General features: G+C 39.8%; 2 protein-coding genes across 4 annotated transcripts in view; both read left to right on the top strand.

The window, feature by feature from the left end:
* The first annotated feature begins 2,108 nt into the window (after window positions 1–2,108).
* On the top strand, window positions 2,109–88,465 carry gpc5c (glypican 5c). Of its 2 annotated transcripts, XM_026314514.1 has the most exons (9): window positions 2,109–2,574; window positions 12,022–12,183; window positions 25,177–25,880; window positions 36,593–36,756; window positions 38,025–38,081; window positions 38,722–38,847; window positions 60,956–61,076; window positions 72,923–73,061; window positions 86,183–88,465. In XM_026314514.1, the coding sequence occupies exons 1-9, from the start codon at window positions 2,397–2,399 to the stop codon at window positions 86,365–86,367; spliced, it is 1,836 nt and encodes a 611-aa protein (XP_026170299.1). In that variant the 5' UTR covers window positions 2,109–2,396; the 3' UTR covers window positions 86,368–88,465. The 2 variants fall into 2 exon arrangements, with proteins under 2 accessions (XP_026170299.1, XP_026170300.1); XM_026314515.1 differs by lacking the exon at window positions 38,025–38,081.
* Window positions 88,466–99,800: 11,335 nt separating this feature from the next.
* Window positions 99,801–123,242, top strand: part of gpc1b (glypican 1b) — a 58,361-nt gene continuing 34,919 nt past the window's right edge. The window contains exons 1-2 of one of the 2 annotated variants that reach the window (XM_026313070.1): window positions 99,801–99,933; window positions 100,070–100,643. In XM_026313070.1, coding sequence (XP_026168855.1) covers window positions 100,484–100,643 — 160 coding nt within the window. In that variant the 5' untranslated portion in view covers window positions 99,801–99,933; window positions 100,070–100,483. Of the gene's footprint in view, window positions 99,934–100,069; window positions 100,644–123,242 lie in introns of those variants that run through there. The other variant, XM_026313071.1, reaches the window with a different exon arrangement.

Below are 123,242 nucleotides of genomic sequence, written 5' to 3'. Positions count from 1 at the left end.
TGTGTTTTCACCAGCTTTCAGTATTAAACAGAAATATGTCTGATATACAGCTTTAGTATGCTCCTTTTCTTGCTCAAGACAGTTCAGATCAGGATGTGCCAAAAGGTTAAATATAGTATAAGTGTATTAGATATGTAAATAGCATCTCATTAAGAACATAGTGCTGTCTGTGGTGACAGCATTAATTTTAATAGCTCAAGTATTTCCCAATAGAGTTCTTCCTCAAAGTTAAAAAGAAAATGAAATGATGTCCTTGGTTGAGAGGATGATAAGGAATTAGAAACTGCTACATGACAATGCCCCATCCCACTAGATAATGTCATTCATATATAAATCAAAGCTGTTAAAACTCAGTGTAGTTTGTTGTTGTTCAGATGTTCAGTCATGTCTGACTCTTTGTGACCGCAGTGGGTCACTATTAGAAACCATTTGACATCTGAGGACTACAGTACCCTTTATGCCCAGGAGAGGGCACTATTTAGCATAAAATATAATGAATAGAAAGACACACCAACCAGGTTACATTAGGAAACATGGTGACATGACCGTGAATGAGAAAACAATGAGGTGTAGGCTACTTGCACCGTTATGTTTTGTCTGTCTAGTAGCTCTCTCATACCATCTCATCTGGGTATGTCTACTTAATTTTAAATATGTAGTGTAGTTTCAAGGGCTCACATGGTATATGTCATGTATTTTGTGGCTTCAAAAGCTATTCAGGTCCCCTCACATTTTTGCATTGTATTGTTTTGTAGATTTAATTTAAAAGTGATAAACTCCCAAATTACCTAATAAACCTACACATAATAATCCATAATTTTAGTGAAAATTTAAGAGATTGGGCAGTCTGCCAGAAGGATGGCAATCTCAGCAGTAATCAGGCCTTTTACTAGACTAGACTCAAAGCACTTTTAGTAAATGGCAGATTACAGATAACTACTTAGTTTGCTAAACAAAATTTACATGGCTCAAACAACATGAAGAAAAAGATTATATGGGCTGATGAGTACTGGGTGAACATGTGATACTGATCATCACCTGCTTAATACCGAAACATATGATGAGTCAATATGGTGGCAGCTTCATGCTGTGGTGTTTCTCAATGGTAATGGCAAGGGAGATTGGTCAGAATTGATGGAGGAATGAATGCAGCAAAATACAGAGTGGTACTTGAAGAAAACCTGCTCTAGAGTGCATGTGACATGAGACTGGGGTGAAAGTTCACCTGTTAGCGCAACAATGACCTGAAATATACAGGCACAACAACACACTAAAGCTACCTATTAGTTTTTTGTTTGTTTGTTTTTAAATGGGTCTTAACCCTCTAAGACCTCTAAGACTCAGTATTGACATGACATAAAACCTGAAGTCAGTGCTGCATAATCAAAAAGAAACATCTTTTTTTTTAAACTAAACATTTTCACCAGAAGATGGCAGCGATGTAAGTCAAATAATGTAGACTGTAATGTAGACTAATGTAGAATTATTTGCCACTGCAGTCGAATTCAACTGTAAGTCAAATTGTAAAATTAAATTAAACACTGTAAACAAACACAGGATGTTTATCTAAAAAAAATAAACTTATTGTGTCATTTAACACCAAACCTTTCACATATCTATGTATTTTCTATGTATTCTTGAATTACCCTTCAGGGATTAATAAAGTTTCTTATCTTATTTATCTGTCTTCAGAAGATTAACACACTGGCCTGCAGTCCACTTAAATTCCTAAATCTTAATTTTTTCCCCTCAAGTATATTTGAGGTTTTTTTTCTGTTAACATTAATTTAGATATTAGAAGTAGGCCTATGGAATGGAAATAACCTAGTCAAGGTGAAATTTGTGTAATACTGGTTTGTCTGATATCATTAATTTGTAACACAATTGGTACAACAACAGCTTAAACTTAAATCATTTTCACAGGGACACAAAAAAGGCCCAGCAGAACTTTTAATCACGATGCAGTTACTGTAGATAGAATGTCTAGTGCTTCAATAAAGCCAAAGCAGATTATATATGGGGATAATGTGGGGAGATTGTAGGGAGTTCTAGTTGGGGCACTTAGCTGAAGTAAACAGAAAGGGCGGGGAGTGTGCGCACAGCTTTGGAAACAGGCATGCAGACAGCCGACCACTGCAAAGTGTTGAGCGTGGGACAGGCTGGCTTTAGCCCACACCGCTGTTCCTCTGTCCAACAGAAGACCCCAAACCTCTGCTGTGAGGCGCTCGCACTCATCCCAACCAATGATGTGAAAATCAGACGGAAACGTTTGTCGGATGTTTAAACTCACCGTCGCTTCATTGTACTTCAGCACCGTCTATTTTCAGCACTGTCACACAGTTTGCAGTCAGTCTACAGCAGGCTATCCACAAGGATACCTGGTTTGAGATGCGGCAATGTCCCGAGGAATATGCCCACGCGTGAACTCTTGCGGACCCTTTTGGATTTTGTCTGCGCTTATAATAGTGGTGAGTGTGATCGACGGGCACGCGTACAGCTGTCATGAAGTGAGGACCGCTTTCCAGCTGCGGCAGGTCGGGCCGTTGCACCGCGTACCGGAGACACCAGTGCCAGGTGAGCCATCAGGTTTGGCACCTGTAGGGAGGAGCACTTTGTCCAAAGCGCACTGCACATATCACTTTTTTTTTCTAGAAACCGCACATTTTACTTAAACTATAATCAGAGCCACTTGAAATGAGTTAAATACATCATTTATACCTGCCCCTTAAGCCTTCAGCGGTATGAATGCCCAGTACTTCTGGCATTGACAGTTCTCCTGTCAGCAGCACACGTGGATCAGTGCGCGCACTGAGTGGCCTGTTTAAAGCCAACTTCAGTGACAGTGGCAAGAGATTGAAAGGCTGCGACAGAAGCGATGATGCTTTCCGTCTTGATTTTTCTCTCTCATTATATTAGTGGAAGAGACTTTCATAATGTTTTAACCATAAGCTGTTTAAGTCTTAGCTTGTGTATGCGGGACTCTGCTCTTTTTGATGTGTTTTAAACAATAAGACATGAGGCCAAGTTTGAAATGATGTAAACAATTAGTGCGCATTTGTCACTTCTGCCCATCACTGTGCAGTCCTGTCTTTTTCCTCTTAAAAGACTCACATATCTGATAAGACATCTGTATGTCATGTTTAAATTAGCCAGTATATGTGTCCCTCTGATCTGTCTTGTTAAAAGGATCAGTACTTATTGAGTTTTCTTCATCATTTTCATCTTTACATATGCAGGCTCTTTGGAGAGATTAAACAATTATTTTGCACATCTCTGTTGGCAGAGAAGCTGTGCAGCACATTCACAAGCTACTGAGAGAGAGCTTTTTGTTGAGGAACAAGTCTAGTATGCTATAAAAGTCTCGTATGGTTTCATCTCTGTGGCTTAAGAGACTTATCTTGTGCTCACAATCGGAAGAATGACCGATTTACAATCAGCAATTTGCAACCTGAATCTGTAGGTTGATTTGCACAACTCAGCACCACTTTTGGTCACATGTTTAGATATGTGCACTTAAGCTCACAGTTTTTGAGAATAGTGCAGCCTGCTCTCATAGTTTTGTATAGTTTTTTGGCACATCTTCTGATGCGGTTTCCAATTTTTTCCTGTAATTTTGTCAGATTTCTGTCAGCTTTAAATGCCTTAAGTTTTGTGGGATGCACTTTCCTTCTGCACACTGAGGAAACCCTATTTTATGAGGATAAACACTGGTTCCAAATCTGTTTTGGAGGCAGAATGCATTTTGAGTGGGTTTAGGCTTTCATTCAAGCATTCAAGTTTTGCTTGAAAGTTATTCAAAAAACATATTTAGACACTTCATCACTTTTAACTTATTATATTTTGTGTCTTTTATGTGGGGCCATTTCAATTGTAATATTTGAACAAAACAACTCAAACTGTTCAGCAGTCATTATTATATTCTTAGTGTAGTCTTCTAAATTATAGTCAGCTAACTGTAAATCACTTTTGTCTACTCTATTAAATCATATAGTCTTGCGGGTGTCCAAGATGTTCTTTCATTTTTCATTGTAAGTCCTGAAATGCCACTAGAAATGAAAGGTACAACTATCTATATGACTACAAACCACAATCGTTGCAGCCATAGTGTCACAGTCTGGCTGGTGGCAGCTTACAGTAAGTGTCACCCAGTCTCAGTCTGCATGCTCTAACATGGAGAAGAGCAATAGAGAGCAAAGTGAGAAGCATACCTAGTGGTTCCTGTAAACCACTGGATATGTTTGTTTAGCAGCATGTCACTACTAGCAACAGAGGATGCCAGTTTGATTGCAGGAGGTAGTTTAGGGTTAACTCTTAAAGACAACAAAATGACTTTGTTTTTCTCAGAATGATGGTCTTTTGCAAGACTTATGCTTTAACAGTCTGCAGTGCATTGGCAGAAGCTACATATAAGTATCTGTGTGGAACTGCAGCATGTTATACTAACTGTAAGCTAATAGATGCATAGGCAGTATGGTGTGAAGTACAGTGGGTACGGAAAGTATTCAGACCCCTTTAAATTTTTCACTCTTTGTTTCGTTGCAGCCATTTGCCAAAATCACAAAAGTTCATTTTATTTCTCATTAATGTACACTCAGCACCCCATCTTGACAGAAAAAAACAGAAATGTAGAAATTTTTGCAAATTTATTAAAAAAGAAAAACTGAAATATCACATGGTCATAAGTATTCAGACCCTGTGCTCAGTATTGAGTAGAAGCACCCTTTTGAGCTAGTACAGCCATGAGTCTTCTTGGGAATGATGCAACAAGTTTTTCACACCTGGATTTGGGGATCCTCTGCCATTCTTCCTTGCAGATCCTCTCCAGTTCTGTCAGGTCGGATGGTGAACGTTGGTGGACAGCCATTTTCAGGTCTCTCCAGAGATGCTCAATTGGGTTTAGGTCAGGGCTCTGGCTGGGCCAGTCAAGAACGGTCACAGAGTTGTTCCGAAGCCTCTACTTTGTTATTTTAGCTGTGTGCTTAGGGTCATTGTCCTGTTGAAAGGTGAACCTTCAGCCCAGTCTGAGGTCCTGAGCACTCTGGAAGAGGTTTTCTTCCAGGATATCTCTGTACTTGGCCACATTCATCTTTCCTTGAAGTGCAACCAGTCGTCCTGTCCCTGCAGCTGAAAAACACCCCCACAACATGATGCTCCCACCACCATGTTTCACTGTAGGGATTGTATTGGGCAGGTGATGAGCAGTGCCTGGTTTTCTCCACACATACCGCTTAGAATTAACGCCAAAAAGTTCAATCTTGGTCTCATCAGACCAGAGAATCTTATTTCTCATAGTCTGGGACTCCTTCACGTGTTTTTTGGCAAACTCTATGGAGGCTTTCATGTGTCTTGCACTGAGGAGAGGCTTCCGTCGGGCCACTCTACCATAAAGCCCCGACTGGTGGAGGGCTGCAGTGATAGTTGACTTTGTGGAACTTTCTCCCATCTCCCTACTGCATCTCTGGAGCTCAGCCACAGTGATCTTTGGGTTCTTCTTTACCTCTCTCACCAAGGCTCCTCTCCCATGATTGCTCAGTTTGGCTGGACGGCCAGGTCTAGGAAGAGTTCTGGTCATCCCAAACTTTTTCCATTTGAGGATTATGGAGGCCACTGTGCTCTTAGGAACCTTGAGTGCTGCAGAAATTCTTTTGTAACCTTGGCCAGATCTGTACCTTGCCACAATTCTGTCTCTGAGCTCCTTGGGCAGTTCCTTCGACCTCATGATTCTCATTTGCTCTGACATGCACTGTGAGCTGTAAGGTCTTATATAGACAGGTGTGTGCCTTTCCTAATCAAGTCCAATCAGTTTAATTAAACACAGCTGGACTCCAATGAAGGAGCAGAACCATCTCAAGGAGGATCAGAAGAAATGGACAGCATGTGAGTTAAATATGAGTGTCACTGCAAAGGGTCTGAATACTTATGACCATGTGATATTTCAGTTTTTCTTTTTTAATAAATTTGCAAAAATTTCTACATTTCTGTTTTTTTCTGTCAAGATGGGGTGCTGAGTGTACATTAATGAGAAATAAAATGAACTTTTTTGATTTTGGCAAATGGCTGCAATGACACAAAGAGTGAAAAATTTAAAGGGGTCTGAATATTTTCCGTACCCACTGTACATGAAATAGTTTTGGCACAATGCACTTATAGCTGTAGCATTCTTGGAAAAATAATTCTGATATGATGCAGATTCAAACTATAGCTACTTGGTCTGGAGTCTTAATGTATATAAATATTTGTTTGTCTAAACAGTGTGGTGAACTATATTTTTGTGTATTTATACTCCACCACTTCTTTGCTGTTCCGCCCCTCTGCAGCTAATCAAACATTAGTGTAGCTTCACTTGTACATTCTGGGCTTCTATCATATTTGGCTTTTTATTTGCACTAGTCCAAGAGAGGTTGTTTTGGGTCAGGAGCAATCTTGTCTTCAAAGCAGTGACCAATGCAAGGGGTGTTAGAGTGGGATATTTGGTGTATATGTGTGTGTGTACACAAGCATGCTACTCAGCTTCAGTTCTCAGATCAAATGCCAACAAAAGCAAGTCTTGAAATTTGAAGTGGCAAAACTTCAGCCCGTTTCACAGTCTGATGTTTGTTTTAGGATACAGTGCTACGTTTCATTCATGTGTAGTGAACTGATTCTTCGCTGAGCGCCAGGAGTGTGCAGCGGGGAACTTAAGAACCAGGCAGTTTGATATGGCCCTGTATGAAAAAAAATCACACTTTCATGGTACGGATATTTCACGCAGTATTTCTTTGTTCCTACTTCTGGTATCCAAAGAAAGCACAAGTGGAATAAGCCTTATGATTTTAAAGAACTTTGCAGACTAATGTTTCCAAGGGCCTGATGTTATTTTGCAATAACTCAATGTAAAAACATGCTTTTATCATGCTAGTAGTATTATTTCCAACTATTAGCAATAGGAATGTTAGAAAATGCTATTCTTTATAGGTGATTCCCTCCTAAACTAAAATGTATTTTATAATTTCTAGTAAAAAACTTGATTGTAAATTTGTGCTTCAGCTGTATTTAGTCTGTTTAGAGTATTTTACCAAACAATTTGCTTTCCAGACATTAAATGTTCCTTAGGCCAAAATTTATAAAGATCAGCTTTACTGTCATGCCAGAGTAAGCATCAAGGGAACTTAGATAATCAGTGACATGAAGTTGCTTATCCTGTGATTATTTTAAAGAGTAATGACCACATTGGTATGGTGGTACACAGCCAAATGCTCTTTATTGAGATTACCATTGGTTGCTGATTTAGCCCTTTGGAGATATATCATTTGGAAAACACACTCCTAACAGCGCTGTGTGCAGACATGCTAAAGTACTTATAGAGCTGGCTACTTGGGTTATTTGCTTCGATAAGATCAGCCTAGTTTTCTGCTCAATTAAAAGCATCTGATCGAGCAAGGTTTATCTGATTGTGTACGCACCTGCCACAGAAGACATTTTCCATCATATTACTTTACTGCCATTCTCTGATTTGCTCTGAGTCTTTAAACAGCTATTTCACAGGGAAAGAGAAAGTCCTATACAGCACCGTTAACACAAGGTAAGCAGGATCATACGTTAAAGCAGTGGAATGAAAACACAGTGTGTTATTACAGGTCGCCACAACCTTAACCCGTTATAGCAACAACAACCTTGGCAAGCTCTCAAGGCTCAGCATCGTCTTTGATTGCTGTAGTTATTTAAATTCACCTTTAACTTGGTTTTTATGACTGAGAACATGATGTGCACATAGATTAGTCCATACACATGTAAAAATCACTATCTGTGTTTTCTTCAATCTAATGCAAATTTGGCACGAGAGCATAACAAGAGTGTTTTAAATCTACAGCTAATGGTTTAAAACATACCTCTGACAATGTATTCAACTAACAACACACAGTACATAATATTGAACTGACAAGCATCTCAGGTGCTCTTTCTCCAGACCATCCCACTCCAGTCTTACCCCTGGTGCCCAGCTTGAAGCTGATTACTCTCTTGGTCTCCGCATGACATATTTTATTGGATTTCAGCCCAAGTCTGTCTTGTGTTTCAGTTGATTTTGTGCTACCTTACCATCCTGGCTTGCTACTATGGTACAGACAGATGCAATTTTATGAGGTTAGCAGGCTGCCAAGTGTATCATCTACCATTCCAATAATATAACCATCTAGAAAATATGAACCCTCCTAAGCTCTAGGAATAGAAAGTGTGTTTAACTGATTATTTTAAAATGATAGCATAATTACTTCACCAGTCCGTGACCGAGCACCCCCATGATGTAATGCAATTTTATCAGGTGTGGATATGTGTGCCCACCAGCTTTCCACTTCTTTTTTAAAGTTCTGTCTGTCTAGCCTCTACACTCTACTGTGGTTTTGGATTCAATGACAGTCACTGAAGGCCAATCCAGTTTGGTGTCTGGGTAAGCTAAATATTGCAGTTGAGTTTCAAAGTTGTCCAAAATGCAGGTATGAGGTAAAGACTCTTTGAGATATGTTTATATTTAGAATGGTCCATCCAAAACACAGCAAATCTGTGGAGAGTAAATATCCCGTATGATCAGTGGATCTGGGCACTTCAAAGGGAACTGACTTCCTGAGGCTGTAGAAGGGTAACTGCATTAATTGCTCACTTTCTAACAAAGTTATTCTTGTTCTCAGAAAAATATCAAAACAGCAGAATCAGGAAACCACAGCCCTCCCAGTCATCAGTGTGTGCCAAATCAAAGCAAAACTCCCATACGATGCTGAGGAGATGTGAGCTGCATATTTACCATTTTGTGAGTGCAGGAATGTATTTCAATGTGTTTGAAATGTGGGGTAATAACATGACCATGTCAGCAGTATACTGTATTCACTTCTGCTACTGTGGTGCCACATATTGAGAATGGCATGTGAGTGAGTTAGCAGGGCAGTTTTACAGTGGTAGAGTTTCTCCACTCAGGAATTTAGACTTGTGCAATGAAGGGCACTGAGGTGTTGCTGAATGGATTGTGACTACCAAGTCAAGACCCCAGAGCTGTGGCTTTGATACGGCAAATTACACCAGCGGTATTTGTCACCTGAGGATGATTAAAGGAATTAGGACTCAGAGTTGACATCCAGTTTGGAGAGGAAAGTGTGCTAAGGTTTAGCCATGCAGAACTGGGCACTAACTACAAAGAATCAGTCCAGCCTCCTTTGTCCTTTAGAGTTCATTTTAAGTCTTAACATGTGCATTTACACACATTTGAAACACCAAGACTTGTTATTTGGGATGGGATGAACAGTGACACTTTGTATACAAAATAACATTAACAATCCATGTAAATGTTGTGTAACCTAAGTATATGTATTTTTGTATCAATATCCATTGATATTGCTGCATTCTTGAAAACTAACATTTATTGGAAGGTCAACGTAAAAATATAGAAATCTTGACTGAAAAAGATGGAATCTGTGCAAATAGTTTTAAAGTTTAGATATTTAATTCGATGTTGATGTCAAACAGCCTTTTGTAATCCTCATTCCATCTAAGACTTTCATTTTTTAATACAATAAAGCATGAAAAGGTTCCAGGGCACCTTTTTTACAGATTTGTGGTCAGTAATTTGTCCATATTGCAGACATTAACTCTTACAGTCTCTGGAAGATGTCAAAGACTCCTTAATACATTATTTAGGTTAACCTTTAGGCAGAAGTGTAGTTTTGTAATACAATATACAGTATTTAATGGAAGATTTAAAAAAAAGAACAGACTTTTTGTTTGTTGGACATAATGTACAAGTGGTGACGTGGTCTCTAGTGATTCCAGAAAGTGGCCTGATATATTCGTGACACAGTCAGCTTGTCCTGACTGCTGTGGTGGCTTTAACAGCCAAAGTCTTTCTGAGTATCACTTACTCCATACAGCCACTCGCAAGAGACGGAGAGGCCAGGCTAGATTCCACTGTGAGTCCCTGGATATTACTTTCATATCACAGATAACACACAAACACAAAGGAGCGAATGAGCCAGCCAATGAAATGAACAGGGTCAGGGACAGTGGGGAGTACAGACAGCAACAAATATGGCGAAATGACAATCCTAAAGCAGAATTAAAACAATATATCATTATATTAACAATGTTAGACAAGAGGACACAGTTGCTATGTAGGTTTCCAGGAGCTGGATTTAAAAGCTGTGCTTTACTGCTAAGATTCTAATAATTGTCTCCAATGCCTAGGTGTAGACTGATATTTAGTGAGTGACTGAAAAGTATATCCCCTTTTTCAGTAGCTGGTGGAAGAAGTGGAAATGTTAAGTCTTGCTTAGTTTACTTTGGTTACTTGTTGAGGTGGGCGCTCTTATCAAACTCTAGTTGATGTCTGCTGCCATACTTCTTATTCTGACATACCCATTATTTTTTTGGAGTCACTCCCAAGTTTATCTGTCCTAAATGTCTTTACTATTGCCCCTTATTTGTTGAATCAATTTTCCCATTTGCTTTGCAATCATGAAAATTCAGAGAAGAAGTGTAATTAAGTCCAAGACAAAAGCGTAGTATTTTATTTAATAGAACTTTTAGGCATATTTTTATGGTTTATTGGCTAACTTTATAGTTTAAGGGTTACAGTAATCAAGGGAAAGAGTGGCTTTTGTGTGACAAAGATTAGTACAGGACTTTGCTTAAACAGTGGCGACAGGAAAACAGTGTCGACGTAAAAAGAGTAGACAGCTACAGAGATGGAGATAATGAACTGGAAGCGGCAGGACAGCCAGTTATGACTTCACTCGTCTGGCTCTGGGATGGGAACAAATGGAGCCTCGCTGGGTAATTAAGAGACACCCAGGCCTCACTAGGATATGCCAGGCAAATGGGAGAGAGGGAGCAGTAAGGGAAAGAGGGATTGAGAATGCAACCCTATTGTGTTTCATGGAGGGATTTGGGCACTGAGGCACTGGTCTTGCGGTCTGTCCTAAGGCCATGCTTTAGGCTCTGGTTACAACACCTGCCTCCAGCCACCCCCATACAGCCCTTCACCCAGTAAAATAAGTTATCATATCAGTCTTCTGTATTATGGAAATGTTTTTGTCCCTGTGAATTTGAGCAATGAAACGTGTGGGAAAGCACAGTTTTAATAGCCCATGCTAATTGCGACACATCTCACTGATGTCATGACAGTGTTTATTTATGTAGTGATGGTGAGAAGCAGGTGACACTGGCCGGGCAGGGGGTCTCATCTGATGTAATTGTGCCTGATTGAGCTGTTCTTTGGCTCATAGAGTTTGCAGTTAGTTAGTTAAGAACTACAGTATTATGGCCAATGACTGGTTAAAGAGGTGATTTCACACAAATGACTGTACTGTATATGTGTAAGACAGTAAATTTTGCATGTTATTCCCTGCATATATTTTTTATTTGTATTTTTTCATTCTTGATGAGTTTTGCACAATTACATGAACCAATATTTAAATGTATATAATCTTACATAATTATATTTATATAATTAGCACAGACATTATTAATAGCAGTAGCTATAAATGAATTAATCTTTCTCATCTTTTTTATGGAGTCTCTCTTTACTCTGCCAGTGGAGTTATTCCTTCGTTAAATATGCACATAGTCAGAACAAAACTGATACCTGTAATAACATTGATGGCACAAAAAAGGTGGAACTCAAGCGCACTGTGCAGCATATGAACAGGTTATCAAGTTATCTTGTAATATTAGTTCATCTTCAGGAAAGGAAATCATTTGAAGCCATTACAATGACTTGGTAATTTGCTTTGAGAGATGACGTTGGAGGATTTTGTAAATACTCTGTCACCAACAGACTAATAATGTTAGTGGAACAGAACACCAAACTGGCTGTGTATTCAGATTAACACTGCACTGCATTTAAATTTTTTTGAAAATGTGTAAAAATAATTTCCAAATTTAGATCCTTCAATTCTTCTGCACTTGTTTCTTCTGATATACTTTGCATGTTGCCACTGACTTGAAAATTAAAATATTTATATATGTATAGTTATATTGATTTCTTCTTGACTTTCGTAGATGTGGATCTGTTGGTTTGTAAACACCAAGGCCCATCCTGTTGCACCCGGAAGATGGAGGAGAGCTACCAGTTTGCTGTAAGACGAGATACCCTCCACAATATTAACTCCTACAGCTATGAGCTTGAGCACCTCATCTCCGGGCACTCGGATGCCTTCCAGGGTAAGTGCTGGGATACAATAGCCAAGCTACAGTAGGGTTAGATGCGATTTGTCTGGGAAACTGGGTTGTTGTTGATGGAATGGAAAAGGGCTGCTGGGAATTAAACTGAAATGTTGACCCAATTTTTGGTGACCTGGTATAGAACGTATGACCTTTGTTTGAATTTAAATTCAGCAATAATGGTGACAAAAGAGTGCTTACCCTGTTTCCAAAGTTCACTGTAGCTGGGTGCAGGCAAGTGTGCAACTTGGGCATTCTCACTCTTCTTTGGGTTTGGCAGCAACAAAAGTGTGGAGAAGAATCAGTAAAAGCAGATGGAAAAGAGGGTATAGAAGGCCTGTTTGTCAGCCTTGAATGTTTGATTGAAGAGAGTCTGCTTTTTCATTATCTGATCCTGCTCTCTGGACTGCAAAACAGTTACTGGCAGCCTTGAAGAATTAATACAGTATTTTGAAGAGCGAAACAATCTGTGCACGGTAATTCTTTTTGCTTGTTTGTTTGATGTTTATTTTTGGGTATATTTATGATTGCAGTTCTTTGGTAGCCTGCTCACTTCACATGTCTGAGTTCCGGAAAACCAAAGCTCTGCTGTACATAAAAAGCCTATTTCAGCCAAGTCTTGCCTGCCAAAGAGGTTTGTGCTGTACCCAGCTGAATCACGCTGTGCACTAGTTGCCCAGCCTTGTCCTCCTTCTTCCTCTCGTGATTGCAGTGTCATTTAAATTAAAATGTTTTGAAACAGACCAAATTTTTTTCTCTGCAAAACCTCCAGCACAATCCCACAGGGTTGGAGACATGTTTTGGATGATTTTTAGTGTTACAGGAATTTCTGCACTATGCAATTTGTTTTATAAGACAGTGGATTGTTCAGGCGCCATGTTGGCCAAGGTTTTTTTTTTTTTATTTTTTATTTTTTTTTATGAAAGATCTAAGACCACTACCGGTCTTTGTGTTCAATATGGAAAGCTCCCAAGCAGACAAATGGTGTAATACAGAATGAAAACTAGTCAGGGAACAGATGTAGAGAATTGGTTATTTTTTTGGACATTGTTTTCATGGGAATGATTGCTGTCATGTTTATTTTGCCATATAAACACAATATAATATGGTCAAACAATGCTCATTATATTACAACACAGCCCACAAATTCAAACATATATAGGTGTTTACAGAGTGCTAGAGATAAGTAGAGTGACTTATCAGCTGTTTTACAAGCAGGTTATATGAAAAGAAGTAACCATGTTCAAATATTTTTCCATGTATTCATCCTTTTCATCATCATTAACTTCTTTCCTACCTCATTCTCAGCCTTTGTGGAGAATTAAGATCAGGTGTTTCACATATCCAGAAAGGCCAAGATGGAAAATAACAATGAAATAACAATAGAAGCTGGAGTATGGAAGTGCCGAACTTGATGATGTCAGTAGCCCTCAATTTGTGAGGCCTTCTAAGGACAGTCTGCACTGACGGAGCGCCTCGAGTGGAATGTGAAGTAGCAAGTGGCTCATATACCGCATGAAGTAATGAGAATATGATTTTGGCTGATACAATTGGTGCTGTTATTCACACACTAGATGGTGGAAAATTGTTTCTGGGTTGCCTTTTTCTGTTACTTTTTGATTGTACAGCAACTACCCTATTGCAAAACATGCAGTTCACCAGAGTTGTTTTCAGGCTAAAACCTCTGCTATTCTGCTGTTAATATGTTTATTTCATAATTCTTTCATGATGTGGCCACTGTTTTCTCTAAAAGTTTCTGTCTGTCATTCAAGTCATACCATAAATCTAAGTCTTCTGTGTTTGCTTCTTCAGACACTGTAGCTTTTACTGTTTTAACTGAAAATCACTCCTGCTGATTGCAAAAGGTTTAGCCAAAAGGACCTGCCCATTACAAGGGAGATGGTTTGTGTGTGTGTCAGGAGTGTGTCTGCATGTGCTGTATGTTTGTGTGCATCTGTGTGTTTTCATTGGCCTGCCTTTGTTTTGACAGCCCTAAAGGCCCTACTGTGCTTTGTGATGTGTGGGAGTTGTCATGTCATCAGTATGACCCCGTAAACACTGACCACATTCATGAATGTTGAGAGCTTTGGGGTTTTTTTTGTTTTTTTTTTTCAGCAAATTTTTGACACAATATTAATATGAAGGATTAGGGCAATAACAAAGCTTTGTAGTGATGCAAAGTCAAGAATCCTATTGTCATCACCTTTTACCCTGTGACTACCACACCCTAAATCCTTTAGGCAGCTTCCATTTATTTGTATAACAGCTTGGTTCCTATTGAACCATTCAGCTTTCCCATCACATACTTACAGATACACCATGACATAGTTGATAAGAAGGGAGTCCTTATGGTGGGTAGGTGTAAACCACAGAGCCCAGTGTAAGCTGTGCCAGCATCAAGAGCTTTGGCCTATCAGCCTGTTCTACCCAATCAGATTTGGAGTAACCTGACTGGCTGTTTCCTCCTGAATGGCTGAGAGGAGGTTGAATATCTCAACAGATTATGGTTATGGGTCAGATTGTTAGTAGTTAAATGGTTGAATTGAATGGTTAGAGCCTTACTTTTAGTTGCAGCAAGCATACATTTCAATATGTGTGTGTGTGTACGTGTGTGAGAGAGTGAGAGATAGAGAGAGAACGACAGGTGGGAATGATGAGCAAGAGAGCATGTATCTGGGTATATAGTCACACTGCTGGGAAGCAGATGTCAAAGAAATGCTGACACTTTTGGTCACTGGTGTCACAGATATGAGGGGACCTGACCCACAGCTAAGTGGCATGACATCTGTTTTTGTCTGTGTCATTAAATGTGTGTGTTCATATGTGTGTCTACAATAACTGGTATATTAGATTTTTGTCCAATTGTATCTAGACCATTGTGTTGTGCACCTGTTCCTTTATGAGGACAAAAACCCCTATTATAGGGACTCTATTATAGGTTTTTCTCTTGTGTATCATATTTTCGTTTCCACCATCACTGAATTTTAGGGTGATGACTTGGTTTAAGGTTTCAGTAAGGAAGTAGTGATTATGGTTAAAGTTGGGGAAGGTATCTGCAAATAAATGTAAGTTAATATAATGTCAAGTATGTGTGTGTGTATGTGTATGTGTGTGTGTGTGTGTGTGTGTGTGTGTGTGTGTAACCATGACTACCTGAGGGCTCAAGTTGTCCTCACAGGAGTTGACAAATGCTTTGTTACATGTTTTCTCCTGGCCTAGATAGCTCTCTATCAGCAATGAAAGTATATGGCATTTAAAACTTATGTGTCCTTCAATGATTGGTTAAGAAGTGCATTTGTACAAAAGTGACAAATAAGGAGGCCAGGGCAAGGAGAGAACCTTTCCTTATTGAGGCAACCTAATTAGGCGATCCTTGTCTAATAATCCAGGAACTCTCCAGAACCCTCGGTCTAGGGAAACAAGTGTGTGCATTAGTGTATGCAAGAGACAAAGTGATCAAAACCACAATCCAAAACACAGGGATACGGTCTTTTTTAATGGTGAAATGCAGAATAAGACTACTCAGAAATGAGAATTAAAGAAAGACAAACAATAAGAAACACAGCCTGTGAGGTTGGTTGCTGTATCTCCCCCTGCAACTGAGCCTCCCCTCTCTCACAGGTGGTTCAACCTACTGTAAACTCGCTCTCTGTCCCTTGGGAATGTGCAACCTCTCCCCTGTCTGTTTAGAGTGTATTCTCCACCCCAAGCCCCCCTAATGTCTCTCATTCCCCCTCCAGGGATAGACAGACAGCCAAGGATATCTATCCTAAGGCCTTATTGTTTCTTAGCTACACTAGATCAAACTGTTGTGAAAATTCCTTGTCTTCTTCACTTATTCACTTTGTCTGTCAGGGTCATCCTGGGTGGTTCAGACAGCACAGACGATGTAGAGACAACTGTCTCATTCATTAAATAGTGATGATTTATGTGTTTGTTTTCACAGTTTATGTGGGCATGTGTGTCTGCATGTCTGTGTGTGCAAGTGATAGGAATGATGAATCTTTTGGCTGTTGTGTCCTGTCTTCATTCTTTCATCAGACACAGTATCTTCTATCTTTATTGCAATCTCTTCATTGGTTTGGAAGTCCTCACTCTCGCTCATTTTGCCTGTAATCTTTTTAGTCTGTCTTGTCTCACTTCTTTTTTTTTTTTTTTGTCACTTCATGCCTGCATGTATTTTTCTCTGCAGATGTTATGACCGACAGGGTTATTGCTCTAGAGGCTGATGCTTGGACACAGCATGACATTGCACTGCACCATGAGCTCATGCTCAAATTAGGGAGGATGTCCGGAATCCATCCCTACATGTCTCATTTAATCATTTAGGGCGTAGGGGAAATGTGTTTATGGACTTAATCGCGGAGCACATATATTATGCATTTGAGTGTGAATGTGTGTCCGTCTGTGCTAAGCATATTTGTACTTCAGCTACGCCTTTTCTTGCCTCCTGGGGTATACATGACACATAAGAGCAGGATGTGTTTCCATCCAAGTTTGTAGGACTCAGGGTCCCTCGGGATAAGAAGGAAAGAACAAAGCAAAAGAGGGAGGAGAGAGGGGAAAAGCTCAAAGTCTCAAGCGGTCATAAAGTCACACTCAAAGCTTCACTAATTACCTCTGCTTTTCATCTACCCCTCTCACCTCAGTATAAATGTGTGAGAACCCAAAGGAGTAGGGAGTTGGGTCTGAAAAGTGAGAAGAGAAAAAAGAGGTGGAGGAAGGGCAAATGGTGAGAAACAGAATTTCAGTGAAAGTGTGCACAGGTGTGTGTGTGTAATATGGTGTGTGTGTGTGTGTGAGACACTTCAGCTGTGTCTTCAGCTGTGCAATAGTCCTTCAGTTTCATGGCTGAGTTCTTGTAACTTTTCATCAACAGAATGCCCATCAACCTTTCACCGACAGGTGAAAATGTGGTTACCTGTCATTAGTTGCATAGACACAGATTCACAGCTCACTGCTGCTGAATTTTCTCCCTATTTCTTCCTAGGCGTCTCTCTCTCTCTCTCTCTCTCTGGTCCATGCTTTGTCTGGTTTAGCTGCGTGACAAGAGTAAAAACATCCAATTCTCCCAGCTCCCCCTTAAGTACTCCCCCTTACTTTTATTACTTAAAAGTCATTTTTCTGTTGTAATTCTGCCCAACAGTCTTTCTCATCAGCCATACATGCTTCCCTATGTTACATCAATGCCTAAACAAATATGAGATCTGTGTAATTAGCTTGCTAATGACACATATAGTCACAGCTAATATGAAATGGAATAAAGTTAAATAACTCCTTTGTCTAGCCTACACACTTAACACTCTTGCTGTGAAATAAGCTTCCCCAGTCTCCCTACTATGGTATGAGCACAATAAGCTTAATGTCCAGGAAGTTTCTTGCTAATGAGACAGTCACATCTCCAAGGGCTTGTCCCCTGTCAAAAAAAATGATTTAGGCTTTTGTGGAATGCAATCTGTCTGGCTATCTGATGGGATTTGTACTATGCTGCTGCTGATTGGTTCAGTCTGACCTTTTCCTGTGTCCTGACTCTGATACACCCATCCTTTCCATACTGATCCCAGAACCATAAAGTTGATTCGTCAGACTAGATCTACAACTTTCACACATTTATAAATTGCCTTTATTCAGTTTAATGAAAGGAAACAGAGAAATCATGGTGCATTCTTCTCAAAAGTGAAGATGGGAGAAATGACAGCATATTGGTGAAATAAAGCATGAATGACTTGAAAGTCTCAAATTAGCCAAACTTCCTTGTCTTTGGAAAGCTGCTTCCACCCAATGCACACATTGGGATCTTAATATATGGATAAGTGGATGTGGTTCACAGTGTTCAGGTGTCTGTGTTGTGATTCAGCCCAAAGTAGGTCAGAGCTGGCAGGCATCCTCCTATGTCTCTCTACAAGCTCACTTCATCACCACCTATTCAAGTCTCCTCACTTTCCTAATTACATCTTGTGTTGGACACTCTGCTTCCTCTCTTTCCTCCTCGCCTCTGTGGCTCCTACCACACCATTGAGGAGTCCCCACACTAGGCTTTTTTCACTGATCCTGCAGTCATTCATCTGTTGTATTCCGGTGCTGGAGGTTCAGGGAATGAGAGAAATGAAAAGAAAAAAAAAACAAAATGTTGTTCTAACCTTGTCCGGACATGTCTTGTTTGTATGACCATTGATGGATCATCGTCCATGACTCAGTCTGTCACTGACAAACTCATAATTATAGTTTCAATAATAATTTAGTTTCAGTAATATGATGGAATTTGTGCTTTACATATATTTGTATGCATTTATTTTTTTAAGTCCACAAATTGGATCAGAGTGTTAATGCGTTGTTTCAAATGCCATAAGCCGAAGGACTTTGGGCCATAATGAAAACAATATATTAGTGAGCTTTTGCATGTTTGATTCATGAAAAATGAAAACAGGAGCTACACCTGCTAAGAAAAGTGGAAAATTCTTCATTAGACTCCCTTTCATCTCAGATTCCTTTGACACCTCAGAGTGTGCTCGAGGGTCTGTTTCATGTTAATCTTATGTTAGCCTGAATGTTTCCTTTTGTTTTTCATGAAAATCTGGACTCCAGCCCCTTTCATCTAAAGTTATCATCAGTTTCCACTTAATATTATGGGTTATTACTTTGACAAGCCTTTTTTGTTTATCACAAAACCACAGTCTGTCATCAATATTGCCAGATTAGGAGAAAATACCTCCAGTCTATCAGATCAACTGCTTAATGTTCCTGTCTGCAGAGTAGTAAGCCATAGACAGCTGACTCGCTGTTGCATGGAATCTACTTTTTCTTTTTATAATTTTTTTTCCTCAACTTAAGCCCCTTTTTTGGAGTGTGCATGTTCTGTTTTTATTCTCTAGTCTGCAGATCTTAACACATTCACAGGTGAGTCTCTGGTGTAAAACAGGCAGGTAGCATGGCCTCAATATACTAATACCTCAGCATACTAATCAGCTAACTGTACGTACAGTATGGTTGAATTCAAGAGTTTTGATTGCAGCTTTAAGTAGTTATGTTAGTGTCCAGGTTATCAGTGGGCACAAATACTTTTTGTGTATTAGGACTACAATATATCAAAAAGAACACTGTGATTTTATATATCAATAAACAGAAGTGAAAATGGGGGTCAGTATAGGCCTGTGGTCCCTATAATGCTAAGGACCAGAGGTGCTGTCTTTCAGTCTGTCAACAGTCTGCCCCCAGTCTGTCCCTCAACATCTCCCCTTTATGGTAGTAGCTGTTTCAACAACCTTCCCTCCCTCCACTGCTCTTCCCTTAGCCCCTCACCCACTGCCTCTGTGCTGTGCCTCCTCTGTCCCCGTCCTTCTCTCATCTGCTCATTCCCCTGCCTTCGATCATGTTTCCCTACTTTGGCCCAAGCAGAGAGCAGTGATCCCCCTCCTGTCCAGTCTCCACATCCAATCCTCCTCCCCCACCACTTTATTGCCCATAGTGCACCCCAAATGCTCCTGGTATCTGTGGAATTGTTTATGTTTCAGAGTTTTGATATAGCTGGACTGCCTCTTTAATTACCAGAATGCTGATGGAGATATGTGTAGCTCTCATTCTCCTCCTCCACCACCACCTTCTTTACCACTTGCACCCCCGTAACCTCTCAAGCTAATTATTCCACCTGTTTTCCCCCTGACAAGACAAGCAGATTAGGATTTGGGGCCAAAGTTAGCTGGGCACACACATTTGAGATGCATATGTGGATTTTCCCATGCTTCACATTACATACTAACGTGGCCCAAATCAGATTTTTTTTTTTCTCGCCTTTTGACTCAGATCTGGTCTTTTTACAAATGTATGAACAAAGTAAATCAGGTTTTGTTTGTAATTGGATCTTGGCCACTTTCATATGTGTTCCTAGATCTGATTCATATGTCATCTCATCACTGTCAAACCAGACTGTTTTTTTTTTCTTGAATGTCCTGCTCCTCTGCACATGCACATATTGCATGTCATCATCACTGACTTCACAGACCAGTAAAAATAACACGGAGGAGAGCAACAACAGCAGAGGGGGTCAACAGGGAGACCAGACATTTCACATTTGATGGAAATTGATGAAGAAGCTCCTGGTCAATGAAAATCATAACTCAGCAGTTAGGAAATTGTGAAGTTACTGTCATTCTTGTTTGGACGGGGCTCATCTTTCAGTCAAATCTGTACATGCATGGCTGTTTATGATCTGAATGGTGCTCATACATGGAGCCAGATGTACGTCACTTAGAGACATCAGTATGAACTACGAACACAAAATGATCAACTCTGACAAGAGATATTGGAACTGAGCATTAAGGCCTGTAATGTGAACATAGCTTAAGAGTCTTGTGGAGTCTATATTTGGCAGGACTACAGCTTCCCAGTTCTTGTGGGCCAAATCTGCATGAACAGCATATCTGTGCCTTTTGTCATACTTCTACTTTAGACTTTATACATATAATTTTGCCACACAAGTATAATGAATCAGCATATTGAGTCAATGGCTTATTAACAGTTTATTACCATTAAACAGTTTGCTGAAAGGTTAAAGGCTGGGGTGTTGTGCGACATTGCATTTCTCCTCTGTAATCTAAGATGACCGGTGCTGAGATGGCCCTATGTACAGTATTTCTACTAATTAAAACAAGGATATGTAATCTACACACGTGTCACTGACACATATCTGTGTGGTGACCTGTCTGAAATCCAACTCTGTGGTAGGATTAAAACGCTTTGCCTGAGAAGACGGTTGGTCAGGTCCAGTCAGGACTGATTGCCAAGATAGGAATGGCCCACAGCTCCATGGTATGAGAACAGTGTCTCCTACCTCATTAGCACAATATTACCGCATCTCCCAGCACATGTGAGCATACACAGATATACATTTCCATCCTGGCCAAGAGTACATGCACATACTTGAAAACACTGACACATACACTCATGCTTGCACTCATTAAAAGATGCTGTCTCACTTGTGGCACAGAATCCACTAAAGCCTCAACCTAGACTGGGGACCACAAATCAATTTATTTCATGAGAAATGAAATGAACTCAACACCTTAAATTTTCCTAGCTAACTTCAGTATATACTTTTTTGCTGGCAAAATTAAATTTTAAGTGAAGTCGGTACATTGTACTAAAATGGACAGTTTCATAGAACAAAAGTCAAAGAACACTCTTGTGCTCAGTCAAGAGCCCTCATCTAAAAACATTTGCTGTCTTCATGCAAACGGAAAAAATACATTTCCAGGATTTTACAGAAGTAGTAAAAGAGGCTTTATGACTAGATTTCAGAGATATTGCAGTATTAGACTTAAAGTTAGACATCATTTTCTCCATTGGATATTTTCAGTGTTATTACATTTTTTTGTGAGACTCAGATCGCTGTTAAACTCTGGTCTGCCACACAGTAAGCACTACACACAGGTGTAATCAACGCAAAGTGCAGTTTTGTGGCATACGTTACTTTCTGACACAGTGTCTTTCCAGACACCAACACTGTGAGTCATAGGCAAGAATGATAAGTGCTACACATATGATTTAAAAAAACAAAAAAACAAACAAATAATTTACTCCTCCAACAACACAACAGGAACTGCAGGAACTACTACTGAAACTGCTACTTCTACAGACAATATAATAGGTCAAACTTCCGTACATGTAATTACAGTATTGTTCTGTCTTTGACTGTCTGGGCCAGGAGTCTGCGTTGATTTTAAACTACCCAGCTCTGATGCCTTGTTCTAAGTTATCATCTAATACTCAGCTAGACACACATATAAATACATGAATCTTGCTCAACATGGAAATGATTTAAAAATCAGAGACCACTTGGTTGCAACAGCGAGGAACACTTGACTTAAATCACAGTGCTGCCACTGTGCTTATTTTGACTCAGTTATTGTGGCAGCTTCACCATGGTGACACTTCAGCTTTAATTGTGCCAGTAAAACACTTGCTGTGCAGAATGTAAAGTGGAAATAGCTTCTTATGATTAAAACCCAGTGATCTCAGAGAGTAGCCCTGGCACAGTATTGGTGGAAAGATATGGTATAATGTCCCATCCAAGAGTCATAAATATAACTCAGTTTAAGCTACTGCAGGACAAAGGTCTCCCCTGCATTGCCACTGTTGCTTTTTATCCATTTAATACCTTGTTTATTCCAAGCAGAGTGCATGTCAGATTAGCCATACAGACAAAGCAGGGCTTTTCATTTATTCCTCCATAGTTATCTTGACAATTATGTGTTTTGAATTTCATGTTTTTAGGACTTCCTTGCAAATTAAAGATAATTGCCCCATGCAAAATAGCCTCAAACCAGCCAGACTTTATTTCCCAGGAGACTTACTGATGGGAGACTGTGACATAATGATAGCCACCCACAACTGTGTGTCTGAATGAAGTGTGGTCAAATCCAGATACAGACGCAGTGGTCAGACAGAACAATAAAACCCAATTGACTGTCATGCACTGGTAGTTAGGAGTTAAAAAAGAACTCTCTATGGTTTCTTGTATTTTGTTCTCACCCTATTTCCCAGTACTGGAAAGTGCAGAGAAACCCACAACAATTTTACTTGATTTATCGCAGGACACAGAACCAGATCCTTGTGAAAGTGGGAGAGGACTTGATAGAGAACAGAAAAATAACTTATGTACAAATTGGATGAATCATGGGAAGCAGTTTGTTGTTTGTCAGAGGGAGTGTGGAGAGGAAGAAAGGTGGACTCCTATCCTGCTTCGACATATTCAGAAAAGGGCATCTTTGAAATAACAGCCATAAAGAGGCTGGGAAGTGCTCCGGACCCAGGGGCCAAATGAATCCAGATGTCATAGCATGCTCACAAGGTGGAGTCCACTTGTACAGTAGTTGTTTTTCCTTCTTTAAATGTTCAGTTGCTTCTTTTTATTCCATTTTTTCCTGGCAGACACCCACTCTGTCTTCCCTTTTTTCTTCTTTTGTATTCTCTCTGTGTATCATTCTCTTGGCAAATAAAAATAAGATTTTTTAACTAGTATGGAATGTCTTCGGGATTTAATGATCCTGTCATAAACCTTCTCAAAGAGTTGCGTCAAACCATGGCACTCTTGAGATTTTTTTGTACCTCATCTTTTTGAGAAAACCGGATTCGACTTGATATACAGCATAGTATAATTTTTTTTGTCCCCACCACATCTCACAGAGAGTAAGATTAAACTGTGGTATTTCTGAGCATGATAATTTTATAATAACATTATGTAATTCTTTGTAACATAACCCTGTGGGTATATCATATGGTGTAAATGTCTTGTGGCTATTTAGCCTTGCAGCCTGACTGACAGTCAAGCAGGCAGACCACAAATTAGTACCAACTGCATAGACACTGAAATGGAACTGCAACTTTATATCTTTGCCGATTTTATACTCTTTTGCTCATTCCCTTAATCCCTGTGTTTTGTTGCTATTGTTGTCTCTAGCCAGACATCGCTGGAGGTCTTACTGAGTTTTGAGCCTAGAGTCAGGCTACAACTTATGACTTCATACTTTACCCTATACTAGACCATAACTTTTTGAAAACTCAGTCAGCAGGCTATGACTTTAAATGTTATGTGTGCAGTAGCTGCTGTGATTATAACAATAGATTTTTCTGGTTCATTACAAATGAGTGGTGCTTTTTACTGGCCTGTGGGGAGTCCCCGTGTGATCATAGACTGCAGTCATATTAGTGCAGCTGTTGAGGAGAACATGACTGTTGTTATCCTTCTGTCTGTGAACTGGGAGGGGCTGGGCACACACACACACACACACACACACACACCCACACACACACACACACACCCACACACACACACACACACACGCACACTCGTTTGGTAACATCCACTGTGCTGAAATAGATTCACAAGTGCTCTTATGAATGACCGTGCGTTAACATAAAGCATAACTTTTTATGAACTTGAACCCACAGTACATGATTAACACCATTAAATTAACTGTCAGCATCATGTGCGTTTTTGTAATACACTGTGGGCTAATATTTAGTTAATTGATTTTGTGTGTGTGTGTGTGTGTGTGGTGCTGTGTTTGTGTGCTTATACTATATGTTATCAGCCTCCTTCTCTGGCCTCAATTTCTGTACAGTTGCTACTGCTCCTTCATGTCCTGGCATGCTTTTACACTGACATCAGAGCCCAGAGGAGAGTGTTGTGTCCAGGACACACATACACAAACTAAGGCCCAGACATGCACACACATACATGTGCACACAGTGGCACACAGTTGCCCATGGGAGGAAATGTGTGGAGCGCTGCTGAGAAGGGGGGTTAATGGGATGATGAGGTAAGAAGAGGAACTGGTTGTCAGGTAGAAATTACAGCCCGTGTTGCCGGTCAAACTGGCAAATTTTCTTTTCATTGATAGCAATTTTTAAATGTATATTTTTAGATGTTTTTAGTGGAAGGAATACAGGTAAAGGTGTATAAGGGAGAGAAAAAAGAAAATATAAAGGAAGAGGCAAGTACTATGGATAACACTGACTGCATCTTTACTTGTTCACTAGTAAATGACTTCAGAACTGGACTCAGCTGTTTCCTGTGTGTTGCAACCTTAGAGTCTGGGATAAAACTATATTTGCAACAGAAAATGCAAAGTGATAGCAGTTCCTGCTCATATCAGGATGCTGTCCAGTTCTGTCTCTCTCTCTCTCTGTCTTGCAGTATCCTTAAGATGTATTTAATGGGGTGATGATATCATACACAATGATGTCAAACAACATTATAGAGAAACTTGATACTGGTTTCTCAGCCCAACTTACTGATATACACAAGCCAAATCTATCCTGCTGGGAGTCAGTGTTTGCATTTTGAATACCTTCCCCACTGTATTGACAGGTTGTAGATTATGTCATCAATCATTTTCATTCCTCTGTGATATAAAATGACATTTGTCCCCTGTCCTTATCCTTATCTGACCTCATATCTCTTGTCTCTGTGTTTCTCTTCTGCTTGCCTTGTAGACATGTTCCAGTACCTACTATCCTTCTCTCAGGGCCACCTGAGTTCTCTGTTGGAGGGAACTTACTCATCCCTGTCCCGTCGTGCCCTACCGCATGTAAATCAACTCTTCTCCTCGCTCTCCCTCTACCTCCGTGGGGCCAACATTTCTGTGGAGGCAGCAGTTCACCAGTTTTTTAACAACCTCTTCCCTCTCGTCTACACGCGGCTCATCAATCCAGGCATTGAAGGCGGCATGATGGTGGACAGTGAGATGGGTGACTGTCTTCGTATGATCAGGCAGGATGTCAACCCTTTTGGACCTCATCCAGCCGTCATGGCCCAGGAGATGGCTGGGGCACTGGGAGCGGGGCGACAGTTAGGTCTAGCCCTAGAGGAGGGTCTGCAGGTGATGAATGCTACCGAACATGTCAGCCTGAGCAAAGAGTGCGTGAAGGGCCTTGTGAAGATGGTGTACTGCTCCCATTGCAGAGGCTTGACACTGATAAAGCCCTGCGTGGGCTATTGTCTGAATGTAATGCGAGGCTGTTTTGCCAGCATGTCAGAGTTGGATCAGCCTTGGAGGAGGTATACCACCTTACTGGAGCAACTAACCCATGCGATGGCTGGTCACCATAGCCTGGAACTAGCCCTGCTGGGGGTCAGGGGTAATGTTGATGAGGCTTTGCTCTACGCACAGCTCCATGGTCCACTCATTACTGCCACGGTGAGTACACACTGGAGAAACATAGATCAGCAGCTTTAATGGCACATGCAACAAGCCTCCAAACCATTTTGTTTAACATCTTTGTTTTATACATATACTTTGGCACTATTCAGTGTATTGATTGGAAAGGTTTTGCTGGCTGCTTGAGGTTTATGAGCTATTTTTTCCACCAATGCAACAAAGAACCCTGCACACTGCACAGTTTGTGCAGTGTTGAAACTATTCAGAGAAAACTAATGTTTATAGTACAAAAAGTTCAGCCTTCTCCAATGAAATGCAGGTTGGGCTGAGTTTAGAAAAAGAGTAATTTTTCAAAATGGCAAAGCATCTAAAAATCACCATTCCACTTTATGTTCTGACTATTAGGGAATATTTTACATTCCTAATTGACTGATGAAAATAAGAAATATAGTGGGTCTATGTGTGGTCTTAATTTCATTGGGTTCTGGGAATTGTTATTTCTGTTTATTCTCATAGTCTGTGTCTCTCTTATCCTTATCATTACCTCTCTCTGTCTCATTATTTGGCTATGAAAGTTTAGGGATATGAATTCTTATGATTCATTTTCTGTTGATACCTTGACATACTGAGGATAATAGCTTTCTGTGATAAAAACTCTGCTGACTGTCTAACTGGAGAATGGAAGAACAATGCTTCAAATGTTAAAAGGTTATGTGGAGTGCAGTTGTTCTTTAATATCTGTAATGGGACCACTCATGGAACGGGAACTGTTCACAGAACTGGACTAGAATGATAAGACAATAGAGGTGATATAGAGGTCATAATGTCCAAGCTCTTAGTGGATTAAATTTCTTGGCCATTGTTTGGCTTAATTTGCAGTGGCAAGCCTTCCAACTGAACTATTGTTCTCACAGACCGGTGATTACTAGTCCAAAAAATGGTGTACTGGCAAGATTAACTTAACCGAACATACCAGTGCATTTGATTTAGCCCATTTATAATTTGGAGTTGTCACACATCATAATTCTCTTCCTATGAAACTGAAATCAGCCTTCCATCCAGCTCCTTACTAAGACACCGGGCAAGCCTCCCAAAATAAATGTTAAGGCAGAGCATTGCTCTTGAATGAAGCAAGCTGTAATCACTGGACAGACTTCCTGTAATATTCATCACTGTGATACAGTTTAGCTGTTTAAGTAGTGCTCACTTCATTCCTTTGTAAAGACAGACCACAATACTGTGCCATTATTGCTATCAGTATTTCCGTTATGAGCTGAGCCTCTTGTGTTTAGTGTTCAAATCTAAAATCTTTATCTTAACTTCACTTTGGCACATTTCCTGTATTCACAGCAGAATAAAAAACACCAAAACTGCATTCAAATCAACAACTGGAATCTTACACTGTCCATTGTGATAAATGACCTCTCTCCTAGGAGGTTTCAGTGTCCGAACTAATTTTCGTTCTGCACCCAAATGTACTGAAATGATTGTCTGCCTGGAAGGTGGAAAAACATTTTTAAAATATGCACTAATTCTGGTGGGAAATGGTTGACTTTCATAGATTCATAGACTCTTGCTGCAAGCACACATGTACTTACAGACTAAGAAGGATCAGTTGCCAGGCTTAAAGACTGACCTAATACAGCTATGCTGAAAGACACCCAGCCTGTATTTCGTGTGCCCATGAAGGTATGTGTGTGTGTGTATGCCTGCTTAGTATTCATGGGGTGACAAGCAAGTCCAGAGCGGGGAGTCTAACATGGGGACAAGTGGGACAAAACTGAAAGGGTTCCAGCTAGGCCATACAAACTAGACCCAGCCAGCCAGAAAAGAAGAGCCCAGAGAATTGTTGCCACAAAATGAGGTGGGCCCCCACATGGACATTGGTGGCTCTTATTTTCTGTGCTCCCATTTCCACATAGGCACAGGCAGAATAACACAGTTTTGTTCTATTGCTATGTATTACCTAGATTCCATGGCCACAGTATGTTTTTATAAAACCCCAAGTGGCCTGTCAAGTAAAACTGTTAAGTCTCAAGTGCACAACTACTGTGTCAGCATAAGCAGTTTCACCCTTCCACCTCTGTATACTCTCTACAGCCCCACCTGATGAACTCCTCATTTGAAACCAAATTTTCTTAACTTTATATTATGTTATCCTTCCTATCTTACCGCCAAGCAAAGTGTGAAAACCTTGCTTAACTTACTGGGGATTTTTATAATTTATGCTGTATGTCTGAACTCAAGCACAAAGAAGTTAGTCTGTTTTTTTGCAGTGTCAGTATATTACATGGAGTTTTTATTAAAGGAATTATTGTGACTGTGTGGTTTTGCACTGGGATGTTATCCCAAACCATTTTGTGGTTGCTGTCTCTCACTTAACAGAGCTGCAGTCTATACAAAGTCTGCACTATATGTTGCTATATGTCATAGGGTAGGACCTGGGTCACAACACTACATACTGTACACATAGATCACCACCTTGTATGCAGGTATCAGGTTTTTAGATGTCCAGTAAGGAGCCTGGATGTATGGTCCACCCTGTGACAGCACTGGTGTCATGTGTGAGACTGAAAGGCAGCCATTAATAGTTATGTGAGGCAGAAGCATGAATTCTGTTTTAACACATTCCTGCTCTTACTGAGATGAAGCGTGAACGTGGGTTGGAGGGAAGTGGTTATGGTTATGGATATTAGGGGAGCCTGGGACTGGACTGTGTTGAGTAGACACAATTAGGAGAAAGCTGGAAAAGGTCCAGTAAAGTGGCTGCTTTTATTGGGCCCCATTGCAAATGGTAGCTCCAATATTTAGTGAGGCTTTCTCCTTCTAAATACTGCCCTGTTGAGTTCATCTTAGAGTTCCTCCAGATTCAGTTATGCCTGAAGCTGGGACTGCTGTTTATTGACATGGCCATTAAAATGATATGGTTCCTTTTGACCTAGAGTGTAACTTTATACCTAAAGATGCATGCCTGAAGATGAGCATGCTTTAGAATAAATCTTAAGTCACAGAAGCATGTATTCACTCACACCTTCATTCACTGACTCAGAACATTGTAGTATGCTTATGCAAAAATAGTACCAGTCCAGTCCATATTAGAGCAGTTTATATGCAGTTCTACCTTATCCGCTTCTTGGTTTTACCCCAGCTTCTCATTACAGTCTTATGGAGGAATGATAATAGCAGCCTGAGCCTTTAGATAATGGAAACAAGGGCCAGTGGGATGACTGGAAGGTTTCCATTCACCCCAGCAGCACCTCAGTAGACTGCAGTACATTGAAAAGCTTTTTTTTTTCCTTTTTCAGTCAAGCCTTCATTTAAATGGAAGAACACCATTGGTGTGAAAACAAACTTTGTTGTTATCAACCTTTCATGTTTTACTGCCCCGTTGCCATTTTCTGCACCCCGCAACTGTTTTTTTGTATCATGCTTTAGGATAGCAAAGGATCAGCAATGTAATGATACTATATATGCCATGCCTACCATAGTGTAACATGTATATCTCACCCATTCATTCAGCGTTATTTAACATTATCTTTATTTTTTTCAATTAATTTACAAAACAAGGAAAATGAAGATCAGTGAGATCATTTGTTAGAACATAATGGGATTAATGTGTAAATATAAATTCTGTTTAATTTGTCTTACACTTCAAGTAGGTCAAAAGTGATGTGCTTACAATATTAGACAGAATATGATATAACTGCATTGTTGCTATCAAATAAACAAAACAGTATAGTATATCTATATATAATATTTGAGACTCTCAGAAAGATGGATTAAATAGATTGACCACACATTTGTGTCAGCTACACTTCTGTTAGGTTTTGTGTTCCTTTGCCGCTACGTCTAACCCTTAAGCCAAGCCAAGCTGACTGAGTGACTTACTCAGCAGTCCATTAGCTAATGATGGTGGCTGCAGCCTTTCAACACCCCAGCCACCCTTACTCATCTTTTCCTGCTCTCCTCTTCCCTCCTTTACTGTTTGCCTTGCCTTATTTTGATCATATGGAGCACTCCTCAGCACCAAAAAACAAAATCCTGCATTGCTGCTTCTTTATAAAAAGGACAGTTATGACAGTGGGCCCTATGATTGATTGCTAGGTCATGAAATTTGGATCCGATCATGAAGCAGTCATCTCCAATATATCATTTTTCTCTCTCACCCATAACTGTGGAAACATAATTTCACAAATCATGTAATTTCTAAAATACTGTAGGATGTGGATTATAAATTCAAGTATTCACAGAAAGAAGACTAAATAATGTGGGGCTTTTCTTCAGAGCGTGAGGACTGCTGCTCAGACCATTTCACACAGAATAAGAAAGGAAAAAAAGAAAAGGGTAAATATGTTGATATTGTTCTTTCTGAGACTAATAAATTTCAGCAATAAAATCAAAGTCTTAAATTGATTTGGGCTATAAACCTCCACAGTGACAGAGAAAAATGTTACGACTTGTAATCAGAACATTGTGTCATTTTGCCTCTGCCCACTTTAATCTGTTTCAGCATCCCACAACAACTTTCTCAGACACTTCTCTGGGACTATTGTTTTAGGTAATTGTGCCTCTTAGGTTAGATGTGCCAAACTAAATATCACAACACTATATCCCAGCCTAAAATATATCAACTTTGGGCTTTCTCTAATTGTTTTCATTGCAGTGTCATAATCAATTGCATTAGCACCCCTGGGAACATGCCATTTTAACCCTTTGCGAACCCTTTTTCCTGCTTCCCCTGCTGTCATCCTTCAAATAACATTACTGTATATATCTATGTAATGGGGACCCTGTTCACCTGATGCCTAGATCGCACCAGCTTGGTGTTTGAGTACCTTTAAACTAGTTGGTATGATAATATCATTCAGCTGCTGCTGTGACATTAACAAAAGTGCTTACCCTGCACCTGTGTTATGACTTCAGTGGTAATTGATGGTTCATTGGAAGGCTTCAAATGGACACATGGGTTCTTCAAAACTCTCTGTCCACAAGCTTATTTTCTTTGCTTGTGCCCATATGTTTCACCATATCACAGACAGAGATGGGATGAACTCACTTGCCCTTCCTCTGTCTCTTTTTCCTGCCCCTTTTCCTCCTTCTCTGCGGTATAACACCACTTGCATCCTCTGAGACATCTTGCCACATTTTGTGTCTGTAATTCTCGTAAATTTGTTTACGAAGATGGACAAATGTTGCCAGCAAACTCCACAGTAACACCCATATTTACAAGGAAAAGCCAAGCGCCTCTCATTTTTAGAGCATCTGCGAGTGATTTAATCAGGATAAACAACCCTCGGTATGGAGAGAGAAACTTGTTGTCTTTACTGATTGGAATTTCAAGGACGTTTCCCTGTGATATATGAGGGACTGTCTCTCTTTAATTAGCTCTGATGTCACTTGGATAAGAGAGAGAGAGGGACCAGGAGAGGGATTCATTGACAGAGACAGCAGGGTAAAGACTAGAAAGACAAAGTGATTTACAAGGAATGGACAGAGACTTAAAAAGATGTCAATGAAGAGCAAGGGGAGAACAGCTATGTTATAAATACTTTTATTCAAGGCTTTCTGGGAGATGGCAAGTGGAAATATATCACAATTTAAGAGCTGTTTTATATGCTGAATTTTTTTTACAGTGAAATAGGTAGGTTCAGGTTTTGAACTGGTCCTGGTCCAGGATTTGAAGTGGCATTTTCCACTGACAAACCTAAAACCTAACTACTTCTTTAACCTTAAGGTGTCCACCACAGTACTGCTAGGCCTAATTGTAGTCACACTAATGTGTAAATAAGGGGAGGTTTTTTATTTAACTGGATCCTTGCTATAATGTAAATGCTATAATGATAAGAATCTTTTATATATGGTAACAATAGCATCATTAGTGCACACAGACATATTTACCTCTCTATATTATATTGCTTCAGGTGGTAGATGATTCTTAGTTTAATATGCTGAAATCTGCACTCAGTGAAAAGAGAAATGGAAACCTTTCTTCTGCTCAAGTAGTGGGCCCTCACTTTCTATTTATATTGTATATGTTGTTGCAATTAGGGATGGAAATTGTTACTTGTTTAAATACAATTATAATTCCACTTGACAGCAAAAACTCCAGTCATTTAAAATAAAATTGATGTCTTGGGTTTTCTTTGGAGAAAACTGCATAAACAACCATATTGCCAAAGTAACAAGGATCTTCCTGTGCGTTCCAAAAGACAGCCCAACAGTGATTTTCAGTGGCGTTTTCCTCTGCTTTTTTTTCCCTGTTTTTTTTTTTTTTTTCAGTTCTAGTTAAGAACTCCAATGAAGTAAATACCAAATAAAATTAACTTGATTGGCTCTCGCTGTTCTATTTTACAGTACTCTTTCATTTGCTAACTTTTTTTCTGGTGTTTGCTTACAAAACCAAATTGAGACATCCGTACTGAATAAAAATCCCATTCCAAAGGAGTTCTAACATGGTACTGAACAGGGGCTGTGGTTTTTCTGTTATGTCTCCTCTCTGACTGTGATGTTAGTACATCATGTATCTAGACTTAATCAGAAAGACAGCACTGTTTCCAATTTTTTTTTATCATTGGTAAGTGAATATTTCATGGTTATGAGGGAAAAAATGGTTTAAGAGTGTCCAATATCTAGAGATGACAGTGACTGTGGTTTGGATAATTGATGTAAGCTGCAGTCCCAAGAGCTTTCAGGACTATGAATAAAAAGAGACCATTTGCAGTTCAGAGCTTCTTGCAGTAGTAAAAAGAGAAAGTGGGGCATATTTACACACAAGCAGTCATATGTACAACACTGAGACAATGCAAAAAATAAAATAAATAAATAATTTAGATAATGTATGTAATGAAATAATATATAACAATATAGGTATATAACATATATATATAACAAATGGAAAAGAACTAGTGGTTTATAATTCCCTGAGATGGTGTCCCATTTTGGCCCTTTATCTATGATACATAACCATGATAAATGAAAACAATCCCTAACCTTTTTTGAAAAGGGGATATTGTTTTAGCTAAGGTCAGGAACTGTTAATATAACACAATCCCAGTAGGTGACTGTTTTTTTTTTTTATTTCAACACACATTAAAAACTATCTTCAGCTCAACCAGGAGAGCCATCAAAAGGCTATGGAGAAAAGAATTATTTACCTTTGTTACAAATGGTAAGAAATTCTTGGCTCTACTAGAAGGTGTACTTAGCTGTTGTTCACTTTGGCAGAGTTAACAACTATAGTATTGTTTGTAGAGTTAAATAGGCACTCACAATAACACCCAGACTGTGTATGAACATTTAGCATATAAACTGTGGAAAAGTGGAAACGGGGTCCGTCACTGAACAAGCAAGACCTCTTCATCCCACAATGCAATGCGCCTGGGGTGAGATGGGTCTGAGAAAGTTCCCTTGGCTTTACTGGGTAATCCCTTGATAAATAAACTGGGAAGAGAAGACCACCGCTGCTATCTGTAAGCTAATACTCCCCAAGAGAAGGGATGGCTCTGGGCTTGGTTAGCTTAGAGCTTATTCTCTTGCTGCTCTCTTCTTACACTCTCTTGCCTTAGGATGATATGTGCATAACACGCACGCACACACACGCGCGCACACACACACACATCAGTTTGGACATAAATACATGAAAACAGATCCTGGTACCATATCTTCCTAAATTAAAAATAAGCTATTTGAGTGGACTAATGTCTGTTCTCTTGATATGTCAAACCTGTAGGATACACACATTTTAACAAACAGTTGTAAAAACATTGGATCACCTTGCCTGCAGCAGTAGCAATCAAATTTCATTGGCTAGCTCAAATGTGCATTGAATACATATTTTAAGTATTCCCACATGAACAGCATGCATCCCCAGTGTCTGTCCGCAGGCAATCACATAAGGAAAGCTCCACAAAATAGCTGAAACTGTGAAGGTAGAACAAGGACAAACAGGTGGTCACACACACACATACAGATACAAAACCATGCACTCCTGCTTTTCTCCAGTGGGATTTGTATTCTCACGCCATCATTAGGTCAGGAGGTAATTGATTTATGGCCATGTTGTAGCCCATGTCGTTATTCAACCTGTCATCCCTTCGACTCTCAGAATCATGTGGTCAGAAGATCCAACCTATACAAGTGTCTCCATTTTTCACAAGGACCAGTAATAAGGATACTGTTTATTTTCCCTAAAATGGACTTAGCTCAGTTTACAGTGTTGTATGTTTAGTTAGGCATAAGAATGATTTGTGCCAGCGCTGTTTTGAAATGCAGAAATGCAGGCTTTTTTTTTGTCACCCTCTTTTCTTTAACACATCTTCCCTCTGGTTTGATTGTAAAAATAATGGGGTAATGCAAACAGAACTGTGAGTGACCTCCTCTTGATGTTCATATTTTATACAGATGTTTACATTTTTGTCTCTGAGAATAGCACGGTGTCATACAAAGGCAGGTGAGAAATGGCACTGGCTTTCAAACTTTATTCTGTTTCCTTGAAAAGTTCACCATTATTTTTAGATCCTCCATTAATCAACACCACAGAGAAATGATCATCCGTATCACTCATCTTTTTTGGTTGCTGTTCAGGTGCTGAATTAAAATTTGCACCTTTTGTCTTTTGAAATGTATTTAAAATAAATCAAGCACAGTTCATATTTCTATATGCTTTTAAATTATTTGTATCATTCAATAACAATCCTCCAACTGATTTTTCCTTTTTATTATCCCATTTCAGAGAATGAAGAAAAATAATAAAAAATACGACAAAACTTTCAAGACGTCATTATAAATACACTTTTTTTTTTTTTTTAACAATAACTATAGTTACACACCAGTCTTGGCGCACAGTCTGCCAGCTTAACCGCTTTCATACAAACACACACATACTTCCACATACTTAGTAGACCTCCCAGGTACTGTCTATATGCTGGCTAAAACGGGAATTTGGGGTATTTATTGTATAGACATGCATTGCTTGCTAAATAAGAAAGAGGCATGTTTTTAATGACATTATACACTTAGTTTATTAACCTTAGCAGGGCAAAATGAAACAGCCTTGAGATTTAGATATTTACTAATTATTCGAATTACCTTGCTATTTTATTTATTGCTACAAACATTGGTGTTCTTGCCAGTGTTGATAATGCTGGACCAGAGAATTGTTGAAAGCTTCAGACTAATCAAAAAAATATAAACTAAATTGTAAACTTTAGAATGTCCTTGTTTGCCGTTATGCTTGCTCAAAAACCTTAATTGCAAGGTTTGTTTCATAAAACTGTTTTACAGGTTTAAAATTTAGTGTGTAATAAATGTTAGACAGATGGTATGCAAATGAATTAAAGAGCAACCGTCTGCAAAAGCTTTGCAGCACATGCAAAGAGCACTTTGGCTTAGTGTGTTGCTACATGGACAAAACAGTTGCTATGCTCTATATTTTCTCACTGCCACAATTTAATATGTGTGTTCCAGTGGCGTTTGCACGTGCTTGTGTGGCTATGTGCATATGTGGCTGTGAGCCGCCCTACCACATGTGAGCATGTTTTATGGGTCCAGAGGGAGTTAGGGTTAATGCAATAAAACAACCTTTCCCCGTGCCCAGCGTCTGCCTTAAGACAGAATTTAAGACCAGAATGAGGTAAAGAAAGAGGAGGAGAGAAAGTCCAGTGTGAAGTGCAAGCAATGCAATGAACATATTTGGATAGTTAGTCAAAGCATCTTAGGGAATCATTGAACACAGACAACCCCACTGCTTAGGAACAGCTAGCTGTTATATAAAAACCTCCATTTATAAGGCACTTGAGATAAGTGGTCTGCCTCACCCTGTAGGGAAGGGGTATTTTTAGCAGGCTGGCATGACACTTTTTGTGACTGTTAACACATATTTCAGGTGCTTCCAGACTTACTTAAATTCTTAATTGAGGAAGCAAACTGATCAGCCATCTGTTCTGGAAAATGTGTAGGTATGTTTTACTGTTCGGTGACAGGTGGCCATCCTACTTTAGTGAAGGTGAACTGAATAGCTTCCACCTTGTCTTATCGTAAGGCCCCTTTGTCCCAAATTGTCGTGCCAAGTATTACCTAGTCTCACTGAACACCCTTACAGAGTTGAATGATGCATCCCCCCCACTACTGTATGTACATTGATCACTGAGATATTCAGTCCAGTGTGCAAGAACCATTACACACTGTCTCTCTGGCTAATTGAGGACCACTTAATAAAGCTGCCCAGAGGCTTTTAAGCCAATGAGATGTCATTGATTTTACCTCTTGGTTTGAAGCACATGCCCCTTTATTCTCATGAACCCACTGTCTCCTCCTCTCTGCTGCTGGCTTTAATAGCACTCTTGAGATGCTTGCCATCGTTGTACACATGCATTCCCCTGCATGAGGCAGTGGAATGTTCTATTTACTGTCTGCCCTCCTGGCAATAAGTCACTCATCACACCATTTTCTTTCATCACATCCCTCGCTTCATGCCTGCTGTCACTCTGAACTTCTCTGTTCTATATTTCTTTTCACCTCCCTTCACCTAGCAACCGTTCAACTGAAATGCACTCTTCATTTAAAACTGTCAGTATTTTCTGAAAAAAAAAAAAAAAGTTCACCTTGATTAATTTATTTTCCGTTTACTGTATATGCATTCAGCTGTGCAGGTGTCAGTGGGTGGTGTATAGAAGCCCCACGGCTCCACCTCTGCTTGTATTTGTTTTTCTAGTCTAACAGGTGTTCCTGTGTTTTCTCTATACTCCCCACAGGTGGACAAGGTGTGTGGCCTGTCTACTGGGGAACCCACAGGCATGCAGCCTACTAGCCCAGAGGTCACAACCTCTAGTTTGACCTCATCTTCTCCTCTTCCATCTGCTGCCCCCTCCCAAACTCTGCCAGAGCAGCGACTAGGACAGTTTGCCCATTTAAGGAGGTAAGATGAAGGTGTGATTAATTCAGTCATTTTCCAAAGTTGAGGCAAATATTCAAATATACATTAAAGCAAGAAAGTGGCAATGTGTCTGCGTGCCTTTCCTCCCACAATCCACAGACAGGCAGGTTAGGGCAAGAAGTTTAGATCACATTCATGCCTATAGGAGTAATGTTTGGCCCTATGTATCACCCCTGTGATAGACTGGGTGTAGCCATCCTCTCACCCAAGTCAGCTGGGATCGGCTCCAGCCTTTTGGTAGGAATAAGCAATATAGCTAATGGATGGATGGATAACCAGGTCTGTATGACAAGCCTGGGGTAAGCAAGTATCTATTCCAAGTAGTCATCACTTCTTGCTTGCTTCATACACTTAGACACACCCATACATACTGTAAATGTAATGCCTGGCACTGAAGTCCATGCCCTCCACCTGGCCTCTGAAGCATCCATTCCATGTCCACAGCAGCTGGCTGTGATGTGCCAGGCGAGGGGGAGGGTTGGTAAGATTAATCTTGATGGACCAACAATTTCCTGTTTGCCCAGACGGCCATACCACCAACTCTGCACACCAGCTGGTCTCAGCTTAAATAGCACCACACACAAAAACACAGACACACACTTTCAGCATTGCCTGCCGACCTTGTCCCAAACTATGAATCAGTGCACTAATGCCAGCCTAGCTGACAGGTCTGGCCTGGCACTGCCACCGCCATTCATGGCAATACAATCCAGCTCCATGCCTGCTGCCAACCGTGACCAAAGCACATGTGAGCACTGACCACTTCAGAGACATGGCAGCACCCACTACAGTAAAGGGAGAACAGTGTACTGCTGAAAAATATGAAAGTCCTCAGAGAGCAATTTTTTTTTTTGTTTTGTTTTAAGTGGAAAAAAGCAGGATGGACATTCGGCAGCACATTCTTTTGCTTCTCTGTGAATATGTATCTATTTACACATGCAGCTGTTTGTTTACACGCTTAACATATGCATTACATACCAGTATCCATGTTAAATGTTGGTGTGGTGTTATGAAAAACGGTTCTGAATTTATTTCTCATGTGGCCAGTGGTCTCTGCATGTGCATGATTATTCGCTCTCTTCCAGGGTCAACTGACTGTCTTTTCTCCCTCCTCCCCACGGGTCCTGTCATGTTGTCCTTTTGTTTCCTTTTTTCTTTCTCTGAACCTCCCCCCCCACCCCACCTCCACATCCCTGCATCCTCCTTGCTTGCAACAACATCCTCTGGACTTCAACTCCCATCACTACCAGCTCATTCCCCTTGAAACCCTCCAAGAACAATAAACATAGTCTGAGAACGCTCTCTCGGTAAGCATGAACCCAAGGGACTTATTTTTCTCAGTCCCTCACACAGTTTATCTAGCAATAACAGCTCATATTATGACTGGTATACTGTAGATACTTGTGAAACTTAAATTAACAGTTGATTATCTTTTTGGTTGGGGTGACTGATGCAAATTGTATTACTTACAAAACCATCCATATGGTCGTCCATAGTCAGTTACTTTTGAACAATGATTCTGGACACTAACTCAGCACATAACCTCTTATGTTTTGCTGTGTCTCAGGGGTGGCAGCAATGTGTGCCCAATCAAAATATGCCATTGTTTCACTCAAGTTGACAGTGTTTATATCGATACCATGTGTTAGCAGATCTGGTGAAACAAACAAATTACCGCACAGCACAGTTGAGAAAAATGTGCTGACTTAGCATAATGGTCACAATAAAGCCACTCGATTACTTCCACCACCAGTATCATGACATCTACATGTATTGGTCACATGCATATATTGTTGAACAGAATGCAGATAGCAGTTTATTGTGGTGGGATTATCATAAAATACATTGCTCAGCTGTTGCTCAGTTTTCATGCATGAAGAAAGATATGTGGTATGTATTAAAATTTCGCTAATGTCCTTTTCCCTTGTCTCTGTTGTTTCCTTATAGGGACTTCTTGATGTACCTGCAGCGCTACAAGTCTTTCTTTGCATATTTGCCAGAGATGCTGTGCGAAGGGGAGAATGTGGTGGATGACGACTCCACGTGCTGGAGTGGGGACGACGTGGTGGAGAGGTACAGTAGGGAGAATGCATTTCCTCTCCGAGTGAAGTGAACATGGTTTCATTTTTGATATTTTGACTTTTAGCACAGTTTATTCTTCATGATTAGGCAACATTTTGCATCTTGTTTCACTGCTTTGCTATGGCCAGTTGTTGCTTAAACACATTTTTGGCAGCAGCAAAGTTTGGAGATGAGAACTTTGATTTTCTCCAAATGACAGTAGATTCTGGCTTGGATGCATCCTTTCAAACAGTCCTGCCCGAGATTTAATACTTAATACCTTTCACGCTCAAAGTTTTGAATGCTTTCAAAATTTGGGAAAAGTGACAAATTGTCTCTGCATTTGTTTGTGTGCTTGTGTAGAATAATGGGTTTGTGAGCCAGTGTGGCTGGCTGTTGTTAATCAGTGTGGAAATAAGGAAGCCATTAAAGCCATCTCCACACTGAATGAATGCGGGTAGAACAAATAGTTGCTAGGCTCTCCTCTCCTTTGTGTAAGTAAATGAGTTGTTATCGCCTTTCTTTTTCTTTCTTATATTTATGGCTTTTTATTTTGTGCTGATTTATAGCTGTGGCCCTGGAACCCTTTTGTGTTTATGGTTTTGGGTGCATCTCTGAGACTGAAAATCAAGTACTTTGTGTGTATGTGTGTGGGGCCTTTGTCAGTCAGCAAGAGAAGAACAGAGGATTGACGCAGATTACTGAGCCAATGCAAGTCTGTAAATGATTCCCTGTGCTGGATCTGCTTCTTAAACACTCTAGAAACTCAGTCCACAACTATGACAAGGTTATGCTCTCCCTCTTCTGTGGCCCTAAAGTGGCTCACATTACCATGGCAACCTCAGCTCTTGGCACTGCCAGTATTGGCCTTGATTGAGTAAAACAGTGATCTGGGGATGCCTTTTCACCATGATCCAGCTTGAGTGTAAGATCCTTTGACCCTTGTCTGTTGTGGCCATCCTTTAAGTTTGTCTGAGGAGACATTAGTCACATGAACACATGTCTCAGATTCACAAAAAAAAAAAAAATCTTATTTTATTTGGATCTCTCCTCTCCTCTCCTCTCCTCTCCTCTCCTCTCCTCTCCTCTCCTCTCCTCTCCTCTCCTCTCCTCTCCTCTCCTCTCCTCTCCTCTTCTCCTGGCCTTGTGCTCTCTTACCCTTCCCAACTGCAGAGGATTTGCCAATGGCTGAGACATATTGAGCAGACCACCCATTCGTCAGGGCCTGTGACAGTGTGTCAACACACAAAGTACAGTAGAGGCAGCCAATGTGTGTGTGCACTAGGTCCATGATCAGGAACATATGAGAGAGTAAACACAAGGCAAGTCAACCTTTCAGCATCTAAAACACAAGAAATCTCTAACAAATCTTGTCAGGCTGCAGCTTCTTTGTTTGTTTTAGTTCTTTACTTCTTTACTCCACATGTGTGTTAAGTGAGTGCCAGAGTGTCACTTTTACTACCAAGGGCACTGCTTTCTCAAAAACAGTGCTAATGGGTTGTAACAGTGTATTATCACACACTCCCTGGTGAGAGTCAGGTCTTTGCATCTGGTGTCAAGTGTTCTTGGGCTGAATAAGAAAACAGTGCCCTACTGAGACATTTGGCACCACTCATAAACCATTCACACTGGCCTGTGTCTATTCAGCAAACCTCTTTTACTGTAGCTGACTCAGTTGGCATGTATCAGAGAGAGAGAAAGGCACAGACAGAGCATAAAAATGGTTGGTGTTTTAGTGTCACGGTGCCCCTTGTGCCTCCATGTGCCCCTGATGAGGGAGGCATGGTGGTTTAATGGAGGGAGAGGGGCCTTGGCAGCATAAAGACCTATTGTGGAGTGAGTGGAATGGGGCACAGTCCTGCCGTGGGGACCCCAAAGCCCAGAGGGGGAACAAAGACCCTCCTATGAGGATGCATGGGAAAAACTTGGACGTAGCTACTGCTACTTCCACTCTCCACACCATGGCTGGGAGAGCCACAATGTACATGAAAACTACAATGTAGGTAACAGAAGGAACAATAGTGAGAGGCAAAGATAAAGAAAATATTAGAAAAATCATACAGAAAATATGATACAAATAATATTGTGATAGGGTAAAAATTATTAATGTTAATTATTAATTATTAGTTAGTGTATAAAATGTTTGACTATTTCCATGTGTTCTAATTCATTACTTTATATATTGATGATAGACTCCAGTAGATCCTTGGGACCCTTAGGAGGAATAAGCAGGTATAGATAATGGATGGATGGATATATTGATGAGTAGCTGTATAAGCAGTATAAGGAAGAATAGTCTGCAGCATGTACTTTTGTTTGCTTCCCCTTGTATTTACTAGAGTAAATCATTCTAGCTTCTCATTGGTCAGCTCAGTGTCCTGTGACTCGGAGAAAAGGAAGTGTGATAATTCTTATGTTACCACATGGTAAAAGTGAAATTGCCACCTAAAGTAATCGGTCTCCCTCTTGCTATCTCCACTAAATAAGAATAATCTATCAAACCCTTGTGTGAGAGTATTGTTTAAAAAGAACATGCTAATCTGCTGTCATATTAGTCCATCGTGGGTTTTCCCCACACACATGAGAGCATAGACATATATACACACACACTCTCACATATCAATCCACACGGGATACTTATGCTATTCAACAGCTGGAAGGGTTGTTCATTTGGACACAATCATACTGTACCATGCTCGGACAAGACAGACATCCACATGTGAGAACACGCACACACACACGCACACACACACGCATGCACACTTGTATGTTTTAATATTTCCAAGCACATCAAAGAGATTGAGGATTGAAATTCTCTTCCTCTCTTTTTTCACCATTTGATGACAGAGGGGTGAGCAGGGGGCAAACACAGCAGTTGTACTTACAACTAAAAGTGTGTGGTGGCATGCGTTCAAACATCCCTGAACATTCACAGGATTGCATGTGTGAATACTTGGCACAATCTTTTCCGGAAAGATAAGGTCAACCAAAATTACCACAAATTTTTATTAGATTTGCCAGTGACTGTATGTGTTGTTGTTGTAGTCTGGGTACAAAATGGAATCATTCATGGCCATCTCTCCTCACTTTAATTATGTTCTTTACCATGCATGTTGTTTCATGCCTTTTTGGAAAAAAAAATTGAGATAAGGTTTAGAGGTTATGAAACAGTGCTGCAGGCCAAAGCCACTTGAACATAGAAGGCATAAAACAGTTCATTGGCTGGAAACAGTATGTGGTTTAATCACTGAGGGTTTAATTGGACCACAATTTATCAGCACATTTCTCATAACCAAACCCAAAATAATATGGTGTTGGATGACAAATAAGTAGTAAATAATATTCAATTCAGGGCTGATTTCCGACATGAAGAATTTGTTAAGTTAACTGCCTAGTTTTGGGCAAGAGATCAAAACACCTCTGATCCTCACTCACCTGATTATGGAGGAGTTACTGATGCAGGTGCTGGGGAACATGATGAATAGATATTGCCATCAGTGCAGTGTGGTATTTGACAACAGAGTGAAATGGCCAAAATCAAAACAAATATCTCACAGCCTGGAAATGATGGAAAATCATTGAATACTCTTTTTTTTTTTTTACTTACTCTTGTGTCTTGTTGTGTAGTCTCTCTGCCTTTAGTCTGATCAATCAGACTGAGATCGAGTGATTGACTCAGGCAGTCGGGGATATTCCTCCACTTCATGCTTAAGAATTCTTATGTTGCTTTTGGCTGTATGTTTAGATTTGTTGTCCAGCTGAAAGATGAAATGTTGCTCAATGAGTTTTGATGGGTTTAGCTGACTTTACATGCACAAGACTCCTGTATCCCCTGCATTTATCCTGTTTCTGCTGAGAGCAGTGAATTCATCAGTAAATGTCAGTATGCTGCAGCCATAACAGAATCACCATGTTTGACAGATGAGGTGGTATGCTTTGGGAAATGAGCTCCTTTATACTCCACACTTTCATCTTCCCTGTCATTTTGAGAGGTTAACTTCAGTTTAATCAATCCCCTGAACTTTGTTCCAGAACTTGTGCTTTTTTATGCTTACCAGGGGTTTTGCATCTTGTGTTGAGTCTTGTCTTGATTGTTGAAAGAAAACATATACACTTACATCCTGGAGAGAATTCTTGACTTGCTGTGCGGTGTTTTTCTTCACCATGGAAATATTTTTGTGGTCATTCACAAGAATTGTTTTTTTTTTTTTTTTTTAAAGGAATATACCAACCACATTTGATATATTTAATTTTTTCATTTTCGATTATCATCTTCTTCTTACTCCTCATATCTATTGACAGACAACTCCACATCAATTTACATGGCTACTATCAATAGACTCAGAGCCATGTGTGTGCAACAGAAACATTTTATAGTGTTTCAGGCTGATTAACTGATGCGAACCAGGAAGGCGTTGCCACTTAGATCCTAAACTGATGTTATAATAGGAAAAACTATCAAAAGAATAAGAGCAGCATGATGGAAGAAGTCTTTTCTAAAACTCATGCATTAAGTGATGATTTAGATGGACTCTGCTACTTCTTAAGCTTCTCTGGCCTACAGACCTCTTTGGGATTCACTTTGTATTAAGCTGATTTATAAACCCTTTAAGGGTTGAGTATATATTCAGCAGGAAAGAAATAAAAAAAAAACAATCCTCAGATGTTGTCAAACCCTGTAATAGCACCTGGAGCTGAAAAATATGTAACTTTTTTTATTATTTATCTTAATCTTATACAGTGTATTTGTAATGATCATTCTTTTAAAGGGATTCAGCACTGAACCCCTGTGGTGCAAGTGTGTGTATAATTGGAGTCAGATTGCTATGGAAAAGATCTTAGAATGAGTGTCTAGTGCAAGTGTGTGTACTTGTACCGTACTTCTATCTTTGTGAGCCCAATTTTGTGCATACGTCTGTCTGAATTAGGATATTTTGGCCAGTCCTCATCCCTTCTGTCTCCAGTTTGAGGGTTAACACTTGGTTTTAGGTGCAAGGTTAGAATTAGTTTTAGGTTAGGGTTAGTTGTTCCTATGCATTTAGTTATGATCATTAAGGTTATAGGTAGGATGTAGGGAATGCATTATGTCAGTGAGTGTCCTCACAAAGATAGAAGTGTGTATGTAATTTCTTCAGTAGTATGGAAGAGCTAATAAGTCATTGCCATACTTTGGGGATGAGTCCAAAGATTTGGATTAGCTCTAGGGAATGTAGCACAGACAATACAGCAGTGTGAGTGCTCCTGAATGCCTTGCATTTTTATAAGGTTATGACAATCCATTTGTTTATCATTTTGACATCTGGAATCCATTCTGTTATTGCAGGGAGAAGCAGAGAGAGCACTGCACTGGGCAAAGCCCTCACCCCTCACACTCTCACTCACTTTCTCTTCTTCCTCCACTCCCGTCAAGTCATAGCTTTTTTTCTTTTTTTTCCTCCTCTGCCTTCTCTGTGCCGGCCTGTTGGGTCACAGGAGCTTGTTTCAAAAAATTCAATGGAACTGGATAATGAAACTCTAGCAGATGGGACAATAAATTAATTACTATATTCAGAGAAAGGACATTCCCTGCTCCAAGCCTGTGTGTGCTGTGCATATGTGCCTAAGTAGTTGTGTTGTAGCAGCAAAACACCAGCAGAAGTCACGTCAGTTTGTTAACTACAGTATGTACATTCTATTTTAAGATGCACACAGACATGGGTAGTAGTAATTATGGAAATTCTTGACATCGGAGGAATAGTTAGGAATGTTAGAAATACAGTCTTTATATCCATTCATTTTTTTCTTATTCCACCTACCCTTTCACCTCTGCCATTTGCATTTGACATCTGTAACAAACCTCTTAGTCTTTCCTCCATCCCTCTCCCTGTCCCTCTGTTCTATTTGTCTTTAGCTCTGATTCAGTGTCCCATCCCTTTCCCATAACCCTGGGCTACTGCCTGGAACCTCAGCATGACCTCATTGGCATTGCTACATTGCTTAGACTTTTAGTCTCTCTTTATGCTTGCATCTTTGTGTCGTGTATGTGTGTGCATGTGAGAGGAAAAGAATACAGTGATCCTTTAGCAGAGACTGTACGTTATTTATTCTCTCTGTTGTAATGCTTGGATGGTGAGAGTGTGGGGTTATGGTATTTCTTAGTGTGTATGGTACATGGGAAAAGAGATGGAAACAATGTTAGAAGATGTTTATGTAGATGTCTGTAAGATGTCTGTGATTTTGTTGGCCACACTCTACAATTATTTGCCGATGTGGAACTTAACGCGCCTCTGAGTGAAGAGTGTTTATGTGTTTCAGCCTCCTCAAATTTTGGTTTTATGCTGTGCTTTGTGCACATTGTATGTTTAAAAATGTTCCTTCTAGCTCTCCAACTTTCAGTCTTACTATCATCACTTTTATGGAAGGGACACAGTTTTACAGCCTCTCCCCCGTTTTGTGTGTCCAGCCGCTGGACTGGTTTGAACTAATATAATTAAAGTGCCACAATAGACTGGTATGTTTTACTGGAGCAGTTCCTACTGGGTGAGGTAGACATAGTGCACTCAAAACCTCTGTGCTAGCCCATTGGCAATGCATCAAAGTCTTAGCAGGAGAGGACAATGAGAAATAAAGGGATAAACATGCTCAGCAGGGGAAAGGTATGTTGGACGACAAAACAGCAGATAGAAAACATGATCTAATAGATGGGATAAGAAAAGAAAAATAAGGAATGTAGGTCAGTGACATCAGGAAGCAATGGCTTTAGGATGCAATGGCTTAATTGCCTCTATGAGCCTGTTTGAGGTCCTCACTGCTAGAGCGTCTGGGTACCAGCCAGTAGTCTTTTTATCACTGTCCTGTCTGCATGTTTGTGCGCCCCTCTTGAGCATTTCTGTATCAGAATTTGACACGCATTCTGACACACCATGCCAGTGAATGGAGAACAGAGCCCTAAAAAAATGTGTCCACCTTGATGTCAGCATCGCTGATGATATGCAATTGCATGTGTAAACACCACACCACCCAAAATATTATGTGCAAAACAAAACAGTCCATGATGAGTCTTCCAGGAAGAACCTTTCATATCAGAGGCAATTTTATCTTGTGTCATAAAATTGCTCTTAGAAGACACCACAACTATGCAATAAAGTGCTTGCTGTTACTCAGCACACACACTATGATGCTACAGTAATCATGGTGTCGTAATATTAAAGCTGTCTCTGCTCTTCTAAATAGAGACTAGACTAATGAATATAAACTTTATTTCCTCTTTTTTTTAATATAACAAAAAAAAAATTCTTATACCTCTCATTTCTATACAAGCGGCCTTTTGTGGCTTGAATATTGAAAATTGAGAATTTGAGTGGCACATAATTCAATCCTCAATGTGCCTACCAAAGTAAGATGCATATAGACTTTTAATGTGGTCAAAACAAACAAAAAAAAAAAAAAAATAGCTCTCTGGTAATGACCATTGCACACATTTAACACAGGTCAAAGGCAAAATCAACCTTCAAACCTCTGCTTACATCCATTTGGACACAGGACTTTGTTCTTTGTCACTATTTTGTTTTAGATACACCCAACATAGATCAACCCTTCCACAGTGTTATCACCGCGCTGAACCTCCCTCTGTCATAACATTATTTTATTATTAAGGGACACTGTTGTCTGGTACAAATGCGATTAAGAGATTTATTGGGTGTAAAATTTGCCAAAATATGACATTAATGCTGTGTAATGCAGTATATAACTCTAAGTGATAATTTGGCAACATTCCCTGTAGAGTTTTAGTGTGAATTTGTACAAGTTTAAGTTTACAGTGTGTGTGGTATTTACCATCAGAGTGAGAATCTGAGAAAGACATTGGCTTTGAATACAATTGCAAGTTTAAGGCATCAGTCCAGGTTGTTATCCAGTCCAGTGGATAAGTATGTGGGTTTAACATCGAAATGAACAAGGAAAAACAGGGAAAGCTAACAAATCCAATGCTGTATAAACAACAATAGTACAGTACTCTACTGTGGACAGTATTGTGTGTACATGCATGTGTGTGTGAATGCATGTGTGCATGTATGTGTGCCTGTGATCTGTGCTCAGTGTGTGTATGTGGTAACCTGAAACCACAGGGAAAACGTTCCTAAAATTCCGGGTGGGTTTGGTGTCGTGGCTAGCTGACTGGAGCCCCCTGAGTGGTTCTGGGAATTCAGCCTCTGCAAGGGCAGGCTACAGAATGAAGGGAAAGTCCCCCCTTTTTACTAGTGCATTGTTTAAACCTTGACCTTAAAGCCAATCCTGCCAAACTAGCATATAGTATAGTTTGTAAAGTTGCAAATGATTAAGAAAAATGCTATGTTTTGGTCAAAGTCTAGGGCAATGTGGGTATCAGCTGGGTCAATCTAAGTGGGAGTGGGTGACAATGCTTGGAGGTGCATTAGCAAATGTGAACTGGATCGTGCTCATGTATAGCTCCCAGATTTGGCTTGACTTTGAGGGTGCGGACTTGGCCCATTCGAAATAAGAATCAGCTCCATTTAGCAGTACTCTGGCTAAGTATCTGGCCAGTGTCAAAGGATATGGGCCAAACAATTTTGCTGGTTTTAATTTTTGTGAAAAAGAAATAAAAAGGGACAAATAAATAACCCATATTACATTCAGGCATTGCACAAAAACCAATTCAATTCAACATCTGGGTCTCCACTTTGAAGATAACATAGATAAGAAACGTCTGTGTAAATGTAATTTAGAGGGATACTGAGAGAGGTATATTTATTTGTAACTTATTAGCATCTGCTATATCCTATAGTTACACATTAAAAAGTGTGGTTTCCCCCAGTTTTATCAATAAATCCTTTATAAAAGGATCCCCACAAATATGAATCCCATTTACAAAAAGTTAACTTTATGAAATTTATTGAACTGGTATAGGACTAATGGTATAGAAAGTGTCAATAAGCCTCATTGCTCCTACTGTAGATCCAGCTTACTGACTCACACTGACAGATAAACCTGATCATGACTCAGATTTCGGCCAAGAAATCAATTTCCATGATGTATTTGTCAGCCTGGCTTCATTCAGATAATAGCTCTCTAACTTCTGACCTTCTTCTCTGTGTGCAATGCAGTTACTCTTACTAACCCTAACATTGTAGTTATGTATATGTTATCCTGGTGTTGGGTGGCTGCAGTTAGTTTCTTCCTCATCTTAAATGTCCATCTTACTTTGTACCATTTCTGTTCGCCTGTGATTAGGGTATACCTGCATGCTGTCTGCATATTACAAGAATAAATGTACTATGTTGTTGTTTGTGTGTGTGCATATGTTCATGGCAGAGGACGCGTATGAGTTGTATTCCCATATGCCCTTTACAGTAGCAGAGAGCCTGATTCCTGACCCCCGCACTCAACACCCTCGCAAGCCCTCTCTACTCTCTGTGGGCATGTCTGAGTATGTGTATGCCCACAGTATGTATGTGTTTTGCCTCGACTCAAACTTACTCTGTTTGAGCTGAAACTGGACTGTTTCGCTGAGTGCGCTGTGCTTGCAGAGACAGCATATACAGTCCAGATGTGACATTATAAGTCCTGCTTTCTGTCTTTGGTTATGCTGATGATGCACATTGCACACGCTGTGCAATTTAGCAAAACTAAGTTGTACATAAAGATGTAATATAAAGACATAAAAATCATGACATGACGCTATAATCGGTTTTATCCATGGTGAAAACCTTGTCTGGTTTTTAGTTTACACTCTTGCTGTCAACCCTTAAGCACTAGATCATGCCATTCTGGCTTGGATCAGACAGACAGACAGGTGGTCGTACCACACCAGAGGATCATGATCCACTCCACCCGTCTGTGCTCCTGGGCATAGTTTACTCTCCTGGCTCTGCCCCTGCCTGCCCTTGTCTGCCTTCCACACACCAACTGCCCCCCTGGCTCCCCCCAGACCTCTAACCTCAGTCATCCATGCCCTCCTCGGCATGTGGGCATGTGGCTGGAGGAGGGGATAGATTCATTGCTCTATTTCCTACTTTCTATCTTTCTGTTTGTCTGTCTAGGTTAAGGTAATTTTACTACCATTACAACAAACAACAGGATAGACTCAACACTCAATAGAACATAGTAATAAAATTATATATACCGAATAAGAACACTCACTATGTGTTTAAAACACTTTAAACATTCAATATATCTGAATTATTTATAAAAATTGCCAACATGACTTTTATTAAAGGTATATAATTCAGTTAAGGTAAATAAACTATGCATTAAGAATATTCAAGAAAAGTACACAAATAAAAAATAAAATATGCTTTAGTGTGCCAGAGGATTAGCATTCAAGACTTGAATAGTGTCAGGAAATGTAGTTTTTTTTTAAGCTGCTCAGATCAAAAATGAAATGGTCTGAAATTCCTCCAGAGAGTATCTCCTCAGAGAGGAGCTGCTGGGTAAGTCATCACTAACAACATTCATGGCTTTTTAATAAAGTTGAATTTTATAAATCGAAGAGTCATTTTAAATGCAATTATAACTATTTTCTGTAATGCATTTGTCTCAGCATTGGTCAGACTGAAACTGTGACAAGCACACCCTCTACAACAGACTTGAACATAGCTTTCCTTGAAGTGCCAAATCTTCTGAGCTTTTGAAAAAAGTGTAATCTGTCTTTCTCCATTCACATGTTCTCTCTAATGTTCCTGCTAATTTTATGTCTTTTAATACGTGCACAGTCTGTCTTCACTTGTCTGTCACTTTTGCTACTGACATCCTTGATCCCTTTGTTCCAAAGTACATCACACAGTATCCTGGAAATGAGTGACTTATTTGGTGGAGCTTGAAATTTAAATTGACTAATGCTGTCACCTAGTGGGGAAGCAGTGTTACCAGTAGGTAGGTACATGCTTTATCAGTTTACAGTTAGTTATGAAGTAGTGAATTTTCAGAATGAAGTTGAGAAATCAGTGCAATTCATTGAGAAGAGTGCAACACTTTGGCATGAATTTTCCTTGAATCTTTCCCAGTTGGCTTGCTTGTGCTATAGTCATATTGCCTGGAGTGCCATGAAATTAGACATTATCCTCTAATTTCTGACACTTTTTTATTTAGGGTCATTGTTAATTTCATTACATTTTGAAGACAGATGTATAATTACATCTATGAATCAGATGAGGCTATTTGTGCATGTCTGGGAAACAGTGAGGGAAACGTGCGTGAGTGAGACAAAAATTGCTTGTCTACAAGAGATGTTTTTTTGTGTTGGTAGACCATACATGACTTTCTTATTCCTCCAGTCTAATCGACCTACATAGTGTTTTCCCAGAATACTGTGTGGTCTGTTGACTCAGTCTGTTATAGGTCTGCTGGTACATTGAAACAGGCAACAGAGTAAGGTGGGGAAGAGTTACACCCAGTGATCGACACAGTCGGGACAGTCAGGCCTGGGAATATCCTCAAAGCAAACCACAGGCCAATTACGGTTGTAATCTATGTACAGTAACTGCCCCCAGAGACTTAGCTTAAACGCCACACTGCGTATCTCCACTGGTCTGTCTCAAGTACTAGAGACAGACAAATGGAAGCTCATCATTTTGTAATTTGTCTAAACGAATCGCACTGATTTGTAGTTGTGGACCTGAGCATGGGTTGCAGCTCTATTTTTTTGACTGGTGAGGAAAATGTATGCAATTAGTTTAAAACAAAATTAGTAAATTACAGTTTCAGTGGTGCACTGTTCATTTCATGGTGTCATGTAGGTTAAGCATACCTGCGGAGTCCAGATACATTCACTGGAATAAACAGCCTCCTCTTCAACAAGGACACATGCCACAATTATTTGTTGTTGATATGATCAGCAATTTTTCGTTACCAGCACATTTATCTTTACTATAAAATAGCCAAAGTTAAGTGCACTCTACAGCATACTGTCACCATTATAATAATTTAAAATATGCTATAATCAAATAATACTAGAAATAAGGGCTGTAAGTGAACTGATTTATTTAATTGAATCAAACAAATGATTGAAAAATGTATCTCAGACACACCTGATCAAAGGTCTGTGCACCTTTAACTTTGGTAAATTTTATTGCCAATAACAAGAATGTTTGTTATGAATGTTTGACGTTAATAGACTGAGACTGTCAGAGAGGCTTAGTGATCTCAGCTTTCTTTGATCAGTTTGAACAGTCAGACTCCCCTGGGAATGATCTCGCTGTATGCCTTATAAGAGAACAGGTGCTGTTAAAAGCATAGTAGCCTGGAGGAACTGGCAGACTCTCGTTCTTAAAATTCAAGCACAGAATTGCTCGATGCCTCAGAACGTTGGATACTTTTGTCTTACAGTACATAATACTGACCACATGGGTGCAGTGTGGAAATATTTTTAGTCACTGTCAGACGAGCAATTAGTCTAAAGTTATTATTGCCCTTACAGTACACACATTGTATATATGTTGTATATAAAGTACATGTTGGATTTGATATATATTTGATATATACATATATACAGTGGCTTCAAAAAGTATTCAGACCCCCTCAGATTCACATTACTGTGTTGTAGATTTAATTCTAAAAATCAGTCTGTCTTCAATAGCTAATTATTACAGATTTAATTATAATAAATGATGTCAAAACTTGTTTCAGAAATAATTAAAAATGACTTCTAAACAAAAAAATATAAGATATTTTGTATATAGACCTTTTGCTGTGTGGTCAGGTGCATTCTTTAATTACCCTAATTACCCTTGAAAATGTGTCTGGAACTTGACTGAAGGTAAAGTGAATTTACTGGACATGAGACATGTAACTGTGTGATACAGTGTAAGTTGTCAGAATTGTCAGGACTAAACTAAGCCATGAAGTCCTAAAACTTTTAGGGTTTTCTAGAGAACCTGCTGCTGAACACGATCAGTGAGGCTTTGATGGTGGACTGGTTTATATGGAAGACATTACAAGTAAAAAGGCACATGACAGCTCACTTTCAAATGCAGTAAAGATGATATAAGCTGATGGGACAAAAATCTAACTACTACATTGAATCATAGTGGTGGCAGCAGCATGCTATGAGGTTTCTTCTCAGCACCAGGAAAAATGTCCAGAATTGAGATGAATAAAGCCAAATACAGAAAGGTCCTTGAAGAAAACCCGCTCCAGACTGACCTAATATGGGAGTTTGCAGACACTTCCTTTCCAATCCAACTGCACTTGAGTGGATTTGCCAGGAAGAATAGGATAAACCGCCCAGATCCAGGTGTGCAAAGATTTTCAAGACTTCTGTTGGGAAGCTGTAACTGTAGTCAAAGAGGCTTCTGAGTTTTTCTAAATTAGAACTTTCAGTTTTAGATTCTTAATAAATTTACAAATATTTGTTATTATAGGTTACTGACTGTAGACTGAGTAAAAATCATGCCAAATATGAAGAAGTCTGAATTCCCTCTGAAGTTATTATACTGTGCTGCAACTCTTGATTTGCTAATGGCAGGATTTGCTTACACAGCCACAGAGGTAACAGTGTGTGTGTGAGTAAGGGAGAGAGAAAGAAAGAGAGTGTGTGTGTGTGAGAAAGAAAGCTAGAGCAAGAGCAGTTTGTTGCCAAGAGCAAGTCACTTACACCAAATTAATACAGCTCTTTGCAGTTGCCGTGATTGTTAGATAAATCGATACTTGTTCATTAGCCTGGAGTGGCTTTGAAATGAAACATGCTTGGCTGTGTGTAGGCCTATAATGGGCTAATGATGAGTCAAACTAGATATTGTATACATCACCTAGCCCACAGACGGAAACAGAAATACATGATTAGAATAGCTCTAATGATGGGTATCAAACGCCTCCTGGGTACAAGGTAATCACATACTGTGATTACCTGTAAGTGTATGCTCATGCAAAGTGAATCACTGTGCCTAGTCATAGGTCATCTTCCCATCTCCGTGTTTCTCTCTTTAAACTCACTTCTTCCAGCTCCCTGTCCATCCTCAGGGTTGGCCAAGGTCACTGTGGCCTAAAGAGCAGGACTAGGCTAAATCCAAAAGACAGAGTACTTCAGCTGGGCTTGTTCGCTGCCACAGAGAGGCACTAGGATCACATTCTAAATTTCAACTTTCAGGCTTTCTGTATCCAGAAAGTATAACCTTGGTCAGCAGTGCCCACTCAACAAATCTGCTAAGGCAGGCTAAATGAGAACGCTTCCATTTTTATTTATTTATTTTTTTCCTTTGGCACTGAGCGTTTTGGAAATCCCGATTCTCAAGAGTCTTCCCAGCCTGCTATTAGCAGGAGGCCGCATCTCAAGACCATGGTCTACTTGCTCAGAGAGGTCTGGGTTCAGCTTTCATCTCCATCCATGCAACAATCTGATAAGACACATGCAGTCAACAGCTACCATGCTACCACACTGGTTACACAAACAAACACAAGCAAACATTCTGCTTTGCTCCAGCACACAGACCTCTGGTCACAGTGAACAGAGAGAAATGTGCATGATATAAATGGAGAAATAAACCCTCAGGAGTACTTAGAGAAAGAGCTCAGTGTCGACAATCATGGGTGAATTGAAAACAGTGTAGAAGAGACATACTGATTCAGTACTTCAATTGACAGTAAAGGCCATGTACATGCATTTGATAGCATTAAAAACAATATATAAAACAAACACACAATATAAGGTGAGCCATTTGTACACCTTTTATTGCACTGTAGAGGGACAGGCTGTTAGTGTGTAATAGCCATGAGTAATTTGAGACATTGGACCTTCAACCATATAGCTGTTACAGCGAAACCACTCAATAAACCAGTCTGGTCTTGGTAAAATCACCCTGGGACCTCTTAATAAGTGGCAAAGCAGCACTTCTTAGGTCGGTCACCACTATGTAGAGACCAATGTAGTGGTGTGTAATTCCAACCCAACCACACAGCCATAAACAGCCATATTTCACTGGTTCACAGCACCATGAAGACAGATACACCACCAGCCCTGCACAGGTGTTGTGCCTCAGGTGAAGTCCAAGACAAAAAACTTTAACGTAAATGTTTCATCCTGGCTGAAATGACATAAGCCTGTGGTTTGGGCAACTGGAGTTAGAAACAGCCTGTGAACTGTTTATTTTATTTTCTGGGTCCCCATTATCATTGTTATTATTATCAAAAGTCAAACAGGTTAGGAACCTTTCTCCAAGGTAAAGTATAATAATACTGTAAAATCAGAGAATTCATTTTCATCTGAGGTAAATTAACATTCACAGTTAGACACAGTTTCACAACAGTTTCACAACATTTCATTATTAGTCATGCAGATACTTCCAAAGAGCAGGGAACAGTATGAAATCATCAAAACAGCTTTTCCAACGAACTTAAAAACAAGACATGAGATTCAGCTGGATTCAGCAGCTGACTGTGTTATTGCTCCTCTTCTCTGTTGCCAATATGACTACCATGCCTGTGCTGCTCTTTATATTTCTGACCCCACCTGACTCTACCTGCACCTCTGACTCATCACTCAATACAGAACATGTCCAGGTTGCAAGAAAGCATGACAAAGGGCCCACTGGGCTATCGGCCAGGTCTACAAAATCACACTGCACCCTTGACTCAGCTCCTAAAGAGATTAACTGGGAGCTTCAGAAGATTTGCGCAAATAATTTAGAAGTTGTATTGCTTGGAACTACACAGTGAAGTTCTACTGTCAGCAGTGAAAAACAGATATCAAGTATTTCATAAACAGAAAGAGGGTACATTTGACCAGACTATTTGGAGTTTTTCTGGTGGTTGAACTTGAGATAACATTCCTCAAAGTCAACCTCATTATCCTCAGTGTCATAACTTTTCTGAGCATCTATTAACATCCACAAGACTGACTATAGAGCTGTTTCACTTCCAAATCCTCACACTGCCAGCTGGAACAAGGAGGAGGTGAGGTCAGAAGATGGGTGGAGACAGATACAGAGTGGAAATAAACTACAAAGAACTGCTGGGAATAGAGTGAGTGTAAAAGTAAGCCAAGACTGCACGCCCCAGGTACTGCTGAGACTTCCAAGTGACTGCAGCTACTGGTGGTGTTTTCAACATGCTCATATAGTTACCAGCCAGGTTATGTAGAATAGAAGAAAGAACATAGAACTAGAAAGCAGGGTTAAATTGAGTTTTGGGTAGTGGTCAGCAGAGAAATCAAAAGGAAAAAGAATGAAGACTTGAACTGAAGACTGTTGTTGGACTGGAGGTTGTTGAAGAACACAAAATAATAAGAAGGGGGAAGTGGTGGATGAGAGAAATAGAACACAGGAAAAAAAAGCACACTGTTTGAGCTTGCCTGGCCTGCAGATGACCTCTCCTCATTTGCTTGCCATTTCTCCCTGCACATTTTATGATCTGAGTATTTGCACTCTAATAAAGTTGTCTTTTAAGCACAGCAACTATAGTGCATACTCCCAAGAGCTTAGACATCTTCTGTAAGCGCACCCATAGATTTTGCCAGTGCTTCATTTTGTGTATAGCTTGATGTTTAAAATATTTATTTTCACTGTGTTTATCATTCGGAAATAGTCTTTTGGGCTTGAGGGTTAGTTATATATCACAGTGTGCTGTGTGTGTATGTTCGCACCAGATTATAGAGCGCAGGCATGTGAAACATTTGTATGTGTTTGAACATTTTGATGTTTACTATCCAACGCACATCATGCACACATATGTCATGTTGATTAAATGTTTGGGAAGAAGCTTTTGATGAGTTGCCTATTCATGTGCTTAGTGTTAGTACAGTGAATGGCTGCTAAGCTCAGTGTGAGAACAGTCTGGCCTTTCGGAACAAAACCTCCTGTTCAGAGCGTTTCGACATGTCCAAGCTCTGCTCGTAAAGTTAGCTGGCCGCAAACATCCACTCAGCCCTTTCCTTGCTCTCACTGCTCGAGACTTCAAGTCCTCCTGTGAGCAGTGACACAAAGCTGTACTGCTAGATTTAATAGGCTTAGTGTTATTGTGAGATATACTGTATATATGTTTATGTAGGTTTATTTCCCTTAATAAAACTATCAAGTATCAAATATTAATGAAATAGTACAGTATGTTCAAGTTTTTTAGCTCTTTTTCTTGGTACTAAAATATGTGGTACCTCTTCTCGGCTTATCTCAGAGACACAGGCATTTGAAGAAAGAGAAAATGACAAGAAGAATAAAATATATTTCCATAGCATGTGTGCTGTATAATTTTCATTTTTTGGACTGGTCAGTGGCAGCCATTCACTTAAAATATTCACAGTAGACCTCAAGAGGGATCTGTTTTAAAACTCTATAGTAGTTGCTTTCTCCTTGACTTCAGCATTAAGGTCACATTTTACAAAGTCTTTCCCAGATACAGTAGTATTGAGTTATTAATGGAGTATGCGTGTGTGTGTAGTTGTACCATATCTATCTCTGTGAGGACCAATTTGAGCATAATTCATTTATATTTTGCATTTTGGGAAAAGTGAGGATATTTTGGCCAGTCTCCACTGTCTCACTGATACCAAAACACATCATCAGTAACTCGATATATAAATATTATAAAATTCTACCAATGATATCAAAAAAAGTACCAAGCCTCAAAGATGATATCTTTAAAAATGACCATCATATGACCCATTGTGGTTTAATCATAAAACTTCACTGTGACTGACTCAAAACATTTTCAGGCTTGTATACCCACAACAGCCGGGAGGGTGGGGAGAAGATTTATTAATCATGATGAACTAACATTTTGCTGTTTACCCTGACAGCAGTACCAGATCTAATCCAATGCCCTCCTCAGCTGAAGTTGTACCACCCACAGCCACAAAAAATACACACAATCAGACATATGAAAACAGCCTCCTCTCCTCTCAATCATTAATCACTGACAATTGTGCCCTCCCCAGTTTGCTCTGATTCAGCCTGATTGTTCCAGAGGAATCATTCATCCAAATCAACTTACACGTGAAACTGTGACCACCAAAGGTGCAACCTGAAATATTTAGCTCTGATATTTAGCCTTAGATCAATTACATATAAACCAGTAATACCCTACATTCTCTGTATATTTGGAAAATGTTATAGATAGATAGATAGATAGATAGATAGATAGATAGACAGAAAAATAGAGAGAGACACACAACTCACTTTCTGTGTTATGATTTCATACTGTGTTATTTTTCCCGTGGCTGGGTCTTGACTTTTGGTTGAAGACAATTTTCAGTTTGAGTACTTGCCTGTGATTCTGTTGACTCTTTATACATCCCACTGGGCAACAGAGATGTGTTTTCTTCTCAAGCACAAGTTTACATTGGTTCATGTCTTACCTGTCTATATCCCCTATCTCCCCACAAAGTCAGTGTAACATGGGATCTCTAAGAATCTTTTCAAACCTGTACAGTTCAGGCATGCTGCCACTGGAGAAAAATCATGTGCATCTACATATTCAGTTTTAATTCAGCTTTATAAGTTATGCTCAAATGTACAGTATATTTCACCATATAAAGCTCAGAGTGCTCTTTAATCCTGCAGTGAATTATGAAGCACAGCACAAATATCAACACAACTGCCTTTAATCATTTCAGAGAGGATGTACAACCACTGACAGATACCGGTCGATAATCCCCTTAACTACTGGGATTCTGGCAGAGATCTCTGCAGAGAGTTTGTAGTGTAAAAGGAATTAGGCAATTACACAAATTACAATCTAAAAAGCCTATTTCATCTACTATATGTTTATTTGATTATTTCTATGGTTTTATCATGTCCCTGGCAATTATGGTGCTATGTTAAGCTTTTTGAGATTTAAAATAAGCCAAAGGTAGAAAAAGAATGACTGATCTGATAGAGTGCTTTTATAAGACAACAATATAATAGGATGTATAAAACTATAAATAGGATGTATTTAAGACTGTAGATAGTTGAATTCTGGATGAGAGATGCAGATTCTTTAAAACTTTCAGCCAGACTCGATTAGTGATTAGTTAAGAGCTGAGCACAATTGAAAAATCTGAATCTACTCTACCTGAGGCCAATCAACTAGACATCCTCTGTCTCTGAAAATAACCTTCTTGACTCCCCTCATAAATATTTGCACATCCTTGAAATGTTATTGTACCAGCTACAAGCTACAGCCTACTGTATCTTTGTTTACCTGATATACACTCAAAATGCACATACGCTTTCTGTTATCTCCCTGTTCACCTAAAAAGATGTTTTCTGCCTACAAAACACATGCTTTCCTAGAGGCACTGACAACATCTAGGCAGTTCAGATTTTGGGTCAGCATCAGGGAGTGGAGGTCACTGCTACTCTGTGCTCCAGGCAGCAGGATAGACGAGAACAGACAAAGCTGCCTTTAGGAGTATGCATCAATTGGGCATTCACAGGGGAATGAGTCAGTTCTGTAGAAGAGAGTTAAAGAGCCATGATTCAGAAGCAATACATCTGTAGGTAGTCATGAATGTTCAATGAGGCTGAACATTTGAGACCACCAGAGAAGAGCATTGCCTCTTGATTGCAGAAAGCTGTTATTTCTTTATTAGCTAGAGATGTATCATTTAGGTTCTGTATTTTTCTTGTCCAGTCTTCTGTTTTATATTTAGTCCAATTTTAATTGAATGGGGCATAGGGCTATGGAGCCCAAGCTAAATTGAAATGGTAAATTATTGCCATTGGCAGGAAACTTATAATATCTGATATCTGCTCCAGAAATCTGCAGAATCAAATGTCTGCCTATCAGGTAATAATCCCTGGGATGTCCTAATGTGTCAGTTGTCACATCCCCTATCAAAGATACTCCACTATGAAATGTTCCAGGCTTAACACACAGCCAAACTCATTCTGACACTTTCCTTTCATTAGCATCCCATCTGATGAGCTCATTTCCGTGCCAACACTGTTATCCCAAGCCAAGCCTGGAGACAGACACGCATATGCTCCCTAACACACAAGCCCCCACTTTCAACCACTGTTTGGGGAGCTGTTTGATTCATCAATTAATCATTTGTGTCAGAGGGGGGAAGTTGAAAGTCCAAAAGCTATCGATTGTTTCCATCTCAACAGGAGAAGATTCAGAGCCGCCAGCAATTAAGAGCTTCTATTGTTGTCAAAGCAGACAGTGGTTTGTGTGTCTGCGCCAAGGGGAGGGGCTATGGAGGTCCACTTAGAAAAGGAAGTGGAAATTACCAAGAAGGGGATGTAAAGTGATGTGTACCAGCAGAGGGTTAAGTGAGAAATGTTTGCATTTTTTATGAGCTCGATTGGTAAAACGCTGTTTCAGCAACACGAAGGAGCACAGACCCTATCAAGACATTGCTTAGATCACAACCCACAGATTCTCAGGTTCAGCACTTTTATGATTGCCTCCACTCATATTCACATACACAAGCAACCACACACTAGTTCATGCACATTCAGTATCCATAAACACATTCATGCAAACACACTGACTTACACATCCATAATCACTTTATCATCCCTGTGCTGCCTGTGGAAGCATAAATTGATTTGATGCCAGTACATGTTATTCCTCTCGTGTGCTGTTAAATCCCCATGCATGCTAGAATTGCATTAACATATAATTCTCAGATTAATTTGGATAATGATATAATGGAAGAAAAAAAGTATGCAACCAGAGCTCTCAGTTTAGCAATTAATCTGCATATCTAATTTTCATCAGCATGTGTAAGAGCAGGCAGCACAGTGATGCAGTAGTTCACACTGTCACCGCACAACAACAAGGTTAGCATTTTTTTAATATTCCAGTTCCCTTCCACAGTCTAAAGACATGCAGGGTAGGGTAAGTGGTAACTTTAAAATGCCCATAGGTCTGTTTATCTCTCTTTGTGTCATTACTGTGATTTTTCCTCGGTGTACCTCACTTCTCGCCCAGTGTCAGGTGGGATTGGCTGTGACCCCCTTGTAACCCTCTAGAAGATAAGCAGTATAGATGATGGATGGATGGATGGATGGATGGATGGATGGATGGATGGATGGATGGATGGATGGTTATGAGTGTTCAGTATTGATCAGCAGAATAAGATCACTTATAAAAAAGGCAGACAAGTGTTTTTTTTCCCCCTGTGTTTCAACCCTGGAGAATGGCCTAGGAACCTGGATTTCAGAGAACAGCACACAGTGTGAGGGCGATGATTGAGTGTATGTATAATAAGTGTGATAAAGAGTGAGTTAAGAGAGGGTGAGTGACTTTTAACACTAATAGTCTATTTCTAATATTAATGGATTTGAAAGTCCAGGCACTTTCACTTTTTCAGTAAGGCAGGGTATATATTTCACTAACCTCTGATGATGTAGTGTTTGAACTGTTCTCCCTTGCAATTATTTATTTTATTCTTACACTAAAATCAGGAATAAGTACAGTAGCTTCTCATTTGTAGACGCTAACTCCTTTAGTGTCAGCTTTGAGTTGCCATTGTAATCTTCCTAGTTTCCTACATTCTGTGAATTTGCTTATACTTTGTAAATAAACTAGTAACTCATAGTTACTGCACTACCTGCGGGTCCTATTTTTTATACATAAGTGTTAATAAATGTTGATTATTTTTGTCTGAAGTTTGGTATGAAGAAATACATAAAGTGCCAGTTTCTGAATGCTTCACAGTTTCAATGACTTTGCGTGCATGTGTGTGTGCATCTTACTTTTACACAACTAAAACACACTTCCTGGATCGTGTTAGAAATGTTCGCCTTCCCGGCATCAACTCAGCAACAGCTCTGACAAAATCAACAGCTATAATCCATGCCCAGCTCCAGGACAACAGAGCATGCCAAGGATTAATATGTATAGTTTAGCAAGTATCTCAGTTTCACTTTCAGCAGGCTCTGTTTTGATTAAAATATTTTAATAGGGGGAAAAAAACATAAAAGGAACATTAAGTGATTTTTTTTTTTTTTGACTGCTTTTGATTCATGCAGATTCAGAGTGAATTGCATAATGGGGCTTTAAATGTTTCCTGTGCAGCATGCTCTGTGTTTCATCCTGAACAAATCAAGCCCTAATAGTTTTTAGTTTATGTTGAAGAAGTGCTGTGGTACAGTTGGAAGACTTGTAAATGTAGTCACTAATGGAGGACATGATGGATTGTTTTGTTTGGTTCTTATGTATTTCTTCTTATAGGTTTCTGACCTTGTTTTTCTTTTTCTCACAGTTATTCTGGCAGAGTTGTAGGAAATGGTCTGCAAGCCCAGAGGCAAAACCCAGAGGTCAAAGTTCGCAGCCTGGATCCTACAGTGGCTGAGGTCAAGGATAGACTGGAGCGCTTCAATCAGGTATAGTGACCACTGCTAAGCAAGAGGACAGCTCTCATCACTAACAAAGTAGAATATACAAGACAAAGTAATGTTGTTCATGCTTGGCCTCATCATTTAACTGACCTATAGTTTAAAACAGAAAATAAAAGTCAGTAAACCTTATAAAACTTTAAGATTCAACACAGATTCCCTGAAACAGGTCAAAAGTTATTGGTCATCTAAAGCGCTATGTAAAAACAAAGCTAGAAGTGTTCACCGAGAGGTCTTATGTTCAATTAGTCCTCCTTAAACAATATAACCCTCAGTCTGAAACGTCCTTGTCATTTTCTACAGATCCCGACTTGTTTTGAGAATAGAGGCAAATATCAAAGATAAATGAAAAGGATAGCAGATGAAAAGGAGACAGTGACAAAAAAGTAAATTACTGTGGAAAGAAGAAAGAAAACTGGGAGGAGGGAGCAAAAGGTCAGGAATGAGTGACAGATAGGCCGAGATGACAAATGCAGCTTCAAAGTGACACTGTTTGTCATGTAGATGGGGTTTAGGGCTGAAAAGGACCAAGAAGAAAAGGACCATTTCACACAATCCCTAGAGGCCATTTGAGGAGACAAACAGAGCAGGATTCAGTTCCCCTCTGCCTGTCTGGCCTTTTGCTGCCCTCAAATTATGCCCACAGATAGTGGCCAGCCATCTCTCACTTTCTATCTCTAAATCCATTTTCTTCCTTCTGTTTTTACCCTTTTGGTATATATTTGATTGCTGGAGCTTCTCTCTAACACACCTTAAAAAGTTCATCTATTTGCCCTTTTTCTTATTTGCCTTTTTTGGGCTTTCTCAAATTCCACCATATATCCTAACAATTCCTCATCCTTATCCACAGACATCTTCTTACCTTCGTCTCCTTTTCCCTACTCTCTCTCATCCATTTTTTTTGTGTGTTGGCTGTATCTTACATGTATCTCTCAGCCATCATGTCCATCTGTCTGCCACTGACAGCTCAGGATCATTTCTGTCAGACCACAACATCCCATTGTACACGGTGGCTGTCAAGTACCTCGTTGTCATGGTAACTGTGCAGAGTTGAGCGGGTGTCCTGTTGACATTTACAGGGTTGAAAAGCCTACCTTGAATCTAGACCAGGTGGCAGAGCTTGGCTGAGCTTTGTGTTTGTGCAAGATAAGCAAAGGATCACAGAGAGTTAAAGTGCATAATATGGCAAGCTTTCTGATGTACATCCACAAAAGTCACAAGTACCAAAATATATTTTATCACATGTGCTCACGCCTGCATGCATACTGGCAGTTTTACATAGTGGCAGTTTGTATATATTAAACTTTCAAACATCAGAAAGTAGTTATCTAAGGAATGTGCCAGGTCTACACTAGCTGAAATAAAAATGTTATGCTCTCTTTCTATTTGTTCTTGTCTTTAATCAGATATCCTCTTCTTCAAACATAAAATATTTGGAATAAAATTACATCCTTGTTAAAATGCCTTAACATAAGCCACAAGCCAAATATCAGCATGACAGCCACAGTATCTTGTTATCTAGTTTTTGAGCAGACAAGGTCATCCCTTGTCCCTGGCTCTCTTTATCCTTCCCACAGAGCTCTTAACAGATGTTTGGAGACACAGCCATTATATTAAAATCTTCCAGGTGTCAATTCACAAAATGTGTTTATTTGCAGATTTTGGCAAGCCCATCTGGATCCTTTTCTAAATCACAAACATTACTGAACACCCTTGTTGCCTTTTAGGCTGTAAAGATAATTACAGTTCAATAAGAAGGGGGTGGTTTAAAGAGAGAAACATTGTTGAGCCATACAATTTAGATTTGTTTGTCCAAACTACATAGTTAGGCATTGAGAAAGCACAGCAACATCAGTTTCATATTGGGTCAGCAACATAACCTTAATCATCACTTAGATTTTAGAGTATTGATGCTGGGCGTGATTGCATGGTGGTTTCAAGTGCAAAAGCTGTTATCGGTGCAATGCAAGTCCAGCTAAGTGGATGATAGAGCAATACAGAGGACCACTCTTTGTGTGGATTCCATGAAGATAAGTGAGAGGTGTAGTTTTTAGCTTAGTAAATTAGTGTAAAATACACTTCTGCATTTTAAAGTTTTAGAATAATAAAGAGAGGCATGAGACTCAAGAGTCCAGTGATCCCTCCATGTTACCAATGCCAAAGGATTGTGTTTGAAACCAAGTGTACTTCACACAGTAGGTAGTTCAAGGAACATGAAGCTTTCCCAACAAATGCTTAAATACTGTTTATTTAGAATACCTAAAATATCAGCAGTCATTGAGGTAACAACTTCGCATTGATCAGCATGGCAATCAGCCCCTGCTGATATGTTAGAGTTATTTCAGTCAAAAGATCCAATAAAATCTTCCTGTATTACAACTTTAAATAAATATATTCCCTGAAATATCTGATCCCTTGTTATTAAACAGCAGGGATTCTTCAAAATTTGGCAGCTCCACACTGAGTATAAAACACTGACCTTGACCGTAACAAAAAATTTAACAGAAAGGAGCATTGTTAGAAAAATGCATCTTCTGAGATGGTAGCTAAACAAACTAAAGTCTTTATGATTGTTAATTTTTCTTTTTGTGTGTGTTTGTGTGTGTGTTCCTGCACTTCTAATGTTCAAGAGTCAAATTTAGTGTCAGTGTTAGAAGTCTGTGTGTTGGTTTTCGCTCATTCATGGAGCTAGTTTGGCTTGTTATTTTAATTTAAATCAAAAAAGAAAACTAACAACACTCACAATAGACTGAATATAAAATACATGCATACATTCACTTATTTTCATGCACTTATTGCATGCTTTTCAATGAATCTCTAATTTGAGCTTTTCCTAATTTGAATAACCTCCATTTCTGGGATTAGTGAGGTTGAGATGTGTATATTTTTACCTACTGGAGAGTAGTTAGACCCAGAGCACTGTGGCACTAAGAGGATTGGGAAACTGCTGCTGATGTATCATGGACTATGACCCCTCATCTACCCATCCTCTTAAAATCATTCAGAGCCACATAGAAAATGAGTCTATGTCTGTGTTTGTTTGTGTGTGTGTGTGTGTGTGTGTGTGTGTGTGTTTCTATGTTTCTATACATGCAAGTTTTCTACACTGAAACACAGCATATACAAACAGTGCAATGTACAAACACACAAAAGACTAAGTCTAATTTTCTGACCTCCGATAAAATGGTCCATTCAAAACAGACAGGCCAAATTCTGTTTCTCTCCTGTGTATCCTCTCTGACTCTCCTCTTCATCACTCTTTTTCACTCTGCCTGTAAATATAGTTAATGTGGACAATAAATGTTTCAAAAGTGGATTTTTGATTCCTGGCCATTAGTCCAGCTGTTTTTGTGAGGAGATCTTTTTACAATGCTCTGCCTGTTTCCATGTCAGTATCAAGCCCAGATCATTTGTTAGCTTGTCGATTAGCACTTTAGTAATAGCAAAGTCAGTGGCAACATGCGATCAAAACACCCAGATGCTCTCACTTTATCGTCATCGATTTTGCATTTACTTTTCTCTCGGACATACACACACACGTGTACACACAAGCAGACAGCTTCATTAGAAATGGTGAAAGCTGCAGTGGCTAGAGAGTTGGAAAGACTCCAGCATAAAAATCCAGTAGAGAGGGGCCAGCTTTGACTACTGCTGTGCTCTTTGGTTTGGCCAGTGGCCCAGCCAGGTTCCACATTAGAGAGAACTGACTTATGTTTAACACACACTCAGCACATCCTCTCTGTGAATCCTGTGGATCCTTGAATCTGTCAGCTAGTCCACAGCCTCTGTCCTCTTTTTGTGAAGACAGATTGTAGATAGTTGATATGTGTTTAGAAGCCTGTAGAAATACAGAAAAAATAGTTTTACGTTAACTCCTAAAGAACATAAGGTTTAGTCCATGGTTGGTTTTGCAACATTACAGTATATGTCACTTTCATGTTTCAGCAATGCCTCCAGCAATCAGAAAGAGTTTGAGCTTGAAAGAGTTAGTGAAGTCCAGGGATGAAGAAAGAGCTTGGACTGAGCTGGCAGCCCGTCACAGGGAGGGGACAGATTCTTTCCACTTGAAGAAGATGATGGAGCTGGCCTTCACAGGAGCTCTGCTGCTCTTTGCTGCTGCTGTGGCAACAAGCTTCACTGCTCAGGGCTCTCTGTTAGCTTGGCAACCAAAGTTGATGAACTCAGAGTCTAATTTAAGCATAAGATTCTTTTACCATCATAATTAGATGCAAAGCCCATAAAGTTCCAGCGAACTCTGACTGTTTTTCCAGATTGGGTCATATTTATTCTCCTCATGGGTTCCAGTTCCATTAAGACAGTAATGATTGTCATGTGAAGAAATGGCACATAGTTATGAAAATCCCCTGTTTTAGTCTGATTGGGTGTGTATTTGTATCTGCAACAGGAATTCTAGGATCATAAGACTTCACATAATCAGCAAATGTTATTTATACATTATACAGGGTTATATATTTATAGGAGTTTTAAAACACATAGTTTTAGTATGTAGTAAGTAAGTAGATGTGTCTTTTGTTTCATGTCTCACATAAACTTTGAAAGCATTGATTAATGCAATATGTCAGGTGATGACGACCGCAATGATGTGGCTCATGGTGAGTGATTTGTAACATGTCGCAGAAAGCTCTTCAAACTTCAAACTGCCTTATAAGGCTTTCTGAAGCTGGGGCATCAAAAGACCTTTGCTTTCCAGCAACACAGCAGCACCCTTCACTGTCTCATGGCCCCCACATTTCTCACAGCAGACTTTTCATCAGCAAGGTAGTTGCTGAAACATGCTCTCTGAAGAATGCACACTGACATTTTTTTTTTTTAAAGCAACATCTCCATAAGTTGGCTGAGAGAAGCCAAAGTATATTCACACATACGTACGTTACATGCACCGCCTGACAGGAGCTGGGTGTGACAGCCCAGTGATTGACTCATGAGGGTTACATGAGGTTATGGCCAATAAACCGTCGCAATGCAAAAGCAACAGAATTGGCTTGTACTAGCTCGCAGTGGAGGGGTGTGTGTGTCTGTTTTTGTTTAAAATGTGCTTTAAACTTTGATCAGACTTTTACTTTTACTGGGAAAGTAAAAGCAATTTCTGTTTTCAGATCTCATGCTGATATTCCATGAAATTTGCTGGAAAGTTAAGCCACTGGCTGAAGAACTGATTCATTGTTGAAAACTTCACCCTGTAGAAAAAAAAACAAAAAAAAAAAACATTTTGTTTCCTGCCACCCTTTCTTCAAGACCATTCTTTTAATTTTTAGCCAGGAACATTTCTGCCTAAATATTATTTTAAACTGCTTTTCTCTACAAATTATGTCCAACTTGTATTTTGCAACAAACTGGGCTTTGCAATATTAGTCCAATTGAACTAGAAACATTTCACGGTGCTATAGACACATTATATGGCATATTTTCATTTTTACTAGCAATAACTCAGAAATCACTTTTTTCCAGGTATGAGTTAGGCCTTCATCATAGAAACATGGCCATCATCAGCTAACAAGCATGATTTTCTATAACTATTTGTATATTGTTGCAGATCCAGATGTAGAAGTATAACACTTTTTTTTTCTTAACATGGCCTTGGCCATATATATATTGTCTTTCAGCAAGTGTGTTCATGCATGATAACAGCTTTTTTCTTTCCCTTGAGTTACATTTTTTATAAAGGTTAACTGCATGGTTTACTGCATGTAGGTTTATGGCCAGTATTATGAGAACTTCATCTTTTCCACATCATGGTATAGATTTCACATCAAAACTGTGTGTGGCTTTATCTTTTAAAGGACAACAGCAGAAAGGGAGGACAAAAGTAGAAAAATTACCTGGCTTACTGAATTGTAAGGCCTTTGATTTTAAATTGAGCTTCAAATCAGTTGTGTTTTTCATGTTGTGGATGGCAGTGGAAGCGTTTATTCTCCAGACGCTGACAGCTATGATTGCTGTCCAGTCCATAGCCTCTTTAATTTCCCAGTCAGAGGCTCTCCAATAATTAAGAACTGTCTGGAAACTGGTTAGCCATAACACATTTACAGTAATGGACACAAACAATACATCATCTCTGTTCCAAAATCAACAGCTATGGATGACTGAGCAGCGCCACTTTCTACAGTTACTTTTAGTTTGCAGCCCATCAAGCTTCCTAGAATGCTTTCTGTCTCTGTTACTTTCTTTCACTCTCTCTCTCCCTGTCACACTCATACATCGGAAAGATATTTCATTTTTCTCCGTTGGCTGCCTTTTCTTGGTTAGGCACTATGAGATGTGGAGTGAATTGCAGCCATTTCCTGTAAAGCCAGGCACTTAGACACACACAGCCATGGGTATTCTGTCTCTCAGCTCATACAGTATTTGTTTTTACACAAAAGCAATATAAGTCTATTCAATATGTGGAACAATGGAGAGAATTTTCATTTAGAACTTGAGAGAAGTTGTGGAGACTTTAAAAAAATTCTGCTGTCACATTTTCCTTCAGTTGTCTCCAGGTTTTTCCTTTGCCTTCTTTTCTGTCCACATATGCAATTTTACCACCGCTTGCCTCGACCAGGCGATACTGTTTCAAACTGTCAGGGAAGAAAAGCAGCACATTTCTCTGTGTGGGCACACAAAGGTTATGACTTATGTTGCCACTTCACCAGTTTGACATTAATATCCCACATTCTAGACATGCAAAGATACTGTATGTGCACAGAAACACACAGTTTCACAGCTAAGGTACTGCGAGAGTTAAAATTCTATCCCACCACTGACCACTGCATTTCACGTAATTACATTTCATAATCAGATTTTCTGTTTCCACATAAGGCAGGATCATGCACTGTGCAATAACCACTGTGTCCTTCTGATTGGACTACACATTCATACATACATGTGCAAATACTCTTTCAGCCTTCAAGTCCTTCAGAAGATGACTGTTTACTCCTGACAGGACATATTTTAATGTGACACGGATGTAGTGAAATACATGCAGGAATTCAGCCTATGCTGCTCTCAAAACATCCCCATCATTCTCTGAGTGCAGAACGCTTTTTTTTAAAGAGTTTGGAGAATGACTTGCCAGGGTAAAAGGAGAACTAGAAAATATTTCATGATTTGGGATTTTATTCTAAGACTTTAGGGAATAACTGATTTGTCTATGGATGCCAGGGTAATTTCAAGGCATTCAGTGTTTTTTTTACAGCCCCGTCACCCCCTCAGCCCCCTCACCTGATTATATGACTACAAGGCCCGTCTTCATGTGTCAACACTTCGTCTAAAGTAGTTCAGATTTTTGTTTTTCTTGTCTCACCTCAGTACCCACCCGTTTTACTACTTCTTCCTCTGCATTTATTTCTTTTGTGTTTGTTTCTGTCTGCCTTTCTTCATTTTTTGCTCTACATGCAGTTGTAAATGTTGATAGGAAATTCCAACATTTGAACTTGAAACACACCACCCTCATTTTCTTTTGAGCTAGCCTTTATTGGATATTATGGATGTAACATCCACACAATATTTTTAAAAACCTATAGTACTACAGTGTAGATGACACTGGGCACTGTGAAGAAATGTTCAAATGATACAAATGTCAGATTTGTGTATTCGACTTACTAACAAAGAGAATTGGCTTCATTTTAAAACTGCCAATGAGAAAGAATATATCATAGAAGACTGAGATACCCATTTATCTCAACCGCCCATAATGCAGCACAGCCACAAAACTTATATTATAAGGAACATGCAATTACAGTAGTTTACCCTTCAGCTAAGTTTAGTTCAGACCAGTTTTATAAGACGTAGAGGAATAGCTATATAAGTAAGTTTTAACAACCCCTTGAACGTTCAGTTTTTTATCATTCAGACCATGTTTTACATGTCAGAAAAAGAAGGCCAAGTCATGTCAGAACAAAGACATCTCTCCCTGTAGGGTTAAAGTGGATTTCTGCTTTGTACATCACTCAGACTACTGCTGCTGTTAAAATATTCTGCCCACTTGTTCACATTTATCACATGTAACACTTCAGGAGGATGAGCCTTTGAAAGGTGGTTGTAATGACTTAAATAGACCATATTTGGTTTAACAGGTTATTAATCTATTGTATATGCCTTGGGTTCTTTGACTCCAGACAATTTTGTTTGTGTTTGAAATGAACTTACATGGCTTGCTAATAATGTGTGTGAAGTCTTCACTTGTGATTGCTGCTCTACTAAAAAAAAAAAAGGATAGAAAACAGGGGAATGGCCAATTTGAGAAACTGTTCAAGACTCATTGAAACCCAGAGCTAGTCCTTAAACAGCCTTTTTCTATCAGAAAGCAGATGGAGACTATTCACAGCATATTATGCATTCAGCACTCTTTAAGTAGTCATACTGGGACACTATATCTCTCTCTTTCTTTAGCTGTAAGGACAAATTAGAAATTTGCCTCTTCACTCCATGGTTGGAATGCCAGAGTCAGGTTCCATGTGGGTAACTTTGGAAATTGCTAAAGTGGATTTGAAATTTCAACAGAAAAATGAACAGAAAACTCCAGCAGTTTTGCTCTCGTCTCAAAGGCTAAACAAACCAACAAACTGGATTGGACAGCAGCCAACTAACAATTCTATAGCGGCCCAACTGTGGTTTCCACAGCGACAGCCCCTTAATTGGTTCCTTCTCTAATTAACATGCTTTAAGGACAGCTGGGCTGAGCAGCATTGTGTTAAACATCCCCTAAACAGCACTGTTATTAGCTTAATACCCAACTGGTTATCTGGATGGTGTTGCTACACAACATTCTGCTGTTCAGCAGAGCATTTGCTCATGAATTCATGGAATGTGCATTGAATTTATTTCTTTGCTTTACATAATAAAGAAGCTTAATAGTTCATCATGGTTGCTGTCCAGAACCGAGGAAGATGTTCTCTGTCTCACACAGTGCTTCTTTCGTCCATTATCATTTGTATTTTTCTTCAGCTAACAGACTTAATTGATGCAGTGAATAGATATTTAAAATTCTAGTTAAGATTTTTTTTGCACACATATTACTGTACTTTCTCTTGTCTTTCCTCAAAGAATAGTTTTCTAGTGTAAGGAGAAGTAACCAGTACCACACATGGCTTGGTGTAGTTAACAAACCAAGGTAGAAAAGAGCATTTTTATTGTTCCTGTTCTGAGCCATGAGTCGCTTAACCAAAGCTTTTCTGTATTCTAACACAGCATATCACATTGCCACCTCAAAACAGACATAACATGCAGCATGTCAGTAGGTTGTAATGTAAGACAATCCATAACCGTAAAATGCACAAATGTTACCAGCGTGTATTATTGTTCACATTTTTTCCTAAGTAATCCTCTTGTACCTAATGGTCCATCTGTGACAACTGAGCCATGCAGCTTTTATCAGTGGCTTTCACTTTTGTGGTGAGCATAAATGATATGTTTTACCTGCTTCTACTAAGGGGGCCCACTTGAGTTTCATGAAGCCTGGCCTCGTGTTATGGTTGTACATGACTCATTTCACTGTAGCACTCATTTCACCCACTCAGGTCTGAGCATTCACATTGGGTACATGACAGATGTAATGAGTTGCAATGTCAAACGCACCCGCTAGTGTCAGGATCATTTGCTGTTTCCTCTTCCTCTCTCCCTTGTAGAAGGTGGCAATGACTACGCTGTCATTAAAATAAGGAAAAATCTAGTGTAAATGCCCTTCTCATGACTTTGACATTGAACTGCTGCTGAATAATTATTTGCAATCAAACATTTATAAGTCAACCTCAGCTGGGTTTTGTATGTATATCCCCAGATAAAGTAACCCAGTGACTTCGGTATATTTTTAGTATGAAAATTACAATAACAATAGCAGCAACGTCAAATCAAAATTTTAATTTGTCCATCCATAGCTCCATTTATTATCTTTACTGTTTATCCTATCAAGGTCACAGGTGGGGTCACAGGCAGGTGAGGTGGATGCTGTGAACATGCTTGCATGCTGACATTAGCATTCAGCTCAAAGAAGTGCTGTGACTAATTTCAGCCTCACAGAGCCTCTAACATGACTGAAGACTCGAGTCTTGTTTTGGAATTTTACTCTGCATTGCTTTGCATTGTAATCAATATAAGTAAGCCTGAAAGCATTTGTGAAATATTTCATTTGGAATATACAAGGCTTAGGAGACAACTGGTTAAAGGTCACTTTTATTGTCAGATGTGTTAGGTGACAGATATTCTGTTGTCAATGGCAAGGATATTAGTCATCCTGCAACGCCCCTGCCTACCCCCATTCCTCCCATCCCATCAATGTTTTTAGCCATTGTCTCCCCCCCCCCCCCCCCCCCCCACCTGTGAAGGTCAGCTGTAGACCGGGATTGATCTTTGCCAGTTTCCTCATGAATGTTTAATAGTATGCATATGTACGTGCACTTGAACCTAAAGGATGATCAAAATGAGCAAAACCCGTGTGTCTTGTATTGTTCCATGTTTTTACAAATCTAGTATTTATGCCATTCTTTTGCCTTCTTACTCCAAAGTACCATTTGTGGTTGTGTCAGGAGAGCTTCTTGTCAAACATGGTGTGATGGAACAAAGACCAACTTGATGATGGACAGCAGGAAGAGCCAGCAGGTGGTCCAATTAGTTGGTTCCATGCTGAGAGGTGGAACATTATAAAGAAAAATGTATCATGCTCAAGGCTGAGAGAGTCTTCATGCAGAACTCCAGTCGAGTACTGTGGAGTTAGTATGATGTCATATGTTATCTACAGGTCTACAGTTTGATGCAACAGTGACATTTAAGTGCAGATGATATTTTGTTTCTGTCAGTGAAGTACCCTTTAAAGTAAACTTTAAAGCCAAATTTATGGCAGTAGATTCATGATCTATTTCAAATGTGTGACATAAGAAAAAGTGGCATATGGGAAATATACTACAGTATATGAAAGTCCTTGTTTTGATGCATTATGATACAAATTTCAAAGATTAGGATTTGCATGAATGTGAACTAACTCTGAGAAGAACGCAGAGAAAATACATCTCAAGATAATTTCAGTGTTTTCCATCCTAATATAAAAAAATAAAAATAAATGATGCACCCGAAAAAATCAGTGTTGCGAACTGACTAGCCAATATGAGGTGTGTAGAGAGGCAGGATGGCAGAAATGAAGGGTTTTATGCAGGGATTGTGGAGTGAGGACAAACAGGGGAAACACAGGATGACAATACACAATAACGAATGCACAAAAAGTTATGACAACCTTAACACAAGGCAAGAGTCCGAACTTGGAACATATTTCGGTATTAAGGTGACATCCAAAATAAGAGTCCCAGGAACAATAAGTCCATACAGGTTATGACACACAGACATTACTGTATAATTTATATGGATTATAACCAGTAAACTATTGAACATACAGTAGTTGTAAGAACCGAACACCAGAGAGGTTTATTGAGTTTAAAATGAAATTTACACATTGCAGAAGTATCAGTTGTCAGTGTTGCTCTAAAAATGTGGTTGTAATTAAATGCAAAACATCATTCTACCACCCATGTCCCCTGTTCCTATACACCACCCACACTGCTGTTCTCTTCAGGATGTGATGTGCCATCTATTGGACCCTTGCTGACATTTATAGGGCTTCATATGTCAGGGAAAGTAAAGTGATGTGTCAAGTTAAGGACAATAATACAGGAGACTCTAGGAGGCACAATGGTGTTGCACAGTGGTGTTGCAGTGTATATAACTAGCTCTGTGAATAGGTTTCTGTTTCCACAAAGGCTTTTTTAGCTATAATAAACCAAATTAACAAACAAACTAAATTATGTTCAACTCATGTCAACCCTCATATTCATGTGTTTGTGGTACAGGAGACTCAAGAGAGGTTTCCAAAACTGGGCCAAATCGAGGCCTGGGATGAGCTGAGCAGTGGGGAAAAGGAGGAGAGCAGCACAGACTGTGATGATGAAGATGGATGTGAAGCCTCAGGAGATGATCAAGAGAAGATCTGTAAGTGACACACACACACACACACACACACACACACACACACAGACAACTCCCCATTCCCGTAGTTCCTATTGCTGTGCCAATTGCATTGTTGTTGGCAATAGTAATGACCTAATCTTATGTGTGATATCCACACAATTTTTTGTGAAGATTTACAATGTCACTGTTGCATTTTTAATTGTGCTTTAGCCTTGAGCAATTTATTTTGTGCTTTATGTGACTGAAGATATTTCTTCCTCTGACAACAGTGTTCTTTTTTTTATCTCAGATTTTTTTTTTTTTGCGATGGCTTCCACAAAGTCACTCTTTCACTCCCCTCCTACATGCAAGAGAAATTCACTTTAAAGCCCATTTTCACACTCGCCTACTGTGTCTCTTTGAGGCTACAGCAAAGGTGGTGGCACTTCTTCAGATCCTAAGACAACAAGCCAGTTTACAGTGGGTGCACAGACGCATGCACACTGCACACATATGTACACACAAACCAAAGAGGTGTTAGTGCTTGTGTTGGCTTCTTGACAATCATTTGATCCACCGTAGAAGCTTCACATTAATCATCCCTAATTATCACGTTGGTATTTGCCACCTACACACCTACAAATAAATGAGTCTGGTGGAGAACATTGTCTTACTAGCATTGATGGAGAACAGAGAGGAACATAGGGGAGAAAAAGTGCACTCACCCATACACACAGTAGCAGTGGGTGCCAGATTACTACAAAGCTTATGTGTTTTTCTATCTGGCTGCTAAATAGGCCATTGGGAGATACAGTATGCTGAGACATCCGAGCAAGAAGATAGGCAAGTCCGAATTTATAAAGGTTTGATATAAGCTTTATGCTCACAACAGTCAGTGTAGTATAGTATGCTATCAACACATCTTTAAACTACTGATGTAGTTTCACCAAAGACTATCAACACCACAATACAGCTAATATACCAATCAATAGCCATTACACTCCCAGTTACACACAGCTCTGGACAGGTTGTTTCTGCCCTGCTGCTTATTGTGATGTGGATAAAACATACCAGCAGTTCTTAGAGCTCTGACAGTGGAGCCAGTATCCTAACAGCGGAGGATAATCAATCAAAATCACTGTCTGAGATTTACTGAACAAAATCAATTAGTCCGTGCTCAAAGAATAAATCTATATCCTGGTGAGCTCTGTTGCCTGTCCTTTAGCTTTCAAAAGAATGTTTGTCATCCAGCAACAAAAACATGCTGCTTGGAAAGATGATTGGCCTGTTGGTATCTAAAAACAGATTACAGCATTGTCCTATTAAAAGACAACTCTTCACTCTGCAGTGATTTGCTTCTCTGAAGACTAATGGCAAGAACTAAATGGCACTTGCAGTGAAATGCAAGGATGGCTCATTTTTGTCATATCATTTGTTCTCCTCTATTAGCATAATTAAAACATATTTTAAAGTAATTTACAGTCATTTTCATTTCATGCTTGACATTTTTGATGGCATCAACCTCACTGATCACCAGGTGATGTTAGAAAACTGATGTAATAGGATTCACACATTTTAAAGAAAAAAAAAAGTTTTATCTTTCATTCTCTTCAAATTATTTCAAAAATTGTTATTGATAATCAAAACACCAACTTTGGCAACTGTTAAAGGAATCATTTTACTGGGTAGGGTTGTAATGCGTTATAGAGGGAGGAGGCATATTTTATCTTCCAACTGTCTGCGCATTTGTTTGCCTCTGAGAAGCTGTGGCAAAGCTCCCAAGGCCCATGTTAAAAGGGGGCATGACCGCCCACTGTTCTGCTAAGAGAGACTTCATTACCAAGCTAATGAACAGTGATAATCTGCAGAGAACAGACTCACTGTCTCTATCGTCACTTAGATGTGATGGAACTGCTGTGAGTCTTGCTTAAAAGATAGGACTGCATGCACACAGCCTCCTGCATAACACAGGTATATTTAAGAATGCTGATATAGTGGCATCCAGTGGATTAGTGGTTAGAGAGCATGCCACATAACTGCAATGTCCACTGTTAGATTCCCAACCAGGGAACCAGTGTTGCACGTCATACCCTCTTTTCCTGTCACTCTGCAATGTCAGCTGTCTATATATACAGTATATTCAGTAACAGATGGTTCTTCATTGAACTTAAACCCCAAAACCAAAAGAATTGTAAACGACTAAATGAAAAGGAGAGACAAGAGTTGGAAAAATCTAACTTTTTCACATACTGCACATTGTTCTCCACTACTTAAAAAAAGCACAGCCTGATTGCATGACATCATATATATTTAATCCTGGTTCAGAGCCTGTTACCTTTGCCTGGAGATGTGCTAATATACTTTGTCTGCCTACTAAACAAGTCCTGGCCATGTACGAACTGCCATGACCACCGCCATGAAGTGGAGAATGAATTAGTGAATCTTTAATGAACCATATTATCCTTCTTACCTGCAGCCTATTCTGTGGTACATTTTGTGGCGTGACTATAGCTTATTAACTGTATTAGCCCAGGAACACTTATGACTGCTCCTTCCAAAGGAACTATTAGTTAGATCATTTATGTATGAAAGATGTCTGAAAGACCCACTGTGGCACATTAGACCACTATCTCGCCATTACATTCAGACTCCAAATATATGTGAATTAAAAATGTCTTATTTTTCTGTCTGCAATCTGTCTGTCTGTCTGCAGCCTTTGGGAAAAAAAAAAACAATAGTAAGACCTTGCAGGTTAGTTATATCAGAAGGGTGAGGTACAAGTAAATGCATAGATAAGTGCTTTTTATGATACAGCCAGAGGGATGCACAGTAAAAAAGCATGACTCATACAGCCAGGAAAGTACAATTCTCTTTTGGTAACAAACACCATCTGTCAGAAATGCTGGTGCACTCATCAAGAAAGTGAAGACACCCCTGGCGTTGCTCACACACTCAGTGCTCACAGTTCAGTGGTTGAACCTCTTGATTAGCATGAAGTCATTGGCAATGATAGTTTTGCTTTGCCATTGTCTTAAAAAAACATCATTATCTAAATATGACAAGATGGCAAGATTTGATAGTGGATCAGTATGCTTCTTTTATTATTGAACAGAAGTACAAAAATGTCATATACCAATATAACATTTCTTGTTTCTCCTTGCATACCCTCACACAGAACGAAACAGCTGTCTGGGTGTGTTTGTCTGTAAATGTATAAGTGTGACCTAAAGAGAATTAACCTCTAAACACTAATTCAAATCCACAGTAAAGCAGCCAAAATGCCATCATGTTCCAAAAATGTCCTTTCTCCCAAAGTATAAAAATCCAACTGGTCCTGATGTATATACAGCCATGGAAGTCTTAAAGGGTTCTTCTATGTTTCTTTGACCTGAATGTCAAAGACATGGAGAGAACTTCTCCCCAAAGCATATAAGGCCATAAAGGTGTGCAGCAGCTGTTGGCCCTGGCAGGGGAAGCACATTCCTGACATGATCCGCTGCTTGGGCAGTATATAGCCAACCTCTACCATCATTAGTAGGATTATCCTGGATCGTTCTCAAGCCCAACACAGCCTGTTGTTGCCCTGGACTCAGCACACCTGCCTTTCATGTTAGAAAACTAGAGACTAGTGGAGTAGTGCTGGGATTTGAGAGTGGACACAAGGTCACAAGTAGTGGTGAAGGTGCAAGGAAAACATTTAGACAAGGCACACCTATGATTCAATTTTCTGACAGAGAGGAGGGTTAAGCGTGTGGGTGGGGAATTTGGTGGTTGTGGGTTCTGCTAAACTGGCTAAACAATGGCTAAAAACAGTGATGGGATGGGAGGAATGGGGGTAGGCAGGGGTGTTGCAGGATGACTAATATCCTTCCCATCCTCAGTCCTGGACTGACCCAGGCCCCTTGGGACTAGTGTATGTAAAGTCCGGCTGGTGAGCAGATGTAGTGGCTGTGACCCATTGCGGATATTACCCATAGTACTGCCATTTCCCTTTGCCTTTCATCCGGAGTTCAAGGGGAGTGCACTCCGCAGGGCAGAATAGGGTTGGAGGAACAAGAGGATCTGAGATCTCTTTGGATGGGCAAGATAGTCCAGTTTTTGGGTAGATATGGAATGGATGAGTCACATTTTTTCTTATCTCAAGTCATCTCATATTTGTTCTATGTGATGCTGTAAAAAACATTGCATAAGTTTCTCAATCATTGCCTTGAATAAATCTGTGAATGATGCTTAGAGAAAGACATCCTTCAAACAGTGTAATTGGAAAAATAATCCTTTAGATTAATATGTGTTCAAACCCATTTGTCAGCACCTTAACCTGCATGCTAGATATTCTGTAATCACTGTATCATGCATCATGATATTTGTGATTAGTTGTCTCCATTTTCTCTGCCATCCATTCTATTTTATACAATCTTACACCTTGCGTTTCAGGGGTCTTCTTTTCCTTCCTAGCTTGGCATATTCTACCCTGTGGTTTTTATGGCACTCTAAGAGTGTATTAGCTTGAAAGACTCCCTAGGCACACAGTCATCAGAGGAGAATGGTTCTCATTAGCCGGCATCATCATTTCCTTTCTAAGCAGTAACAGTGTGGCCTTTATGATTGAGCATCCCAAGCACACCTCTGGGATCCTGGTTGGGAAACACCAAGAATCTTTGGTGTGGAAGCAGGTTATAAACTAAAGGAAGTGATGGGAATTACTACATTGGAAGACAGTCGATACACTGAATTCAGCATGTTTTGTGGTTGCTATGTAGTTTACTAGCAGAAGAACAAGAAAATCTAGTGAGTTAGTGCTGTGATACTATAGCTATATAAAAGTCTTAGTTACATTGAAATAGTGGAAGTGCCTATTCACTAATACAATAAGAAATCCTGACAACATGAACAAGTTTCCAAGCAGTAAATGGCATTTTAGAAATGGTTAAAGACTCATAAAGAAAGCTGTAAATTCGGTACATATGACATGAGTTTTATTGTGTGCAACACACCTGCCAACCACTCTTTAACCCTAGTCCACAGTCCAGTTTAATCTATATTTCTGCATTGTCACTGGGACACATGCTTGTTCCAGTGGAATTATAGAATATTTTATTGATGGCTACAAACACTGCTACAAGCATACAACTAAGGTGATGGCCCTAGTTTATTTGGGCTGTTTTGTGATTTGCCCAAACCCCTGCTCCTGAAGTCAGGATGGCAATTGGATGAGCGGGTTGGCAGTGCTGGTGTTGGACAGAGTGAGGGTGTTGCAATGGATGACCGCCTTGACTTTTTTGCCTTGCCTGGAGCCAAATCCTGCCTCCCAAGACAGAAACTGCCATTCCTGCTGTAACATAACACTGAGCAAATAATGGCCAACATTCCTCTGATATTGAAAAATACAGTAGAAGGATAAGCAGGGATGAGCCTGATCCTTTTTGTCTCAGTTCAGTCTGGAACGCAGGGGGAACTACAAACTAGGTGAGAGGAAAAGGAGAGAAAGCATAGAAAGACTTGAGGTGGAACTTTCCCTCTGAGACAGGCATGCCTTTCTCAAACTCAAAAGATGCAAAGTTTTTACACAATCAGAGTATCAGCTTTAGATAGCAGAGGTGCATTAGCATTGCATGAGTGGTCAGATAATGGAGGTTGGTAACAATGAGCCAAGTTTTGTATTGACTATCTGCAATGGAAGTCTGTGTGCAGGCATATGTGTGTGTGTGTGTGTGTGTGTGTGTGCGTGCGCGCGCGCGTGTGTGTGTGTGTGTGTGTGCGTGCGTGTGTGTGTGTATGCATCTAAGGGACACCCATGCAAGACAAGTCACTTCATTAAAGACCTGTGCTATTGACCAGTGGTGAAAGCGACAAAGGCTTTCTCCCGTATCCATAATTGATGTGGCAATTAGAGCTGAACCCGGAACAGTCTGTCAGGCCTGAGGGCTGGGAGGGGCCTGACCTCTCACTGCTTCAGCTGATTAGAGATCAGATAAGAAGGGCCACAGCCAGTGTACTTAATATAGTGCACAATTCTAATTTGATTCTGAAACTGCAGTAGTTATGCAACCAAGAGTTTACATCAAAGTATTTGACTCACCCCCACAAAATCAAACATTTATAACATCACAGCACAACTTTTTTTTTTTCTTTCTAACCCACATAGATTTCTGGAAATACTTTGAAGTTGAAAAGGCAAGTATAATTTAAATCAGGTTAATTTAGAGGAGACTGGTCACAGGCAACACAAGGCTACAGTCTGTTCTTTCGATCTTACTTTTGAGTGGGAACCTCTACTGCTACTGTGTGTCACCGAGATAGCACCCTAATGACAGTTTACACACACTAAAGTCTCTTTTTCTTGTACTTTAGTCCTTACAGCTCTTCATTTCACTTGAACAACAACAGCATGCTCTGAAGCACTAGATGTGTCAGAATTCTTGACACTCCAGGCAAGACTACAGTCTTTGTAGAATATGAGAAAGAATCATAGAGGGGATACTGTAAAAGCATTGATCTTGGCATCTCTACTCATTGGCTGATTCCGGCGGGCAGGGGGAGGCATGTGTGAAATGATATGTCAAGAGAGACAGTGACAGTGCCTCTTGAGCGCTACCCGATGTGCACTTCCTCTTGACTATAATGGATGATTGTGGACGTGTGTGTGTGTGTGAGAGAGAGAGAGAAATAGAGAGAGAGAGAGAGAGCAAAGAATATGGATGTGAGTTGGTCTCTGCATCCTTCACGCTTGTCGGTCTGCAAGGACAACTTGACACCTGCCAATGCAATGAGGCATCTGCTGTTTGGGAGCACGCAGGTGTAGTGTTAGGTGTCTGTGCCTCAACACTGATATCATCCAAATGAGTGTTCTAGCGAGGAATGCAATTTACGTGTGCTTCCGTAAGGTTGAAGTGTTGTACTGCCCCTTTAACTCCTGTCTTTCATGGAGGCTGCTTTCACCTCAGGATTCCACTCCATCTTGAGAGTCTGTCACTTTGACTGGTGGAGGTCACTGTCCTCCCAGGGCCCCTATTGCCTATTTGTTTCTGTGTGTATGTGTTTGTGTGTGCATACAGGGGAGTAAATTTTAATCTTGCCAAAGAGCTTAATAGTCTAATACAGCCAAGAATCGCACTGGGCAAATTCCAGTTCACTGATCCCTGCTCTGGAGTTGCCATGCTGCTATGCTTGTTGCTAGGTTAGCTGAAGGCTAAGATGTGTACCCCACTAGTGCCCCTGTGTTTTTGGCCCTTTAGCCCCATCAGTGGCTTGCCAGAGACCCCATACCAGTCCTGGATTCCCTATACGCATTGCCTGTGAGCCAGAGGGACAGTTCCCATAGAAGTGAGGTGTGTGTGCTGCAGTGTGTTACTTAAAATACAGAATAAGGAGATTAGTTTGGGGGTGAGGAGCCCCACATAAAGAGTGAGTCTCAGACAAAAACAGTGCAAAGATAGATGGTCAGTAATGAACTTTGTGAATGCGTCTTTCCCTTCTCTTTCACCCCTCTTTGAAAGAACATGTGTGTGAAAAGAGATAATGAAACATTGTGCAAGTACTTGGGATTTAAATGTCTGTGTGTAAGACAAAGAGAGGTCTTAGAAACACTGTGACCCACAGAGTTTGAGCATTCTCCTGATGCACCAAACAATGTCAGGACACCTTGATCCATAGCCACCAAGAGGAACATTTGTCTTTTATTGCTGTCCAAAGGTCTGATCAGAGGCAGACTAATAGTTCCATCTCTCACTGGCTTTAGCAAAGAATAGAAGGAATAGAAAGGCTCATCATACCACTGTAACATATATAGCACAAGATGTGTATGCACTCCACATACACACTGTGTGTTTGGTGTAAAACTGCAACTGGTCACTGAATGGATTTGTAGTTTTAAAGGTCACCTATTTATAGGATGAAATCCTTATTGTATTATAATTGTCACTTCTCATTGTTTTGCCCAAATGGAGAGCAGGGAAACAGCTTATCTATACAAATGTTGTATCACATTTGCATCTTCTGTCTCTTGACCTGCTCTAGAAGGGATGAATGGTAGGTAATGAATATGTGGCAAAGGTCATACAGTAGGCTGTATCAGATGAGAATGGCTCTCATTGTTAAAGATAGAGATTAATGGAACAGATCATGTTTGCTGACTTCACTGCATTTGAAAAACTATAAACTGGCACCCATGTTTCAAAGACATATTGGCAGTTGCATAAATATCTTGTTTTACAGCAAATAAGGCTTGATCTAGAAAATCAACAGCATCATTTTTAGCTGCTTGGCAGATCTGTCATGTAGTACAGCTAGGAGCAGTTGGATAAACTGTACTTCTGTTGTCTCTGAGGCATACGCGGTCTTGAACTTATGGCAGAACCAAGCATGCACTATGGTGAAGAGTGACTAAATAAACACATTATCGTATCTCTTCTAATTCAGACACCTTGTGGGGGCGTGTGAGTATGGATCATGAGCTCGTATAAATCTTTGTTCCTGTTTGCACGCCTGTGAGTGGCAAAGGTCACCTCTTTTAATGAAAAATCCCTGTGAGACAGATATAATGGCCTTGTCAAAACCCAGGATTGTGAGCTGCTTTACAACTCCCATGCATCCATATCCCATAAACCCCTTAGCAAGGAGAAGGCCGGCAAGGTTAAGGCTGGGGCGAGAGCCTAGAGAGAGGACGTTACTGACCTCCGCACACTGGCACCATATTCCCCCCAGTATGAATCAACCTCCACCTTCTGACCATCTTTATAATTGTACACAGTAGGTAGAGGAGTGAAAACTGTCACTTGTGCTTAAAAGCCCACAATAAAAAGGTCAAAGTCTTACACATGTAACTTCTGTCTAGGCTTAAGGTGCATTGTACAATATTAGGTTGCATTGTGCTGTGGCTTCAGAAAGCATTTAGAGCGTTCACTTTATGCACATTATATTGTGTTGTAGGTTTAATTTTGTATCTATAAAACTTCTATTTTTAATAAATTTACACATTTTTAAAAACATGTTTTCACTTTGTCATTATGGATGGATTATAGCATATTGATTGTTGAGTGTTGTCAATTTAAAGTTAAAAACTACACGATAAAACATTGTTGAGAAACTGAAGTAGTTTGAATAGTTTCTGAAGCCAATGTAATTAGGATAAGTTGTAACAGAGCAGTTCTGGGTAGATTTGAATTTATTTGAACAGAAGAAAATTATTTACAAAAAAATAAAATTATCACATTTGTGATGGCTACATATCTGTGATCTGTCTGAAGAAGATGCCTTGGTTTTGTGATAGCATCTAGTGTGACAACTTGCTAAGCCGCTGTATACAGCAGCATCATTCCTCACTGGATTACAGCTCTGCAGTGTTCAGCCAAGAGTACCATGCAGGCTTGTACAACCCACAAATAGAAAACACCTATATGGATCTGAGTTTCCTAGGTTATGACTGTGTCTGTATGTTTTGTGTGTCCATATGTATGTGTTTGCATGTGTGTGTGCATTTCTTGTCCTCATGTGACGAGCTAAGAGACAAAATCTTATCAGTTGATGTCAGAGTGAAGATTGTGAACAGTTTACTTCTTCCCTTTACGTATGTTTGAGGGTATATAAAATCTATGTGGCAACAGTGTCTGAGAAACAAAAAAAATATGCTAAGGAGAGTAGAGCAAGAAAGAAGGAGATGTAGCAATAGGAAACTGACATGTTTGCCCAGAGAACCATCATTCAATTTTCTGTCCCTTGTTTTTTTTTTTTTTTTTTTTTTTTTCCAATGAAACGATAGCCAAGACATTTGTTATTCCTCCCACTCACCTCCCAACCCCTATTCCTCTCTTCCTCTCCAGTCAGTCCTTCCTCTTGGCTATAGCTTGAGGTCCACCTCTTCTTGAGTGCTATGGCCCAGCTTGTTAGAAGCAGCTGTTGTTGCTCCCAGACCAGTGGAAATAGAGACTGCTCTAAACACAGAAGCTGTCCATCTGGAGAGGCATTACTGGCAAAGGACACTATGAACCATTTGTCACGCAGTCTGCATACTCGCAGGTCAACAAAGTGGCAAAAGATAGAACAGCCCCCTTGAACTGTCTACAGTATTGTGTTGAGCCCTGTCGTTTCCTTGTGTGTTTAGTGTTCAGATGTTCAAAGTGACATACTCACCCTTACCATCACCACAGGCTTTAAAGACAATTGGAAGCTCACATAACCCACTATTTATATTTATATAAGACCCATACACACACATATAGGCATTTTACACCCTTTCCCAGACAGTAAGGTCTGTGGAGTTGCACAGATTTCTTAGTACTCCACTTGTATTTGTTTCTTCGGTTTCCATGCACTGTTCTTATTTTCTTGCCTATTATAAAGCTTTTTACCAATCAGAACACATTTGTCTTTTGCTGCTCGAGTCCATATGTCATTGACTGCTGTTGTAATAGGAGAAGCATGTTGATGTGACATCACGTAGCCTTGAAGTTGCCCCAGGATGATTGATTCCATCTGCCTTGATAAGAGCGATGATGGATATTCATCCTTCTCATACCAAAAAGCCAGACTAACTGTTTTCCTCTTCTAACCCTCTGCATCATCTTTCACTAACTTCCACCCTCTGTTTTTCTGTCTTGCTTAATCTCCCTCCTTTTCCTCACCATATTTAGGGGATTTACACATGAGCCACCTTATGAGGCATAGCTCATCTGCTAACACTGTCTTATTATAACAACATCACATTCCATTATCCTCCTGCCACCTGGTTCTTCTTTTCTTTGTGCTTCATGTTGTTGCATGCTTTTATGGATTTATTGTACATATTTCAATACAGGTCTCGAGTTTCTGTTGCTGACTATTGCTAGGTGATATGTAGTTTCCCCCAGCAATGTCATCCATCTCAGTGTGGAGGATACTGTAAGTAATTTCTTGTACATGGTCTGGCGTTTTTTTTTTTGGTTTTTTTTTGCAAGATTGGGTTTATTTATAATTGAATTTGCCACACCAGATGCATTTTTGTTATGCATTGTCAAGTAATTGAGACATAAGATAAATTGGACACATATTTTTCTCATCTTTTTTATGCCCCTCCCAGCTGGTTGTACTGTAGGTAATCATTTAGTTTGGCTTTGCCCAAAAATGAACCTGGTTAAATGATTAGTTTAATGGCTTTTTAGTCTCAGCCTTGTAATTTCATTTTATTACAATGGATTTTATTTTATTTCAGAGTTCACAAAGCATTCCAATAGCACATATTCTTGAATACCTAACTTATATGAAAAAAGGCATTTTAACTAGCTGGCAAAGCTTTTGTCTCTGCCGTAATTCCTTTATCTGCCAAGGACCTGCTCTATAATTAGCCAGTCGGTTAGCCTGCAGTGGAGTAGTATCAGTGTTGTGCTGGCCCATTCATATGCCGTTTTCTGACATGTCCCTGATGAGATGCAGCCCATTACCATTGAAACAATAACAGCAGTCTGATTTGGAAAAAATGATGTCTTTGTCTATTGTATACCAGAACAACAAAAAGCTTTGACGTCGGACACCCTTCTTTCTCTTTAGAGCCCTGCCTAGCCTTACTCATGTATGCACACACATGCACGCTTACCAACCCAAGTGCACAGTAGGGATGGGTTTATTTGGATTCTCTGTTCTACAAAATAATGTGTTCTTAGAATTAAACATTTGACCATGCCAGGTGTGAAATGGAGGGGGGGGGGGGGGGGGGTACCACTGGCTGAAATCTTAAAAAACACTTTTAATTTTGTTCTATACCAATGAAAATAAATGATTTAGATAGCTTGGTGTGCTATCATTCTCTAATAATCATTCATTCTCTCTAATAACTTACAAACTTGGCTGTCAAGTTGTTTGACAGCAAAGTCACTACTCAGAGGCAGCTGTTACTGTATTTAATTAGACAGTCGATCTCTAGATAGATCAGTGTCTACACGTGCTGGTGGGAATCATTGCAAACTTGGCTGGTTTGTGTTACAGTGACAGCGTTAAGTGACATTATGACACTAGGTTTTGGCAACTCTGATAACTAGCTTTATCACAATACACACAGTGATTATCTCCCTTACCCATCTCTCTTTCTTTCTGTATCCTTTGAGATCATACCTTGATTTCATCCTGTCCCTCTCTAGCCACTCTGACTAAATGTATGACTCTTGTAAGACCTTAGTTGCAACAGCAATCAAATTGGGAATCTATGGTGCACTTCCTGAGCAGAGGATAATCCATCTCTAATCCGTAGATGTATGTAGTTGAATTGGCTTGGTTTGGCTCCATGCAGGTCCTATGGGTAATAAGCAGAAGGAATTAATTTCCTTTCAGTCTTAGAGACACCAACGCGTTGTCACAACCCATGAGGGAAGTGAGATGATGAGAGGAGAGAGGTACTTTCAGAGCCAGAATAGTGATTTTGTACGAGGATTGAACCAAACATGTTTGAGAGAAACTGGAAGAACAGCAAGGCGTAGAGATTTGAGTGAAGAACGAACGAAAGTGTGTGTGGAACTTTGTGTGTTTGTGAGGACTGTGACAAAATGGGTACTTAATGTCTGCCCTACCTTCAGCAGCCTGATTTATTTCTTATTGGCTGTAATGACAGAGGTAGGGCTGTCCATCATCTGCTGCTGCAAATTAAACATCCAGTCAGTCTTCCATCATGATGTGTGTGCATATGTAGATGGAGATGGGAGTTCAGTTTTTATTTTACTGTGTCTCTGTAAGGCAGAAAAAACACAGTGCTCTATATACAGGTTGGCACAGGTTTGATATGTGCAGTTTAGACAAAAGGATTTAAAAGTGAATCAGTACTTACACAGTAGTGCTATAAATGTTTTTTTTTTTTTTTTGCTGACATTTTAAAGCGCTCTTCAAAATAATTATGGGTGCTGTGACTGAAACAGCCACAGCTGTGTTTCTTCTGATGTACATTCTGTGTTAACTCACATTAACTGGAACAGACATGATCATGCAGTGCATCATTTTTATGTCTGATTGTTTTTGAAAGTCCTTGGAATGAGGTGGTGAGAACCTTGATTGGATGATGATGAGCCTCTAATATACAATTTTACAGGTACTCTGAACATTAAAGCTAATTATCATGATTACCGCAATGTGCCAAACCATTTATCTCTGTCTGTTCTCTGTTTTCCCTTCCCTCTCTTTCTTTCTATTTGTGTTTCTTATAACAGATACAGATGGCTACAGTGAAGGGAAACCCCGTGGGAGACAACCTGGAGGTGACAGCCCTCAACACCACCCATCCAAACCCCCCTCTGTGAGAGTGATAGGGGGGCCATCATCTGCCAGCTGGGCACGACCCTGGAGCCTTGCACTGCTCTTTGCTGCACTTTGCTTGCAGTGGACACTGTTCTGATCCAAACATTGTCTTTCAGTCCCCTTTCACCCATTTAGGAAACACATCCATAAAAACAGACGCTTGCATCATACTGTATACATACATAGAATACGTCCAGTACAGTATCGTGGTCTTCAGCCTGCTCGGATGGAACGGTAATGATAGAAAAAAAAAATTGGAAAACAAGATTGGATGTCGATGAGAAGATAATATATGAAACTGTAGACAGGCTTCTTGCAGGAACTTGCTGTTCTACACCATCACCTATGTGGATGATTGCACACATGCATGCTCATCTACAAAGATTAGGCCTGTTGCTTTCATTGGGCTGTTCTGGCACTAGACATGTGCGTGTAGCCACCAATACAGCCCTGTAGCTCCGTGCCTCACTCCTATAGACACGCACTTCAGAACAGGACTGCACCATTTTCTGATTTTATTTACACATACCATATAGAGACTCATGTACATGCGTTTTACATATACCAATAGAGCTCTCTTCTTATTCTGCTGCTGGATTTTACTTATCCTTTCAGGCTAAAAACCTCATCTTGGCTGTCAGACAGAAGAAATCATCTTATTTGAAAACTCAACTCATTTTCTTTTAGGGATTAGGGATTGCATGATAGATTGAAGATCAATCCCAGGTGCCTGGCCCAGAACATAAAATTTGATATACTCTAATGACTGTGTACCTTGGCACAGATTAGAATGTAATGAGTTCACAGGTGGAGCAGAGGCACACTTGCACGGCTGAACACTGCATTGCAAACTAGGTGTGTATAGTATGTAACTGTATATAGGTGGAAAGATTTGATAGCGTGTATAAGGTTTGGATTTTATAAAAAAAAAAAAAAAAGCTCTTAACTGACTGATTTCACTGGGGTTTTCTTTTCTTCTAGTTATGAATGGCCTTGTGCTTGCCTGCGCCATACTACATGGAAAACAATGAAAAAAAAATATAAAGATATAATTTCTATAACAAAGCAAGAATGTACTTCACTTTCCAACTCAAGCCCCTGACATAATTGAACAAAGTCTGTACATTGTTAATTTTACTAATGTTTATTGTGCATCGTTTTGTGTGTTTGCTTGTTGAATTGCACATTAATGCATGTATAACCTACCAAGTTTTCAAAATTCTTAAAGCAGGATCAGGACTTTTTTCATAAACCAAAACCACATTTTAAACCATATTTTAAAAACCTTTCAGAAAAATGTTCACAAATCTACAGCATCAAGTTTTGCCTTTGTCTTTTGAATAATGGTTTAGAATTAGAAAACAAGAGAGCAGTAGATCCAACACATGAAGATTCAAATACTTTTCAACACACAAACAAAAAACATGTAGAATAGTTTACACTTTTGGGATCAATTATTGTTTCATCCAGTACAGTGGTAGCCATTGTGTAAGTCCCTTTACATGGATTTTGTTGTGCATTTCATTTTCATTTTTTTGTTTGTTTCCTGAAGATTAGTCAGGAACCCCAGACATGCTCTAATGTCCTTGTTTGTTTTAGATGAATCCTCATGGGGATAGAGCAAAACGGAAGTTCAGCTAAATCTACATTGACTTCTACAATGGCTTCCTGTGTATACCAACTTTCTTGTGTAGGTGAGAACGTTCTATGTGCTAGCACTGGTACAGCAGAGTACCCGTGTGAATGATGATGATGAATGTAGAGTCAATGCTATGCAAATGCAATATTAAAGCTGACTACGCCCCATTGTAGAAACAGATAAAGTATCTAAACTAAATAGGTCTATACACTTAGAGGCTGACATGGGTCTGTGAACAGTGATATACCTCTGCCATTAAATACCCTTCATTATAAACAACCTTTCCTGTAATTTACTCTGCCAAACAGTGGAAGAGAGGGGGGGAACCATATGCAAATACATACAATTATACTTTGCTGTTAATGAATAATGAAGAAATTACAGATATATAAGGTTTTTGCAGTTTGAATGTGTCACATTATGTGTTCTGTAACCACATTTGTTCAGTTCATATTTCCTACATGTATGTTTTGTTCCAGACTGGCATTCATTGCACCCACAGATCACTTACAGCCCTATACCCTCGCATGTGTATAAATGTACATATTTTAAGTCACTTGGCATTTGTTCTGTGTCTCATTTCGTTTTTTTTTTTTTTTTTTGTATCAGTACGATACAGTGTAGCTGAGCTCTATTAAAGGTGCTCTGCTTTTTTTTTTCCCGTCTCAATGGCCTCTCCTTAAAGACTCGGTCACAATAGACTGATAAACAACAAAGATTTGCTCTGAATAAAATGCTGATTAAAGGCTTTACAAACCCATGGCACACCCACACCGGTGTTTTTACTTATTATTCCTGAGTACTACCCTTCTTATGGTTGTGTGTTTGTACAGTTCATGCTTGACTGACATCTCTCTCATCCTTTTGTCACGCTGGTTAGGTTTGGACAAATTGCATTTTTGTTTGTTCACATTTTCTGTAAAATTTAGTGGCTTTATGCAATTATGTAATCCACAGCACAGTACTACCCAATTTTAACCTGACTAGAGGTTTAATCAGCTGTCGTAAGTAAAACAACTGTGTGGGTGTGCGGGTACTTAAAAACTCCATGTTGACAGAACTCACACTGTCCCTGTCCTCAAAAAGGAAAATTAAACTGTGAGACAGCAACACTGTGCACATTCAGCCTTTTAAAAGAAAATTTTAACATTTTGGAAAGAACACTTAATTTTCCTTCTTACCAGCGATATCACTTTAATGTTTGTGTACTATGAAAGTAGTCTGTTTTTTTTATGAAGACTGAAAGCATCGGGTGCATTTCAACATTTTACTAAAATGTTGAAATGCACACACAATAGCACCTCACTCTCCAATTAAGTATCTAATTTAAAACATGAGTCCATGAAGTTGCTAGCTGCCTATAACGTGTCATATTTACATTTAGTTTCTGAAGGTATAACATACAGTAGTGACTTGTGAGGTCCAGGAAGGTAAACTGAACTTTGGCTAGTTATTTCCACCTGCTTCAAGTGTTTATGCTAAGCTAAGGCTAATCTACTGGCCCTGGCTCCATAGTTTGTGCATGTACATGAAAGTCATATCTTCTCATATTGATGGTAAATCAGAATGTTGACATACTTGATAACTTGATAACCACGATAACAATGTGATAGAGTATGTTGTCCCTCTCACATCACTGTTTCGCTGATCGTGCACGCTGCTGGTCAGCAGTGAAGGACTGCATTATGAGGGCGTAGGCAGGACAAGCTGTCTCAGCCTGACCTTTTCTATTTGCATCCAGGAAGCCTCTTGCTAAACATATCTGTCTGTGTGTTTGCACCAGAAATAGAGGTAGAAAGGAGTGTGAAAGTGCAGGGGCCATGAATGCGTTTGGTGGTGGTAAGGACCATAGCAGACAGTCAGTTGTGATGACAGTGTCGAAAGTGACAGTTTGCTCGTTCAGCTGATGTGTGGCTGACCCTTTTGGTTGCTTGTGTAAGGAGAACTTTGCCTATTCATGGACTATAATTGCCCTGAATTACCCTGTGCTGTCAGCTGTAATGCTAGCATCCCTGTTATAACCCCAGTTTACTGTAGGATATTCATTTCAATACAAAGCTTGAAGGGTGCCACTGTTGGTGTGGGGTGATACCCAAAATGTAAGTGTGCTCTAACTGTTATGCCATAATTCAGGTGTATGTTATTATGCCATTACTATTTTATAATTTATATTACCATTACCAGATAAAGCATGATAAGTCACAAAAGCACGTAACACAGCTTACACAAGATATTTATAAGTAATCAATATAATTGGTCTTCAGGGTAACTCTGGTCTTTCTTCCTTCACAGTGATTAGAAAAGCATTTGATGGCAATGTATCAGGCGACAGTGGCCCTCTCAGTCTCACCACACCTCCCACTGTTTTAGCCATCAGCTTGGGAGCATATAACTAATAGCTCTTTCCTGGCTAAAGTACATAGTGTTCACAAGCTCCTTCTCACTCGCTTTGTCTCTCTCTCGCTCTCACACACACACAGAGACACACACACACACACACACTTTTATAAGCACAAATGCTGAATACAAATTAATGACAAACAGACACCAGTGATTTCATTCACACACCCTGTCCCCACAGTTGTACTTCCAGTTGCATACAGACTGTATTTGATCCTTGGAGTCTATTTCATGGTTGTTGCTGTGAAACTGAGTGTCTCCTGGCTTCAGACGAGAGCAGGGAGAGTGCCCAGTCCAAGGATATCATGTCTCTTCTTTGCCTGGACTGTAATTGGACTGCATTGTCCATGCCTGACAAAAACCAAAGCTGTCTGTTGTCCTTAATAACCCCCGTGGACCGACGTTAAAAGCCATGGGTGATTTCAAAATATGGATAATGATGACAGCAAGCTCAGACACTGAAAGAGGGTTAGTCTGACATTTAGTTTCAACTGGGGCTTCTTTCTGAAGTTATCTTTATAAAGACAGTTTAATGTCCTCATAAATGTTCTGGATGATTCAGTGTATTATACTGTACATATAGACACACACTTTGCCAGGAGCAGTGCGGTCAGAGAGTGTAACTGAGAGTTCAGGGGACCTGAGGTCACAGCTGCTCAGCTGTCTGTCTGGGCTATTTTAAACAGTAGCACACATCAGCGCTTCTGTCCCAGTGGCTTGACCAAGTCTACACCTAAACATATATTCACACACACACTGAAATCCCTCGTGTCTTAGTAAAGAGTAGATCTAACTTGAATTCACTGATTCAGAACTCAGATGGGCCATAGCTGCATCACACAAGGTGAGCAGAGTCTTAAGATGTGTAACTACATTTTCTAGCAAATGTTCCCTGAAGTCTCCCTGAATGTGTGGTAGCAGTGTGACAGCACACACACACACACACATGCACGCACACTATCTTACCTTTTCAGCCTGGGGATCAGAGTGACAAGCTTGAACTAGGAGGTGGGAGCCTCCAAAGGAGGGAGCAGCACTAGAAATAGCATTTCAAAGACAGACAATTGAGGTAGGGGGGAAACGATGGGGGTTCTGTGACTCCTGTTAACCACAGCTCTCCTTGAGTTTCAGCCATCAACTATATCCATTCCCTGCAACTCAGAGCTCCCTCTGCCCTCACAACGAGATAGGACAGGCTGTCATTGCCAGTTCTCCCTCTGACACCCGGGTCTGCTGGCCAATTAGCATTATGCTCAATGAGCTCTTGAGCTGACTAACCAATTAAACAGATTTCCAACATGACAGGCAATCAAGGAGAGTCTCAGCAACACTGACAGAGATCAAATCTGTAACAGGGACGCAAGAACTTTTGCTTGATTCCTCAAATCCATTGATTGGCCTCACTTGTCAGTTCTGTTTCCCATCATGCACTGTACTGTTGACAGAGGGCAGGTAAGCAGTATCGGGGGGTTGTTATCCTCCTGGCAGCTACCATGAGGCTGTTGTCATTAGATGTGTGACTGTAGGAAAGAATTGCTGTGTGTTGCTGCACAACAGTTTGGTTCTGCTGAAATATAAAACCAACCAAATGTCCATGCATACCAACAACTGTAAAAGTTTAAGATTGCACAAGTCAGCTGACAATTCCACCTGGCAAGCTGAGCTGAATGTGTACAAACATCACCAAATATGAACACATTAATGCTGAACAGCCATTCTGTTGTGTGAGAATCTGAGGTCTCATAAGAATCCCAATTTATTCTCCCTGCTATAACAAAAAAGCAGAAGAAGAAGAGAACTATGGCACCACAAGCCAGAGGACGGGACAGCTTGCATGGACCCCTTTCAAACTACTCACAGAGAAAGCCTGAGGGTGAAGAAGTTTTCTGGACTTTGCTAACTGTGACTTACAGTAAAAATGACATATGGGAAGCTGGATATGTGGATAAAACACTAGCACAGGGAATGCATTTAATTAAGCTTTGGTTTAAATGATGCCTATCTTCAGAACCAGAACAATTTACTTACTTGTCTGTGTTATGTCAGCTGTACTAGCAAAATGTAGCTGTACTTAATCTGTACCAAGAATAACAAGGAATAATAATGTCATATATTTTAAATGTTGTAAACTATGTATTTAATTACAAAAAAAAAAAACATGGATTGAGAGTTCATTGAATTACAATCATAAGTTATCAGTTGGGGTAGAGGCTCCTGAATATTAGTTGCTATGAAAGTCTGGCTGTTAGGAAAATAGATTAACTATGTCGCCGCATGACAATAGCCAGCCAGTGAGAAATGTGGCCCTGCTAGAACAAGACCCATTCCAATTAGACCAGTGGGGTCTGCAATGCTGTGTGTGTGGTGTGGGGTGTGATTGAAGAGTTTAAGGAGTTGTGTGTGTCTGTGTATGCGCATACATGTCTGTCACACATGTTTAAGGCTGGCCAGCATCCCATGCTGAATTCTCTGTCAGGCTCACTCTATTTGACATGCTACAGGCAGTCTCCTTGCTCATGTCCCGGAGATGGATGAGCACTGGTGTGAATGTTCCATGGCTCCCTTGGGTGCCATTCCACCCCTCCAACTCCCTCTTCCTTTTGTTTCTCTTTCTCTGTATCACATTGGACTATTGAATTCACACAGTCCCCTGTATGATTATTGGATTTGTTTATCTCATACTTCCCTTTGTCCTGTTGGAATTTCTTTCCTCAGGCATTTCTCATCTGAATTCCTCATTTGAAACATGAATGTAAACTCAGTAATTTGTTGGTTTTTGTAAGCGTGTGAACATGTCGCCCATGTATCTGACCAGTATAAATGAACTGGTTGGCAGGAGCATCATTGATTGGCTCCAATAATGGATTCAGAGGTACCTGCTGCTCTCCGATTCTGCAGGGCCTGAGAGGGGAAATGAATGATGCAAGGCCACTATCCTCCACCCTTATACGCCCTCACACACTGTCTCATACCAGGCAGGATTTAGATTACATTAATGACACTAAAAACACATTTCTGGTTGACTGTTATGTCAAGAAAGATATAGTACTTTTTTTTTTTTTTTATTTTGACCCCATACAATATTAGCTGAATAACAGATGGCAACACAGATATATTCTCTCTCTGCAGATATTTCTGCACTGGATGATGGTTATGTTTGTGGAACTTACCAACAAGCTTCTTCTATACAAGTATTTCTTTACATTAAGAATTAACATACACATATTTTTGTAAAAATATGAAAATGGAAATAAATTGTCAAAATTGTCAACTTGCCACCTACACTGCTGAGAAATTACTGCACTGTGTTACTGTGATGGTTACAGGCAAATAGTTCACCGATTTAACGCTACTTTATTTTAAAGACCATAACACTGCTGTATGTTTATCAACACAGCAATTTGTACTAGCCAGCCTTCTGCTTGTCGTGGCAGGAAAACCACAGGTGTACTTAATAATTTTAATTAAGGCTGCAGCAGGGAAAGCACATGTGTAACTGATAACAGTAACAAATGCCACAGTAAACAAAGCCACCAATCCAGCATGCACAAATACCAGAACCCTGAAACCTGCACACCAAAATGAAGTGCTCATAAGTGGAGACTAAATTCAGCACCAAATCAAAATGAAGTATAACCCTAATGCTGCTGGGATTCAGGTGTCAGGTCAGTTTAAAATACAACTGAATTTGACTATTTTGACTGTTGTTGTCTGTGTTAGGACAGACATAGTGCAGATCTAACTGAAGTCAAAGTATTTTTTTTTTGGATAAGTTTCTGTTTTTGATTCTTACCAACATGTTAGTCTTCTCATAACCAGGTGTATATTCAAGTATGATGTGTATGTAGATATATTCCTCGCCCTTCTGATGTCCATGTCCAATACTAGAGAGACACACCGTTATCTGCACACAATAGGCTTGTAAAACATCACTGATTGTGACAGTGTTACATGCTAAGCACACCCTTGCAGATTTTGCTGCTATAAATGATTCTATTATCAGAAGACTCTCTTACATCAGCAGTGAGGCACACAGCATTTTTCCACTCTAGGCTACAGGAAATGTACACACAGCATCACAGCTTCATTTAAAAGCTAACCAAAGACAGTCTGTTTCTAGGCTGACAGATTTACAAGCTGAATTTGTTTTACAATCCAGTTTACAATGCCATATGAGGGGGGAGCTGAGAGGACTACGAGTCTAAATGGCAATTCCCTATTAACAGCTTCATTGTGATCACTAAAGAGGGCAAGGAAAATGGCTTCAGAGAAAATCACACAAGTACTGAACCAGGGCAGATTTCAAGAGTGCGTTTAAAATGGAAAAAAACTGCTTGTCTGAGCTAGTAGTTTATACAAGTAGTAGGATTAAGTGCTTACATTGTCACTTACTGCATTTGTGCTTAGTGATCAAACTAAGTCAGTGCTGATACATTCCATTTTTATGCACTCTCATTAAAAAAAATGGAGAAATGTGAGGAGGAGTAATGTGATAATGTCTTCTGTACAGGGGAGGGCTGAGGAATGTTGAAAGAATGTGTGGATATTCTAAAGTGTCAGTGTGAAAATAATCAAGGACTCTTCATAGGGGGCTGAGAACCACACAGAGAAATGGCCTCCTACTGTTTCCAAGGCTGACATGGAGGGAGATGCTGGCAGTCTGGACACATATCTACCATAGAGCCACATAAAACTTGAAGAAAGCTGAGGTTAGTTAGTTGACTCTTGACCATTTGTATGTATTGATGTTCAGAGATAACTTATCTACCAAACATGTTATTTTTGTAGCACATTACATGGGACTTACACCATAAAATGCATTGTTATTTAGCAAATAATTACTGGCATGAGAGTTGAGTGTAAAAGGTCATCTGGGTCTTGATTTTTGTCATTGCTTCCCATTGGTTTATGAGTTTTCACAGTAAGAGGCAGATGGGGAGGCTAGTTAATTTATCCTCAAAGACATATGACAAATAATGGAGGTAAAATATTTATATGAGTGTAGCATGTGCGCAAATGAATAGAGAAATTGGATAAAGTTGGTGCAGGAATGATGAGACGCCATTGCCAGATGGGTACAGTCTGCCATTGTGTTTGAGAGCAGCTTGATTCAGAGCAGTCCTCTGATTTAATAAGTCTACATGAATGGGATGTGTGCTTTATTTTCCTTCTCAGTGACTATATAAGCTACTGTGTATGAACAAATTTTTAAATGTTGCGTTGCATCCAGTGCCATTACTTCGACTCACATGGTGTCTTACTTATATTGCATGCACTCTATCGTGTAGTAATTTCTAAGCAAGCAGTTTGTGGTGCTTTGATTTTATTATATTGTAAGGTGCACCTAAGATTTTGTGCATGCTTGGAGAAGGCTGGAATGTGCTCTGATTACTGAGCAGAGAAAGTGCCAGGATGCCCACAGCGACACACAAAAGTACAACGCAACACACCACAGGGGGTATTTCTCATTTACAACACCGGCTGTTTATAAGAACAACCCCAAGAATCCAGCGATCAGATCACGTTGGCCGTCAGTTGTTTTCATTTAATTCAAACCCTTTTCTTTTCACGTGTCTCCTTTGAAACTCCCCCGATTTACACTTCATCCCTTCCACTCTGAATGTGCAGTTCCTTTCTGCTACTTTTGTCCCAACTCAGTTCTCTGTCATTCTTTCAGTGTCATCCATCATCACATTCTCTTGCTCCTTATCTTGCTTCAAAAGCACCCACCCAGCTCCCAATTCCCTTCACTATTTCTCATTTTCCTCTACAAGAAAATCTGTCTACCCTTTAAACTTACCATCAAAAGTTCTCATTTTTCTGCCATCATCTGTCTCTGGCAGCCGGGGAGTGCTCCATATGTGGAGATATAGATATGCAGATCTATTGTTTGTGGAGGCTGTGTTTGCACAGACAGACACTTGGTAAATGTGATCAAGGATAGATGTGCTGCAAAATGTCAAAAGGAAACACAAGAGGAGAAGGCAGGTGTTACAGCAATTTTCGATTTAAGTCTTATGTCTGACTGTTTAAACATGCAAGGTGAAAGCATGATCAAATATTATCATGAGAAATAGAAGAGAAAGGAGAAAAGACAGAACAGACGAACAGCCCTGTGTACATACACAAGAGAAAACAAAAATAAGATGCACTAAATAAAGGAGACAATGAATGAGAAATGAGAAAAGGAAAAAGATAGACCTGGTGAGCAATGCATATACACACCATCACTACTGTGATTGTGCTGAACTCAGGCTAATGGCTGACATAAAAACCTAGAGAAGAGGAAGAATCGATGCTATCTCTAAGAGCCGAGGACACAATGATACCCTTCTAAAGGCTGATTACATCTGTTGAGGCAGCACACTGATATTTACATAGAAACCCTGCTGAGGCCCAACAGTGGGCCATGTAACGTTGGCCAAACCTGCTGCTCCTTCATTATATCAGATCATTTATAGTTTAGGGAGAAACTCTGCTGTGTGTTTCTTCCATCAAATCTGGCTGTATCCTGCTTTGTGTCTAATGTCATCATAAGACTGTACTAATGTGATGGCTGAGAACACTGTATTTGGACATTTCAATGTCACAGGTATTTCCATTCAGTTACCTATAGGCTCAGCTTCACATGCTTTTATTTTTATATTTGTCTACAGCTGTAGAAATTACATATTGTATAAAGCGAGTTGCTCTATGAAAACAAACCAAATGCTCTGATGTAAAATTCACATGCCTTCGGTAATATGGCAGGAATTACATCATAAACGATTTTGCCATCACTTCTTTTAATCCTGGGATTACCCTTCTATTTGGCCATCAAGTGTTGCTATGGCTGAATGACTTGTTGATATCGTACAGGTGGCACTAACAATGCTCCACAAAGAGTGAAGTCTGATATTTTTATTTTTCTTAGATACCACTGTCAGCTCCAACATAATCCAGCGCAGGTGCCAATGTGCTGTATTGACCAACTGAAAGGAAGAAAGGAAGAACTGAGGGCTGTTATTTAGACAAAATTATCCTTGGATTTTCTAAGTGTAAATACTCAAAAATGCAGAAAGTCTAGAGAATTTGGAGCAAAATAACTTTCATAATAAATTATTCTATGTATTTAGAGAATAAAGTGTGTGATTTTTGCTTAGAAGATGCTGTCTAGCATCTGTAGTATTTGAATAGAAAACCTCATCACGCCTTGAAAATATTCACCATATAATTACTGCACATGTACACTAAACTGACAGTTACTTAGCTGTATGGCCTCTCAACCCATTCTCTTTCCTCTTTGCTACCATTCTGCCTCCCCTCTTTTGCTTTCCCCGGTCTCTCAAACTTGCCCCAGCATCCTGCTCCTCATTAGAAGGCCTTTCATGGTCAGAGCCAATAAAACTTCAATAGGAGCCAGCCTGAAGAAAACATGAGTGTTCTGTGGCTTTAGTGAGCGTTAATTACATGATCTCCATACCAGACAGTGGAGGGCCAATCAGTTTCTGCAACAGCACTGCGACCTTTGGCCACATATGGGACACAGTCAGACACATAAACTCACATTACACACTCACAGACACAAACACACACAAAAACAGAAGAAATGTGCACAGACACACCCACATACAAATAAAGGTCATACATACGCAGACCCATATATAATACAGACAGACACATTATCACAGGCACGCACACTTTGTGGCCACTAGACTTATTAACCTCTAGCCACACGTGCTTAACTCTGCTCACTATCCCCTCTGCAGCAACAAGCAAGTGAAGCAATGGTATTTCACATAATTAGAAAGCTGTTGCTGTCTGGTGTGTGGTACAATTACACAATTCTCAACTTTAGTAAAGTAAAGTGCCAGATTCTCTCAAGCAAACATACACAGGCTGCACATGAGTAAGACACTTGACATCGCAGCATGTAATTCATGCCTACTCATTTCAGAGCTGTAATAATGGGAAGCGAGTGCAGCTATTTGTCAGTTAGTGATATGTGAGAGGCTGTCCTCTTTGTTTGGAGTTGTCCCGTCATGGGGAACAGACTAATTATAGAGTAACATTTCCTAATGTATTCATAAACAATGTCTGCCATCATAAATAGAATGATTTGGAGGCAGGAAATGACTGCTCTCGCCATGTGGCTCTTTCCTCCTCTCTGTCATCTCTCATTTCGCTCTCTGCTTCTCACTTTTGTTTGTGTATCTGTCGTGTGTCGGCCAGTTATTTCAGGCAGCACTGGAGTTTTTCCATGTGTCACTGCAATAATGTGCGGTGGCATTTTCTTTAGCAAACAGTCCTTAAAAAGCATCTCCCACAGGAGTGACAACATCAAACACAGTCTGATTCAATTTCACACACTGAAATGACTAAAGAGACATTATTTCAAGAGAGAACTGTACATCTCTTTTATTCCTAAAGGATCCAGAATATAAGGTCTGCACCACATACTCATTTAATCTCATCTGAATGTTTAGTGGGTTTTTCTCATATGAAACACATACTGTAGCACTGCGATAATTTTCTGTTATGACTATTCACAACTGCTTTGCACTCATGAACAGAATGCAGTACTCAAAGCGTAATCAGCTCCCTCATTACAGCAGTTGCTGCTTCATAAGGAGAGGGCCTGGGGTTTGAAACAGTGGAACTCTGTAAACTTTTTCCTCACACACACACACACACACACAGATGAAAGAATTAGTTATGGACATGTTATTGCCAGTGGCCATGTAAAGGCTCAGGCCTTGAGGGAACAGGAATCACTGATCCAGAAGTACAGAACAACAGAAGTGTGAAAGTATGTATAAAATGTAGCCTAACATTAAGCAGTAAGAAGTACAAATGGCTTTGTTATATATGAAAAACTAAAATAAAGGGGGAAAGGGGAGGGGGGAATTGTGTGTACAAACAACACAAGTCCAAACCTATTCTCTTCCTGTGTTTTTTTCTGACTTCAGGAACATGTCATGCTTGTGCTATTTGCCAGCACATACAGAGCACGTACAGAACCTCAGATAATGGAGGTATTGAGCAGGTGACAGGTAAACTGGGAACGGCGCACAGCAGGTAGCGACTTGTTGGCCCTTTAAGTGCACCTTGAGGAGTGATATGGCCATGTAGTGTGTACAGGTTGGTGACTTGTGGACGGAAGGTGGGTGGATGGTGGTGGTGGGTGGTGGGTGGGGGGAGGGGGAATTAGGGTGGACGACACGCCCACAGTTCCCCTGTGACACCTGGCTGGTTGAGATCAACCACAGTGCACATTCCTTCTCTTGGAACCTGCCACACCTGGATATACAGCTGCTACGAGGATGACACGTTTTCAAAAACTAAAACTTTCAAATTCAACCCTGTTATTAAAAGCATTCTGAAAGATGTCTAAAAATAATATTTAGATGAGACAGAATGAAACGGAAATGGCAAGAGCAATATGAAACTTTGTATGCTGTCTCTCTCTACCTCCTCCTCGCCCGTCTCTCTCTCTCTCTCTCTCGGTCTCTCCCCCGCCTCCTCCTCATTCACAGAGTGGCAGCGCTGGCATAGCATCGTTCAGAAAAGCCCGAGCTGTAAACGAGCTGCGGTAGCTGCCTGTGCGCACCCCTGTCCTCAGATCCCTCTGGGCCGTCATAGCCGGTAGGCGTGCGGCGACAAAAATCGAGCTGCACAGCGTCAGCGCAACACAGAGCTGTTTTCTGACATGACTTCAGTTATTTCAACGGTAAATGCGTAATCTAAATCTTTTATCTCTTGCTTCTCTCTCGCTCTATAGGTAAACCACAACCATAACAGTGGATACATGAGACAGGAGACCCGCACTTATACCAGAACTGCCTGAGAAGATCCAGTTATTTGGGAAAAAAAATAATAATAGTAAAGCTCCTGTTCTGTCCACATCGGTCCTGCGTTAGGAGTGGGAAGAGACGGGACCTCTGCGCTGTGAAGAGTCGCTCCTGTGCCGTGCAGCAGTGCGCGGAGAGCAGCCACAGACTCAGCAGACGCACTTAAAGGCAGGAGAGAGAGAAGAAGGTGGAGGATATTTTACGCACAGCAGCGCTCAGTGGCCCCGTTTGACACGCGTCTACCAAACCGGGAATCTTCTGCACCGTTTAAGACTCTTAACCAGTCGTTTCGCCTTTTGATCGGATTTGCACTTGACTAAGTCCACACTGAACGGTCGGCTGGGATGGATTCCTTCATCATAGTGGCTCTGGCACTGTGCTCTCTAATGGCACCGGTCTATGGGGACAAAGGGACCAGCAAAGCCCGGAGTTGTTCGGATATCAGGCAGTTTTATAGCGGGAAAGGATTCTCTCTAGATGGTGTCCCTCAGTCTGAAATATCAGGTAAGCGTATTTTAAAGTATAACCTGTCTAAAGTCTGTTGTCTTCATGTTGGTTGTAATTTCCACTGGACTAAATCTGAATCTCTCTTTTCCCCTGAATCCCCAAAGTACTTTCTGTCCAAATACACTATATCAGTGTATTCAACATATATAATATAACATATATAATACATAAACCCCACAGTTTAAACTTATTGCTACTGAGTACCATAACCCCTCTGCAAGTCCTCTTAGGAATGCTAGTCTATTTTGGGGTGAAAGTCGCACCTGCACCATGTATTGTATGTACGTGTCTGCGTGTGTATCCTCTAAAATGAATGGTGGTAGGTTTGCATGTGCTGGAGTTCACAACTCTGTGTGTTCAATGTGACCTGCAGGATCCTGTAACATAAAACCTAAAACTACAAGTTAAAGAGATGTATTTTTATAGAGTGTTTTGTTGTGGGAGGAAGCAGAGGAGGCCCCTGCAGCTCTTAAACCTCTAGTCAAACTCATTTCATGTCAGATGGTAAAGCTTTAGCTCCTGGCTGTCTTTCATGATGAAGCACTGTTTTGAAAAGATTTTAAGACAGTATAGACATGTCACAGATAATGTGGCTGTTTGATACCTGATATATATATATATATATATATATATATATATATATATATATATATATATATGAGGAAGTCCCTTCAAATTCTCTCATAGTTGACATTTTAGGAAACAGCTGCAGGATTGGCATCTCATTTGCTTTTCTCCTTTCTCAGTTTCCCTGTCATTCTAAACTAAGCTGCTACTTTTATAGAAACTCTTAAATCTTTTCTCTTCTTTGAGCTGTCTTTTTTTTTTTTTCTGCAGGGAATTCTTCCTTAGAAACTGTTGGCTGGCCACTTGATTATGCGCTGTAACCACACAAATACCATGTTGCTCACTGTGTCATTTATGGTCTAATGTCAGTTAGTCACAAGCCCAGTTAAATGTGCCTCCCCCTGGGAATTCGTCCAATGCTTTTACACTCATGAACACACACACACACGCACACACACACACACACACACACACACACACACAGTTTACTGCATTTTCAGGTTCTACAGTAACGGTATCATACATGCATAGACAAGACAGGAGACTGAAAGGTGTATGCTTACACATTTTTCCTCTTTGCAGATTCAAAACATATGTTGCTATATTTGACCTCACATAGATGGATGCCATTGTCCCAGAATTATTAATGTGAATAACTTTTTTTTCTCTGATAGAAAGCAGACAGTCAGCTACAGCACTAATATTTGAAGTACAGCCTTTACCGACAAGAACTAAGCATGGACATGTGCAGGGTTCATTTGAATTTTACTATAATTATTCTTAGTACAACGCTGCTACATTTATTTCCAAAAGCCTTTCTAAACCCTGCATCCATCACCTCGTCTACGATGTCTACACCACTTTGACAGCAGACAAACTCTTCTCCCCTGGTGCAGAGAGCAATGTTTGTCCATTAGTACAGGCTGAATGGTGTTGAGAAGTACAAGGGTGACTTTCTATAGTATTCACCTAAAGGTCACACACTCAGGATGATCCTAAAGTAGAAGCAGCTCTATTTTCTGATAGCATATGTGCTCTCACACAGCACAGCGTGGTTGCAGAAAGATCACTGTGTCTTGACAAAAATAGTGTGCATACAAAGTGTAATGGGTTTTGCTTCACATCCTACAGATTTTAGGTGTTTTTCTGTTAATTGCACTTGTGTTTCTAATTAGGTAGACTTGCCTCTGAGGCGCATAAATGGAACATTAAGAGTACAATGCAGCCCCATGCAAGGGTATACAGTAGATCTTTCCTAGTGATTACACTGATAGGATGGGAGAGATTATAAAATTTCAGGGTGGGGCTGTAATGTGATGAAACTGTTAGCTCATGTCATCATTCCATATATCATAAGGCAGTGAAGGCCAAGTAGTAACTGGACACTTCTAATTTAATTGATTGACCATACTGAATAAATCATTTGACAGAATTAACAGCAGCCCTGGTCGCTTATAAATACCCTTTTCTTCCAAATGTCTGTAATCCATAATGCTTTAAAGAACAAATTTGTCTTGTCATGACACCCCCTATTCCTCTTGATTCAATCAATGATGTGGAGCTTACTTAAGTCTAGGGTCAATGTATTCTCAGTAAGAATAACAGACTGAGGGCCAGCAAGAGATAGCTAGATAGAGGGAGATGCAAAGAAAGATAGAGGGAAGGGAGATTTTGGCTTTGGACTTCTCTGCCGTGTCCCCATCTTTGGGCTCTCAAGCATAAATAACTGCTCATGTTCTTGAGCCTTGCATATTAAATACCATAGTAAAATATGAAAGGTGTAATTTATGCTCCCAAATTATGAGGCACCTGAATGTTGTGGATGATCTCTGACATTTGCAGAAGGATATTTTCCTGCTGCGACACCAGGGCTTGATCATCTTAAAATGTATTGGCTGGGCCTCACTCAAGGTCACATGCTTAGTACATCACCAGGATTCAGTCTGGGAGGATGATAAGAGACAACGCAACCAAACTCTGAAAATGATGTCCAGTCGCAGTACTTTCAAATTCTTTGCAACTGCAAAGTGTATTAGACAAATATTATGTTATTTTATACATATTCAAAAGTTATGTAAGTAGTACAAATTGTACTATTTTCCACAAAATTCTAAGTTTTGAGGTTTTAAAATATTTTTCTTTTATTCATTTGGTACATTTGAATTAGGTGGTATTTTCCAAATATCTTATGTAAATAAAAAAGGTCAAATAAGAAATCTCTAAATAGCTGAATACCCTAATCCTATACCACAGTATCTGTTTGGTTATGCTCAGTCGGCAGTGAAAGAAGATCCTGGATATTGCTTTCACATTGACACGCCTCATATAACAACTTGGATAGTCCCCTATTCTTAAGTAATTTGCTATGGAGAAATAGCCACTTGGAAGAAAGCTATTGAGTTAAGGCTGAGTTGTTTGTTATCGTTGTGATAAAGCTGTGTTTACTGGACCATGGGAACAGTATCAGTTGAGCAGAAATGAAAAGCAATGGTTCACAAATAATCAAGTAAATTGACTGATGCACTTAAAACAAATGTGATGATTCAAGCTTAACTCCATTCGGTGTAATCAGTTTTGGAAACAGAGATTTTGTCGGTGTTTACAAAAAATGGATGATTGATTTTTATGAGGCTCATCTGCCCCCCCCCCTCGCAGAGCCCCCTCCCTGTTCCACCCCATCATTACAGGCTTGATGACTTATCTTTTTGTCTTTCAAGAGATGACATTCTTCATGTCTCTGTTTCTTTCTCTCATCGGCTCTTAAAGAGAGAGGCGCCAGACACTCTCTGAAAGCAGCTGGCAGCCCATGAGTGTTAGAGGCTGAATGTCATATAAGTCTATACAAAGAGACAAGCTGCATGAGACATCTGCAGGAAGACTGGTAATATTTTGGTATGGCACTGGCTTTCCCATGCTGTATTTGTGTTGTTGTTGATTGCTGGTTGGTACAGACTGACTGCATAGTCCCTCAGTGTTCTGAAGTGTCATTTCTAACCAGTGCTTGGTTAATGATACAGTGGGATTGCTGCTCACCAGGCCTGCTAGGAACAGTTGTTGACTAAAGACTGGCTTGTGGCTGGAAATGTGGGCTGATCAGTATGACAGCCCACAGCAATAACTATGGAGATGTGTTCAACTCAGTAACCTTACGGTGAATTTGGGTATAGGTCTTGGAGTATAAAAAATAAAATTGATTGCACTGCAATACATATTACTGTCTTGAAATGTGTAAGTGCAGCACAGTACTAAAACAGGGCATGACTTTTCACAAATGAAGAAGAAAATCTCTCTGTAACTCTCTAACCTCTTTGACTGAGGGTAATGATAAGATAATGGCTGCTACTGTGTTTGCTGCCCCTGTACACCACTTTACAGCCAGAGGTTAAATAGAGATGGGAATTCACTGCCAGCATAAAACATAGCTCGTGAGCCAGGGAGAGTCTGCAAAATCAACAGAAATACAGCAAAACTCTGAAGGGGGTCATATTAAAAATATTGTATTTGAAGATTACTGTAGGATCAATCTAAAATGATACTTTTAAATTTAGTAAATTTAATCCTTTATGACAACCTCATTGGTATTCAAGCATACAATTGTCAGAGCCTACATTCCAAATGTCCTGTGAACGTGACGGCTCATAATCCACAGTAAATTTAACACCATGTACAATGCTTCATGCATTTAAGATTTTAATCTCTGTGGAAGTACTTGTACAGTACATGTACAATATATCCAGCAGCAGTTGCTCTTAGCACAAGCCCCCCCCCCCCCCCCCCCCCCCCCCCCCCCCCCATGAAGCTGCATATCGCATGATGATATCTCGTTCTTGTACTCTCAGTTCCCTCACAGTTATCTTAGGCCAGCTAGAATTGTTAAAAATATGTCAACAGTGCTATGAATTATTTAGTAATCTTGTGGTGCTAACATGCCATGCACTGTTAAAATGGTACTGAACTTTGAATTCATACTTTTTAGAAGTTGATATCAAGACAGACTTCACCTCTTTGTGTCATGTCATGTCCATGTTACAGTGACCTTTTAAAATATTTTACGATAGCGAAAGACAGAAAACAAAAGGGAGAGAGAGAGAGAGAGAGAGAGAGCTTCCAGCTCACTTAAGATATTTATGGGAATGTTGCAAAGTCTGAATCGAATTCTATACAGGCTGCACCAACACAAGATTAAAATAGGGTATATAGTATAGGTATATAGGAGAAAAAACAAATGCTGTCTTAACATAAACTGTAAATACTGTGTGTATTGAGATGAGCATGCAGTGTTGTGGCTGCTACAGACAGTACAGTAGTGCTATGTCACTCCAATTAGTATACACACTGTAAGTGTTCTTATTCTCCAAATAGTGGGTAAGTATTTGAACTCACTGAATAACATATTGCTGCATTATGAGTGAAAACTCATTAACTGACTTGGAGATAAGAGCACAAAGGCTTATTTGAAGGTTAATGTCGGCATAAAGTTTAGTGCATTGTTGGTCTTCCTCTTCAGAGAGATTAAAACAAAAGCAACAGTTGTTTCTGGTTCACAGTGTGCATGCTCATAACTCTGCTGCAGTTTAAAGTGTGTGAATCCCTGCATCTGGACTCCTGTCTGCGCCTATTTATGTGTAGCTGTGCGTGTGTTTTTTGTTACCGTGCATGTCTTTTTGTGTATGTGTATGTGTGTTTGCCTACAGTACCAACTGAATATGCTGGAGTTGTTAAAATGCTGAAGTCAGTGAGAATCCTCTTGAAGCATTAAGCCATAATGGGCTGCAGGAAGCATGAAACAGACCACAGTGTGTTTGATGTTCACTAGAGAGAGAGAGAGAGAGAGAGAGAGAGGGGCCGAAGGACTGATGATTGTGACCTGGTCTGCTCAGCTTTTCTTATCCATGCTCCACCCTGTGACAGGCTACATGTTGGAATAAAACAACACAAAAAACGTAAAGATTGAGTTTAAAATGTTTTAAATACAATTCCCTTTTGTTCTATGACATTTCCTTATGTAATAGTTTTTATTCTGAGGCCTGTTAGAAGCGTGAAAATCTAGAGGACAGTCTGTACAAATATATTTACTTTCTTTGAACTGTGCATATTGTGTGAAGAAGAACACAGAAATCTTTCCACCTGTTCTTTGTGTAGATTACACATATTGAAGAGTTCATCCTAAACTGAGCAGTTTTTAAGCAGCCAATTTTAAATCTGACAAAAATTGACAAAATTTCTTTTTCCAATCAAAAATCATTAATCATTTTTAGACAAACAAAAGTAAGAGCTGACAGACGTTCCTTTTTCTATTTCACATAACCAGTTTCAGAAAATCATAATTTAACTCACTGTGAAAAAGGTAGGAAATTGAGGTCTGACAGCAATATCAGCGATTGCTTTTTAGAACATGCTGCACTACCTTGACAAGTGTCTGACGCTTTTTCTCTGACCAGCATGCTCTTCAGCAGCTTCCACCCCTCTCTCTTTTCTCTTTATGTGCTCATCTTGTTTTCTGTTTGCTATCACTTGTCAGATGTGACAGTAGGAGTTCACATATACACACCTCCTTTGGTCAGCACACACACAGATGACAGCATAGGTCAGTCTTTTTCTGTCACCACAAGGGGTTGCAGTGTCATTGCAACAGGCGTAGTGTGTGTGTGTGTGTGTGTGTGTGTAAGTGCATGTATGTGGTATGGGAAGCATGTGTGTTGTTACCCTCTGAGGGCTGCAGTGTGTCGGTGTCTGACTTCTCTTTTGTCATTAGAGGAATTGGCTGTGTCAAAAGGAGAATTATTCCCTTGTTACAGAAAGCCCCTTCACTGTCTCTGGTTGTGTGTGTGTGTGTATCAGGGAGGTTGGGCACAGATGTGTCTTCATCTGTCCAGTATGTCTATGAGTACATGAGAGAATATCCATTTGTGTATCTGCCACAGATGTGTGCACTCTGCATGACATCCAAAGCCGTAGTGACAATGTTATTCAACCGCTTCCTTTCCATTTGCTGTCATTGTGTGCAAAGTGTGTGTGTGTGTGTGTGTAATTATTGCCATTTTTGTTTTGCTTTTTTTGTCAGTTATGTAAATGTATTTGTGTGTGTCTGCACCATCCCAAGCTGTTGTGGTTCATGTCCCCTCCAGCATTGCATTCTGTAGACTAGGTGAGTATTTGAAGTGACAAGGAACTGGCTTTAGCTCTCCACATGGTTCCAGCTATGTCTCCTCTTGCCCTCCTGCTGCTTGACAAATGGTACAGACCAAAACCAGGGCACTCGCTACCATATTAAGTGAGGGCACGTAGTATGAATTTTACAGGGTGACACACCCTACCCTACCCTAACACACAGATATACACTGTCGGCAGCTGTGGGCTGGAGTACTTCTTGGGAGATGTTCATTCTTTGGCCAAGACACATCCCAGAGGGGAAATCCTGCGGCTGTGGTGCTATGGCAACAAATTCATCAGGCCCAAAGAGACCGGCAAACACAAGCACACTTATGGGGTTAGGTATATAATAATCTATTGATTCTAATTATTGATTTAGGTTCTTGTTGGTCCTGAATTAATTATTAATTATTACTTGTTTAGAATATTTGGGTTTAGACAGAAATACAGAAACTCCAGTTAAACAATAAAATAGTTGGTGAATAAAGAAAAACATAAAGATACTCTACTTTGTTGCATGTAAAGTAGAGTATATTTTTATGCAGGAGTTTAACTTAATTTTTTTTATGATCAATGATCATATGATCAAGCTTTAACCCATAAAATTATGGTTTACAGCTGAGCCAGTTCTTAAGATTTACAGCTTTTCTTTTTAATTCAATTAAAATTTTCTAAACCATGTGATTATAATGAAAAATAATAATTTGTTGCAGCCATGTTGGAGCCAGATGTTTTGTCTATAAAATGTAAAAAAAAGGTTAAAATCAGATTTTTGATTTATAATAATATGATGCAGAGAAACTGCAAAACATTTCAGTTTACATGCGAGACTCAGATGATTCTTGAGCATTTTGACTAGGAGATGCTTTGTCATGTGTTCTATTGCATGAAATTCATTGTGTGGACCAACTATATTTTGCATTGCTATCTTTTGTGAAGCCCAGCCACTCTTTTTAGTCCTTCCTGCAGTTCAGATCCAGTTCGTGATACCTAATATAATTTGCCAAAATAGATGGATATTCTGTGATAGAGACAGCCTTCAGGCTCCTATCTCTAAAGTATAAAAAAGAGGAAATAGGAACTGAAGAGATGAGAGATAGGCCCTGTATATAAAAAAGATAAGAATAGATGATAAAATCAGTAAGGTGTCATCTAACTGTTGAATGCCCGTGTCCAGCACCTCGCTGTTCTGATGCCTGGCACACACAATACAGATTTAATAAAGATAGGACACACAAGCGCAACAGTACAAATATCCCTCAACTACACACTACTTTGATAAGCAATAATTTTTGCTCTGCTCAACAGTAGCCCTGTCTTCCACACATAGGTTGTTATTAAAAAGACTATACATGCAGCTCATATCTTCACAGAATAAAACAGTGAAGAAGTAGCTGGACTGCACGTTATGTGAATGTTAGCAAATGTGCTTCCGCATGTATGTGATGCAGATATTCCAGGTGTTTCAAGCCTTGTGAATATCTTCTTTGTCTCCAGTGTCCCCTCCTCTCCCCCGAGGTGTAAACATAATTCTCCGTAATCTCTTCCAAAGTAGAAGCATGTTTCCATACTTCAGATGCAGAAGAGTTGCCACTTTGTCTTCAGCTCCGTCAGATCTTCACTGTCACACAGCTACTTCTTCAGCTTTTTTAAATTGGTCTTTTTGAAAGATTTTGTTTTTAGCTGCTCAAGGCAAGCGACTCCACACAACAGCGTTATTTTATTTTATTGTTACTTGCTTTTCACAATTTCCTGAAGATTTTCTTTCAATGAGATAAACCCTCACTAGTTTCCATTATTGTAATTATTTTCTCTTTCACTCTGCCTAGCTCATTTCTGCCTTTGAGGCTTTACTGTATCTCACTCATTTTTTCCCTCTCTGCTTTCCTGCAGAGGAAGTTGTGAATTCATTTATTTTTCACGTGAAATTGCTCACAGATGCGCTCCAAAAAAACATCGCTAGTTTGTTTCTGATACTTGCCTGTGATTTTTATGACTCCATATCTTTGTGATCTAATTTTACCATGCATTTTATCATTAGAACATTAAAGCCACATGTTTCAGGAATATTATTCAAAAATCCAAGAAAATCTTCATTGTGTATGGAGCTACACATGGCTGTACCCCAGGACTCCGTTGTGTGGGCTGGGCTTTGGGAGGGAGATAGGGTAATAAGATACACTAATTCTTTAAATGTTTCCCTTTAAACTTTAATGTGATTTACAGATTCATCAACATGTAGCATTCTTTTATTTGTTGTTGTTTTTCTTCTAAAATCCTTCCATGGGAAACCATTTTCTTACACTAACTTTAACAGTCTCCCAAGTTCCTCCAATCTGAGATTGAATGTAACTAAAATGAAATCGGTGTGTTTCGTTTTATTAGTTTCCCAGAGTCCTAGCAAGCACAGTTTTTCCCGGTTTAAGTCTACGGTTATCTTAATGCGTGTCTACCTCTCCACCCAATACATTTTTGGGATCTCCACAATATTTGGTCCCCCCTAACATTCGTTCTTCTAGCAACATGAATACCCAAAAGAGTTGTCCTTGCTGTGTGGTGCAGCCTCTTTACATCTCCCTCTCCCAGTCTGTGGTGAAGCAGCTCTTCCGTTCTCTCTGAGTCCACGCCAGCTCTCATCTCCTGTTGGATTCTGTACTTTCTAAGCACATTTTTCCTTAATTAGATAGTGAGATTTGGTTTTATGTGACATCATTTCTGAAATGTTATTTGTGGCTTAGGAAAGCCCCCATAGTTCATGGTGGTTTGCTTATTTGGCCTTCCCATGCATGTCTATTTAGATGTGGAGTGAATGTATGAAGATGGAGAAGTGGGAATGACCAGAGGATTACTAAGGCCTTATGAAAAGAGGGGCACATAAAAAAAGCTCATAATTACAGGGGGGATATGTAATTACTGTCAATAGTCATCCTGTTTGCTGGCAAGGTTCTAGCATTTTGTTACAGAAATTATTATTTTTGTTCTTTTTCCACTTTTCCCACATCTCAATATTCTCTGACCCTTTTGGGCTGTTTCTTTCAAACAGTTTCGCCTCTAACACTAATTGCAGTCAGTTTTTGGTGCCCCTCTTTAAAAGAAAGTTTCAGAAAATCATCACTGTCGTGTAACATCATGTCGTCCACATACACCTGGCTTTTGAACTAATTAATATCATGGTGCTGGCAGTAATTCTGTATATTTGACAATCTGAGAGGATGAAAGAATAGTGAAAAGGAAGAATTGAATAGCATAAGTATTGAATGTGAAATGTTTATCTGTTTTGGCTCATAATTGTGGATTGTAACTTTATATTTACTGTATGTATACTGTTGGGACTATATTTGGCTGCACATTTATTTCAGCAATTTCAGATTGCAGTGCTTATTAATCTGGAAAAGCTGTAATGGAGCATTTACAGTAAAAATGTAGGGTTTTTTTATACATCTGAAAGGAGTTTGTTTAAATGTAGGGTTTGGACAGTGTACAAATATACTTTTATATACATTTCTCCTTCTCTCCATTTTCCCAGGTGGGGGTGGGGGGGGGCAAGCGGTGAGTTAATGAACTTGAAATGACAATGACTTATTTAGCTTGCATTTCTTCCACTCAGGCGTAACATAGGGCATTTCAGCTGGGTCCACTCGTCATCATTTCTTTCGTCTCATTATTTGCTATCCCTCCATTGCACCCTCGCTATTTTCATCTCTTCTTCCTCCCCTGCAGAGTCTTCTCTCATAAATATTTTACATATTCCAAATGAACCCTGTCAACCCAAGTTTAGTGCATGGCTGGCTGCCTTGTGTGTTATTAATGCGTATAATGTGTTTATGTATAGTATGTGTGTTTGAGTTTGTGTGTTTAAATGTATACTGCGTAAAAATGTGTTTAATCTGTCACCCCACATTTTTGCACATTTATGAGTATAAGTATACACACAATGCATGTTTAATGTTTTGATTTTTTATCTGTTATAACGCAAGACAAGGTGACTAAGACCATGTTATTTACATCAACAACCCACTGGCTTGTGCATAATTACATGTACATACTGGATGCATGCTGTATACTGGGGAGCTGCAGGGAGACCTACAGTTATAAGCAATGTCTTGGGGGACAAAGTGTTTCAGCTGAGGTCAGATGCTGGAGAGAAAAGACAAAAGACCTGTCAGGGACTTAAACTTCCTCAGCCTATAGATCTGTAGGACGGTCGTCATATTGTTTTATAATACTGCATGCTTTTCCCTAATATATTTTAAAATAAGTCTGCTAATGCACCAGCTAATACAGTAAGTACAGCATCTTGCAGTATTGTATCATGATTTGAATCCCTATCAGAACAGTGACATATGGATTTTTGTGCCTGAGGGATGCTTGGTGCTCACTAGCATTTGTAACTCACAGTGTGTTTGAACTTTGCAGTTTCTTTGTGATTTTACTGGTGATTGTAACAGTAAGCTTTGTCACAGATAGTCCTAGTATCTGTCTCCACTGTGTTTTTTATCTGAGTGTGTCTCTTGGGGCTAGGATCTGGCTTAAACTAAAAGCAAATGCCTTCTCATTAAATCTTTTATACTCTTGCTACCATCCTGCTGAGATAAAGAGAGAGGCAGAGATGATGTGTGGAGCATATAAAACAATAGTAACTTTTTACCCACATTCTTTGTTTTTGTGTGTGTTGCGTTAATTTTCTTTCAACTCAGCATTGTCATTCTACATTTTAATTACATGACCTAACTGCACACTACATTGCAAGCTAGCTCTTTTTTAATTGTACTTATGTCAGAGTGGCATTTACAAAATCAATTTTCATCTCACATTTCTTTTTGTTAATGTGTGTGTTCGTGTCTGCTGCCAAGGTTCTGTCCTCTGAAAAACTGGTTCACCACTTCTGCAGTGAGTAAATTGCTTACTCTCGCTGTGCAGCAGAATTAGCAGCACCCCTGTCACACTGTCTCTCCTGTTTGTCCCTGCACCCTGCACCCTTCTGTCTCACCAACACGCAGCAGCCTCAGTTCCAGCGCTTGGCCCAGTGCGTCACTCAGTCAAATTGAGTCACAAATCCTGTTGGGCAGTTGGGACTATGAGGTTAAGGATGAATGCTTCTGGTCTATCATGATGTATATCGATGAATGGTCACATACTAGAGCAATGGTCCCCCAACCTTCTTTGCTCCACTGACCAGTTTCATGTAAGACAACATTTTTACAGACTGATCATTGCAGCAAAGGGCCTTTAAGGCCATGGTCATTTAAAATCTCAAGCTGTTGATCTTCTTCTAGCACGGACATAGTCGCTTCACCAGGCATGTTCACGAATGGGTTGCAGAGCCATTTCTTCACAGTCCATTAGTCTTGTTTCATTGGAAAGTAAAGCTTTAACTTTTAAATGCAAAGATAGATGATCCTGCACAAATTTTACTCATTTTAGGTAATGTGAGCTTCATCTTTTGGGCATTACATGACAGAAACAGATATGTGTCAGGAGGCACAGCCCGATCTGTTTGGGGAGTGAATCCAGTCATTTTTTTTCAAAACAAACAATCTCACACGCTCTGACATTCAATAAAATCTAAGTAAAAGATGTTATTTATTTTTTCTATGCAGCACAGTATCAAATGATCCATGACCTAGTACCAGTACATCACCTGGTGATTGGGGACCGCTGTCCTAGAGAGCTGGCTGGATTGAACCAAGAGAGGAGAGGCTAGTGTAGTAGATTTTTTTTATCACAGAATATTGTTGTGGTGTTACCCTACAACAGAAGTTTTTCTTTCTTTGCTTTTTTCTTATGGTGAAACTTGATAATACAAAATGAATGACCTTAAACCTTTAAACATAGTTTACATTTAAGGAGGTGAGAAAGGTAAAGTACACGCACAGTAGTTTGGTAAAGGGAAAGAGCGGCCTACTTTTCTTTTTTGGCCAATTTACCCCTCTTTGCAATGTGGTGGTGCATAAAAAGAAAGGCTTCACAGCTTTGATGTTCCATATTGGAGCATTTTGTCAAGAGGGTTGTGCACTTTCTGGGATGAACGCTCACTGTAACAGCCCTTTTCTTCTTAAATCTTCCACTCCTTTTTCAGACTCTCGGTGTTTGAGTTGAGACTTGGTTCCCTCTCTCCACTTCTATATCCTATGATCCTCTTTTCTTTTAAGATCTCTCTCCCTCTCACCAGCTTTCTTCACCTTCTTTCAGTCCTTCTGTGTCCTTTCACATCATTCTTGGCTTAGTTCCCTTGATTAAGCACAGCTGTTGCGTTCATCGCAAGGCCCCTTTTTTTTCACATTGTTATATAAATTGGCTGGCTGTCTTTCTCAGGCCCTGTTGATTTTGGGTGACGTCAATAACTGTTGTTTGTGCCTTGGACACAGAGCTTTTACCACTGTCTCTTCTGACTGCTCTGACTCAGGTTATTCAACCAATGCATAAATGTATGTGTGTGTGTGTGTGTGTGTGTGTGTGTGTGTGTGTGTGTGTGTGGGTGTGTGAGGGTGTGTGTGTGTTTGTGTACGTGTGTGTGTTTGCTTGTTTATTCAAGTGTGCACCAGCGAGACGTACTTGTTAAATTAAAATCAATCACACATAGCTTCGCCAAAAAACATCTATTCCCTCAGTTTCTTTAACTGACTTGATTATTATCTTTCACGCTGTGGCAAGCCAGTGATATAAAAATCTTATTAATGGTAGTGTCTGTTGGGTAATGCATGGCAGTGGTGCACTGCTTAGCTCTTTTGATTTAACTCTGTGTGGCAGCGACGTGTATGTGCAGGGCACTGAGGCAGTCTGGCCATTGCAGGTCAGGTTGTGACATTGAGGTGATGGGAACTTAAATCATTTGCCATTGTCTGTGTTTATCCATTGCTAGCTGTGCAGAAGTATAGCTGAAGAGTGAAGTGACCTCTGGAGTAGGACAGTATGCTGTGGCACACACACAAATACTTGACTGTTGGCTCGCACTTTTCCCTTCTGTATGCTCACTGAGGATACCATATGTTTTGACCATTTGTTACCAAAAAAAAAAAAAAAATGTAATGAGCAGTTGGCTGTGTTTATTGCTGTTATGTGGTGAGATTGTGTAGCCAGTGTAGGTTGCATAAAACATATTTTTGTGGTGCAGTATGCAGGATATGACCCTTAAGTGCTAAATTTATTAGTCGAAGAATCAGTTAGTCAGTTAAGGTTAAATAAACACATTTACAACTGCAACTAGCAATCATTTTAAGCTTTTTCAACTACTTGTACAGTCATCATGCTTTTTTTCCAGTACCATGGCTGGGCAATATAACATCAGTGGATGGTAAATCTACAAGGACATTTCTCCATTGTGGGTGGAAAAACTCTACAGCCCTTACTTTCTGACTTTGTGTCTCTGACCTGCTCCCCTCTAACTAGAAGAGGTATGGTAGACAGTAGACGAGGCACCTTTACCCATTCATCCTTCCCACCTAACACATTATCCATGGTGCAAATTGCAGCTAAGCCCCTTCTCTCTTGGGAACACAGTGCCTAATGCGCCATTACCCTGCTATAAATATTCTATTCCATAGACTATGCATGCACTTTTATTGTTAGCTGATTATTATTTTATCTCCTCCCAGTGTGATGGGCCTTTAGTGTACTATTAATGTCCATTGATTTGGGGGAGAAAAGAGTCTTGCTCAGATTTTTAGCGAAATACAAATGAATATTGTGCCTTTTCACAATTCATTTAGTATTTAGAAACAGCATCCTTAAGCAGTAAATATTCTTTGTTCTGTTGTTTCACTAATTGCCCAAGAATATGTTGCTAAGCAGAAATGCATACAACAATCTGCTTTGTGCATTTGTGTGGCTAAAGTAAAAGCAGTGAGTTTACACTTAAATAGAGATGCTTTTCTTTCATCATGCAGAATTTTAAGCCTAAATGAAGAAGGGTTATCTCCTGAGTTTTAATGGTGTGACCTGACCTGTTTAATTAGTTTTCACCTTTCTCTGTCATTGAGAGTAGTTTTCCATATACTCCACAGATACATTCTGATATTAGCTAAATAAAGTGAATATCAAAGTAAGGGAATGTTTGCTGACAGATTCTCATAGAAAGTCCTAAACCAAAGCTGATGTTCTTCGTTTAGGTTTTCTGCTTCTGTGTCTGTTCATTAAAAAAGCATTTTAATCTGCCTCTGTGTTAGAGCCAATACATGTTCTAACAACATTTACCCTGTCATTTCAGTTAAAGAATTGGCACAATTATAGCAACATTAAGGCATCAGCAGTTGCAAGTCATTCTGGGATAATATTAAAGATCTTGGTGTCTAATAAGTGGTGTATCCTCCTCTTGATTTTATCTCCACAGTAGCTGAGATGGCAAATGAGGAATAAACAGAGGAAGAAGAAAAAAACAAAACCAAGGAAACTGCGGCTTTTCTTTAACCATTCAGTGTTTACTCATGGATTACATTGCTATCTCTTCTAATTCAGTTCTCTGGGAATGGCAGAGTCATGATCTGTCCACAAACACAGCCCCGGTCTCCGAGCATCCCCATGAATTTCTGGCAAGAGAACCCATCTGCAGCCCAGTGAAACACATTCACAGCAGGCTCAGATGGCTAAATGTCCCCCTTAACTGCTACAAAGTCCATCCAAAGTGAAATAATCTTTTCACTCTGCAGTAGTGAGCTTTTAATGAAATTTTTCAGGTCATCAAAGAGGAAAGGGATTGGTGCAATTCAAGGCCCTGCGATGTGCATCTGTGTGTCCTTGTGGAGATGAACGCCTGTCTTTTTGTCAGAATTTTATTGTCTGTGCCTTGTTTACCAAACAGAATCTGTCGTGCTTTAGGATTTTTATTGCACCTCTAGGTGTTTTTGTGGTCTGTATGTAGTTACCGTATGTGTGTGTCTGTGGAACAACATGGAGTAGAGGCTGTTTTTATGAGCAGGCCGATCCTTGTAGTTAAACCAGCCTGTAGCACTTTGGTCGTGCATTACAACAGTATTTGGTGATACAGACATCTGCCCTGGCAGTTAACCGGCGACTACCCCTGTAGTTATTATTGCATTTTTCTAAGGGAACCTATCATGCTGTCTGGAGACAGCTGCCTTAATAATGCTCTGTCGAACTCATGTTCATCCTTACCCTTTTTACCTTTTCTGTTTCAACCAGTCATTTTTTTCTTTCCTTAGCAAAGATTCTAGGTAGGGACCATTGGCTGTAAGTTTTTGCTGCCTCTACACCATCCTCTATTTCTCTCCCCCTACTGTATTTCTTCCCCAAAGCAAGCTTTGATGTCTTTACTCTCTGAAGCAACACTGCTCTGCTGCAAAAGAAATACCACATCTTTTTCCCTCCCTGTTTTTTTTTTTTTTGTGTTTTTTTTTTTTGCTTTTAATGCTGCAGGTGAAAAGAAACCTGCTCTCTATACCCTGGAATTTTTTTTTATGACAGCAGTGTTCAGCCAGCTGTTAGATAACCAACGTTTCTCTCTGCATTAGGGTGAACTTCTCTTTTTGCCCTCATTTTCTCAGCCCCGCTCATGATTAACACTGGCAAAGCCAAGGTGTCAGATAAATAGGGGAAAAGGTGGCTTCTAGGTGTACTTTATTACAATTTCACCCCCAGTGACAGTGGCAATAAAAATAACATTAAGGGTATTATTACAGGTTAGTATTAAGAGCACAAGTCTGAATATTTAGAGTTAGCTACTTAGAGTAGCCCTTTACTTTAACTTTTAGTCATTTTAAAAGGGCAAAAAAATATTGTTTCCTATGAGGAGCTATTACACTTCATCCACATCAGTGACAGATAGTTCTCACTCCCCAAATCTGTCATTGCAGTTAGGAACTGAAGCTTGTATATCTGTTATTGTCCCAGCATTCCAGACAGCCTTTGGTTTTTGTATTCTTTTTGCTGTGATTACCTATAAACACACACCGTAGATGTTCTTATGCATAAACAATGAGTTGAATGAGAACAAAATCCAACATTTGGATGTGTTAAAGTCATGTCTTGGGTCGATATTTTGACCTTTTCTTTCTTTCGATTTAGTTGTTCAGACCCATTCCTCTCTAGTTGGGACATGTAGCTCAAAAGCTCACTGAGCACAGTACCTCAGGAACACCCATCAATACACACACACACACACACGAACATGTGCAACACCTGTTGTATAACTGCATAAAGATAAAAGTAGAGCCCTATCATGTGACGTGCATTGAGCGAATATCTGCAGGTTTCTATGTGATGTGTTGCCCTTTTTCTCTTTTATTTTATGAGAAATCCCCTTAAAAGATCAAACGAGACACGATCTGACATGTCAGCTTTGGCATAGCTCAGTGGTAACTGACAGATTTGAAGTTAATTAAAAGTGCTCTTTTGTGCATTGACTGATGCCAATACAGAGGCATGATGGGCATGAGTGGAGGGCACCGGCTGGGCTGCACAATGGTGGGCTTTGTAGGTGAGCGGGATGTGTGGAAAGGCTACATGATTTCATGCAAGTACTGGCTTCATTCCATATATTCCAGTCCAATGGCCTTTAGAGTATTCATAACACCTTCTCACAGCTGGATGTGGAGGAGGAAGAGTGGGACAAGCAGGTGGTGGAAATTTATCCTGCAGCAGGAGGTGCAGTACAATGGACCAAATTCCTTGTGAATAATATGGTGGAGAAAAATTTAGAGAGCAAGATGAATGTCATAAGGACTACAGTAAAGGTTATGTTGCAGAGACATGCTCATGGTTGCATAAAAAAACAGATAATTTCACTGGACTAAGAAATCAGTTAGATGACTTGGGCTCATAAACAGTGCACGTTTCAGCATCTTTGCACTTGCTTGCTTTCTCTTTTAGAATCGATTTTAACAGCTGTCTTATGTAACTTATGGAGTAGAAACTCCTGGCTCAGTCCTCATTGTTGTCACTGGGAAGTTGCTGTAACAATTTGTTACTTTAACATTTCAGGTTTTGCACAAAATAGTGTATATAAGAGATAGCTATATACAGGATTGCACAGTTGTAGCCAGTGCTGCTATATGGTAGGGTTAGGGTTAAACAGTGAGCTTTAGATGTGATAAATTATGTTACCAAAGCTCAGTACTTTATGTCTGCCTCATGTTTGTTAGCACAGTGGTTGTACAATGATGCTGCTGACTCCTGTGGCATCCTGTGCTTGTTTTTGACTGGCATCAGGACTGCAGATAAGATGCAGAGTCACAGGGGAGTGGGATAGATAACCACAGGAAGACCTTCAGCGCTTTCACTTCTTTTCTCTCTCCACTCAATTTCTTTTTTCCCCCATAGCCTGTCTGTAAATTCTCAGTTTCTTTTTCTACTCGCAACCTCTCTTTCTCCCCTCTCCCTGTTTGGAGGGATAACCATCTACCCTTTCAGCAAAAGTCACTGCCCTATCTGTCTTCCTGTGGCCTCCCTCTTAGTGCTTTCTCTCCCTCCTCCTCTTCTGCTTTCTTCTCACTCTGGGAGGATAACCATCTAGCCTTTCAGCACAGGCCTGCTCTTCCTAATGACTATTTCTAGTGAGGGAGGATAGTGGCAAAGGTTTGTCCCAGTCATGCTGGTGCATTTCAGCAGCTCTGGGGACAGTAGAAGTCTAGACCATTTTTAATATTTGGACGGCACCACAGAGTGACATTTAATTTAATGTGTTGGCTAGGAGAGATAGGATGAGACTCCTACCACTCCTGTGACTTTAAATTTGACCTTTTGCTTGTTGAAATCATGTCAGCTAATAAGACATCAGTGCTTACATAGCTCACTGTGTTTGATAATTTGATAGAATTTGAAGCCTTTTTAAGGGCGAAAGAGTGAGTAGAACAATAAAATACATTGCAATGAAACTAAACATTTCACCGTCACAGGTCAAGGGTCACATTGAAATGAAAAACAAGCAGAGCATCTGCAAGTATATTGGAGAGGAGCATCATTACAACTATTTGCATCATGTTTGGTATCAGACCAAACACCTTATCTGTAGCCTGAAAGCAGTTTCTCAAATGGCAAACTGGGGAGGAGGGAGGGGGGAGAGGGAGGAGGAGCAGGAGCAGGGGTTCATAAAAATCAACTGAGCAAAATATAGAAAGAAATAAGTGGGAGCTTTGACAAAAACATAACTTAAAAGAAAACACAGGCATGTTTCAAGAAGTGTTTGTAAAACTCACAAAACTTGGGGATAAAGGAAACAGAGATGAGCAAAACAGTTTCAGCCTCTATATTTAAAGTATGCCTAAGCAGAAAACCAAGAACTCATGACAAATGACAGGAAAACATCTGAAACTTTGAAGTCAGCAGGCACAGAGGAAAAACTTTAATAGGGCGTATGAGAGAGAGAGAGAGTGAAGGAAGGAGAGAACGACACAGGCAGAGGGAAAGGAGGACAAGTAGCAGGCAAGACACAACTGCTGCACTTCCAAGTTCAGGAGTGCAGATTTGACAAGCATTTAGCTTTTCTTTTTTCAAAAAAAGATCCAATGAAAAGCCCTCTTTCAGGCCTGGACTGAAAGGCGGATTAGACAGAGGCGTACCGAGTGAAAGACACAAACATTCCTTTACACATCTTGTGCATTTACCTGTCAGACTGCTACAATAAAGCTGCTCCCATATGGGCAACATGCCATCATTTTAAAAGCCTAAAGGGCTGTCTGTGAGAGTAGCTCTGTGTTTTTGTTATGGGAAAACACTGTTTTTTTTTTTTTTAAAGTAAATTCGATTATAGCAAAATAATTTTTTTGTAATCTCCAACCCACACTATGATAACCTTTCCTACACTAAATGTTCTGTTCAAAAAGTAAATCCAATTGTAATATGCATCCTTTTCTCTTCCTCTGATTGTTATATTCTAGTCTGACCTTTAACCATCAGAGTTGCACATCCCTTCCAAGCCCTTCTGGATAAAATTCCCCTTACGGCTTTGGTGAAGAGTAATTTGCTGTGGTTCTCAGTGATCTAAGTGTGAAGAATGCTTGGATTGTGCTGTGCAGAACATAAATTATCAAACTGCACATAATCTGTCTGCTGTCCCTGTCAGGGGTGAGAGAACCAATGATTTTTTTTTTTTTTTTTTACATCATTAAGCTTGTTCCAGTGCTTGAGGGGTCATTGTGTGACCAGTCAGCCTTGCACTGTCACGCTAACAAGTGCTAACTCATGACAAATTCACTATTATTTGGAGTTTTGGATATCAGCAGTGGAATGCATGAGTCTTTTTTTGTTGTTTTTTTCATCTCATGGTTTGACAGAGATCAAGTGCTCCAGTGTGACCAAATCCAAATGAACGTTCTCCTAGGAAAGGCCTGCATTGTTGGTTCCAGTAAAAATGATTACACCACCCAGAAAGTATTTGTAAGCAGGCCAATTAGCTTAGTTATTGGACACTTGGTAAAACCTGACACTTGGTAAAACCTGTTTGGTTTTCCAAACACCCCATAGTCAACATTTCACATAATTCTAGATTTGCTTTATTTTATTATGTTGTTCATCTGCTTTATTTCATTTATATGTAATTAAGATAATTAAATTATGGTTATATACAAAACACCACTACTGTGAAAATCTTATCTTGTCTTGTCTTATCTTGTTTTATATTGTCATGTCTTCTCTTATCTTAATTAGTATAAAAGCCTTGATAAAGACTTTTCCACACTGATAAGAAAAGGTTGTTTTTAGTTTCTAGTAATAAATGTTCAACTCTGGGCCTTTTGTTACCATAATGAACAATAATGATACATTTATACACTTTTATATAAACATTGCTGAGTAATTTTTTATTCAATTTCAATCCAATTTCTTTTTTTCATTTTCACATTAAATGTGATTTACTGATGCATTTTTATAGTAAGATGGGCAACAGGCTAAAGTCACTGCATGCACATACTCAACACACTGTAACCCCCTAATTATAACAACACAATTAATTTAAATTAAATATAGCGTACCCTGCAGCAAGCAACAAGTAGCAGTAAAATATTTCTGCATTAAATTTGAAGTCTTTTGCTAAATGCATAAATAATGCATGAACTCTGAATTATGTTTTGAAAAGCTATTTACTAAGACTAGATGGACCATTGTTAGTCTTTGTAAATTAAAGTGTAGATATGGGTTAAAGGTCAACAGGAATGCACTATAGATGCACTGTATGCATAGAGATGCACTGATATAATAATGAGTTAAGGTGTTGCCAAAATGATTTCTAATATGTTCTGTAATTACAGTATGTTTCTTTATACAAGGCGTTTTTTGGGTGTACAATCAAATGCCAAAAATGCAGTATACACTATAAGTCTACAAACCTGGCAGTCATGTAGATATGACAGCACCTTGCACACACCTTGTATCTATATTTAATATCTAAAAAAATCTGAATTAGACTAATTGCTAATCTTTAAGTCATGATTTTTTGTGCACCTCTACTGTCCAGAAAAGTCAGGCTTCCCCAAATGCTCTGTTTTTCCTAACATGCACAGACAGTCTTGTGGTTCTTTAGTCATTATGTGTAAATGCTTAAGGCCCATGCTGCTTTGCATCAGTCAGGAGAAACACTGTGTGATATCAGAGATGGTGGCCTATATAGAACAATGATTTGATGGTCTGGTTTCTGAACCAGTTACTGTGGCGAATGGTGCAGTGTGCTCTTTCATGGAGCATCATTGGCTGGTTGGAGGCATGAAGGAAAGTAGAGACCACAGACGTGATAGTTTTGAAATTGCTTTTGCATCTTCTTGTTTTTCTTAACAGTGGTGTTGCTTTCCAGTGATTTTTGTATGAGTTGATGTCTTCCCCATGGTTTCAAGCCTACCTGCCTCCCTATCTTGCCACGTGACTTTCATGTTGCTGTTTGTTTGCCTTTTAGTCTCTCTGCCTGGCTTTCAGTTAGCTCTGTATGTCTGTTGTCAAGACATTTTACTGACTCACAGTGACTAAGAGAGGCCTGAAGTGCTAGCCTGTCCTGACCTGACTTCAAATAGACAGCTTGGCACGCATGCCATGCACACTCAACATCACCAAAACAGGGCTTTCCTTATACAGCGTTAGTTCCCATGGCAGGACCTCTTTCAGATGGGGCTTTTAATATGACTCACTGCTTATGAGACATGTGAGTGATCGTTTGAGAGCAATCATTAAAGCCCACAGCCATTGTCACAATGCGTCTGATTGTCAGTTAATGCACAGCACTGTCTTTTGATTTACAGATTGCTGCTATTTGTGCTTTGTTGACTGATCAGACCACAGTCAGAATGTTTATTTTATGAAAATTGTTACTGTTGCAAGTGTTCAGTAAATAGAAGCAGCCTTTCTACATAACCAATGAATTGTGCAATTTAATTCTTATCAAACGAGTAATGCCACCGAATGACAGATGATGAAACGATTAATCTTGATTTATATTAAGCATAGACAAATGACATAAAATGATACAGATAAGAGAAAAGCCCCCCTGGGTAAAGATTGTTGTCTAAACTCCAGTCATAAATAAAACATGCCAGTTTTTGGGCAAGTGTGGATCTGCTCTTTGGAAATATAGATTCCCCTGGCCAGATTCCCAGCCAGAGGCGAAGGATTTAAAGAAGGGGATAGAGTGTGTGTGTGTGTGTGTGTGTGTGTGTGTGGGTGTGGGTGTTTGGGAGAACAGTGGGAGTGAACTAAGGAGAAGGACTGAGAGGCTTTTCTGTGCTTTGATGAGCGAGGCAGAAAGCATCAGTCATATTTTGTCCAAGAACTGATCTATAACATTAAATACTTATCTGACTCATTATTAAGGATTAAAGAAATTCTCGTGGAGTATTCAACAACCTTTCTATGTGCCTTTGAAAACGGTTGGATGGGAGTGGCAGGGGTGTGTGCTTGTAGGTTAAAAGCTGATGATTGATGGTTTTCTGTGAAGGCCTTTGT

Source organism: Mastacembelus armatus, chromosome 17 (genome assembly GCF_900324485.2).
Source record: "Mastacembelus armatus chromosome 17, fMasArm1.2, whole genome shotgun sequence".
NCBI lineage: Eukaryota > Metazoa > Chordata > Actinopteri > Synbranchiformes > Mastacembelidae > Mastacembelus > Mastacembelus armatus.
The sequence above is the reverse complement of the archived record's forward strand: the minus strand, read 5'-3'. Positions and strand labels throughout refer to the sequence as shown.

Coding starts and splice junctions, on each gene's coding strand:
- gpc5c (XM_026314514.1), top strand. CDS start 2,397: ATGTCCCGAGGAATATGCCCACGCGTGAACTCTTGCGGACCCTTTTGG. Junction 2,575..12,021: donor ACCGGAGACACCAGTGCCAG/GTGAGCCATCAG, acceptor TGACTTTCGTAG/ATGTGGATCTGTTGGTTTGT. Junction 25,881..36,592: donor GTCCACTCATTACTGCCACG/GTGAGTACACAC, acceptor TACTCCCCACAG/GTGGACAAGGTGTGTGGCCT.